Source organism: Stenella coeruleoalba (assembly GCF_951394435.1).
Source record: "Stenella coeruleoalba genome assembly, chromosome: 14".
Classification (NCBI taxonomy): domain Eukaryota; kingdom Metazoa; phylum Chordata; class Mammalia; order Artiodactyla; family Delphinidae; genus Stenella; species Stenella coeruleoalba.
The window spans coordinates 72,919,943-73,064,121 of NC_137160.1; the positions used below are offsets into that span (position 1 = coordinate 72,919,943).

The window sequence follows — 144,179 nt, forward strand, 5'->3', positions numbered from 1 at the left end:
CTCTAACCCTCTGGGGAAACCTTGATCTTATCATCTTGCCCTTTTCCAGGGCTCTCTGGTGGAGCTTCAGGAAACACATTGAACCTGGCTGGTCCTAGCCCCTGGCAGTGGGGGAAGGAGGAAGAAGGAGAGATGGCTTCTGAAGGAAAAGTGTACTTGGTTTTCTCATGAAGGGGTTCCCCCTGGGGAATGGGCAAGTGGCAGATGTATGGGCAATGGCTAACTGATCCATTTGGAGATAGATTCAGGGCGTGGTGTTCCCTGGTGTTCCATGGTGTAAGGCTGGGCAGGTCTTGGGAAACTGGAGCAGCGCTAGATCCTGGCCTGAAATTGGTCCAGCTGCAGAGGATCTTGAGTATGCTGGTTTCAGGTGTGCCAGCTCTGCTCCCTGTGGAGAACGGGGGTCTGGGAAGTCTAGTGTGTCTGCTGCCCAGGCATGCTTCTAAAACCTGGAGCTGCACTGCTCATTTTCATTCGTGAACATAGTAAGTGGCAGGGAGGCTTAGCTAGGCCCTTCAAATTCTGGCCTCAGAGCACTTTTTCAGTCTCTCAACACTCTCCAGCAGGAATCATCCATCCCTCTCCTGGACCCAAGCTCACTCCAAGCCTTCACATCTTTGGGCCTTTCCTCATGTCATTCTTTTTCTATAATGTCATTTCTCCTAGTAAGCCGCTCACTCTTTCAGACTGCCTCATCAGCTCCTGGAAAAGTATTCCGCAGTGCCCCTGGGCTCAATTCATCTCTGCCTCCTCTCTCCTCCTAAGCCCCAGATTCACTCTGTCGGTCTCTGGGTCTAGCTCTATTAAGTTTACTTCTTTGCCTGCCTCCAGTCCTCCAGATGGGCTGTTCCCTGAGATTTGCTCTTGCGTGGTCAGCTCCTCCTCATCCTCAGATGTCACCTCCTCCACCAGGTCTTCCTTCACCATCCTATAGAAACTAGGCCCCACCCCTACACACTCTTTGTCCCATTACCTTGTGTTATAATCTTCATAAAACTTAGCAGCATCTGAAATGATCTTCACTTATTTGTTGGCTTGGGTTATCTATGTCATTTCCTCTAGAACGTAAGCTCTCAGAGGGCAGAGACCCAGCAGAATGAATTGATACATAGTTGGCACCCAGTAAATATCTGCTGACTGATTACATGAAGGCAAGTGTGGTGTATTCGACTTGGCCCCAGAGGACTTGGCACAGAGTCTGGGCGCAATAAAAGCTGGCTGCGTGGAATATTTGCTAAACGAATGAATGAACCAACGAACATACGAACGAAGGCATGCAGCGTTCCGCCTGCTGACTGACAAGTTGACTGACAGCTGGGAACCCACGGCCAGCAGACTCTTGATTGATGGGTGACAGCTGAGTGGCAGCCAACAGACGCGCATCGGGGCCCCTGAATAGCTGGCTGCAGCAGCCCCTCAGAAAGGGTAAGGGGAGGGGGGGGTCCCAGGCGACCGCTCCGCGTTGGGAGGGTGCGGCACCAAGCGGCGGGAGACGGCCGAACAGTCAGAAGCCGAGAGAGCAACTGTCGCCTCGAACTAAGGAACCGACGTCTCCGCGCATGGGCCCGGCGCGAGGGGCGGGGCGCGCGCATCACGTGAGCGTGTTTTGGACACGTGACCCGCGCAGGGCCAAGGCTCGCCCCCGCCCCCTCCTCACCTCCCCTTCGCGGGTGTGAGCGAGCGGCCTCGGCTCACCGCTTAGCGCCCCCCTCAGCCGCTGCCGCCGCCGCCGCCGCCGCCTCCGCCTCCGCCCGCTGGCCATGTCCTCCGGCCGCCGCCGCCGCCGCACGAGCGCGGGGCTCCCGCGGCCCAGCGCGCAGTGAGAGCGGGGCCCTCTTGCCGTTCGCCCGCCCCGGGGCCCCCTTGTTCTCAGCGCCGCCGCCGCCGCCATGTTGGGTTCAGAGCCGCAGCGGAGCCGCCGCCGCCGCCGCCGGTGAGGGAGGCCGAGAGCGGAGCCCGCCCCGCCCCGGGGCCCAGGGAGCGGGGCCGCCTCGGAGCCCGGCCTCTCCCCGCCAGCCGCCTTCCCGGCCCGCCCGCCCGCGGTGTGAGCGAGCGAGCGAGCGCCGGGCCGCGCCTTCCGTTCCCGGCCTGAGCGAGCCCGCCGTCCGTTCGTTCCCCCGCCGCCGGGCCCGGTCATATCCTGCAGCGGAGCCCTCCAGAGTCAGCGCCATGGCGGAGCAGACCTACTCGTGGTGAGTGCGGGGCTCCGGGAGACCGGGGCGCGGCGAGGGTGGAGGTCGGGGCGCCGGCGAGGCCAGCCCGGGGGGAAGAGGAGAAGGAACAGGTGCCTGTTGGGGGGGCCGCGGGATAGGGGTGCACGCCCCCCTCACCCCCACCGGAGGGGGCGGCAGGCGCTCGGGGAAGGCGTTGAGCGGCCGGGGACCCAGCGTCTGAGGAGGGGGTTGGAGGAGGAGAAGGCCTCCGCGGCGGATGTCATCTGGTCATGGGCGGAGCAGGTGATGGAGAAGGGGAGCTTGACTCCGGGGTGGGAAGCCCACGGAAGGGAAGTGGATTTCCGCGGGCACCCCGGAACTGGCCTGAGGGGGTGGCTGATGGGCAGGAGCAATGGAAAAGGTGGAGAGGGGTGGGCTGGGGCAAAGGTGGGCCACGCAGCTGAGAGGCATCTTCTGAGAACAGGTGATAAGAGGCCGAACTTGGAAGTTGTGAGAGAGGAGGAGCCACCTCTACTGGGACTGCCTTGGGATGGGGAGTGAATGGAGAGTTGGTAAGGTGGGCAGAGGCCCAGGTGTGAGCGGAGGAAAGCTACGGAAGGAGAGAGTCTTGGGAACCCTGGAGGGACACCCTGGTGAAGAGGTTGGAAGGGGAGACTGTTTGGATAACTAGATTCTGGACAGGAAGTCATTGGTGACAGTGGGGCCTGGGCAGAATCTTTGTAAGGGTTGGTATCCTGTTTTGTAGAATATGAAGTGGCCCGGTGCCCTGGGTCACATATGGGGATGGAGAATCTACAAGTTATGTCCATTTTAATGGGACTTTTTAAAGTTATAACATATCTTGTTAAGGACTGAGAAGCGTACTATGTAGTTTATGGAATGAGAACATACCTATCTTGAGAAGGGAGTGCTGTGGTTTGGGGAAAGGGGGATGAGACACCTCCCTTTAGCAGGCAGAGGTGGAATATTTGCAGGAGGGAGTTGAAGGAATGGCGATAGTATCGTTGAGGAGTGGAGTGGGGAGGAAGCAAGAAATGGGATGATGGTAGGTGCAGGGATGGAAAATCTGGTTGCAGTCTAGAGCGATTGTTCGAAGATGGTTTACTCTGTGAAGCCAATGTGGTTTGGGATAGACGTAGAGGCTTTCCCTTCTTAGAAAAGAGCATAGTAGAGTGGGAAGAGCATGGCGTTTAGAGTTGGTTTGGATGTCGGGTTCACCACTTAACTCGCTTTACAACTAGACAAGATAGTAAGTTTTCCATTCTTTTCTCCTTACCTATAAAATAGGGGGATTACCTTTTTCATAAGCTGTAAGGATTAAATGAATAACTTTACAAAGCACAGGGTAAACTGTAAGGTGCCATGTTTTAGTATATTATAATTATCTTAGGGAAACAGCAAAGAAATGGGTAATATCTGAAAATAAGGAATGGCCTTGGGTAGAAGGCTTTAACTGAGTGGATGATTTGTGGTGGTTGGGGTTATGAGAAGTCAGGAACTCATTGTGTCTTCACATAGGGGAAGAGGATTGGTGATTGAAGACGATAATTCAAAAGGGAACTTCAGTGATGTATATACAATCTCAAAAAGAAGAAAACTGAGAGATTGAGAGAAAGCAATGCTAAAGCAAGAATTAAAATCTTAGTGAAAAGTTGTGACAACATATGTATTTTTAAAAGACGTTTAAACTACTTTGTTTTGAGCAACAGTGAGCTGCCTCTCTGTAGCAGGGGATTCGGAACACAGGATTAGAATGTTTCTAAAGAATTAGAGCTTTCTTATGGACAGAATAAGAAAGGAAGTGAAGGGGCCCCTGCGTGCCTTGTGCTAACTCACTCATCTTGAGCGTCTTAACACTCTGGCCCAGCTGAGAGTCCTGATGACGATCCTTCTGTTTGTACTGTGCTGTAGAGAGGCTGTGGATGGTTCAAAGAGTAAGCACAGTGGCCAAGAATTGGGGATAATGAGAGTGTTTTACTAGGTAGGTTGGCGACACACTGTGTGATGTTGGATGGCTCTGCTACTTAAAGGAGGGTTGTTTAGTGAAGTTTGACAGTTTATAAGATTTATCCTCCTGAAATACTTCCTTCAATCTCAGGTCCCTTAGTTTGCTTTACAGGTAAAGAAAGAAGCTTCTTGAAATCAGAATGCTTAGCTCCTCACCTTTAGCATGTTTTGAGATGGAGAAAGTTTTTACAGCATCTTGGAAGAGGGTGGTGTATGGAGGGAAAGGATTGGGAAGCCAGGCAGCTTTCTTCCTGAGTGTAGTTCTTCCCAGGTCAACCAGGCAATAATATAAAGAACTATCCATGTGACATTTAATATATACACCTACTTGTTTCTCACAAGTCCCTGGGGTAGGTGATCTTTCCCTATTTTACAGAGGAGGAAACTTAGGCTCAGGCGCCCAAATGATTTGTCCAAGATACTTCAACTGTGGGGCTTTTTCTTCTTGTTGTTGTTTGGCATGAATTCTCCATGATTTTATTCATTCTCATTGAAATATAAGTATGGAAAAGGTATGCCCAAAGTACATGTAAACGGTTTTGGATTGTCTGTCATTTTGCAGTATCTTTGTCACTGTTCCCTTGGTTTGATCAACAATCAAGAGTTGATTTTTTTGAAAATAGGTTTGCACTTTATTTGTATGTGGTCTTTAGGAAAATCAACCTTGTGGAGACTACTGTGGTGGTATGGATATGTCTGACATGGAGTCAGTGAAGAAGGTAGGAACATATGAAAATAGGTTCCTTTAGGATTTTTGTGGAGTAAGACATGTAAATTATAAAACAGGATTGGCCATGAGTTGATTATTGTTGAATCTCAGTGGTGAGTCCATTTATTCTGTATACTTTTACATGTTAAACATTTTCATAATAGATTAAAAAAAAAGCCGCTACACAGAAGTTCATGCTGTTCTCTGGTTTCTTGTGCCTGCTTTTTTCCTAGCAAATTCTATCAAAGTTCTGTTACCCAGCTGTGAAGCATTTTCTGACCACCCCAACTGAAAGTAAGCTCTTTGTTGTTTTTTTTTTAAATTTATTTATTTTTGGCTGCGTTGGGCCTTCATTGCGGTGCATGGGCTTTCTCTAGTTGCGGCGAGACGGGGCTACTCTTTGTTGTGGTGCGCGGGCTTCTCATTGCAGTGGTTTCTCTTGTTGCAGAGCCTGGGACTCTAGGTGCGCAGGCTTCAGTAGTTGTGGCTCGAGGACTCTAGAGCACAGGCTCGGTAGTTGTGGCGCACGGGCTTAGTTGCTCCGCGGCCTGTGGGATCTTCCCGGACCAGAGATTGAACCCGCGTCCCCTTCATTGGCAGGCGGATTCTTAACCACTGCACCACCAGGGAAGTCCCAGCTCTTTGTTTTTGACACTTGTTTTGTCTGCCTCACTTCTTCCTTTTCAAGTGTAAATACCTAGTCTCCTCACTGGATGGTAAGTGTTTTGAGGGTAAGGATGCAGTTATACTAACCTTTGTCCTCCTCTAGTGCCTAGCACATTGTCTTGCCCATAGCTCCTGCTTAGTAAATACTGAACAATTGAATATGATAGGTTTTCAGTGTGGTTCGTCCTTTGTTGAAAGAATATTAAATGTAAGAGGAAGCTACAGATAGATGAGTGTTTGTAATACATATACTTACAAAAGAGAGCTTTTGGTAACTTAGTTTCCTGGTGTCTCAGTGTTGTAAGAGTGAAGGGTACCATCCCTTAATAGTTTTAAATAAAAACGATTGACAGAAGAAATTAAAATAATTGGTAGTAACACCACAGTCTTTATCACGGGTCACGATTAACCACAAGATTCTGCTTGTATCCTTTTTATTCATAAAGACTGAGGAAATAAAAGCATGCATATGAAAACACACATTGAAGGTGCAAACTAGACTTTTATTAATTTGAGAGAAACACCTTGCTCAATGTATGTTTATGAGCAGTTGTTTTAGCGTAAGTTCTGTGAGAAATAGTACCTTCTCTCTTCTTGGAGTCAGTGCAGTACTTGTATATACCTGCACTTGAATCTTGGTAAAAATTACTTATATTAGGGTGAATGTTGCTGTGTAGGGGGAAAAGGAAGTCAGTCCATGTGAACCTCATTCACATGGATTTCATTACCAAAGTAGTATCATCATAATTTATTGTGTGTTTTCTGTGTGCTGGGGCTTTACAATCATTGCTCAGTAAGGAAACTGAGGCTCAGAGAGTGTAAGTGACTTGCCCAAGGATATAAATAGAAAAACGGTTCTAAGTCAAGACCGTTGCACACCAAGATTCCAACACTGAATCTATCTGCTTCCTTGTCCACAGTCACTACTCTAAGCCAGCCCTCTTTTGCTTGAGTTCCTTGTTAGCCTCCTCACTGGTTCCCTCCATTCTCCGCACAGTGGCCATCCATTCTCCTGAGTAGTCTTCTGACAGCCTAACTCAGGTCATGTCAGTCCTCTGTTTAAAACTCTTTAATGGCTTTTGGCCACATTTAGAATAAAATCCAAATTCATTAGTGGGGCTCTTCATGGCCTCATTTTGTATGTGTTTTTGAGGGATGACAGATAGTAAACAACTACAGGTTACACAGAGGTAAAAGTTTTTCTCTTTTAGTGCTCTGTCCAGTGCTTGGCATATAATAGGTGGTTTGGCAAATATTTACTGAACAGTGAATGAACATGCCTCCCCCTGGGCTGCCTGTCTGAAGATCTGTTCTAAGGACTGCATTATATTGAGGTGATATGTTGTGTGACAGTGAACATTGTCAATGTCAGATATTTGCAAATAATGCTAAACTGGAGAATGAAAAGCAAAGCAGATCTCTAGAATGAATGGAAGTTATATCTGGTTTTGGATTTCTGTTATGTATCACTGTATCTGTTATGATCATATCTGATTGTCTTGTGATCATTGCATCTGGTGAAAGTTTTTCAGAGAGAAACTATTTACTTGAAAATGTGTGTCTAGCATTATAGACTTTAGATTTGCTTATTATTTTTAAAACATGTTTTGCCTGTAAAGTGCTATGATAGTAATGTTTTGGGGACTTCCTGGTGGCATGGTTAAGAATCCGCTTTCCAATGCAGGGGACATGGGTTCGATCCCTGGTCGGGGAACTAGATCCCACATGCATGCCACAACTAAGAGTTTGCATGCTGCAACTAAGGAGTCCTTCTGTCACAACTAAGACCTGGCACAACCAAAATAAGTAAATTTGAAAAAAAAGATAATAATGTTTTGGTGATACATGATTCAAGCTAAAATTAGCCAAAGATAAGACCATGAATTTGTTTTGAAATAACCTTCCTCAATGTTTCTTATGTTTCCTCAGTGTTGGGGATCTGGGGACTTGGTAACCATATCAGCCTGTAATTTATCAAGTAGTACTACGAATTAAAATGCCTGATGTTCATGCATTTCTCAAAATAGATTTCTGTGGTCATTTATTTTAGAGATGATAAATGCCACTGAATTGAGGTGTCATGTAGTTCTGTATAATTGTATTTTACTTCAACATTAATAACTTATTTAGTTATCATCATTCTTACCTGTTTCATCAAAGCATCTCATGAAAAATCAAGGATGCCCTAAGAAGAAAACGTCTAATGAAGTGCTGTTTTAGTTGGCTACATTTAGTACCTGAAACTTTATGTGATTGCTGTCCTTGACAATAGAGCCATAAGTATAATTTTATTTTCAAAATTCTATAATATATTTTCTGGAGTTTAATGGTTCCTTCTTAGGAGTTAAAGGAAAAGAGTGGTTTTATTTGTTGTATGTATAAATCAAGAAACGCTTGCAACTTTGAGTTTCTATAGCATATTTTCTAATCCTCACTTAAAGAGTTAGAGGCAGAGTGCTCCTTTTCTGGAATTTTAACCTCTTAGATGTCTAGAGGGGCTCCATGTGACCAAATTCAGTTTTACAGGGAAAATCTACAGTTAGTTCCCATGATGCTCACAGTGAATTACCTCTCAGATTTTGTTAGTAGATCTCATTAGGGCCACAGCTTAAAATAAATCAGACCCACTCATTTGCTGTGATAAGACTAGATTGAGCTCCTATGAAAAAGTTAGGTTTGAAAATACTTTTAAGACATTAGACCGATGAATATGTAGCAGCCAAATAGAGACCTAAGAGAGAATCCCATTTCTTGATTGGTCCGGTTCACCCTAACTTGGTAAGAAAACTTGATAATCTCTGTTTTGGAGTTCCAGGTTTGATAATGAAGAACCACTAAAGGATTTTTAAAAAATGCACTAAAGTAGAGGTGTGTTTTAATTGCTTTTTACATGTTTATAAATTATACTGAATATAAGTGATCACTCAAAGTATTCAGTTCTGTCAGTACCACTCATTAAATTTTATTTGAAATCCTAAGATAGGATCTGATTCTGTTCTGATTTATTTTTTTTCTTTTCCTTTCTATTTTTTAAATTAATTTATTTTTGGCTGTGTTGGGTCTTCGTTGCTGTGCGCGGGCTTCCTCTAGTTGCGGCGAGCGGGGGCTACTCTTCGTTGCAGTGCATGGGCTTCTCCTTGCAGTGGCTTCTCTTGTTGCGGAGCACGGGCTTTAGGTGCGTGGACTTCAGTAGTTGCAGCACGTGAGCTCATTAGTTGTGGCTCACAGGTTCTAGAGCATAGGCTCAGTAGTTGTGGCACACGGGCTTAGTTGCTCCGCGGCCTGTGGGATCTTCACGGACGAGGGATCGAACCCGTGTCCCCTGCATTGGCAGGTGGATTCTTAACCACTGTACCACCAGCGAAGTCCCATGTTCTGGTTTCTTTAAATTGAGAAGTCTTTAGTTTGAAGGTGATTTTCATCTCTGATTAACTGTGACCTAGTCTTGTCTTAGTCCCAGTGTTGAATTTTGTACAATGGTTATTATGCCTGTCATACTCCACAGGGTTGCTCTAAGGATTCAGTGAGGTAATATATGTGAAAATGCTTTGAAAATTGCTACATGCAATATAGAAGCAAGTTATTTGTTCTCTAAATTTTTAGACCCAGACCAGTTCCAGGCAGAGTTCCTCACTGCAGATAAGATTTTTCTTCTTTTTTTTAATATTTTAAAAAATTGAAGTGTAGTTGATTTACAACATTATGTTAGTTTCCGCTCTACAACATAGTGATTCAGTAGTTTTTAGAGATTATATTCCATTTAAAGTTGTTGCAAAATATTGGCTTTATTCCCTGTGCTGTGCAGTATATCCTTGTAGCTTATTTATTTTATGCATAGTAGTTTGTACTTCTTAATCCCCCATCCCTATCTTTCCCCTCCCCCACAAAAAAGATTTTTCTTGTTTCATGATTTAAACAGCATTTAAACTTTGAGATATCCTAGTAAGAATTCTATGGAGATGTTTGAATAATGCCATATAAAAAGAAATAGAAATATTAGTTTGCAAGTTGTCATTGATTTCTATTGTTGCCTTTGAAATGTGTTATAAGGTCATCTCCGTTTAGTCACAAGTTTCATAGTCCAGTGCTGCTTACCACAAAACAAGAAAAATTGTGACTTGAATAAAGGCTAAAATTTTTCGTAATAACTGTATTTTAATCTTTTGAAGGCAGTTTCCCTCATAATCGTGGATAGTCCTAGTCATTGTCTCGTTTTTGTTTTGTTTTTAAATGCACAGGAAAATTTTCTACCTTAAAATGCCTGAGGAGGGGCTGTTAGTGGTGGGTTATCTGTTTTTCTTACTGCACACCAAGTCTGCCAGGCACGCTCACTTCCCTTTATCTGAGGGCTTCAGGCTTGGGCTTCACTCTTGACCTAAATAAGACATGTGTAGCAAAGTTTTGTTAATTGTTTCTTCAACCTGGTTATACACACATTTTGGCCTAAGTACAGTGCTTGACCTTTTGTTATTTCCTTGTCTTAATTTTTGCCCAGAATTGTCTAGCTTGACGTTCCAAACTTGACTAAATCTTCACGCCTTGCCTGACAGCCTTAACTTTTAAACCTTTGACTGTACACTCTGATTTTATAAATGCCCAGAAATTTACATTCATTTCTCGAAAGTGCTTGCAAAAATACTACTGTTAGAAGTAAAAGCTAGTTTTAGAGAGTGAATGCTCTTACTTATGCTACTGATTAGCACAAGCACTGATACATTAAAAATATTAAGGCCTAATATCTTAAAAAGCATTTTCAAACCTAACTTCATAGGGTTCAATCTAGTCTTATTACAGGAATACATCCTGGGACCACAACTAGGTTAGCTAAAGTTAGTTAAAGATTTGAGATGAGGTCAGTTAACCAAGAGGGAGAGTGTAGAGAGGACAGAATGGAGGACTAGAGTTGAGGCCTGGGAAACTCATAGCTGAGAAATGCGAGGAAGAGGAGGAGTCAAGGGAAGCTCCATCAGAGGTAGGATAATTAGGAAAGTGCAATCAATGGTGATTAAAGAAAAGGCACAGAGAATTTTTAGGGGCAGTAGTGTAAAAAGCTTCAGGATTCAAAGAGAATGAAGAAAAAACAGGCTATTGACTTTGCAAAGGAAGTCGTTACTGAAAGTGCTCTAATAAAGATCAGAGGAGTGAGGGTGAAACGGAAATTAGGGATGGGTAGTGAAGAAATAAAGGTGTCCTTTGGGCTTTGGGTACTGGCCATTTGTTTGAGAGATGGGATGTGAAAGACATAAGGAAGGAGGATGGTTGATATAGACAGCAGAGTCATAAGGATCTTTTGTTTTTATTTATTTTATATAAGGGAGAGAACTGTGTATTTGAAGCCAAGGAGGAGAAATTGATCTTGGAAAGAAATTGGTTTTTTACTGTAGTTTAAGTTTTAGAGATTTCTAGTTTTTTTTTTTAAGTCCTGGATTTCAGTTAGGAGTTGTGAAGAGGACTTAATGGGGAATGAATGCTATGTAGTGTACATTCAGTCTTTGTTTCTTTTGATCTTTACATTGTCACTAGTTTGGATTGTATTACATTTGCATTCCTAGGGCTTTTTTAATTGCCTACAGTGTAAAATCCAATCTTCGGTCTGCTTTTCAAAATAATCTGGCCTTGTAACCCTACTTTTCTTTAAAAATTTGTTATTTCAGCCAAACTGGATTACTTGCTGTTTCCCCTTTTCTTTAAGCTGGCTGGTATACCTGGTTAGCCTTTCTCCCAAGCCTCTGAAATATGTGAGTCCTACCTGTCTTTTCAAGGTCCAGCTGAAATGCTGTCCTCTTGTTACAGAGCCTTCTGATTGGCCCAGGAGAAATATTCTTCTGATGCCTGTAGTTCTTTATCTGATCCTGTCAGATGGCAGTGCTTTTACGGTTTTCTGACCTTGTATTGAATGTATTTATGTGGCTCTTTTCCCATGTTGGCAGTGAACTCTGTAAAGGTAGGATCAAAGGCATTAATTTCATGGTTTAACGACCTATATGCATAATAGAGACTCAGATTTTTTTTAAATTTTATTTATTTATTTATTTATTTTTGGCTGCATTGGGTCTTCGTTGCTGAGTGCGAGCTTTCTGTAGTTGCGGCGAGCGGGGGCTACTCTTCGTTGCAGTGCATGGGCTTTTCATTGCAGTGGCTTCTCTTGTGGAGCACGGGCTCTAGGCGCATGGGCTTCAGTAATTGTGGCTTGCAGGCTCCAGAGCACAGGCTCAGTAGTTGTGGCTCGCAGGCTCATTAGTTGTGGTGCACGGGCTTAGTTGCTCCGTGGCATGTGGGATCTTCCCGGACCAGGGCTTAAACCCATGTCCCCTGCATTGGCAGGCGGATTCTTAACCACTGTGCCACCAGGGAAGTCCCTTTTTTTTTTTCTTTTATAGAATGAATACTTTAGAGGTGAAGTTTGTCAGGTGCAGGATTTTAGAATAGAATGTCTCCTTAAAAATAAAATGACAGGGCACATAGAAGAGAGAAAATAATAACTTGCATAACGTCTCATTCCTCTTTGAAGAAAATACAAAAGTAAAATTGTTGCTGTTAAATTGGGTCATGTGTTGTGGCCAGATTCCCCTAACTTCTTAATATCCATACAGCACCTAGAGAATGAAAGTGGCTCAGCCTGGGAACTGAACTCCTAAGGGAGACATTTACAAAGGACCACAGGCCCTTTAGAGTAGTCATCTCCATTTATCTCCAGTCTTCTTCAACTGCCCACAGACTGACTGCTAACTATTTATAATTTATCTCCCAAACAGGTACTGGTTAATATGTGACATATATGACACCTATGTAAGTGGAGAAGCTCTGCTCTTTTGTTTCTGCAATTAGCAAAACAGTTTTAGGGAAATTTTTTTCAAATGAAAATATTTTGCAGGAAACTTCCTTTGAGGTGTGAGGAGAGCTATAAGCTATATGGAAACTAGCTTCTGAAGAATTTAACATTTTCTCTCTTTTGCTTCTATTTAAGAAATTCATATTTTTTTGTATTTAAGCTTCTGTTTAAAAAGTTAACATTTTTAAAAGTAGAAACTTACATTTCATTTTTTTCCTGTTTCTAAAAGACTGTTTTCTCTTTTGACTCATTTTTTTGGTCTCTTGTTTAATAATTAATATTCAGAAAGGGAAATTAAATTTTTTTAAATTTAAATTTAAATTTTTAAAATTTTTATTGGAGCATAGTTGATTGAAAATGTTGTGTTAGTTTCTGCTGTACAGCAAAGTGAATCAGTTATACGTATACATATATTCACTCTTTTTCAGGTTCTTTTCCCATATAAGTCATTACAGAGTTTTGAGAAGAGTTCCCTGTGCTATGCAATAGATCCTTATTAGTTATCTATTTTATATATATATTATTGTGTATATGTCAATCCCAATCTCCCAGTTTATCCCTCCCCCACTTCCCCTCTGGTAACCGTAAGTTTGTTTTCTATATTTGTGACTCTATTTCTATTTTGTAAATAAGTTCATTTGTACCATTTTTTTAGATTCCATGTACAAGCGATATCATATGATATTTGTCAGAAAGGGCAATTTAAAAATATATGGCTTGGTGTGTACATATTATTTTTGTTTGTTTGTTTGTTTTGTTTTTGCGGTACGCGGCCTCTCACTGTTGTGGCCTCTCCCGTTGCGGAGCACAGGCTCCGGACACGCAGGCTCAGCGGCCATGGCTCACGGGCCCAGCCGCTCCGCGGCATGTGGGATCTTCCCGGACCGGGGCACGAACGCGTGTACCCTGCATCGGCAGGCGGACTCTCAACCACTGTGCCACCACGGAAGCCCTGGTGTGTGCATATTTTAAATTTCATAGATACAGTAGTGATTCAATCTTAGGTCAGAATTAAGTAACCTAGTTGGGACTTCCCTGGTGGCGCAGTGGTTAAGAATCTGCCTGCCAATGCAGGGGACACAGGTTCAAGCCCTGGTCCGGGAAGATCCCACTTGCCGCAGAGCAGCTAAGCCCGTGCGCCGCAACTACTGAGCCTGCGCTCTAGAGCCCATGAGCCACAACTACTGAGCCCGAGTGCTGCAACTCCTGAAGCCCGCGTGCCTAGAGCCAGTGCTCCGCAACAAGAGAAGCCACTGCAATGAGAAGCCCGTGCACCGCAACGAAGAGTAGCCCCCACTCGCTGCAACTAGAGAAAGCCCACATGCAGCAACGAAGACCCAACACAGCCAAATAAATAAATAAATTAATTAATTAAATAACCTAGTCATCTGGAATAGGCATAAACCAGAAGTTTGGGGAATTAGGAGTTTGTTTTTGAACCTTTGCATGCTGCACGATGGTGAAAATAACCTGCAGGCCTAAGGATGATGTATTAGGCTGGTATTCATGGATAGCAGAAATTCTAAAAGCCAAACTAAAGGTTATCAACCAACTTAGAAAAAAGGGAATAACAGGTAACCTCTTCATTCTTTCTCATCTTTGCTCCTGGATGACCCTTCTTTGTGTTCTCTTAGTACACTGCACTTGCCTCTTTTCAGTTGTTTGTTTCCTTGTTTATCTCCCTGTAAAGTTTTGAGGACATGAGTTATAGTTTGTTCATGTCTTTATCTTCAGTGGTTTGGTACCTAGTTTATTTAAATTAGTATTATTCTGTCTTTAATTTTTTAAAATAATAATCTTAAAATAGTAAAATTAGTAAGATGGAAGAGTATGTAATATCTTAAATTGCTCTCAACCTTTAGTTTAAGAGCTTAAAGGGACAAGCATTAAATATCTTTTGGGATACATAGATCGCTCTCTTAAGCTGAGTAAATGAAACTTTTTATTCAAGGTGCTAAGCTGGACTTACCTTGATAATCACGTTCATTCTTGGAACCTTTTCAAAATACAGTGGGAGAATTGGCTACTGTATTGGTTAACTATTGCCACCATAATACTGCATAACAAATTGCCCCATAACTCAATGCTTAAAATATCAATTGATCTTCACGTTGGCTGGGACAACTTTGCTTCTTGCTTCAGATCTATAAGTCAGCTGGGTGACTGCTTCATGTGTGTGCATTTTGGAGCCCAGGCTGAATGGGCAGCAGCTACCCAAGGGAAGTTCTTCTCATGACAGTGGTAGAAGCACAAGAGGGCAAGTGGGAACATGCAAGGCTTCTTGAAGCTCAGGCTCAGAACTGGCACACTACCATTTCTGCTTCGTTCTTTCGGCCAAAAGAAGTCATGTGGTGGAACCCAAAGACAAGGAGCCACAAAACTAAACCTTGCCATTTTTGTGGGAGGAGCTGCAGAATCACAGGGCTAAGGAGCAGATTTGGGGAGGGGTGAGGAATTCGGGCCAGTAATGCAGACAACCATAGTTGAAATTCTCTCTTCCTTTTCATATGGCTAGCTTTCACTTGTTCATTCTGTTCTATCTAAAATGAAGGATTTCATATAGGTCCCTTTCTATAACATTATGGTTTTCATTCTAATGGTTTATGTTTTTAAAATAGCTTTTTTGAGATATAATTCACATACTGTACAACTCACTAATTTAAAATATACAATCCAGTGGTTTTTAGTACATTCACAAAGTTGTGCAACTATCACTACAGTCAATTTTAGAACATTTTTTTCATCCCAAAGGAAACCCTGTACCTGTTTCATTTCCCCCTTTTCCCCAGCCCTGGCAGCTGCTAATGTGCTTATGGTTTCTGTGGACTTGTCTATTTCATATAAATGGAGTAATAAAATATGTGGTCTTTTGACTTATTTCACTTCGCATGTTTTCAGGGTCCATCATGTTGTAGCATGTATTAGTGCTTCATTCCTTTTTATTGCCAAATATTCAGTTGTATGTATATACCACATTAGTCTATTTATACACATTTGTCCATGGTTGTTTGGGTTTTCACTTTTGGGCTATTATGTATAATAATGTTGCTATGAACATTTATGTAAAAGTTTTTGTGCAGATATGTTTACATTTCTCTTGGGTAGATACCTAGGAATGGAATTGCTGGCTCTTAGGGTTTCTGTGTTTAACATTTTGAAGAACTGCCAAGCTGTTTTCCAGAATGGCTGCACCATTTTGTATTCCCACAGTAATGTCTGAGGGTTCTGATCTCTCCAAATGCCCACCAATTCTTGTCATTGTCCATCTTTTTAATTATAGACATCCTAGTGGGTGTGAGTAGTTTTTGTGTAATATTTATATCTTAGAGTTTATAAAAGAGGAAAAAAGCAGTGGTTTTAGAAGGTTAGATCTGTTTGTTCTTAACAGTGTAGTACCAAAGTTGAACCTCAGTTTTAGTTACCTAAAAATCCAGCATTGAGGGAAAAAATATAATCTTTTGGCTCACAGATTTTTCTTCAGACTACTCCTTGTATTTTTTACGTGCTAGAATCATTTAAGAAGAAATTAGACTCAGATGACTGTTACTTCCCTTTGGGTAAGTGAATGACCAGATTGCTCTGGCAACCTGCTGCATCATCAGTAGTCCTGGGACTGGTTTAATGACTGAAGTTGTTGTGGTTTTGTTGCGGGGGCGGGGGGGGGCTCCATATCTCTTTTTGCCAGGAAGGTACTCACTAGAGGAATTAGTTGTAAAATATGACCTTCTCTGGGGAAGCACTGTCCAGTAGAAATATAATGTGAGGAACATATATATAATTTAAAGTTTTCTAGTAGCCACATTAAAAGCAGCAAGTGAAATTAATTTTAATAATGTCATTTAACTCAGTATATCAGAAATATTTATCATATCATTTATTGTATATAATCAATACAAAAATTATTAACAAAATATTTTATGTTATATTTTTAGCACAAAGTCTTCTCAGTTCAGACTAGCCACATTTCAAGAGCTCAGTAGCTACATGTGGCTGGCAGCTACCATATTTTACAATACAGTCCTGGAGGTCTAAGAGTTTATGATCTAGATTTCTGCTCACATGTATGATGATTGTGTATCGTTAGGAAAAACAGATGAGTGCTTTATCAGCCTGTATTTCTGGTTCTTTAATTTTATGTTGTTACTGACCCCTCCCCCCCCTTTTTTTTTTTAATGTGGAAGACAGTCTTTAGAAGGGTACAGAGAGGCAAGCTCCTTACAGGTCAAATTTTTATGGTGAGTAGAGATTAGTTAGCAAGAGGAAGAAAAACATTGGTCTCCCTCATCATTAAGGATGTATGAGGTTCCATTGTTCTTAGCAAATGAAAGAAATCTGTTGGATCTGCTGTTGTTTGGTCGTAATTCTAATTGTTCTGTATGTTCAGGGTCTGCTTTGGCCTGTTCTTTAGATAGTTATGCACTACTTGTACTGTTTGACCACATAACTCACTTGGTTAGACAGAAAAAGTTGTAGATTTGATTTCTATAATTAATGAATGAGTTTATGTCTGCTGGGACTCCAGCATAGTAACTAAAGCAGAATAAACAGGATCCTCTCTCTTCCATGAGTTTGCGGTGTTGTTAGAGACTGTTTGGCATTTGCTGGGTTAAATGCCAGCAAATGTAATTAAGACAGTTTTGAGAGAAAGGAGATTTCAGGGTGGGCCATTATATAGACTGTGTGTCCCAATCATTTGATTACTGGAAGGACTGAATTTGGTCAAAAGTGTCTTAATATTTGAGTGCCTTACTCATAGTGTACATTTTCTTTCTTCTTTTTTTTTTTTTTTTTTTGGCTGCACCTTGCAGCCTGTAGGATCTTAGTTCCCTGACCAGGGATCGAACCTGCACCCCCTGTGGTGGAACTGCAGAGTCTTAACCACTGGACCACCGGAGAAGTCCCCCATGGAGTACATTTTCTAATTTGCCTCAGTCCCTACCACATTCTGTTCCTGTACACTGAGTCTCTACATCACTAGTTTATATTATTTACCTGGCCCCTAAAGGCAATCAGGTTGTGGCCCCCTGTGATCAGTTCGTTGCCTCAAGGATGGGCTAGGGATAAGGAGATAGCGATCAGTACCCCAGTGACTCTGGATATGGGCACTTGCATATTGAAGACACAAATACTTTCACCAAATTTGACCACTGCATTAAGTATCACTGACAGTCGGATACCTTAATGTTCTAACAAATGTTCCATCGGCCATTGTTCTGGTTTTCTAAGTGTTAATAATGCAGTTATTCTAAATGGAATTCACATGCCTTTGGATTGGGGTCTATGAATGGTATCCTGACCAAGAAAACAAAGATCAGTACTTAATTTACATGGAATAGCCTAATGCACTCATCTTTGAGCTCTTGGCATTTTTGATAGTGTGGACCCAGGGCCCGTTTGTGAGTTTATGGATTTGAATTTGAAGGCCACGTGAAATCCTTGTGTATTGTACGTCCTCAGTGCACAATTGTGGGATTAAAGAATACTGTGAGTGGTACTATTTTTTTTGGTCAACAGTTTATTTGGTGGCTTTGTTGTGTTTTTGATATACATTATGATTTTGATAATTTCCAAATAAAGTTTGTCTCTTGTTCGTTAACTTCATTTTTTGAAATGGACTTGAAAGCTTTAGCCAAAGAGAGAAATAATAATGTTTTTTAGTTGTTGAGTTTTAAATGCTTTGGTTTGTTGGAGGGATGAAATATTAATTTAAGGGCTATTTTACTTGTTCTCAGCTGAATGCACAGTATGCAAGTGGCTAAGCTTCCAGTTTGTTGGGCCAGTGTGGACAGAATTGGAAGGCTTACTTGTTCTCTGGTCTTGTATACTAAATAATTCCACTCCTCTGGTAGTAAAACCTAATTTAGATCTCTTCTGGTAGTAAAAACACAAGACCTTAACTGATGTGAAGTTAGTTATATGACCTATTTATCACACTTAGTGTAACTCTTCACTTTGCTGCAGGAATGTTTTTGTTTTTGCTTTTTTTCGCCATGCCGCGCGGCTTGCAGGATCTTAGTTCCCCCACCAGGGATTGAACCGGCCCTGGTAGTGAAAGCACTGAGTCCTGACTGCTGGATCGCCAGGGAATTCCCAGGAATGTTTGTGTTTGATTGTGGAGTACTGCCTGAAACCCTTCTCGGGATGTTGGGCAATGCTAATGTATGTACTGTGTTGCCTTTCTTAAAGTGAAAAAATCAGGATTCTGAGACATCTTTAGTTGCAGGAATATCAGATAAGGAATTTTGGAACTGTAATACGTATTTTATTGGTACAGATTTGAAAAATGTAGATAAACAGAAAACGGTAAGAACACTACTCAGAGTCCCACCAACCCACAGAAATCCTTCATTAAATTTGTTGCTTGTCTTTCAGTTCTGTAAAAAAAATGCATATGCTTGTGACCCCCCCCCTTTTTAAAAATTTACACAAAAGTTCACTGACAATCAGAAATCTCAGATAAGGAGTAATTTAAAAATTATAGCTACTTAAAATTTAAATTGCCTAGAAAACTCATGGTAACATTTCATATTATCCTTTGGGGTAGATCTTTTTTTTTTTGCGGTACGCGGGCCTCTCACTGTTGTGGCCTCTCCCATTGCAGAGCACAGGCTCCGGACACACAGGCTCAGCGGCCATGGCTCACGGGCCCAGCCGCTCCGCAGTATGTGGGATCTTCCCGGACCGGGGCACGAACCCATGTCCCCTGCATTGGCAGGCAGACTCTCAGCCACTGTGCCACCAGGGAAGCCCCTGGGGTAGATCATTTTTTACACAAAAATAGGAACAGCTTCATACTGTGTTTTCATTTTTATGTGATGTTTATTATCTACAGAAGAATGTGTTCTGTGTATGTAAGTTATGAAGCATAATCAACACTCAGGAACATCACCAAATAACTAAATAACTATCGGATTACGAATACTCTTGAAGTTCTCTATGTACTCCTTGGTCCCTCCTCCTGCCTCTGTCCCCTACCCCTGCAGGGTAACCTCTGTTGTGATTTTGTGTTTACCATTTCTTTGCTTTTTAAAAAAATGAGTTTTACATTTACTGTGTTTTTATGTTTTACTGTACAACATAATGTTTAGTTTTGCTCTGTTTTTATAAACTTGAGTATTATAAAGATATATATTATCTTTTATAATTTGCTTTTTTCAATAAATATTGTTCCCAAGACTTGTCTGAGTTACAGTACTCATTTCCACTGCTGTATATTGTTCCATCCTGTGCATATCCCATACTTTATTTATCTATTCTTCTGTTGATGGATATTTAGGCCTCTAGTTTGGGGCTATTGCAAAGAGTTCTGCTGTGAGCATTCTTGTATGTATTCCTGGTGTTTGTGTTCATGGGTTTATACCTAGGGCTAGAATTTATCAGTCTCTTTTATGGCAAGTGCTTTTGTGTCATAAGAAATCCTTTTCTGGCCTGGGGTCTTAAAGATATTCTCCTATATTTTTCTTTAAGTAGGAATGGGTTAGGGTTAATACTTTGCCTTTCACAAACTTAGAATTTAGTCTAAATTGAGATGGCTTTAGATAAGACTAAATTAAGACGTCTAGAATAAAGGTTAATTTGTCTGTGGGTGAGTTAGGAATCCGGTTGTCCCAGCACCATTTACTGAATAGTCCCATCTTTCCCTAATGATCTTTAATGTCACTTCTTAGACTCTTTCTGGGCAGGTGTGTGTGTGTGTGTGTGTGTGTATGTAAGTGTAAGGTTAAATGGTAAATAGTATTTTGTTATCTGCTTAATATATCATGAGCATCTTTTCATACCATTAATATTTTATAGATCGGTTTTTAGTGCATACAGAGTAGACCACTGTATTCAACCCCTCTTTATTGTGTTCATTCCTGATCCTACAGCCTCCCTCTACAAGAAAATTTATAACATGTGTTTTCTCTCCATTCTTCTAGAAATATATGCATATGGGCATGTATGTGTATAACCCTGTTTTTTTATTATTGTAAAATATACAAAACATAGTTTTTCATTTTAACCATTTTTTAAAATAAATTTATTTTATTTTTGGCTGCATCGGGCTGCTGCATGCGGGCTTTCTCTAGTTGCAGCGAGTGGGGGCTGCTCTTCGTTGTGGTGCGCGGGCTTCTCATTGTGGTGGCTTCTCCTGTTGCGGAGCACGGGCTCTAGGTGTGTGGGCTTCAGTAGTTGTGGCTCATGGGCTCTAGAGCGCAGGCTCAGTAGTTGTGGCGCACGGGCTTAGTTGCTCCGCGGCATGTGGGATCTTCCTGGACCAGGGCACGAACCCGTGTCCCCTGCATTGGCAGGCAGACTCTCAACCACTGCGCCACCAGGGAAGCCCTCTTAAAGACTTTGCTTTCAAATTTTTTGGATGCATACTCAAGTGGGATTGCTAGGTCGTATGGTAATTCTCTGTTTAATTTTTTGAGAAGTTACACCATTTTTCATAGTAGCTGTACCATTTTATAGTCCCACCAGCAATGCACAAGTGTTCCAGTTTCTCCATATCTTCTCTAACACTTGTTATTTTCTGTTTTTTTGTTTGTTTGGTTGGTTGTTTTTTTAAAAATAATAGCTGTCCAGATGGGTGTGAAGTGGTATCTACTGTGGTTTTGATTTGCATTCTCCTGATGACTCTTGATGTTGAGCATCTTTTTATGTGCTTATTTGGCTATTTGTATATATTTGGAGAAGTGTGTATTCAAGTTCTTTGTCTATTTTTTATTCAGGTTGTTTAGTTTTGTTATTGAGTTGTGGGAGTTCTTTACATATTCTGGATATCAATCCCTTCTCAGTTGTATGATTTGCAAATATTTTTTCCCATTCCATAGGTTGCCTTTTCATTCTGTTAATAGTATCCATTGGTGCACAAAAGTTTTGAATTTTGATGAGGTCTCAATTTATTTTTCCTTTTGTTTCCTGTGCTTTTGTTATCATATCTAAGAAATCTTGCTAAATCCAAAGCCATGAAGCTTTTTTGTATGTTTTCTTCTAAGAGTTTTATTGTTTTGGCTTTTTACACTTTGATCTGTTTTGAGTCCGTTTTTGTAGATGGTAGTAAGCGTTCAACTTCATTCTTTTGTGTAATGCCTTTTTAACAGAATGATAGCATACTATACACTATGATGCTGTATCTTGTTTTTTCCACTTAATAGTGAATCTCAGCCCCACTAACTTGTTTCCTTTTGTTCTATACTCTAGTATTCAGTTGAAAGGTGTGAGTCAATACATAGGAGAGCTTTTGGGTATGACTTTAATAGTTAAATTAAAAGAAAATCAAATAGGAATGTTAAGCCCAGGAATGACCACTGAAAGGAAAAGACAAAAGTGAGGAGAGAGGGAGTGTATGGGAATAAGTATCATCAACTTTTGTTCTCAGGAGGACAAATTGCAGTGTTGTTGAAAATTTATCATGTACATTTGTTAACACTCTCTGTGTGTATAACCTACCCTTAAGTCAAGTCCTCTGAAGTTTAAGTATTGTTTCCCCCATTTTACAGTTGAAAAAAATGATTACTCAAGATTATATAGTTACTGGGTGGCAGAGCTAGAATTTGAACACAAGTATTTTTAACTCCAAAGCCAGGGCTCTTTGCCATTAGTGATTCTCTGAGAATAAAGGGAACCTTTAATCAAGTAAGCTTGAGAAAGGCTGCTTGTTAAATCCCTCTTTTGGAAATTCATAGTTTGAATTAGCATATTATGAGCTCTGGTAAGTTGGATAGTAAAAAAGAAACCTGTTTAATTTTATTTTAAATGTTAAAAGACACTTGCTCAAGGGAGGGGTTTGCTTGGCATCTTAACAGTACCTGGAACAGTTCTCCCTTAACACTATTTTGGGAAGTGCCACTCACAGTTGTGTTCTCTTGTATCAAATCTCAAAGGCTAAGGACAGGAAATTAAATCCTAACTTGGTGAAAAGGAACAGCCTATAGAATTACCAAACACAGACCAGGCTTATAAGCTTTTTGGAGAGTGAGGGTCAGCTTATACCCCAGAGTCTACTGTGAGGTAACTCAGAAGGACAGGTGCTCTTCCAGAGGTGAATTGCATGTGACTACAACTTTTCTTGTCCACATGACAAGTATTAAGTTCTAGCTTTATTTCAGTGTGTATGATATGATAAAACTATAATACAACAAAAGGATCTAAGACATTCATTTAGAGATATTTAAGAAAAAATAACATTTGACCTGCAGTACTTCTTACACATGAGCTTTGTGTTAAAGATTCTGTCTTGGTCATGAATTGTTCATTTTAGCTGTACCACAGGTAGCATAAGCTATGATTTAGGAAATGAAAGATTGTGTCTATTATGAGGGTAACATTTAAACACTGGACAGAAGCTAGTGTTAGAGATGGTCAGCAAATGAATGAATCAGCCATCTATTTGCATTTATTTTGTAAGAGAAAGTCATTTATGAGTTTGAGACCCAACCCCTCGATTAGGCATTGCTTTTAGTATTCCAAAGGGCTAATCCTATTTTTTTTCACTGATTGCTCTTTGATTTTTTTTCCCATTTATTTTTCCAAGTTCTCAAGCTCTGTAAAGTATCTTGTTAATGTTTGTTGTTTTTGCTTTTTGTGTTTTTTGCCTCACCATGCTTGTGAATCTTAGTTCCCCGGCCAGGGATTGAACCTGGGCCTTCGGCAGTGAGAGTGTGGAGTCCTAACCACTAGACTGCCAGGGAATTCCCTTGTTAGTGTTTTTATATTTATTTATTTATTTATTTTTAAAAAGAACATTTATTTATTTTTGCTGCACCGGGTCCTAACTGCAGCATGTGGGCTTCCTGGTTTCAGCAAGCAGACTTCTCAGCTTTGGCACGTGGACCTCTCAGTTGCAGCATGCGGACTCCTAGATGCAGCATGCGAGATCTAGTTCCCTGACCAGGGACTGAACCTGGGTCCTCCGTTTTGGGAGCACGGAGTCTCACCCACTGGACCACCAGGGAAGTCCCTTGTTAGTGTTTTTAATTGGGAGTACATTACATCTGTTTTTCTAAGTTTTGTGTATTTATTTATTGAAGTATAGTTGATTTACAATGTTTCAGGTGTACAGCAAAGTGATTCAGTTATATGTATTTTTTCAGATTCTTTTCCATTATAGGTTATTACAAGATACTGAATTTAGTTCCTTCTGCTGTCGTAGATCCTTGTTGTTTACCTATTTTATATACAGTGGTTTGTATCTATTAATTCCAAATTCCTAATTTATTGCTCCGCCGCACATCTGTTTTTTAACTTGTGCAAAATTGTCTCCTTCATGATGTTATGGTATGTTTCTTCTCTGCAACTAACCAAGTTTTTCTCCCGTGAAAGTTTACTACACTAAATTTACATTCACTACACTAATTACCAAGTATTTTATACTTTTTATTGCTGGGTTTTTTTTGTTTTTTTTTTCCGGTACGCGGGCCTCTCACTGTTGTGGCCTCTCCCGTTGCGGAGCACAGGCTCCGGACGCGCAGGCCCAGCGGCCGTGGCTCACGGGCCTAGCTGCTCTGCGGCACGTGGGATCTTCCCGCACTGGGGCACGAACCCGTGTCCCCTGCATCGGCAGGTGGACTCTCAACCACTGCGCCACCAGGGAAGACCCTTTGTTGCTGTTTTAATGGAGACATTTCCCCATTCTTTTTCTAGGTGGTTATTACTGCTGTATAGAAATAGCATTGATTTTTGCAGATTTGCTTTATATCCAACAACTATAGTAGAGAAATTATTCTAATGGTTCTTTGCTTAAATTTTATATAGAATCAAGTAGTGATATATATTTTTCAGTAATTTTTGTAATTCTCTTGTTTTATCTGTCCCTTCAAAAAAAATTACTCTGGAGTAAAAAATCTGTAATATACTGTTATAACTAATTGAATCAGGTGTCCCTTGGTCTTTTAAGTGGAAGACCCCCAATGTTTAACCATCATATTTGTAATGTGGATTGTTTTAATTATATTTAAAAAGAAAAGTTTTTTATTGCTTTTTATAAAAAGGGAGAGGAGGGGCTTCCCTGGTGACGCAGTGGTTGAGAATCTGCCTGCCAATGCAGCGGACACGGGTTCGAGCCCTGGTCTGGGAAGATCCCACATGCAGCGGAGCAACTAGGCCCGTGAGCCACAACTTCTGAGCCTGTGCGTCTAGAGCTTGTGCTCTGCAACAAGAGAGACCGCGACAGTGAGAGGCCTGCGCACTGCGATGAAGAGTGGCCCCCGCTCGCCGCAACTAGAGAAAGCCCACGCACAGAAACGATCCAACACAGCCATAAATAAATAAATAAATAATTTTTTTTTAAAAAGGGAGAGGAGCCAATAAAAATTATGAATCACATTTTTTTTTCTAAAAAAAGTGTGGGGGCTTCCCTGGTGGCGCAGTGGTTGAGAGTCTGCCTGCCGATGCAGGAGACACGGGTTCGTGCCCCAGTCCGGGAAGATCCCGCATGCCGTGGAGCGGCTGGGCCCGTGAGCCATGGCCGCTGGGCCTGCGCGTCCGGAGCCTGTGCTCCGCAACGGGAGAGGCCACAACAGTGAGAGGCCCATGTACCGCAAAAAAAAAATAAAAATAAATTTAAAAAGTGTGGAATTCATTGAATTTTATAAAAGTTAGTCTTCTTTAAAAATAAATTTATTTTTTTATGGCTGCGTTGGGTTGTTGTTGCTGCACGTGGGCTTTCTCTAGTTGTGGCGAGCGGGGGCTACTCTTCGTTGCGGTGCGCAGGCTTCTCATTGTGGTGGCTTCTCATTGCGGAGCAGGGGCTCTAGGCGCACGGGCTTCGGTAGTTGTGGCTCGCAGGCTCTAGAGCACAGGCTCAGTAGTTATGGGTCACGGCCTTAGTTGCTCTGGGGCATGTGGGATCTTCCCGGACCAGGTATCAAACCCGTGTCCCCTGCATTGGCAGGCAGATTCTTAACCACTGTGCCCCCAGGGAAGTCCCCAAAAGTCTTGCTGTCATGACTTTTTTTTTAATAAATTTATTTATTTATTTTTGGCTGCGACGGGTCTTCGTTGCTGCCACGTGGGCTTTATCTTGTTGCGGTGCGCGGGCTTCTCATTGTGGTGGCTTCTCTTGTTGCAGAGCATGGGCTCTAGGTGCGTGGGCTTCAGTAGTTGTGGCACACGGGCTCAGTAGTTGTGGCTCACAGGCTCTAGAGCGCAGTCTCAGTAGTTGTGACACATGGGCTCAGTTGCTCCGTGGCATGTGGGATCTTCCCAGACCAGGGATTGAACCCGTGTCCCCTGCATTGGCAGGCGGATTCTTATCTACTTCTTCTCTTCTTCCACCAGGGAAGTCCTGTCATGACATTTTGCATGAATCTTTTGCTTGTATGATATCAATAGTTATACTTATTTAAAACCCTTGCATTCTTAGAACAAAACCTGTTTAGTAGTATTTAGTAAATCTCTTGAGGTATTGCTTTAATTGTTTGAGTTTTATCTAAGATTTTCACATCATTATTTGTAAACAAGATTGTCATATAGTTTTCTTTTTTCATTTTATCTTATCAATTTAAGGACCTGTTTCCTCCACAGCACTTGGAGGTGAATATACCTGCCACATTTTTGTTAGAAATCTTTAAATTTTCGTGTAATGTTGTTGGGTTTTAGTGCTCTCGTGGGGGTAAAGAAGGGATGATTGTGTAACTTTTTGTTACATTGGTCAGTGTCTTCTGTTATGGATTTGTTTCATGTTTTCTTGTATCAGTTTTGGTATTTAACATTTTACTAGCATACTACTCATTGAACTTAAGTTTTAAAATTTATTAGCATGTAAATGTGTATGGTATTCTCCAATAATTCTGAGCTCTTTTATTTTGGCTCTTATGATTTCTTTCCCACTTCCAGCTTTGAGATTTTTCTTTTCCCATTTAAGTTTTAAAATTTTAATCAACTTTCTGAGGTATATTTGCCTACAGTAAAATTCACTCATTTTAAAGTAATAATTTGTGAGTTTTGGACAAATACATGCTATTATTGTGAGACTACAATCCCAGTCAAGAATAGGACAATTCTTTCCATCACTCCAAACAATTCCCTTGTGCCCCTTTACAGTTAATTTTCTCCTCTCACTCCTAGGCCCTTAGCAACCACTGATTGCATTTTGTCTCTCTCTCTATATATAATTTTGCTTTCTCTAGTATTTCATATAACTGGAGCCATACAGCAATAGTCTTTTTTTTTTTTTTTTTTTTTTGCGGTACGTGGGCCTCTCACTGTTGTGGCCTCTCCCGTTGCGGAGCACAGGCTCCGGACGTGCAGGCTCAGCGGCCATGGCTCACGGGCCCAGCCGCTCTGCAGCATGTGGGATCCTCCCGGACCGGGGCACGAACCCGTGTCCCCTGCATCGGCAGGCGGACTCTCAACCACTGCGCCACCAGAGAAGCCCAGCAATAGTCTTTTGATTCTGGCTTCTTTCACTTAGGATCATGTTTTTGAAATCATGTATTTTGTTGGGTGTATCAGAAGTTTCTTGTGTTTTTTTTTTCCCCCCTGCCTCAAGGCTGGCAGGATCTTAGTTCCCCTACCAGGGATTGAACCCAGGTCCTCAGTGAAAGCGCTGAGTCCTAACCACTGGACCTGCAGGAAATTCCCCAGAAGTTTGTTCTTAATTGCTGTGTGGATATATCACAATTTGTTTACCATTCACCAGTTAGTTGATGGACGCTGTTTCTCATTTTTTTTTTTTTTGGCTATTATAAATAAATCTGCTATGAATATTCAAATACAGGTCTTTCTCTGGACACATGATTTTATTTCTCTTGTATAAAACCTGACAGTGGGAATATTGGGTCATATTGTAAGCATATGTTGAAGTTTTAAAGAAACTGTCAAACTGTTCTTCAAAGCCTGTAGCATTTTGCATTCCCACCTGCAATGTGTAAGTTCCAGTTGCTCCATTCTCATAGTGGAGAGTTTTAGTTGCTTCATTTTCTAGCCATTCTAGTGGTGTGTAATGGCATCTCATTGTTGGTTTAAATTTGTATTTCCATGGTGACCGATTATATTGAGCATCTTTACATGTGTTGAAATGCTATATAAATATCTATTAGGTCAAGTTGATTGATAATGTTCAGATCGTTGGTGATTTTTAAAAATTCTATCAATTACTGAGAAAGGTGCGTTGAAGTTTCCAGCTTTGCATGTTTCTCCTTTCAGTTCTGTGAGTATTGAACCCCTTATTAGGTATATACATATTTAAGATTATGTCCTTTTGATGAATCGACCCTTCCTTCATTATGTAATATCTCTCCTAATATTCCTTGTTCCAAAGTCCACTTTTGTTGTAGAGATATAGTATAGTCTCCTTTTATCTGTTCCAAGATCCCCAGTGGATGCCTGAAACCATGGTAGTACCGAAACCTGTATATACTTTTTTTAAAATGTTTTTTCCTATACGTACATACCCATGATAAAGTTTATAAATTAGGCACCGTAAGAGATTATTGTAATAAAAGTTATGTGAATGTGGTCCCTCTCTCAAAATACCTTATTGTATAAATTTAATGTTTTTTCCACCTTAGCTAAGCACTTACCATTCCCTGTAGCTGTAACTTTTGCAGTTTGAGGTGTGATGTCAAAATGAGCATGAATTTCTTTTTCTTTCTGTACAATTTCAAAAATTCATTCTTACTGTAGATCTTAGCAACCTCAGCATATGATTGCTTTTCTTATGAAGTTGAAAACTTTCACCTTTTCACTTAAAGGAAGCAGTTTGCAGCTTGTCTTTGACGTGTCCGTATTGCCAACATCACTACTCCTGTGCTTTGGAGCTATTATTAAGTAAAATAAGGGTTACTTAAATACAAGCACTGTGATACCTCGACAGAGCTAGATGGCTGGCTAGTAAGTGACTAACAGGTGGATACTAGAGCACACATGTTTTTAATAGTCTGTGTGATGTAATGGGAAGTTATAAGACGCTTATAACTTCTTATAAGTACCTTAAATTATAAGGCACTTACTACTTCTGCAAGTTGAAGTTCCGTGGTGGTTTTAACATGGATTGTTTGAGTTGCATGCTGACCTAGCAACATTTTTCATGGGATACCATTTTTACTTGAGAGAATAATTGACAGAAAAACTGTTGTTATTCAGATTTGAATATTTGGCAACATTTTCTCAAAAATGAAGGAGCTGGGAGTATTTGTTGCCAATGATAAAATTTGAGTTTGACAAATTACCACTATTTAAAGACTTCTCTGATGAGATCAGTGGTGATGTTAAATATGGATTTTTGGTATTGAATAATGAAGTGTATCAGTGTTTTAGGAGTCACACAACACTAGTGAACTATTTGCTGAGGAAAGATTCATGCAAAGTGCAAAATAGACTGATGGTTTTTAATGTAACAGAGTACAAAAAGTTCATTGGTAGGGTTTCAGATTCCACACTGCCTGTAACCTTTAAGAAACTACCATCTGTTGAGTTTTTTTTTAATTTTTTAATTATTATTTTAATATATATTTATTTTTGGCTGTTTTGGGTCTTCGTTGCTGTGCGAGGGCTTTCTCTGGTTGCAGCAGCGGGGGCTACTCTTCATTGTGGTGCGCGGACTTCTCATTGCGGTGGCTTCTCTTGTTGCGGAGCACGGGCTGTAGGCATGTGGGCTTCAGTAGTTGCAGCATGTGGGCTCAGTAGTTGTGGCTTGCGGGCTCCAGAGCGCAGACTCAGTAGTTGTGGCACACGGGCTTAGTTGCTCCGCGACATGTGGGGTCTTCCCGGACCAGGGCTTGAACCCGTGTCCCCTGCATTGGCAGGTGGCTTCCTAACGACTGCGCCACCAGGGAAGTCCCCATCTGTTGAGTTTTGTTGCAGTATTGAAGAATATCCAGTTATCTGAAAGGCTATTAAAATACTTCCCTTTCAGGGCTTCCTTGGTGGCTCAGTGGTTGAGAGTCCGCCTGCCGATGCAGAGGACACGGGTTTGTGCCCCGGTCAGGGAAGATCCCACATGCCGCGGAGCAGCTCGGCCCGTGAGCCATGGCCGCTGAGCCTGCGCGTCCAGAGCCGGTGCTCCGCAACGGGAGAGGCCACAACAGTGAGAGGCCCGCGTACCACACACACACAAAAAAAATTCCCCTTTCTTTCTTTCTTTTATTTTATTTTTGGCTGTGTCGGGTCTTAGTTGCGGCCCGCAGGATCTTCATTGAGGCATGCGGGATCTTTCTATGTGGCGCATGGGCTTCTTTCTAGTTGCAGCCTGCGGGTTTTCTCTTCTCTAGTTGTGGCACACAGGCTCCAGGGCACGTGGGCTGTAGTTGAGGCGGGCGAGCTCAGTAATTGTGGCGCGCGGCTTACTTGCCCTGCGGCACGTGGGATCTTAGTTCCCTGACCAGGGATCAAACCCACGTTCCCTGCACTGTAAGGCAGACTCTTTACCACTGGATCACCAGGGAAGTCCCAATACTCCCCTTTTAAACTACAGATTTGGGTGAGGCTGGATCTTCTTCATATACTTCAACCAAAACAAATGATCACGTCAGATTAAATGCAGAAGTAGATATGAGAATGGACTTCTGTTAAAGTAGGCATTAAAGATATTTGCGAAAATGTAAAACAGTGCCATTCTTCTATTTTTTGTTTGTCTTGGAAAAGTTATGTTTCATTAAAACATGTGATTTATGTAATATGTAATACTTAGTTTCAAAATAAATATTTTTAACGTTCACGGTTTTAATTCTAACATAAATATCCATAGATATAATGTACATAAACAAAAGTTTGAGAACAGCTAGCTACTTTAGACATTATGGACATTATTTTACAGTAGTACTGATTGCATTATACTTATTGTTGATTAAATCATTGTTGTTTTTGAGTCTTAGTCCCTTCAAGTACGTTGCCCAAAATTCTAGAATTGAAACCATGAGGAAAACATGAAAATGTTGAGAGCTACCACCCAAAGCTGTGGTCTCAATCCTTTGAGAGTTATCTCTTACCCCTAACTCTCTTGTAGCCCTCTTGTTCTTTGGTATCTCGGAACTCTTGGGTATCAGGGATCCAGGTCATATTTTGAAGGGTACTTTCTGCTCTTCCCTCCTTCTCTGCCACATCAATTACCTGTGTTACTCCTGTAGTATAGTTATTGGCCCACAGTTTACAGCTGAGAGATTGTTCTTCAGAGATATTTTAGGTATCTTTTAAGTTTCATAATTTTATTTAAGATGGTTGGAAATCTGCTGCTGGTGGGATTTTGTTCTTTACATATATTAAGGCAATCAGGGTCTGGTGGGAAACTGAATAATAGGGGTTAGGAAATCTGGATTGTGGTCTTGAATCTGCTTTTAACCAGCTATAAAATTTTTGTTCCCTTAGCTTCCTCATCTGTGAAAGGCAGGTAGCAATTACTCACCCTTACTCACACCTTACTCATTCAGCAAATGGTTGGTTGGTTGGTTGGTTGGTTGATTTTATGTGCTTGTTAGAAGAGATGGAAAGAAGACTCGGGCATGAATCCTGCTCTCGAGTAACTTAGGGTCTAGTAGGAAAAGTAGTGTCATTTTTGCATTGCATTTTGGGTATTTATGATGTATCTTACTTTAATCACTAGAATATAACTTTTTTGAAGGCAAAATCTTATTTTTATACCCTTAATAATGCATACCACCAGCAGAGCTTTGCAACTCTTAGGCACAAAAGCTATTTCAAAACACAAATAATGAGGGACAGAACTAATCTGTTAGGAGATTGGATTGTTTTATATGTTATGATTTCAAGGATGTGATTTTTTTTTAATCAACCAGAGATTTGATTATATAAGTGTAATGTCAGACAGTGTTCTTCCCTGCCAATTAAACCAGGATTCAGTCCTTTGCTAAGAAGTATATAAACAAAGACATCTTACCTGTGTAGTATCATCATAGGGCACTGTAGTTTATTATAACAAAGCAAGAATCCACCACAATCTGTTTAACATATGACTAGAAACATGGCTGATCGCATAGCTAAATGAGATCTAGACCACATTGATAGCAGTCTCTTCAGGATTGGTTTCCAAAAATCTTACTCTTTTCCTTTTACTTTATTGCCAAAACCCTTTCCAAGGTTCTGTCCTTTTGGAACATTCTGTGCTTTGTCTCCTTTCTTATTCTTTTTTTCTTGAATGTTACAGTACGGGAATCAGCAAACTGTGACCTGCAAGCCAAATCTGACCCACCGCCTGTTTTTGTAAAGTTTTCTTTTAACACAGCCATACCTATTTTGTTTACATGTCATCTATGGCTTCTTTCATGCTGTAATGGCAGAGTAGAGTAGTTGCAGCAGAGACTGTATGGCTTGTAACACCTAAAATATTTACTATCTGGCCCTTTACAGAAAAAGTTTGCTGGCTTCTGCTTCTCAAACTATTTCTGGTAATGTACCAGTTCCTCCTTCTTCCCTCCTCCCAGTTTGTCACAGACAGATTTTTTTGTTAAAATACACTAAAAATAAATTACCAGATTAAAAAACCTTACAAAACGCATGCCCCAAATTTTCATTATTAGGGTCAACAGGCATAAAATTACCAAATTGCTGTAAAGGTTTTGAAACATTTATTGTTTTTCTTTTTTTTTTTTAACTTAACTTGAAGTGGATTGGTTACCAATGGTTCGTGGACCAACACCAGGGCTGAACCACCCTTTGAATAGTCCTGTTTTAGTAGTCAGTGTATTACTAGAAAACTTTGACATTTATACAATTTATTCACCCCTTTCATGCAAGTATTTTTGTAGACCAGGTATATTATATGTTATATACACTTGTGGTTAAGTATGATGAATATATATCATGAAAGTGATGTGACTCTTCCAGTGGTGAGCCAGATCCTTCCTAGGTCATTTGATGTATACTTTTATCACCTCAGTGATTGAGAGGACTTTTGGACTCTATATGTTTTTCTATTATGTTGAAACTTAACATAGCTTCCTTATTAATAGGGACAATATGACTGTAGGCATTAAGTGTTCAAAAAATTCTTTTAAATCAGTGGTTCTTAAAGAATTTCTGTTTCAGGTACTGTTGGTGGGTTTTTTTTTTTAAAGAATTTAGTAGGTTCTTTTTTTTTAATTTTTTAAAAATTTATTTATTTATTTTTGGCTGAGTTGAATACTTAAAGAATTTCTGTTTCAGGTACTGTTGGTGGGTTTTTTTTTTAAAAGAATTTAGTAGGTTCTTTTTTTTTAATTTTTTAAAAATTTATTTATTTATTTTTGGCTGAGTTGGGTCTTTGTTGCTGCACGTGGGCTTTCTCTAGTTGCGGTGAGTGGGGGCTACTCTTCCTTGTGCGCGGGCTTCTCATTTGCAGTGGCTTCTCTTGTTGTGGAGCATGGGCTCTAGGCGCATGGGCTTCGGTAGTTGTGGCATGTGGGCTCAGTAGTTGTGGCTCACAGGCTCTAGAGCGCAGGTTCAGTAGTTGTGGCGCACGGGCTTAGCGGCTCCACGGCATGTGGGATCTTCCAGGACCAGGGCTTGAACCCGTGTCCCCTGCATTGGCAGGCCAATTCTTAACCACTGTGCCACCAGGGAAGCCCCTGTTTTGGTTTTTTTGTTTTGGTTTTTTTGTTTTTTTTTGGCGGGAGGGCAAAGTAAACTACATACACACACACAATATTATATATAGTATGTATACTATACTATCACAATTTTAACCTCAGTTACTGCTTTATAAAAACATTTAGATTCAGCAGTCTTTATCTTATTTAGGTGACATGTTAGCACTTACCTTTATATTTTGCTTGTAGCACGCTATAAATTTATACATAAAATCTCCCCATTGGAAAGTTGTTTTACTGTGTCTCTGAGAAACATGATGAGACAGGATAAAAAATGAAAATATAACTCTGTACTATAAGGATCCTAAATACAGTTAATAAATAAGGGGAACACTAATAGATTCTAAAAAGAAACTGGCTCTAAGAAGTTAAACAAATTCACCATATGACCCTACAGTTTCACTCCTACTAGTTTGACTGCCTGTAAGTTCTTGGCTCACGTGTGGTTTCCTCTGTTGTCTTCTGCCATGTAGCATTGCTGTCAAAGACTAATGATATTCTGATAGTCTTAACATTACAAGTGACTTGGATTTTTTGCCAGGATGCCGGGACTTCTGCTTTTTAAAAGATCCAGTAATTATACTAGACTGTTTCTCAGAGTTGGTCATTAGGGATTGATTGATTCAATATAGAATATTTTTTCGTGAAATTTTTCTTAAATTGTGATTTTTTAGTATTTCTTACGTCGCATTGCTTTGATTTTTTCCCCCCTTTGGGGCATTATTGGCATTATTATGTCATTTTCTTAAATTTTTAAAGCTGATTTTGAAATATAAAATTATATTCATCTGTTTTAAAGTATTGTTTTTCTAGTATGCTTTCATTGTTTTTAGGAATACTGTCTGTACCCCTCATCCCCCTTTTTTGTTTTTTTGTTTTCTTTATAATGACTTTTAGGTGTAACCACACTGCTTTCCCGTGCTCATTTCAAAGTTAGATTAATTTTTCTAAACTATTAGAAAAAAGAGGTGAGTCGTGAAAGTTTTTCTAGCTTCATGGTTCTAGAGCTCCCTCTTCTGAGTTTTTTTGTGGGAACCTTGTACTTTCATACATTTCCTGGCCCTTTCTCCTCCCAGTTCCGTATCTGGGCTGCCTTCTTGCTTTACCGCTCTTGTCTCTATTCTGCTTAATTTGGATTCTGTTCCCAGTAGTTTTTCCTCAGCACAAGACTGTTCTGAAAGGAGCTTCAGATGGTTAACTTTGAGTTTATAGGGCCCAGATTACTTCATCCCCTTCAGACTGCCAGTCTCCTTGTGCTCACGCATAAGTTGAAATGTGCAAAACTCCTTTCCTTTTCAACTGCTGTTCTCAGTTTGGCCCAGTGCACTTTCCAGTGAGTGTCTGTTGTCTCTTCGGGGTTTTCCTAAGTTCAGGTTCATCAAATACCCTGTTGCTTCCCTCTGCTTTTTCTCACACAGATGGTAGTTCCACATGAGTCTTTAGCAGTCAGTAGTTTGTCCCCACCCAGTTGTATTCTGGGTTTCATGAGAATACCTTATCACTTAGTATTGTTGTAAATGCAGGCTTTCAGTTTTGCTATCCAGATTGCTCCATGTGTTTTTTATGGGAGAATTCAGGAGGATTCAAAAACAACTGTGCCCTGGCTGCTGCCATCATTCTAGAATCCTGTCCCATAATTAAATTTCTTTAATTTTTATTTTTAAGCAGAAAAGTGGCAAAAATTGAGGGCAGTAGTGTTTTGGTCTTGTTTTTTAATTTCAAATGTGTGTGTAGTCTGTTTAACACAATATGGTGGAAAAGCTCTGGTGTGATACACTTACTTGATCCATTAGGGGTACCAAACAGATTTCAATTATTTCACTTTGAAAACATGATTTAGTCTGTGTTTACATGATTAGTAAAATTCATAATGTGTTATTGGACTATTATTTGGTTTGAGAACAGTTAGAAAATTTAAATAATGCGTGTTTTGTAATTGTTTAAAACGGTAGAGAGGGAGTTGAATGGAGGAGAAAGTAAGAAAATTTTTCTGTTTTGTACCTACATCTTTTTTTTTTAATAAATTTTTATTTATTTTTGGCTGCTCTGGGTCTTCGTAGCTGTGCAGTCTTTCTCTAGTTGGGGCGAGTGGGGGCTACTCTTTGTTTTGGTGCACGGGCTTCTCACTGTGGTGGCTTCTTTTGTTGCACAGCATGTGCTCTAGGCATGTGGGCTTCAGTAGTTGTGGCACGCAGGCTCAGTAGTTGTGGCTCACGGGCTCTAGAGCGCAGGCTCAGTAGTTGTGGTGCATGGGCTTAGATGCTCCGCGGCATGTGGGATCTTCCCGGACCAGGGCTCGAACACGTGTCCCCTGCATTGGAAGACGGATTCTTAACCACTGTGCCACCAGGGAAGCCCTGTACCTACATCTTAATAGTGATAACTTTAAATGAGTCCTTGGATGGTAGTGTACAGGTGGTTAGTTTACTGTTAACCATATTTATTTATTTATGTTCCTTAGTAGTCTGGCCTTAATATTTGCTAACAAATGATCTTTAGCAAAGTACTTATGATCCGTTATTTGGGATATATTTGTTCTAGAATTACTCTCTTTGGAATTGACATCAGTATCTGATCTTTAAATACCTAGGTTTATTTCACTACTGCTCCAAGGAGGACAGTTTACTTCATCTACTTTTACTTTGTGTGTCTTGTGAATTAGTATATCTTCAGCTATGGTTAACCAAAAAAATCCTGATTTGGCTGACTTAAACAGTAAGAATTTGTTTAATTCTTATGGACAGGAATTTTTATCTATTAGGCTCATTGCTGTATCTCTAGTCAGTGCTTAGGAAATATCTGAATAAATGGAAATATCTAAAATATCTTAAATAAATAGATTAAAATGTTATTTCTTCAGCAGTGGTCAGGCAGCTAGCTCATTGATAGTTTCAAGGGGTCGTATTCTTTGCCTTCTTCTGTTCTGCTCTCTTCAGTGTGTTTGTCTCATCTGTAGGTTTGCTGTGCTACTATTTGCAAGATGGCTGCAGCATTTCCTAGACATTACATCTCAAGACCACATCCAGAGGCAGAAAAAAGAAACTTCTCTGCCTTGTGGTGTGTCCTTTTTTTTTTTTTCCTGGTACAAGAGAAACCTTTTCCCCTTATCTCATTGGTCAGAATTGCATCAAACGCCTAAGCCAGATCACTGCCAAGGGGACTGGAATCCCCAGGATTTTCTTAGGTCTGTGCTGTCAAGTAAGGTAGCCACTAGCTGCACATGGCTATTTAAATTTAAATTCATTAAAATAAAATTACAGTTTCAAGTCCTCAGTCGCACTCACCACTTTTCAAGTGCTGACTTATTGGACAGTGCAGATATACAATGTTTTCATCATCACAGAAAGTTCTGTTAGACAGTGCTGGATTACATTAATCATGAGTCACCCTTTGGGCCTTTCAGAATTCCACTCACTCTTAAGACTGGAATTCTCTCAGCTGCCTTCCAGGGACATCTATGTGGTGGATAGGCACAGTATCTGACAATGATAACATCCTGGTGTGGCTCTTGGGCTTCAGGTACACCTCCACTCCTTGGAGGAGTGACATATTTTCTCCATGTATGAAAAAGAGTAAGGTTGTTTTACTGCTGGAAAGAAGACAGCACATTTCTGAAGCAAGTATTATTTTACTTGAGACCAATAACTTTTTTTGAAAATAAAGCCTTGGACTTTCCTCGTGGCACAGTGGTTAAGAATCTGCCTGCCAATGCAGGGAACACAGGTTCAAGCCCTGGTTTGGGAAGATCCCACATGTCGCAGAGCAACTATGCCCATGTGCCACAACTGCTGAAACCCGCGTGCCTAGAGCCCATGCTCCGCAACAAGAGAAGCCACCGCAATGAGAAGCCCGCGCACTGCCACGAAGAGTAGCTCCTGCTCGCCACAACTAGAGAAAACCCGGGCACAGCAACAAAGACCCAATGCAGCCAAAAATAAATTTTAAAAAAATTTATAGAAAATAAAGCTTTTAAGTCATAATGCTAAATAGCAGGGACCTATGATGTACTTGATAAAAATTTGTTTATATATGTTTACCAGTTTCTAGTTGGGTGGTTGAAAAATACCATTAATCTGTGTTATTTCTGTTCATTTATTGTGCTATCTGGAAGCTCTTCTACTGGGAAAGTCTACTTCATAAGTTATTAGAATCAGAAGTTGAGAAGCTGTGGAGTACCCAAAAGGTGCGAAGTTAAGTTGTTAGGCCATAAATGCTTATTAAGTTTGGACCTAACAGACTATTAGGCATTCCTTTTGGCCTAGGGCGTGCCATGAGGAAGTGACCTACATTCTAAGAGAGCAGTGACCTGAGAACGTTTAGGAACCTCTGGTGTGGTCTAAATTTTTTTGGTGACTTGAATTTTGGACTTCCAGTGTGTTAAGAAGTTGTTCAAGAAAAAAGCAAGGGAGAAAGGCCAGGGAATTATAAACAGCACTGTGGAGGAGAAGGCAGTATGTGGTTCTGGTTTTGAGTCTTAGTTCTTTGGCTAACTTTATGATGCCTGAGAAATTAACTTTTCTAGACCTACTTGATCATTAATAAAAAAGTAATGATAATACTGCATGAGGTTTAAATGAGATAGATAAATATGCTTTATAGAATTTAAAATCTCTATACAGGTGTGTGGTAGCCTGAATAATGGCCCCTCAAAGATGTCCATATCCTAATTTCTGTTACTTGTGAATATGGTAAAAAGAGATTTTGCAGGTATAATTAAGTTAAGGATCTTGGGATGGGAGAATGAGCCTGGATTATCCAGGTGGGCCCAATATAATCACAAGGGTCCTTAGAAAAGGGAGGCAGGAGATCAGAGTGCATAGTAGATTTGATGATGGAAGCGAGAGGTTGGAGTGATGTGATGAAGAGTAGGTGACCTAAAGAGTACAGGCAGGCCTCTAGAAGCTGAAGAAGGCAAGGAAACTAATTTTCCCCTCAGAGCCTCCAGAAGGAACCAGCCCTGCCAGCACCTTGATTTTTAGCCCCGTAAGGCTTGTTGTAGGTTTATGACCTCTAGAATAAGTTTGTGTTGTTTTAAGTCACTTAGTTTGTGGTAGTTTGTTACAGGAGTAATAGAAAACTAAAATAGGGTATTACTCAAGTTGAAACGGGGAAATTTTCTTTAAGAAACCATTAGTTCATTATCCAACATTCTTTTTCATAGTGTGAAGTCTGGAATAGCAGCAGTTGGCTTTTTAGACTTCCCTGCACTATGGCATAAACTTCCATGGTGTGGGCATGTTGGTGATTTCCTTTGGCCTTAACACTCAGGTGGCTCTAGAGACTGAGTAAGTAAGTAGATTTGAAAGGGGCAATGGGGAGGACTCATTAGCCTCTGGTACATCTGAGATTAAGAGTGTCTCCAGAAGGCTTTAATTTAATGGAAAAGGTTCTAAGAACTGAGTTCCCTTGGTAGCTTCTAGAGCTGATCCTTTACTGATCATCCATCATATTTCCAAATCTAGCTTGGTCCAGCAACTTACTTTAGAACAGTTTCTCCAAGCTTAATATACTTTAAGTTTGCACACCAGAGGGTAGTATTTCAGAACCTCTCTGAGTGCAAACTTGGGGTTTTGCATGGCCTGGTGATTCAGCTGAGGGAAGCCTCTGACCAGCATCTGCCTAAATGTATCTGTTACACTGTTAGGAATGGTTATTTTTACTGAATCCTTGTCCACATTTTTTCAGTCTTAACTTTTCCAATGAAAATATTTTACACTAGAGTTATGGATTTATAAAGCAGAGGCTATCATAAAGAAGTGGTGAGGCTTGAGGACATGAAAACTTTAGGGGGAGGGTATGTGTGAGAAGATTAGGAGCCTATAACCCAGAGTTGTTTTCAGGAATCTCAGCTAAATAGGATTTGCCCAGTCCTAAAAGGTATAGACCACATGTGTTACTCACAGCTAACTAGAATGCCTGGGACAAAGCCAGACATTTTCTTGGAGATACTCTCAGATGGCACATGCAAAAATCACAGAATATGTTGGTCGCTGTTTTTTAGAGCAGCTTTGATTTTCTAAGTAAAACTCATGATTTTTTGAACAGTTACCGTTGTAAACAGACCACCCATTTCATCTGCCTCTGTGGTGACCCATTAATCCATTAGTAGCTACTTAAACAATAGTTTAGGAAATGTTCTGCCAGTTGGCTACAACTTTGTAGAAGTTGGTACAAATTACATGAATTTTTTTACCTTTAGAAAACTGACTTAGATGGTTTGATATACAAGAAAGCTTTTTAGAGTTGATGATCCCATCTCTGGTAACTTTGTTAGAGGGAAGGGAGAGTATTGCGGGGGTGGTATATGTAAGTTTAATTCTACTTTCATTAATGTAAAAATATTTCCATACACTAATCAAGTTTGCATTACATCCTGGGCCCCGAAAGATGGTCATAAATAAATAAATAATTGAATGTCATACAGACCATCTCCAGCATGCTCATTTTTTTGTCATTGGTGTTATATATCACAGAGGTGATAAAGAATAGTTTATATGCAGATTTTTTTGGAATTCTTTTCCTGACTGTTTGCTTACTTTCTTCATTATTTCCTTATTCTTTAGATATAATAAGATATGCTACAAGAGCAGTATCTTAAAATACCTGTGAAAAACCTAGCCTTTCCCTTTGTAGCCTTCTGGGTTAAAGGTTGATGTTTGGAAATGAAACCATTAGAAAGTAGTTATAAAAATTATAAATTTGGCTTCCTTTTATCTTAAATATATAGATTAATTCCACAACTAATCTGTATGTGAGATATGCAGATGATTAAAGTAGTATAGCAATTCTAAAATAATACTTGTTAAGCTAGCTCACTTGGGTGGGGGGAGTGGGGGCAGGTAAATTAGTTAAACTCTTGCCATTCTCTCAATGGTACCACTACTCTCAGTCATTCAGACTGGACAAGAAGTAGCAGTGCTCATGTCCCACCTTCCTTGCGCCCCTCCTGTTGAGAGAATTTAATTTGAGGTTCTGTGCATATGACAATAATTCTAGACCCATATGCATCCCTGTAGTCCTCAGCCCGCTCCAGGGTTTTAGGATCCAGTGGCTGTGGTTTGGCCTGTTTTCTGAGACTCTTTCCTTGAGATTTATGTCCTGATCCTGGTATATTAGAAAGAAGCCATTGGAGAAAATGAGGTTAGACATTGCAAGTACGACTTTGCTTACAGTACCAACTAGAACAGCCTTGAGTTTCTCTGTTCTTTAATTGTTCCTTCTCTCTAATGGATTCTGGCTGTTCTTTTCATCAGGAGGTGGTTTATAGTCTAGGTCAGAATCTACTCTTGTACACATATACCACCTTCTCATCCCACTCCAGTGTTGGTGAACAAGACTAGTTTTGTTTTGTTGCATAATGCCGTACTTCTCCTTTTCTGTCACCAGATGTTCAACTGCTTATAAAAATTTTGACTCTGTCCAAATAGAGATTTTCCCCTTTTTCTGAGCAGTTCAGGTGAACACAGGTTCATATTCACTGTGGCATTTATAAAGTAGGGGTACACACCCAAGCTGATTATGGTATGTAGGTACAGAAGAACAGGAAAACCAGTGCTTTGCTATGGAACATTAATTATGAATATTGGCATTATTTTTTAAATTAGTTTAAAAGCCGGTCAAATGGCTGCTTTAAAAATAAACCTAATCTGTATTTCCAGCCTCCCCAGAGAGACTAACTAGTTCCCCCTGCCTCTTTTTTCTTGTTTTCTTTCTCTCTGGTTAGTGTTGAAATCAGTGTTATATCTTTTTTTTTTTTTTTTTTTTGGTGGAGCATCTCCTTTGTTTATTTGAATCTCCTTTTTCCTGATGTTTGGTTCTGTGCATAGTGAAGCTTGAGGCTGTTGGTGTGGGTATTCAGTGACATAAAACTTCAATTTATTTGTGTTTATAAGTCAGAATCCTATTTCACTTATTCCTGAGCCTGAGGGGAAATCTTAGAAAAGTCCATTGAGATTTAAGTTATAAACACACTGCTTAATTACTGCACAAGCTTAACCACAGAGTTTGCTGTCACAATATAAATACCCAGATGAAAGCCTGAGAAAAGCCTCCACACTTCCACCGCGTGAACTCTGGTGGGTTTTCTAATCCTGCCCTCTGTCTGGCAAACAAAAATATGAAATCCAATCCAAGAGCTTCTGTGAAGCTGGTTTAGAAGCCTTATAAATGGCTCAACTAAATGCTCAAAACTCTACTACTTCCTTTCTGTTTTGCCAGCTTTCTCCAAGCCATTTTGTTTTATTTTTTAAAAAATGGTTATTTTTCTTGAAAACCTACTGTATTTTACCTAATTTGCTGCAAGGATTTTAAAAAAATATTTACTTATTTATTTGGTTGCATTGGGTCTTAGTTGCAGCAGGCAGGCTCCTTAGTTGTGGCTTGTGGGCTCCTTAGTTGTGGCTCACTGGCTCCTTAGTTGTGGCACATGAACTCTTAGTTGCGGCATGCATATGGGATCTAGTTCCCGGACCAGCGATCAAACCCCAGCACACTGCACTGGGATTGCGAAGTCTTAACCACTGCACCACCAGGGAAGTCCCTGCTGCAAGTTTTTGAAACTCCAGTTTTAAAACTTGTTTCTCTTTTTGGTCTTAAGTAGCATACACTAAATAAGCAAAACAGCCCTGGCTCACTATTTTACTCTCCAAAGCCTTTATAGGATAAAACATGTTCAGTCTTTAGGATTCTCACACAACTACTTTAAAGTGAAATAGCAGCTGTGTGAGTAAACCAGAAACTAGGATATTTCATCATCTTAAAACAGTAAATTTTTTTAAAAAATAAATTTATTATTTATTTGTTTTTGGCTGTGTTGGGTCTTCATTGCTGCGTGCAGGCTTTCTCTAGTTGCGGCAAGTGGGGGCTTCTCTTGTTGCGGAGCTCGGGCTCTAGGTGCGTGGGCTTCAGTAGTTGTGGCACGTGGGCTAGTTGCTCTGTGGCATGTAGGATCTTCCCGGACCAGGGATTGAACATGGGTTCAATCCCTGCATTGGCAGGCGGATTCTTAACCACTGAGCCACCAGGGAAGTCCCAAAACAGTAAAATTTTGCTTTTACTATAATTAAAAATCTATTTGAAGAGCTCGACATATACCTTTGATAAAATTAAGTGACACACTAAACAAATGTGCCATACTGTGCATGCGTTTGAAATGAATTCATGAAATTAGAAATTTTTTCACTTCAAATGCTTTAGTTTTTTGTTTTTAAATTTTTATTAGAGTATAGTTGATTTACAATGTTGCATTAGTTTCTGCTGTACAGCAAAGTGTATCAGTTAACACATTTATATATCCACTCTTTTTTAGATTATTTTCCCATATAGGTCATTACAAAGTATTGAGAAGAGTTCCCTGTGCTGTACAGTAGACCGTTATTAGTTATCTATTTTATATATAGTGTGTATATGTCAATCCCACTTTCCCAGTTTATCCCCCACCCCCTCCGCTTTCCCCCCTAGTAACCATAAGTTTGTTTTCTACATCTGTGACTCTATTTCTGTTCTGTAAATAAGTTCATTTGTTCTGTTTTTTTTAGATTCCACATATAAGCAATATATGATATTAGTCTCTGTCTGACTTAACTTCACTCAGTATGATAATCGCTAGGTCCATCCATGTTGCTGCAAATGGCGTTATGAAATTATAAAATTATTTTATCAGTCCCCTTAGTGTGGCCCTACTTTTCAGTTTTTCAGTCATGTAAAATATTTACTGAACTCCAGTTATGTGCCAGGCACTGTTGTAGGTGGTAGGGTTACAGCAGTGACCAAGGTGTCAAAGCCCCTGCTCTAGTGGAGTTTACTGTCTCATGGGGAGCAGTAAACAAGTAAAGAAGGTACCAGGAAGGAATTCTAAGCAGAGCATGAATAGAGAATGATATATAGTGATTGGGATGGCCCTGAAATTGGGTGGGCAGGAAGTGCCTGTCTGAGAAGGTGACATTTAAGCTGATGTCTTATTAGCAAGAGCCAGCCATGCAAAGATCAGAGGCAGCCATATTCTAAGCAGAGGGCCTAGTCCTACAGTGGAAATGAGTTGGGTATTCAAAACAGAAATATGGTCGCTGAGGCTGAAAGTGTTTGTGTATAGCATGGGGTGAGGGAGGGGATGTTTTTAGGGAATAAGGGTAAGTTTGATGTCAGGTAGGCAGACAGGAGCTAGGATTTTATTGGTACAGTGAGATGCCATTGGAGGATTTTAACAGAGGCATAAAGAATGGAAGTAAGACCAGTTTGGAGGCCATTGCAGTAGTTTAGGGTAGAGATGGTGGTGACTTGAATTAGGATGCTTATATTGGAGATTGAACTGGATTTGGGATAGGTTTTGGAGGTACGGTTGATTTACTTGTGTTGTAGATTTTGACCTGAGTACCAGGATGGCTGGTGTCTTTACTGATATGGTAAAACGGGGGGAAGAGCAGCTTTTTGGGAAAAATCAAGAGTTTCTGTTTTGTCCATTTTAAGCTCAAGATACCTATTATTAGATAGGCAACTGGAGATCTCAAATTAGCAATTGAATATTGCTAATTTGAACTCAGGAGTTCCCAGGAGAGGCCAGGTCTATGGGTATAGATTTAGGATTAAGCAGTAGAGAGCAGGTACTATTGAAAACTGTTGGACTTTATAAATCATGAGGGCAATCGTGTAGGTTGAGAAGAGGAGAAGACCTAGTACTGCCGACTAAAAACAAAAAACAAAAAACGCACAACGTGAGAGTTGTGAGTTAAGTTTTATTTGGAGCAAAATGAGGACTGTAGCCCGGGAGACAGAATTTCAGATAGCTCTGAGAAACTGCTCCATGCTCCAAAAAGGTAGGGGAGAAGGTCGGTATATATGTGATTTTGGTGAAGGGTGTAGTATATGTAATCAAGCACATAGTTGTGGAGAAGTTTTCTGGTAGTCACGAGGAGCAGATGCCACCATGAAGGATTTTAGTGCTTTTCTAGATATGAGGAGATGCAAGAATTGGGCTCCTAAAATAGTCTCCTGAAAATACCTGTTTGAAGACCTGTTCTGCCGGTTTTTCGCAGAGCACAGAGGGCCTCATTTCTGATCTCTGCCCTGAACCCCTTTCAGGGGTTGGTTGTTGAAGGTCAGCAGCTGCAGCGGCTCATAATTTAATCCCTGTAGAGGTAAATGGCCAGTGCCAATTTGTAGGTGACCCTGGGGACTTCAGGAGAAAGAGCCAGCAAAGGTGACTGAGGAGGAATGACCATTGAGGTGGGAGGAAGCCAGTGGATTGTGGCATCAGAGAAACCAAAAGTTGAAAGTTTCAAGGAGGCCTAGAAACCAACATGCTACTCTGAGATCAAGTTAAATAAGAACGACAGAGACATTGGTTTTGAGAATCACTCATGATCTTGACAACAGCATTCTCAGTGGAGTCAAGGAGAGAATAGATGTGAGGAAGGAGACAGTGATTATACACAACTCTTGAATCACAAAGGATTATATCAAGAGTAGATATAACAGGTAATTATGTTTTCTAAGAGAGAACAGGGATAGCAAACATATACTGTGTTCCTAATGCGAATCAACAGAAATATCACTATATAATTTATACATGTGTATCCGCCACCTGGGGACCCAGACACAGATTAGAACTCTCATGGTGTGAATGCTATTGAATGGAGCACCGGCACAGTGGGTCTTCATGTAGCTGCACTCCTGGGGATGTGCTAAGGAACTCACTCTACTAGTTTGAGGCTGTAATTCAATATATTTCACACTAGAAATAGTGCAGAATGCATAGTTGGAAGGTGTGTGTGTGTGTGTGTGTGTGTGTGTGTGTGTGTGTGTGTGTGTGTGTGTGTGTGTGTGTGTGTGCGTGCTGCCTCCTGCAGCTTCCAGATCACCGATCAGGTCCTGTTTTGCATTTTAAAAAATGCCTTCTTGGTGTTTTTTCCATTAACTGAATGTTTGTTAGACCTCTGTCTTTAATACTATATTTTTTCTTTTCCAGTATTTTTGAAAAATAATTTGTTCAGGGACCTTTTTACATAGGAACATCTTCTAAGCTATTGGTAAGGTTCCCCCCACTCTCTGTAACTTGGAGAGTAGTGTAATGCTCTGCCACTATCTTAGGTTGAGGAACAAGAGTTTCTGATATTTGTTTGTAGATGTCTTTAACTTTGTGGTGCCCGTTGGCATTATTACTTTTATCAATCAATTAGACCATCAGAGAACTTTTATGACTATTTTCTCTTATTACTCTACCTAAAAAGTATCAACTTCTTGTGTGTGCTTCTGACCCATCATTTCAAAAATTGAGCTATTCTTTTCTGTTTGCCATCACAGCTTATAGCTGCACTTTTATTTTCTATCTGTACTGAGATAGTCCAACAGAAGAGATACAAGACAGTCTGTGTTGGTGATCAAAATAAATTCAGCCTGCAGATCCTTAGATTTGCTATTCCAGATAGTAAGCTAGTATTGTGGTGTGAAAGAAGCTTAGAATGTAATAGTTATTATGTCTTATTTTGCCTTAAATCCCTAACAGTACTGGTGCACATTTAAATGTGCAAGCCAGTAGTTCTGTGATTCAGGCTATTGATTAGTAGTAATAGGAGAAAGATAAGTTATGTTGATGCTTATTTTGCTTTGAAGAAAGAAGTTGTAATTGCGAGGTAGTCAGGTACTGAGACTGTCTAACGGAAGGAAAATTCAGTTATCACTCTTGTGTCTGACCTTTCACTTTCCAAACTCAGAAACTGAATAGATTTGGATAACAAAGCGTAGTTGTTTCTGTAACATTGGGCTAATTGTATAAAGCACAGACTGGGACTTGCCCAGTTAACACATTTTGTTTCATATTCCAGAACTTCTGACTTATACAGTCAAGTAATTTAACCTAATTCACATGAAGGAACAAACTGAGGCAGTTTTCTCTTTTCACTCTTCTAAGGAAAATATGTAACTTAGCCTTTTATTTTCCATCCTCTTACAACATGAAGGTTTCAGAAATCTATAATAATGAAAAACTGAGTTGCAGGAAGGAGACAACCCAGATGTTTTGCATATAAGTATTCTTTTCACTTAAAAGTGCATAGCAGAGGGCTTCCCTGGTGGTGCAGTGGTTGAGAGTCCGCCTGCCAATGCAGGGGACGCGCGTTCGTGCCCTGGTCCGGGAAGATCCCACATGCCGCGGAGTGGCTAGGCCCGTGAGCCATGGCCACTGAGCCTGCGCATCTGGAGCCTGTGCTCCGCAACAGGAGAGGCCACAACAGTGAGAGGCCCGCGTACCGCAAAAAAAAAAAAAAAAGTGCATAGCAGAGAAAACCAGTGGATAATAAATATATGAACAATTCAAAGCTTTTATTGTTTCTTTTTTAAAATAACAGCTTTATCGAGATGTAATTAACATATCATAAAATTCATCCTTTCATAGTACACAGTTCTGTGGTTTTTAGTTGTGTCGCCATCATCATGATCTTACTTTTATTCCCCCCATAAGAAACTCGTATGTACAATCACTCTCCATTCTCCTATCCCCCGTCCCCCACCCCAGCCCTAAGCAACCACTAATCTACTTTCTGTCTCTGTTGATTTGCCTCTTCTGACATGTCATGTAATTGGAATCATACAATATGTGGCCTTATGTGTCTGACTTCTTTCACTTAGCATAGTGTTTTCAGGATTCATCCACGTTGTAGCATGTGTCAGTACTTCATTCCATTTTATGGCCCACATTATCCTTCACCACAATTTGTTTATCCATTCCTCAGTGGTGGACTTTGTTTCCACTTTTGAGTGATAGTGAATATCTATGTACATGTTTTTTCTGTGTGTGAACATGTGTTTTCAATTCTCTTGAGTATATACCTGGGAATAGAATTGCTCCATTTTATAGTCTATCTTATTGTTAAGTAATATAGTTGTCGACTAGTCCATTGAATTAAATTATCAGATGTATCTACATAGTGAAAAAATAATTTAACCCTGGGGCTAGGGGTATTATTATACTATTTTCCATCTTTGGTTATTTAAAGAGAAAGACTTAAACTAAAGGTGAGTTGAAGGTAGCTCATTGGGTTTTTCGAGTCTGCCCGCTTTCTTGGAATGATAGCTTATGTATAGTACTTTGGTACTCTAATTCTCATTTCACATTTGCTCCTTGGTAACTCTAAAAATTTTATCAGTTGAATGTTTGGAAGCAAATAATAAAATAGAAAGCCCAATGGCTTAAGCAGTAATGAGGCTTTTCTAGAACAATAACTGAAAAGTCCAGGTAGCGCTGGCTTCGGGCAAGACTTGTTCCTTCACTCTTAGAGTTCCCTGGTGGCTTAAACAGAAGGCCCAGTTGAATCTTATTCGCCCTGTTGATCTATCTTGGGTTGTGTGCTTATCTTTGGTCAGGATTTGGAGTAAGCTAGAGCCGGGAATGGGTACAATCCATGTCAGTGTTCTGTTAGGAAAGGAAGGAGGAATGTGTGCTGGAAAAATACCAACAAGTGTGCACTGCAGAGTCACACCTCTTTTTCTGTAGAGCTGATAAGGAAAAAATAAGTACGTATTCACTGCACCTGAGTCTGTATCTGATAACCTACTGAGTTCAGAAAGCCCATCTTTGATCAAAAGACCAACCCTTTTCTTTTTCTAGGGTCTCCTGCAGATCCTTTGGATGTCTATGCCGTTTTATTCTTAAGTATTTGGTAAAGTATTTTATAGCTTTGTTAAACAAAACTGGTTCCTTTGTTTTAAGTGGTAAGTGTGGGCTGTATTCATAATCACTGTGTCTGAGATTTAATTCTAAAGAGACAGTGAAGAATGTTTTTATTACTTTTGCTCAGCGATAGTCTTGTTTGATACAAGGGTTGGGCTTTTAGTGACCAGTGCAACTTGAGTTTTATCTGAAGCAGCTTTTCTACATGACCCTTCCAGTTAATTCTAATAAGTAACAGGACAAAGAAGTGGGTGGATTACAAATGATTAAGCAATGCTAATTTACAGTAAAGTGCGGTCTTAAGATAGGATGCACAGTACTAGTTGTACTTTGGTTATCACATGTCAGTGACCGACTAGGTGCTGATTTTTTTGTGTTGTAGTGGTAGTTTTATGTTCACCCCCACTGTAGAAAGAGTACCACAGTGTTATTTGGCTTTTAGGTATTAACTACCACCTTGCTCTTGACCGGAAGTACAGCTGTGGTCTCCACCTGTGCTGAGGACCCCTTCTAGGTTTCCTGACCTGTGTTGCTTTCCTGCCTGGGATCCGGAATCTCAGAGCCTGATCACCTGCAATTCTAATCTACTTCCTGGCCCTGGCCCTAGTTTTTATTGTGCCCAGCCAGGTCTTGTCACTGCCCTACCAGCCCATCTGATTGCCCCCTATCCTAGGATACCTCAAGTCTAAGCCCCGGTTTCCTGATTTTATTAACAGATTTGTCATTACTGGTTGAGTTGGCTGACAGAACAGTGTCTCTCAGCTTTAATTGTTCTAGCTGTAAAATGAGGATAATACCCGCTGTTCCATCAATCTTATAAGAGATTTGTGAGGCTCAAAGGTTTTATGTGTGAAAATACCTTGTAAAGAAGTAAAAAAAAAATAATAATAATACGGAATTAGGTGGCTTTAAACATCCCCCTCTGGGCATCAGTGAGGAGAATGAGATGAGCATTAGGTGAGTTTCGGCATATCATGTGAATTGTATCCAATTTAATAACTTTCCTTGTATAGCTCTGTTGGCCTTTTTTTCCCCCTGCTGGGTAACAACCTCAAAAACCTCACAGTGAATTAGAACCAACAACATTTATTTTTGTTTATGGGTATTCAGGTTGGTGTAGTTCTGCTGATCGAGGCTTTTCTAGTCTAGGCCAGGCTGGGCTTAAACTTCTGGCCAGGTTCAGTTCTCTTTCATGAGTTTGTATTCTGGAGCCTAGGCTGAGAAGCAGTGGCTCCCTGGGCATGTGGCTACATGATCTCATATAGATTTGCAGGAGTTTAAGAAGGGTGAGTAGAAACATGCATTGTCTCTTAAGGCTTCATCTGGGAACTAGCATATTGATAACTTTCTCCCAGTTTTAATAGACAAAGTAAATTATATGGCTAAGCCCAGTATCAATGGAGCCAGGAAAATACTGCTCCCACAGTGGGAGACTGCAAAGTCGCACAACACGGGTGTATAATTCTAATAAGGATGGAGTGAAGAATTGGGAATGATAATCTACTTAGCCATAGGTATTATCCTAGGAATAAAGGTGCATAAAACTATGTGTGACAAAAGCAGATTTCTCTGTAGAGTGAGGAGATTAGGATTATGTAAGAATATACTTGGGTACATTTTAATAATCTGATTAAAATGATTAGTAATGTTCACAATAAATTAATAAATGATGCTTTGTTTACTGCTATGTCTGAGAAAGCAACCATGGTGGTACCGTGTTCAATTCCTCACCTCACTGTCTGAAGACCCTTGCTAAATTGCTTAGCAATTTTTAATACTAGCCTCTTGCGTAAATTTTTTTTTTAATTTATTTTATTTTTGGCTGTGTTGGGTCTTCATTGCTGCACGCGGGCTTTCTCTAGTTGCGGCGAGAGGGGGCTACTTTTCGTTGCGGTGCACGGGCTCTAGGTGTGTGGACTTCAGTAGTTGTGGTTTGCGGGGTCAGTAGTTGTGGCTCATGGGCTCTAGAGCGCAGGCTCAGTAGTTGTGGCGCACGGGCTTAGTTGCTCTGCGGCATGTCGGATCTTTCCCAGACCAGGGTTCGAACCCGTGTCCCCTGCATTGGCAGGCGGATTCTTAACCACTGTGCCACCAGGGAAGTCCCCTCTTGTGTAAATTGTAATAGGGCCTGATATGCCAGCCTGTGGTCAGTCTTAAATTATTAACCAATTCTTATTCCCATTCTTTCTCTAAAACTTAGCAAACTACTAATTGGTCAGTTTTTACATCAGCTGTTACAAGACTTTCATAACAGCTAGAATATAGAAGCAGTGAAAAGGTGAGGCATTTAAAATTATATTTAGAAACATCTAGGTCATCTAAGGAACATTTCAGGAACGTTGTATGTAGTTCCCATAGAAAGAATTATAAATTTGTTTTTGTCTTTTTTGAGAGTTTCCAGTGCTGGCAGAGAAATGGCTTTTGTAGACTTTGAGGAATCTAGGTTTTAATGGCTAGGACAGTATTTTCCTTACTAATTGAACTATGGAACTCTTTTCCACAAGAAAAGGATATTTTGAAAAACTAAGCTTCCATGAGGTACATTTTGGATAATACTGTTGTAGGCCATATTTATTTATTAGGATTAGGTTTAACTATATGTAATAAAAACTCAAGGTAATAGAGGCTTATACAGGAAACAAATATAAAAAAACACAAATGTTTTGTTTTTAAAATGCAGCTAAATAAATATTTGGACTTACTTGAAAAAGCTCATATTTTAATATAATGTATTTCAGCTAACCTAGACTGCTAATTTAAAATGGCTCATTATTTTGTGCCACTAAAAAAGAAAAAAATATACTGTCAATTGTAAAACACACTTCAATTTCAGAGATGTTAAAATGTGGGAAAGTGTGTTATTGACAGTATTAAACATTTTCATGTCTGGCTTTTGTCTCCTCCCATTTCTCTCTAACTAGCCTGTTGGAGGTGTCTTTACTGTGTGTAATTGAGAGCTGTTTGTTCATATGCAAATAAACTAGGTAAAAATAATGCACCATACCACTACTAATAGCACTTGTTAACATTAATTATATACCCAATAAGTCTTCTCTTATGAAGCTGAGCTGTTAGTTACATTAAAGTATTACTACTTTGTGTCACATCTATTACTGTATAACAGCCTACCTCAAAATCTCATAGCTTAAAATAACCATTTTTAATTGACATTAAATTTAATTGAGATAATTGTAGATTCGCATGCAGCGGTTAAAAAAAAAAAGAAAGAAAGAAAAGAAAGTTATATGGAGAGATTGTTGTGTATCCTTTGCCCACTGGTAAGGTTTGCAAAACTCTAGTGTAATATCACAGGATATTGGCATTGATATAATCCACTGATCTTATTCAGATTTCACCAATTTTACTTGCACGGGTGTGTGTTAAGGTGTGTACAGTTTTATCACCTGTGGGTGTTTGCATCCACCACCAAGTCAAGGTAGTGAGCAGGACTAACACTAAAAGTACCCCTCATATTGCCCTTTTATGAGCATACCCCATACCCACCTTCCTCTCCATGCTGAGCTGCCACTCTCAGTCTCATTCCTAACCACAGGCAGCCACTGCCTGCCATTTCTAAATTCTCTCCTTTCAGAAATAGTGTATTTGCTCATGTGTATTTGTCTGTGGATCTGCAGTTGGGGCAAGGCTCAGTTGGGATTGTTTATCTTTGCTCCATGTGGTATCTGCTGGACTCTACTGGGACTGGAGAATCCAGTGTAGTCTCACGTCGCATGCCTGGAGCCTCGGTGCTGGCTTTCCGTTAGGGTGTCGAAGTGCTCCTCCTCCAGGGCCTCTCTCTCCACGTGGCCTCTTGCTTCTAGCAGTAGAGCCTGGACTTCTCTTTTTTTTACATGCCAGCTCAGGGTTCCAAGAAGGCACAAATGGAAGCTGCCGAGTCTCTTTTGACCTAGGCCCAGAACTGGCACAGTCTTACTCCTGTAGTAGTCTGTTGGTTGGAGCAATCACAGGGGTAACCAAGGTTCGAGGGAGAGGGGAAACAGACTCTGCGTCTTGATGGGAGGCGCAGCAGGTGTGTGCAGAGAACAGTTCCTTTGCAAGGCAAGTTGCTGAGTTCAAGTTAGCAACCAGATCTGAGAATTCCCAAGGGGCCTGTGGTATTTGTAGAACAAGTGGTTGCTTGAAGTGTCTGTTAAGATGTTAGGAATGGTTCACCTCTCTTTTATTTTCCCAGGCTAGCTGTTTTCTCGTGATCTTACAATAGCAGGGGCTTTGTATACATAGTTCCAGCTTTCTATATTACTAACTTTAAGAGACCGTACAGATTTTCCTCCTTTCATTAAGCTTTTTTAGGTAGGGTGTAAGGATATTGTTTTTCAAGATATTTTCAACTTCATAGAAAAGATCTCTTAAGAGGGAATAAGATTGTAGAAGGAAGGAGATACTCATTTCAGCTAAGGATTTGAAACCAGAAGAGCATTTTTCTCTTAAGCCTTTTTTGACTATCAAATGTTACATTTCCTTTGTTTTGTTTGAGAGTGGCAGTAGAATGGGTTAAAGGTTAGAGATTCTGAACTTTGCCGGAAAAATTCTTGATCATCTATTATATTGTAAGGAATGAGCTTTCATAGAATTTGTGGAATGAGAGGTAACTCAAGAGCTAGTGCTCAGTGAGGGCTACATGCTTAGAGAGCCTTTAATAAATCATGGGGATGATTAGGTATAGTGTGGTTGCCAATACAGAAATGACCTTTCACTCTGAGCTTTAGAACAATATGTTATTTGGCTGAGAGTTTCCTTTCCTCCTTCCTTTCTGAGTGGTAACTGATTTCATAGACATTTACTATGCACTCTCTATACATGGGACACTCTGTTAGACATCATTAAAAGAAAGTTAGAACAGGGTCCCTATTTTCCAGGAGATTGTGGTCCCACGGGGCTAATAAGATGTTCACAAATAGCTGTTATGTAATACCAAGGTGATAACACAGAAGTTCAAAACAAGGAGAGAATGTTACAGACAGCAAGCTAGGTAAGCTGCCCGAACCTCATTTTTCTATAGCTGTAAAATAAATGTGGATGGGTTCTCTTCCATCTCAAAAGTATTGTGATTCTGAAACATAGGTTTCCCGAACCTCATTTTTCTATAGCTGTAAAATGCATGTGGGTGGGTTCTCTTCCATCTCTAAAGTATTGTGATTCTGAAACATAGGTTTCAGTAATTAGAGGCTTACACTTTTTTAATAAGATGCATCAGATTCCATGTGATGGTGTGGAAGATTTATTACTGCGTATTTTTGGCACATTTTACCCACGGTGCACACAGGTGAACACTTGTTTTATTATTTGTTAATGAAATATAGAATTACAGAAAGGGAAGCACAAAGGTTGTTTTTATCTTTGGTTAAACCAGAGTGGTTCAAGACCTTCATTTAGTGCTTTTCATACCATTCATAACGGTGAGAATAGCTCAGCTGATCCATATTCACTGTGATAGGAAAGGAGAATGAATTTAAAATTGCAGAAAGAAGTATCAAGACATAGATAATGGGGGAAAATGTCTTTCCTTGTTTTAGTAGACATTTCTAACTTCTCCTTCTTAGGCAACATCCATGGTCCTCTTTTGCTTCCCACCTCCTGAATGTTAGGTGTCCAGGAGGAAGCTGTCATGGCCCATCTGTCCGTCTTTCAGGCAGTCTCTCAAAGGGTGCTTCAGAGGGCAGGATCCTCACCCACCACCCCACTCACAACCCCTGTTGGAGATGACTGAGAAGACTTCTGGACCACTGAGCCCCTCTCACTACTCTGTGGCCCCCTTATTAACGTTGGCACAGTTGCCTTGAAATTGGTTAGCACAGGTGATTGTGCTGAAAATGAACAGAAAGATTCTCATGCTAGCTTGGTTGCCTGTTATGAACTGAAGACTTTTAAAACTCAGTCTCGTGAAGTTTCCTTTGTTTCTGCATTCCAGATTGTGATTAACGTAAACTGGTTATGTTAATCACAACTAGTGAACTCATTAGCTAGGAAGAATTTATAGGCCAAATATTAAAATTTCAGGAAATGGTGATAAGTAATCTTGTGAAATAAGTATTATCTCATTAGGATTAAAGGAGAATATAAGTGAAAGTGTCTGATCCTTGACACATTTATTCTGAGTCTTTGAAGGTCAGTGCTGTGCAAATTTACAGTCACCTTTCATATTTGTGTGTATGTTAAAATGAAATCTCAATCCTGAGCTCTGGCCCCACGTTTGCAGCCCACTTTAGTTGTATAAAACAAAAGTGGATCTCACCGCTTATAGATCTCTCTATCACTTGAAGCTCAGTATATAAAGAGCAACTCTCTTCCCTGTCCCTTCTCGCATGCATTCGTTTCTCCTCCTTTGCACCACACTCTTATTATTTTTGTTACTGTACTACCACCTTCTTATTTACCCAGCTTCACTCCTATTTCTCTCTTGCTCTGCTATACCAAGTCAGCTGCCAAATGCTGTCCATTCTACTTCTCTTCTACCTCTTAAAATGATTCGGATATTCTTCCTGTCTAGACTCTCTCCTAGTCTCTCTCCCTTTTTTAAGGCCTGTCTGCGCCCAGCCTAACCAACCTGACCAGGCTTCTTTTCCTCTATTTCCTTTCTGGTCCCCGTGCTCCAAGTAACCTCCAAGTACTTAGCACACCCCATACTTCTTTGTCATTATGCCATCATTCGTCTTGTATCCTTTGCTTGTGAATGTTCTCCCTGTTGGATTCCACATATCCAGATCCTACTCATCTTTCAAGAACAACTCAAATGTCACGTCTTCAGAAGAGGCTAATTTGAACTCTGCAATTGGAAGTAGTCTCTTCCTCCTCTCCTGTAGCTGTCTGTTCCTTTTACTGAATTTTAGTTGTCTTTCTGGTTCATTTAGAGTTGTTTATGTGTGTTTTCTCTTCCCGCTTAGATTGTAATCTTGAGGTCAGGAGCTGTGAGTTATCACCATATCCCCATAGGGCTGATGTAGTGCATAAAGCATTCCTTATACTTCGGAAGGGCTCAGTGAAACATCTGTCCCAAACACTTTTAAAAGAGTCTTCCTTGTAGTTCAGATATCTAATGTTAAACAACAGCGTGGCAACAAGTTGCCTGTATAGTATAGTGAGCTCTGAACTGCTATGAGAGCAACTTGACATTTTCATATGATCCACTTTAAGAGGGGCATGCCTCTATTTTTTTTTCTTTTTTTTTTTTTTTAATGTTAGAGCCAGGAAATAATAGTATAAGGCAGAAACCGATCTCTCATGATCCTTTGGGGATTAATTAAATGCCATACTCCTTAGTATACTGCCTAAATATTGGACATTCAAACCAAATTTTAGGTACTTGGTGCTTGCTTATTTTATTTCTAAGGTTGACATAATACCTCCCGTTTTTATGAATGTTACCTTAAATTGAATGCTATCTTTGCATGTGTAAAATAGGAATAACAGTAATGATAACTTTGTCACAGGATTATTTTGAGTATTAAATGGGCTGATTTATTTAAAGCACATAGCACAGGGGAGACCTTCAAGATGACGGAGTAGTAAGACATGGAGATCACCTTCCTCCCCACAAATGCATCAGAAATACATCTACATGTGGAACAACTCCTACAGAACACCTACTGAACGCTGGCAGAAGACCTCAGACTTCCCAAAAGGCAAGAAACTCCCCACGTACCTGGGTAGGGCAAAAGAAAAAAGAAAAAACAGAGACAAAAGAATAGGGACGGGACCTGCACCAGTGGGAGGGAGCTGTGAAGGAGGAAAGGTCTCCACACACTAGGAAGCCCCTTCACTGGCGGAGACAGGGGCGGGGGTGTGGGTGCGGAGGAGGGGAAGCTTCGGAGTCACAGAGGAGAGCGCAGCCACCGGGGTGCAGAGGGCAAAGCGGAGAGATTCCTGCACAGAGGATCGCTGCCAACCAGCTCTCACCAGCCTGAGAGGCTTGTCTACTCACCTGCCGGGATGGGTGGGGGCTGGGAGCTGAGGCTCAGGCTTCGGAGGTCAGACCTCAGGGAGAGGACTGGGGTTGGCTGTGTGAACACAGCCTGAAGGGGCCTAGTGCACCACAGCTAGCCGGGAGGGAGTCCGGGAAAAAGTCTGGACCTACCCAAGAGGCAAGAGAATGTTGTTTCTGGGTGTGTGAGGAGAGAGAATTCAGAGACGGGCGCGAGCCGTGGCTATCAGCGCGGACCCCAGAGACGGGCATGAGACGCTAAGGCTGCTACTGCAGCCACCAAGAAGCCTGTGTGCATGCACAGGTCACTATCCACACCTCCCCTCCTGGGAGCCTGTGCAGCCCGCCACTGCCAGGGTCCCGTGATCCAGGGACAGCTTCCCCAGGAGAACACATGGTATGCCTCAGGCTGTTGCAACGTCAAGCTGGCCTCTGCTGCTGCAAGCTCCCCCCGCATTCCGTACCTCTCCCTCCCCCCGCCTGAGTGAGCCAGAGCCGCTTAATCAGCTGCTCCTTTAACCCCATCCTGTGTGAGCGAAGAACAGATGGCAAAAGGCGACCACCTACACGCAGAGGTGGGGCCAAATCCAAAGCTGAACCCCAGGAGCTGTGCGAACAAAGAAGAGAAAGGGAAATCTCTCCCAGCAGCCTCAGGAGCAGCAGATTAAATCTCAGCAATCAACTTGATGTACGCTGCATCTCTGGAATACCTGAGTAGACAACGAATCATCCCAAAATAGAGGCAGTGGACTTTGGGAGCAACTGTGGACTTGGGGTTTGCTTTCTGCATCTAATTTGGTTCTGGTTTTATGTTTATCTTAGTTTAGTATTTGGAGTTTATTATTATTGGTAGATTTGTTTATTGATTTGGTTGCTCACTTTTTTTTTATATAGATATTTTTTCCTTTTTCTCTTTTTGTGAGTGTGTATGTGTATGCTTCTTTGTGTGATTTTGTCTGTATAGCTTTGCTTTTACCATTTGTCCTAGGGTTCTGGCTGTCTTTTTTTTTTTTTGTATAGTTTTTAGTGCTTGATATCATTGGTAGATTTGTTTTTTGGTTTGGTTGCTCTCTTTCTTTATTTTTTTTAATGATTTTTAAATTTTTTGATTTTAATAACTTCCTTTTCTTTTCTTTTTTTTTTTCTTTCTTTCTTTTTTTTCTCCCTTTTCTTCTGAGCCGTGTGGCTGACAGGGTCTTGGTGCTCTGGCCAGGTGTCAGACCTGTGCCTCTGAGGTGGGAGAGCCAAGTTCAGGACAGTGGTCCACCAGAGACCTCCTGTTACCACATAATATCAAATGGCGAAAGCTCTCCCAGAGAACTCCATCTCAACGCTAAGACCCACCTCCACTCAATGACCAGCAAGCTCCACTGCTGGACACCCTATGCCAAACAACTAGCAAGACAGGAACACAACCCCACCCATTAGCACAGAGGCTACCTAAAATCATAATAAGGTCACAGACACCCCAAAACATACCACCAGATGTGGTCCTGGCCTTCAGAAAGACAAGATCCAGCCTCATGCACCAGAACACAGGCACTGGTCCCCTCCACCAGGAAGCCTACACAACCCCCTGAACCAAGCTTAGCCACTGGAGGCAGACACCAAAAACAATGGGAACGATGAAACTGCAGCCTGCAAAAAGGAGACCCCAAACACAGTAAGATAAGCAAAATGAGAAGACAGAGAAACACACAGCAGATAAAGGAGCAAGGTAAAAACCCACCAGACCTAACAAATGAAGAGGAAATAGGCAGTCTACCTGAAAAAGAATTCAGAGTAATGATAGTAAAGATGATCCAGAATCTTGGAAATAGAATGGAGGAAATACAAGAAACATTTAACAAGGACCTAGAAGAACTAAAGAGCAAGCAGGCAATGATGAGCAACACAATAAATGAAATTAAAAATTCTGTAGAAGGAATCAAGAGCAGAATAACTGAGGCAGAAGAACGTATAAGTGACCTGGAAGATTAAATAGTGGAAATAACTACTCTAGAGCAAAACAAAGAAAAAAGAATGAAAAGAATTGAGGACAGTCTCAGAGACTCTGGGACAACATTAAACGCACCAACATTCGAATTATAGGGGTCCCAGAAGAAGAGAAAAAGAAAGGGAATGAGGAAATACTTGAAGAGATTATAGTTGAAAACTTCCCTAATATGGGAAAGGAAATAGTTCATCAAGTCCAGGAAGCACAGAGAGTCCCATAGAGGATAAATCCAAGGAAAAACATGCCAAGAAACATATTAATCAAACTATCAAAAATTAAAGAAAAAATATTAAAAGCAGCAAGGGAAAAACAACAAATAATATACAAGGGAATCCCCGTAAGGTTAACAGCTGATCTTTCAGCAGAAACTCTGCAAGCCAGAAGGGACTGGCAGGACATATTTAAACTGTGTTAAAAGGGAAAAACCTACAACCAAGATTACTCTACCCAGCCAGGATCTCATTCAGATATGACGGAGAAATTAAAACCTTTACAGACAAGCAAAAGCTGAGAGAGTTCAGCACCACCAAACCAGCTTTACAGCAAATGCTAAAGGAACTTCTCTAGGCAAGAAACACAAGAGAAGGAAAAGACCTATAATAACAAACCCAAAACAATTAAGAAAATGGTAATAGGAACATACATATCGATAACTACCTTTAACGTAAATGGATTAAATGCTCCAACCAAAAGACATAGACTGGCTGAATGGATACAAAAACAAGACCCATATATACAGTGTCTAAAGAGACCCACTTCAGACCTAGGGACACATACAGACTGAAAGTGAGGGGATGGAAAAAGATATTCCATGCAAATGGAAATCAAAAGAAAGCTGGAGTAGCAATTCTCATATCAGACAAAATAGACTTTAAAATAAAGACTATTATAAGAGACAAAGAAGGACACTACATGATGATCAAGGGATCAATCCAAGAAGAAGATATAACAATTGTATATATTTATGCATCCAACATAGGAGTACCTCAATACATAAGGCAAATGCTAACAGCCATAAAAGGGGAAATTGACAGTAACACAATCATAGTAGGAGACTTTAACACCCCACTTTCACCAATAGACAGATCATCCAAAATGAAAATTAATAAGGAAACACAAGCTTTAAATGATACATTAAACAAGGTGGACTTAATTGATATTTATAGGACATTCCATCCAGAAACAACAGAATACACTTTCTTCTCAGTGCTCATGCAACCTTCTCCAGGATAGATCATACCTTGGGTCACAAATCAAGCCTTGGTAAATTTAAGAAAATTGAGATCTTATCAAGTATCTTTTCTGACCACAACACTATGAGACTAGATATCAGTTACAGGAAAAAACTGTAAAAAGTACAAACACATGGAGGCTAAACTACGCTACTATGTAACCAAGAGATCACTGAAGAAATCAAAGAGGAAATAAAAAAAATACCTAGAAACAAATGACAATGAAAATACGACGACCCAAAACCTATGGGACGCAGCAAAAGCAGTTCTAAGAGGGAAGTTAATAGCAATACAATCCTACCTCAAGAAAAGAAAAATCTCAAACAACCTAACCTTACACCTAAAGCAATAGAGAAAGAAGAACAAAACCCCCCCAAAGTTAGCACAGGGAAAGAAATCATAAAGATCAGATCAGAAATAAGTGAAAAAGAAATGAAAGAAATGATAGCAAAGATCCAATAAAACTAAAAGCTGGTTCTTTGAGAAGATAAACAAAATTGATTAACCATTAGCCAGACGCATGAAGAAAAAAAGGAAGAAGACTCAAATCAACAGAATTAGAAATGAAAAAGGAGAAGTAACAACTGACACTGCAGAAATACAAAAGATCATGAGAGATTACTACAAGCACCTCTATGCCAATAAAATGGACAACTTGGAAGAAATGGACAAATTCTTAGAAAAACACAACCTGCCAAGACTGAATCAGGAAGAAATAGAAAATATGAATAGACCAATCACAAGCACTGAAATTGAAACTGTGAATAAAAATCTTCCAACAAACAAAAGCCCAGGACCAGATGGCTTCACAGGCGAATTCTATCAAACATTTAGCGAAGAGCTAACATCTATCCTTCTCAAACTCTTCCAAAATATAGCAGAGGGAGGAACACTCCCAAGCTCATTCTACGAGGCCACCATCACCCTGATACCAGAACCAGACAAGGATGTCACAAAGAAAGAAAACTACAGGCCAATATCACTGATGAACATAGATGTAAAAATCCTCAACAAAATACTAGCAAACAGAATCCAACAGCACATTAAAAGGATCATATACCATGATCAAGTGGGGTTTATCCTAGGAATGCAAGGATTCTTCAATATATGCAAATCAATCAGTGTGATAAACCATGTTAGCAGATTGAAGGAGAAAAACCATATGATCATCTCAATAAATGCAGAAGGAGCTTTTGACAAAATTCAGCATCCATTTATGATAGAAACCCTCCAGAAAGTAGGCATAGAGGGAACTTACCTCAACATAGTGAAGGCCATATATGACAAACCCACAGCCAACATTGTTCTCAATGGTGAAAAACTGAAACCGTTTCCTCTAAGATCAGAAAAAAGACAAGGTTGTCCACTCTCACCACTGTTATTCAACATAGTTTTGGAAGTTTTAGCCACATCAATCAGAGAAGAAAAAGAAATAAAAGGAATCCAAATCGGAAAAGAAGAAGTAAAGCTGTCACTGTTTGCAGATGACATGATACTATACATGGAGAATCCTAAAGATGCTACCAGAAAACTGCTAGAGCTAATCAATGAATTTGGTAAAGTGGCAGGATACAAAATTAATGCACAGAAGTCTCTTGCATTCCTATACACTAATGATGAAAAATCTGAAGGAGAAATTAAGGAAACACTCCCATTTACCATTGCAACAAAAAGAATAAAATACCTAGGAGTAAACCTATCTAAGGAGACAAAAGTATGTATGCAGAAAACTGTAAGACACTGATAAAAGAAATTAAAGATGATATAAGCAGGTGGAGAGATATACCATGTTCTTGGATTGGAAGAATCAACATTGTGAAAATGACTCTACTACCCAAAGCAGTCTAGAGATTCAGTGCAATCCCTGTCAAACTACCAGTGGCATTTTTCACAGAACTAGAACAAAAAATTTCACAATTTGTATGGAAACACAAAAGACCCTGAATAGCCAAAGCAATCTTGAGAAAGAAAAACGGAGCTGGAGAAATCAGGCTCCTGGACTTCAGACTATACTACAGAACTACAGTAATCAAGACAGTATGTTACTGGTACAAAAACAGAAGTACAGATCAATGGAACAAGATAGAAAGCCCAGAGATAAACCCACACACATACAGACACCCTATTTTTGATAAAGGAGGCAGGAATGTACAGTGGAGAAAAGACAGCCTCTTCAATAAGTGGTGCTGGGAAAACTGGACAGCTACATGTAAAAGAATGAAATTAGAACACTCCCTAACACCATACACAAAAATAAACTCAAAATGGATTAAAGACCTAAATGTAAGGCCAGACACTATCAGACTCTTAGAGGAAAACATAGGCAGAACACTCTATGACATAAATCACAGCAAGATCCTTTTGACCCACCTCCTAGAGAAGTGGAAATAAAAACAAAAATAAACAAATGGGACTTAATGAAACTTAAAAGGTTTTGCACAGCAAAGGAAAACAAGATGAAAAAACAACCCTCAGAATGGGAGAAAATATTTGCAAATGAAGCAACTGACAGAGGATTAATCTTCAAAATATACAAGCAGCTCATGCAGCTCAATATCAAAAAAAACCAAACAACCCAATCCAAAAATGGGCAGAAGACCTAAATAGACATTTCTCCAAAGAACATATACAGATTGCCAACAAACACATGAAAGGATGCTCAACATCACTAAAAACTAAAAATAAAACTAACCATATGACCCAGCAATCCCACTACTGGGCATATACCCTGAGAAAACCATAATTCAAAAAGTCATGTACCACAATGTTCATTGCAGCTCTATTTACAATAGCCAGGACATGGAAGCAACCTAAGTGTCCATCAACAGATGAATGGATAAAGAAGATGTGGCACATATATACAGTGGAATATTACTCAGCTATAAAAAGAAACGAAACTGAGTTATTTGTAGTGAGGTGGATGGACCTAGAGTCTGTCATAACAGCAAGTAAGTCAAAAAAACAGATACCGTATGCTAACACGTATATGTGGAATCTAAAAAAAAAGGTTCTGAAGAACCTAGGGGCAGGACAGGAATAAAGATGCAGATGTAGAGAATGGACTTGAGGACACGGGGAGGGGGAAGGGTAAGCTGGGACGAAGTGAGAGAGTGGCATGGACATATATACACCACCAAATGTAAAATCGATATCTAGTGGGAAGCAGCCACATAGCACAGGGCGATTAGCGCTGTGCTTTTTGAGCACCTGGAGGGGTGGGATAGGGAGGGTGGGAGGGAGACGCAAGAGGGAGGAGATATGGGGATATATGTATATGTATAGCTGATTCACTCTGTTATAAAGCAGAAACTAACACATCATTGTAAAGCAATTGTACTCCAATGAAGTTGTTAAATAAATAAAGCACATAGCACAGCACCCCACACATATTAAATGGTCAATAAAGCCAAGGAGTTATAATTACTATTAGGAATTTACAATTTGAGAGTTAAGATTGTTGGTGGTATAAAGGCAAGTGTACTGCTGGTTTTTGTGTATTGCACTGTGCCAAGTAGTTTCCTAGGAATTAGATTAGCCCTGAAATGTTATGTCAGCTGAGAATTTTGGTTTCTAGGTGACAGTGCTACCGTAGGAAACAGCACTGGCATTCTCTTAAGAGAAGAAAACCTTTCAGTGGGAATGTATAGTACCTTTTTCTTTCTTCTCAACTCTCAGATTAAAATGATAGTCAATGTAAAGGAGAGAATAGAGAGACTCCGCAAAAAGGATCAGGAGCTACAGAACTTAGGAGGAACTGCTAACAGATGGGAGAAATGAGAACAAAATGGTTTTGTTTTTTTTTCTATTAAGCACGCACTTTACTAGTAGAAATGAAAAACTCCATAATAGGAAGGAAAACCTGTATCAGAAATATAAGTGATTCAGACATGAATTCCCAAAGTATACAACCTCTCCTTCGGGATAAACATTGAACATAAGGAGTGAAATATAGAAATAGTAACATGGAGGAATTTCTTCAAGAGGGGTGTAAGTGGAACCTGATTAAAGGAGCCAAAGATAGTGAACACATTTTTCCCTTTTGTAAAAGAGGAACATGTTTAACTTGGGGGTGAGAGCTGGTAGACCCATCAAGCTGCAGTGAGCAGAACTATATGATGCCTGGGCTTCCTTCTAGGGTCACAGCAAAGTCTGCATAGTAGGACTTCCAACTGAAATGGAGAATGCAGTGATGTTTACTGAAACGAAACAAACTATGAGTTGTAATGGCATAATCTCTATTTTACAGCAGACTAGAACTTAGAACTGAGTTCCTGATCCCCACTCCCCAACCCCCTTCCTCCCCGCCCCCCACTTGTTCCATCTGTAGCCTTCCCGTCTCTGTTGGTGGTGGCTCCATCTTTCCACTTGATTGGGCTAAAACCATGGTAGCCATCCTTTGCTCCTCTTTCTCTCGTGCTCCATGGTCAATCTATCAGGAAATTCTGCAGAGCTTTATCTTCAAAATATAACTAGAATCAGATCACTTCTCAACGTTACCATGACTTTTACCCCAGTGCCAGCCATCATCTGTCATCTGTCATCTGTCATCTTGTGCCTGAATTATCACAGTAGCCTGTTCTCTCTGCTTCTGTGTTACCGCACTATAATCTGTTCTTTCCCCCCACCCCAAGGTTGATATTTATTTATTTATTTACTTATTTAGTATAGTTGATGTATAATATTACATAAGTTTTAGGTGTACAACATAGTGATTCACAGTTTTAAAGGTTATATTCCACTTATAATTAGTATAAATTTTTGACTGTATTCCTATATTCCGTGTTGTACTATATATCCTTGTAGCTTAGTTATATTACACATAGTAGTTTGTACCTCTTAATCCTCTGCCTTCTTCCCCTTCCCTCTCCCCACTGTTAACCACTAGTTTGTTCTCTATATCTGTGTTTCTTTTTTGTTATATTCACTAGTTGTATTTTTTAGATTCCACATATAAGTGGTATCATACAATATTTGTCTTTCTCTGTCTGACTTATTTTACTTAGCATAATACCCTTCAAGTCCATCCATGTTGTTGCAAATGGCAAAATTTCATTCTTTTTTTATGGCTGAGTAGTCCATTTTATTTTTATATATTTTTATATGAAATATATTTTATATATATGTTCCACATTTTCTTTATCCATTCATCTGTCATTGAACACTTACGTTGCTTCTATAATCTGTTCTCTTTTTTTAAGATTTTTTTTTGATGTGGACCATTTTTAATGTCTTTATTGAATTTGTTACAACATTGCTTCTGTTCTATGTTCTTTGGCCACGAGGCACATGGGATCTTAGCTCCCCAACCAGGGATCGAACCCTCACCCCCTGCATTGGAAGGTGAAGTCTTAACCGCTGGACTGCCAGGGAAGTCAGAATATGTTCTTAATACATCAGCCAGTCATCCCTTTTCCCCCTACTTTTCTAAAAGTCAGATTTCTTAAGGTATAATTTACAAACAGTAAAATTCACTCTTTTTAGGAGTAGAGTTCTGTGAATTTTGACAACACACATAGTCTTGGACCGACCATCTTAGTCAAGAAATAGAACATTTCCATTGCCCCCCAAAGTTCCCTTATGCCCTTTTGTAATCATCCCTCCTCCCACCCCCAACCCCTGGCAATTAGTCTCTTTTTTCTCCCTTTAGTTTTGTCTTTCCTAGAATGTCATATAAATGGGATATATTTGTAGTGTTTTGAGTCTGCCTTCTTTCTCTGAGCATAATGCATTTGAGATTCATCCATACATAGTACATACATAGTGCATCATATTGCAGGTATACTGTTGCAGGTAAATATTGCTATTCTGATTACTGATACAGCTTTTCACATAGGAAACAGCAGCAAACTTCCATACCTTAATTCATCAAAAGGCAGCTAAAAAAATTTTAAGCAGCTACTATAACACAGGTCATATTTAAATTCCAGGTTCCCCGAACCCCATCCCACCCTCATTTGGAAAGCAACCCAACGTCTGCTCCTGAGCTTGCACCGCGTAATCTCTTGTAGGAAGAAATGCAGTGTTTGCTTCATAGCTGCCTTGATTGTACTGGGGACTTAGTCCATAGGTTAGCTTTTCGTTTTATTTATGGTTTCCTTTTCTGTGCAAAAGCTTATAAGTTTGTTTAGGTCCCATAGCACTTTGTTTCTCTATTAAACATTACATTCTGCCGCCTTGTACAGTGTGTCTTTACTAGATTGTAACCTTCTTAAATGTCTGTCTTTTTGTATCTTAAACATGGATTTAATTTATTAAAATTTTATTTGATGAGACACCTGTTCCATTACTATGCTTAGAATACATACTTGTTTTTTTCCCTTAAAATAAGAAAAAATGTGGAAGAGAATTATTGTGGACCTTATGATAGACAATATTTTTGATAAAAATACAAATTAAATTCTGTTTCAATATATTCCACCATGAAGAGAAAGATTGTAACATTTCTTAGGCCTGGAATATGTCATTTTCTGCATATTGTATTTGAAGCCAAGTATTTTGCAAAGCACAAAAAAATTGTAGCTACACTTGGTGGTTTGTGATGTGTTAGAATTGCATGTGAGAAAATACTAGCAGTTTATATAGCCAGGGCTTGTGGGGAAATGTATAAGGCAGCAGTTCTCAAATTGTGGCCTGTGGATCACTGGGGTTTACTCAGACCCTTTCAGGGAGTCTACAAGGTCATACTGTTTTCATAATGCTAATAAAGTTGTTTGCCTTTTTCATTTTGACATTTTTTTTCTTGCAGTGAAAAGCAGTGGCGCATTTAAAAAAACCATTGCTGTGCTGCTGTAACATGAATCAACGCAGTGGCACCACACTTGAACTAATAATCATTGTATTCTTCACCACCATGCACACACTGCTTAAAAAAAAAGAAAGGCAGTTTCACTTAGAGCAAAGCAGTGAAAATTGCTTTTATTAAATCTCAATCCTTGAGCGCACTTGTTTTTTTCTAATAAAATGAAAGTCCTCTGCCCCCGATTAAAAAATGGGCAGAGGAGGGCTTCCCTGGTGGCGCAGTGGTTGGGAGTCTGCCTGCCGATGCAGGGGACACGGGTTCGTGCCCCGGTCCGGGAAGATCCCACATGCCGCAGAGCGGCTGGGCCCGTGAGCCATGGCCGCTGAACCTGCACGTCTGGAGCCTGTGCTCCGCAACGGGAGAGGCCACAACAGTGAGAGGCCCGCGTACCACCAATATAAAAAATAAAAATAAAAATGGGCAGAGGACCTTCTTTTCCAAAGAAGATACACAGATGGCCAACAGGCACATGAAAAGATGCTCAGTGTCATTAATCATCAGAAAAATACAAATCAAAACCACAGTGAGGTATCACTCACCCCTGTCAGAGTGGCTATCATCAAAAAGACAAGAAATAACAAGAGTTGGTGAGGATGTGGCGAAAAAGGAACCCTTGTGCACTGTCAGTGGGAATGTAAATTGATGCAGCCACTGTGGAAAACAGTATGGAAGTTCCTCAAAAAATTAAAAATAGAACTATCATATGATCCAGCAGTTCCACTTCTGGGTATTTATCTGAAGAAAACAAAAACACTAATTCGACAAGGTAATGCACCCTAATGTCATAGCAGCATTATTTACAATAGCCAAGACGTGAAGTAACCGAAGTGCCCACTGACAGATGAATGGATAAAGAAGATGTGGGGGCATGTGTATGTATGCATAGACACACACACTGTGGAATATTACTCAGCCATAAAAAAGAATGAAACCTTGCCATTTGTGACAACAAGGATGGACCTGCTGGGGGTGTTTTGCTTAGTAAAATAAGTGAGACAGAGGAAGACAAATACTGTATGTGGCATCTAAAAAACCAAACAAACAAATGAATATAACAAAACAAACAGATACAGAGAACAAACTAGTGGTTACCACAGGGGAGAAAAGGGCGAAATAGGTGAAGGGAATTAAGATGTACAAACCGGCAGTTATAAATAAGTCACAGAGATGTAATGTATAGCAAAGGGAGTGTAGTCAGTATTTTATAACTTTGTATGGTGTGTAATCTATAAAAATACTGAATCACTATGTTGTACACCTGAAACCAATATATTGTAAGTCAACTATACTTCAATTAACTTTTAAAAAGTTCTTATTAAGCACTTCTGCTATATAATAAAATACCATTGGTTTTCTTAAGAAAAACACTTGTGCAGTCATTTAAAATGCTAGCTGAACTAGCTACTTCTTTCTTGGAACCTTCCATTTTTACTTGAAGGATGACTAGTGGACAAACTATGGAGTTATTCACACTTGGGTGTGTGGCAGACAGTTTCTCAAAAATGAATGAAGTGAGCCTGTTACTTCAAGGGGGAAAAAAGTTATATTTGCCAGTGATAAAATTTGCATGAAAATAGGAATTTTGTGCCCATTATCATTAGCCTCAAGAGTAAAATTAACAGGGCTTCCCTGGCGGCTCAGTGGTTAAGAATCTGCCTGCCAATGCAGGGGGCATGGGTTCGAGCCCCGGTCCAGGAAGATCCCACATGCTGCAGAGCAACTAAGCCCATGTGCCACAACTACTGAGCCTGCGCTCTGGAGCCCATGAGCTGCAACTATTGAGCCCACGTGCCACAGCTACTGAAGCCTGCATGCCTAGAGCCTGTGCTCCGCAACAAGAGAAGCCACCACAATGAGAAGACCGCACACTGCAACGAAGAGTAGCCCCCGCTCGCCACAACTAGAGAGAGCCCATGCACAGCAACGAAGACCCAATGCAGCCAAAAATAAATAAATAAAATTTTTAAAAAAAGTTTAACAAATGTGGTTTTTCAGATATTGTGTAATGAAATGTAACAACATCTGGAAGAGCTGCATAACTCAGTGACCAGTGTCTTCCAGGTGACCAATGCATGATGTTACAAAATCATCCATGGGTAAAAGATCCATTCAACTATAATATAGTCCATGGGATTTTAATGTAATATAGTTTTTTTTAAATTCACTGATAAGGTTTCAGATTCCACACTGCAAGTAACCTTTAAGAAATTGCCACTTGTTGAATTTTAGTGTAGTATCAAAGAAGAATATCCTCAGTTATCTGAAAAGGTTATTGAAATATTCCTCCCTTTTCCAGCTACACATCTGTGTAAGGCCAGATATTTTTCCCCCCACAAAGTTCAACTGAAGTAACATACAGCAACAGATTGAATGCAGGAGAATTCTGCATTGAATTATGAGAATCTGGCTATCTTCTGTTTAAGCCAGAAATTAAAGAGGTTTGCAAAAATGTAGAAGGATGCCCCTCATCTAAATTTTGTGTTTTGGAAAACAGTTACCTTTCCTTTAAAAATGTAATTTATGTGCTAGTGTAATGGTTTTATTATATTTAAATGAATTAGTAAATAAGCATTTAAATTTTTTCTCACTTTTAATTTCTAGTATTGTAAATATCAATAGCTGTAACCCACAGGAAGAAAGCCCTCAGGGTCCTTGAGAGTATAGATGGTCTCAAGACCAGAAAGTTTGCCAAGTGCTATTCTAGGTCAGTGTGCAGGGTTGGAATAGTAGCTGCTTGGTTTGTTGGGTGGACAAGAATGCTTTCATTGTATAGCTGGCAGGCTGACACATAGAACACGTTATAGAACAGAACTCTCTGTGTCTCAGTTTGGCATGATTTTTAGCAGGATGTGTCTAAGCACTTGCTGGTAAAGCAGCTAGAAATAGATGCTTGACTGTAGAGCAGCTCTTAAAATCCAGCATGGTTCTAAAAATCTTAGGGTGTGAAATATAACCTTATATATGAGAGAACTTTCTGGTAGCTCTTTGTCTATTAAGACATGGGGGAATGTAGTTAAAGAATTAATGGTTTTCATAATGACCATATAAAATGTTTCAACTCAACAGCTGACCTATACTAATACATTATTTGGCAGTCTTCAAGTCTGTTTTTAGTGCGTTTGGCTAACCTGCTTTCAGCATGTCTCAAATGCATGTATGTAGTTTCTTTTTGCATTTCTGTAAGAATTCTTTACTTCAGAGTGTAGAGTAATTCCTCCTTTCTTTATCGTGAATCCAGCGTCTCTGGAAACAGTCACCTCAATGGGAGGGCCTGAGAGATGATACATTTCTGTTGATGCTTTGGTAGAGTCTGAAGTATAGGATACAGAGGGGCTGTAAAATAAGATTGCTGGCCTTTAATTTTTTTTTTTTTTTTTTTGTGGTACGCAGGCCTCTCACTGTTGTGGCCTCTCCTGTTGGGGAGCACAGGCTCCAGACGCGCAGGCTCGGCGGCCATGGCTCACGGGCCCAGCCGCTCCGCGGCATGTGGGATCTTCCCGGACCGGGGCATGAACCCGTGTCCCTTGCATCGGCAGGCGGATTCTCAACCACTGCGCCACCAGGGAAGCCCCTGGCCTTTGATTTTAATCCATGTTCTGTAGTTTATAATAAATTCTTTTTGTTAAAAGGCTTTTTGTAAAACTTCCATAATGGTAGTTTGAGTTGAAATATATGAAATTTCAAATAACACTGAAATAAATTAGAACTTCTAATTATGGGATATTTGGTAGTTTTCAAAGTTGTTCAAACTTTTTTAAAAGTTTTACTGTAAATTATAAAATACCATGAACTATATTAGGAGTCAGTTTTAACCAGATTTTCTTGATACAGATTTATTTGAAAAATAAACTGGTCCAGTATAGAAGAAACCATTAAATGAAACATCAGAACATTTTTTCTGAAACCATGCATTTTGCTCTGCAGTGGGTGGGTAGTATGCTTATCGCCAGAAAATGGAGATGAGAACAGGTAGTGCTAATCAGCCTCTTCGTAAGGTATTTAACACATGGCCAAGACTGCACCTTGAAAAACAGATTGTGAGGAAAGTCAGTGACTAAGTATGGTTAGTCACACAGAGTAGAGCACAGCATAGAGAAACTGTGGAGGAGGAAGAGCTGGTTTAACCAAAATTCAACCCAGACTTCTAGAAGTCTTAAGTGATGTCTCTGGAGGGTCTCCATTGATTTGAGAGTTATAGCAAAAGAAAAAAACAATAGTACCAAACCTTAAGACACTGAGTTTGGGAAGTTTAAATGTTTAATCTACTTTTTAGGGAATGGCAATATGCTTCAGAACATGAAAGGTATAGAAAAGCTAAGTCATCTAAATAAAACACCATCAAAAGAAAAGTGCCCCCCCCCCACAAAAACAGGCTCCCTTCATATTTTATAGATCAGGAGTCTGAAAAACTTTTAAATTGCTTTTTAAAAAAAATGCCTATTGGCCCTTAATTATATGAAAAGCTGCTGAATCTCACTGTAATTCACTTTAAAATTAATTACATCAGAAAAGTAATTAACGCAAATGAAAACTAACTGCTGGTAAGGGGTAGAGCAGTTTAAGTTCAGGCAGCATCTCATGTGATCCTGCTGCTCTCTTTGAAGACACTTCATCAGTTACCTGCTATCCTGGGTTTTCTTCCTCTTTGTCTGTTTCATTTTGTTTTCTTTGCAGCTCCTCCTTCTTTCTGATCTTTAAATTTCTGAATTTTCAGGCTTTCATCCTGGGTCCTCTTCTCACCCACACCCGTGGCTTCAATTACCATGTGGAAGGTTATGAGCTCCCAATATGTATCCTTAGCTTAGAGCTGCTTCTGAACTCTAGACCCAGATAGCCAGCTGTTTCCTCAGCACATCCAAAACTTCAAATCTCCTCCTCCTGTTTTTTTGCCAAATGGTATAGCCATCCACCAGCTGCTTAGCAGAAACCTGGGGATCCTCTCTTAGCCTCATAAACAATCACCAAATCCTATTTTGTTGAGTCTTGTATCTCTCTCATTCATCTGCCCCCCTAAGGAAGCCCCCCCACCCCTAGTTCTTAGGTAGAATCCTAAGATTTGAGAATTATACATTCTCAAGGTACCCTGTACTTGTTGAAAATTTATAACATTTTTAACAATTATATTCACTTGCTTATGTTAACTTTTTGTTTTCGTTGCTTTAGAACAAAATTTAATTTTTAAATTCCTTTAGAAAAGACATTCAGGGAGAAGACAAAGACAGTCTTGGTTTTTATTACGTCCCTGGGGGCTAGCAGAGTGCCAGGCACAGAAGCATCATTAAATATTTATTGAGGGAAAAAATGAAGAGAAATTTGTTTTAGGAAAATCCATAACATGAATGGATAGTGTGAACGGTGAATTCCTGAAGACAGACTTGCAAACATTGGGAGTTCCTTGGTGCTGGGAATTCCCTGGGACTCTGTGCTTCTACTGCAGGGGGCCTGGGTTCGATCCTTGGTCCGGAAACTAAGATCCCACAAGCCGAGTGATGTGCCCCCCCCCCCCACCAAAAAAGATCTCTGATAGTCAAGCCATAGAAGGGAGCTAAGGAATTGGCAGTAGGATTGAGAGAAGTAGGGTATTTGCAGAAGTGGAAGTTGTGAGACTTACTGACTGTCGTCACATTTGGGAAGTAAGAGAACAGGGTGTCGAGAATGCTGAGGGAATCATGATATCATTCCTTAAGACATTTGGGTATGAAGGGAAGACTAATGACTTTAGTTTTGGACGTGTTGACTTGAAAGAACCTTCTGTGGGACACCTAGATGGAGAGAACCAATAGGCAGTTATAAAGATAAAACTAGAATCCAGGAGAGAGACACAGGCTTTACTCCATCACTGAGCAAAACCAGTAAAATACTATTGATAATTCAAGTGTACAGAGTTGGTAGATGTTTTGGTACTTTTTAACTTGGGAGTGGAAGCACATATTGCCTATCATATGGGGATGGCATTTTTTACATTAATGTCATTTAACATCCTGTGAATGTTAACTAATAATAGCTGTGAAGCTATGTGTTTACTCTTTATGTTAAGCTAGCAGATCTGTGTTTTAATTATGTATTTTGTTAATGCTAATTTATACCTGTTTTCCTTCCTAAAGACAAAAATAAAACTTAGTGGGGTTTATAAAAATCCATCAGACTGTAAACTCCATGAGGACTTGCTGCCATGTGATTAAAATTTTTTTCCTCTTATTTCTCTAGGGCCTATTCCCTGGTGGATTCCAGTCAAGTGTCTACATTTCTGATTTCCATTCTACTTATAGTCTATGGTAGTTTCAGGTAAGCTGCTCTCAAAATGGGATTGATTTCTGTTGGAAGTGGAAGAAGCGTTGCTCTGAAAATGTTGGCACCAAAACTTATTGCTTCTGTGAGGAAAAACATGACTTTGACAGGAATTGAGTTGAATAGGATAATTCTGATATTTATTCTTTGGTTGGCTTCTGTTAAAACACTTCTTGGTTTTGCTTATGGCTTTGGCATTTTAATGCAAACAAGCAAAAACTAATTGCTTAAATTCTGGTTCTGAAAAAAAGGATTCACGTAAATACACTCATTGAGAGGGTTAAGGAGAGTCCTTGACAGTGATTCTACAGAGTCTCAAAGGGGACATAAAGTTTTTCTTAATTAAAAAAAAGGCACTGACCTACGTTGAGCCATATGAGACTGCTGATAGTCAAATTTTTGATCTACACAAATAATTTCATATGGTTCCACCTACTTTTATGAGGATTGTGCACGGTAGCATTTACCAAGTATTCTCTCTGCTGACCTTCTCGAAGTTCCCATCCTAGCAAACAGCTATAGAAATACAAAGGAAAATCAGGAAGCTAGATACTCCCTTCTTTTCACTATTCTTACTTTAGAGGAAATTTGGTGGTTGTATAACTCAAATAGTTTTGTGGCTGATACATTTAAAAATGAAGGCTGCCTGAGAAATTTTAAATTGAGAACTTGAAAGGGAGCAACAGTGATAAACGAAATAATCAGGCATAAGGATTTTGAACTCTCCAGTATTATATCTGGATTTTAATGGGTATTTGGTAAAATCATAAGACTTCCAGGCTTTATCTCAACACTGAGTAGGACAAGTAAAATACTGTTGATAATTCCAGTATCAGTTGATAAAAGTTTTAATCATTGAGACTTCAGCTGGGACCCCTAGGTTCATAACCACTCTTAGGAAGCATTAGTCAAGCCAGGGCAATTTAGAACCTCATCAACATAATCCTGATATTTTGTATCTCTATCCTTTGGACAAGTTTTTGTTTTTTTCTTTTTGAGTATATAATGTTTCAACATTTCAAAAGTCTTTAGGGCTTCCCTGGTGACGCAGTGGTTGAGAGTCCGCCTGCCGATGCAGGGGACATGGGTTCATGCCCCAGTCTGGGAAGATCCCACATGCTGCGGAGTGGCTGGGCCTGTGAGCCATGGCCGCTGAGCCTGCGCGTCCAGAGCCTGTGCTCCACGATGGGAGAGGCCACAACAGTGAGAGGCCCGCGTAACGCAAAAAGAAAAAAAAAAAAAAAAAACTTTATGATTAAAAAAAAACCTTTGGACTCACAACTCTAATACTCCTTTCATTAGCTCATATGACATTTTCTTTGGCACATACTTATATACTGTGTACATTTTTATATTTTAAATCATTTATATTCTGATTATTATCTAACAAAAATATTTTTCATTATCTTCATACTAATTTTTAGTAATTTGATATTTCTTTGTATTACTATCTTATTCCACTCTTTTTGGACATGTGAGTTGTTAAAGTGACCATCTTTTTATGTATTCTTTTGCTTTGGCTGAAAAATATCCCTAAGATAAATATCCAGAAATTGAAAAACTTCTCCAAAGTGTATGAACTGGCTCTTACTACATATTGCCATGTTGTTTTCCAGAAGGGTTATACCAACTTAGAATTGGGCAAGTTTTAAACAAAATTTTATGTAATAAATATACCATAGAATTATGTTATGTGGATGGAAAGGATTTCTCTGGTACTTCTCCTTATTTTACAAATGAGGAAACCGAGGCCCAACAAGATGAGGTAACTTGCTAAAGATTATACAACTAGTTGGTAACAAAATCTGGATTGGAACCCAGTTCTTAAGACTTGTGGTCCAATACTTTGTCTTTTATACTTTAGTAATGTACTTTCTGCAAAAAGTAAATCATGATGCCTTTAATTATACATTTAAATTTACCTCATTTTAAGTAAATTTGCAAGTATTTCCTCCTCTTCTGTTTTCTGGAAAAGATTACGTGAAATTGTGTTACTTCTTTTTTAAATATTTGATAGAAATCACCAGAGAAGCCATCTAAAGATGGAAGATTTGGGGGGGTTTGGCTTTGGTTTTTCCTGCTTTATTCATCTTTTTTTTTTTTAAAGAATTGGTAAAGGCTTTGTGTGTGTGTGCGGTAAAATATACATAACATAAAATTTAATATTTTAACCCATTTCTAAGCATACAGTTCAGTAGCTGGTAAGGGCTTTTTAAAACACATGTTACTATGTATTTTTATTTTTAAATTTTATTTTATTTATTATTTTTGGCTGCATTGGGTCTTCATTGCTGCACACGGGCTTTCTCTAGTTGCTGTAAGCAGGGGCTACTCTTCATTGTGGTGCGTGGGCTTTTCACTGCAGTGGCTTCTCTTGTGGAGCACGGGCTCTAGGCACATGGGCCTCAGTAGTTGCGGCATGCGGGCTCAGTAGTTGTGGCTCGTGGGCTCTGGAGCGCATCCTCAGTAGTTGTGGCTCATGGGCTTAGTTGCTCTGCAGCATGTGGGATCTTCCCGGACCAGGGCTCGAACCCGTGTCCCCTGCATTGGCAGGAGGATTCTTAACCACTGTGCCACCAGGGAAGCCCACTATCTTTTTATTATAGCCATTCTAGTGCTAGGGTATGAAATATCTCATTGTGCTTTGATTGCATTTGCCTGATAACTGAGATCAGGTTGAAAAGATGTTGAGCATCATTTAATGTACTTGTTAGGCATGTGTTTTTCTTCTTTGGTGAAATGTCTATTCAAATCTTTGCCCATTATAAAATTGGGTTGTCTTATACCAAATTGTAACAGTTCTTTAAATATTCTAGATCCAGGTTCTCTCTCAGTCACATGATTTGCAAATATTTTCTTCCAGTATCTAGCTTGCCTTTTCATTTTCTTAACAGTGTCTTTCAAAGTGTAAACATATTTTATTTTGATAAAGTCCAGCTTACCAACTCTTTGTCTTGTGGAGTATGCTTTTGGTGGTGTACCAGAGAACTCTTTGCCTTATCCATGAGCACAGTTTTTCTCCTATATTTTTATGTTTTACATTTAAGTCTATAATTCATTTTGAGTTGATTTTTGTGAAATACAAATGAAGTACAAATCTAAATTCGTCTTTATGAATATGACTATCCAGTTGTCCCAGCACCATTTGGTGAAAAGACAGTCCTTCACCCATTGTGAAAAATCAGTTCTCCATAAGTGTAAAGATTTGTCATGGGACTCCCCATTTCTTTTTTTATTTTTTTAATAAATTTATTTATTTTAGTTATTTATTTTTGGCTGTGTTGGGTCTCATTGCTGCACGCGGGCTTTCTCTAGTTGCGGTGAGTGGGGGCTACTCTTTGTTGTGGTGCACAGGCTTCTCATTGCGGTGGCTTCTCTTGTTGAGGAGCATGGGCTCTAGGTGCATGGGCTTCAGTAGTTGTGGCTCGCAGGCTCTAGATCACAGGCTCAGTAGTTGTGGCATACAGACTTAGTTGATCCGTGGCATGTGGGATCTTCCTGGACCAGGGGTCGAGCCCATGTCCACTGCATTGGCAGGTGGATTCTTAACCAGTGCGCCACCATGGAAGTCCAATTGCTACTGCTTTTATAGTAAATGTTGAAATATAGTAGTGTAAGTCCTACAGCTCTTTTCTTTTTCAGAAGTGTTATTATGGATAACACTTATATGGCTCTACATTTACATGGTTATAATGGCTATTATGGATCCTTTGTATTTCCATATTAAGTTTAGGTTCAGCTGGTCTGTTCCTACAAAAATTCTTCTGAGATTTTGATAGGTATTGTGTATCTATAGATCACAGTTTGGGGAGAATTGCTATCGTAATAATATTGAGTCTTTCAATCCAGGGACCTGGAATGTCTCTCCATTTATTTAGATAATCTTTAATTTTTCTTAGTAATGTTTTGTAATTTTCAGTGTACAAGGTTTGCACCACTTCTGTTAAACTTATTCCTAAGTATTTTATTATTTTTGATGTTATTGTTGATGGAATTTTTCCTTGATTTATTTTTAGATTTTTCATTGCTAAGTATATAGAACTATGAATGATTTTAAAATATTAACCTGGTATCCTATAGCTTTGCTGAACTCATTTATTAGTGCTAGTAGTTTTTTGTGTATGGATTTCTTGGAGTTCCCTACATGCAGGATAATGCAGCCTGCAAGTAAAGACAGCTTTGCTTCTTCCTTTCAAATCTGAATGCCTTTTATTTTATCTGTTAATTTCTAGGATAGTTAAAAGTATTCAACAGTGATTGGAATTTGTCTGTTTCCCTTACATTTTTGTTGATTCATTTTTAAAGTTATTTTGTTAAGTACAAAAAGGTTTATGATATTATATCTTGGTAGACTGTATTTTCAAATTATTATCCAGTAGCCCTTTTTCTTCTGTTTTATGCTTTTTGCTTTGAGTTTTATTTTGTCTGACATTAATATTGCTATACCTGCTTTCTTTTGATCGTATTTAATTTTTAATTTCTTTAAAACATTTATTTTGAAACAATTTCAGACATAAAAGTTCTAAAATTAGTACAAAAAATTCTCATATACTCTTTACCCAGATTCCTCAAATGTTAGCATTTTACCGTTGCTTTCTGTCATTCTTTGTGTGTGATAAAGTACATTTTTTTTTCTGGGAAAAAAAAATTGACTGCCTTTAATCTTTCCTCCTCCTCCTCCTCCTCTTTTTTTTTTTTTTTTTACATCTTTATTGGAGTATAATTGCTTTACGGTGGTGTGCTAGTTTCTGCTTTATAACAAAGTGAATCAGTTCTACATATACATATGTTCCCATGTCTCTTCCCTCTTGCATCTCCCTCCCTCCCACCCTCCCTATCCCACCCCTTTAGGTGGTCACAAAGCACCGAGCTGATCTCCCTGTGCTATGCAGCTGCTTCCCACTAGCTATCTATTTTACATTTGGTAGTGTATATATGTCCATGCCACTCTCGCTCTGTCACAGCTTACCCTTCCCCCTCCCCATATCCTCAAGTCCATTCTCTAGTAGGTCTGTGTCTTTATTCCTGTCTTACCCCTGAGTTCTTCATGACATTTTTTTTTCTTAAATTCCATATATATGTGTTAGCATATGGTATTTGTCTTTCTCTTTCTGACTTACTTCACTCTGTATGACAGAGTCTGGGTCCATCCACCTCATTACAAATAGCTCAATTTCGTTTCTTTTTATGGCTGAGTAATATTCCATTGTATATATGTGCCACATCTTCTTTATCCATTCATCCGATGATGGGCACTTAGAGTGTTTCCATCTCCTAGCTATTGTAAATAGAGCTGCAGTGAACATTTTGGTACATGACTCTTTCTGAATTTTGGTTTTCTCAGGGTATATGCCCAGTAGTGGGATTGCTGGGTCATATGGTAGTTCTATTTGTAGATTTTTAAGGAACCTCCATACTGTTCTCCATAGTGGCTGTACCAATTCACATTCCCACCAGCAGTGCAAGAGTGTTCCCTTTTCTCCACACCCTCTCCAGCATTTATTGTTTCTAGATTTTTTGATGATGGCTATTCTGACTGGTGTGAGATGATATCTCATTGTAGTTTTGATTTGCATTTCTCTAATGATTAATGATGTTGAGCATTCTTTCATGTGTTTGTTGGCAGTCTGTATATCTTCTTTGGAGAAATGTCTATTTAGGTCTTCTGCCCATTTTTGGATTGGGTTGTTTGTGTTTTTGTTATTGAGCTGCATGAGCTGCTTGTAAATTTTGGAGATTAATCCTTTGTCAGTTGCTTCATTTGCAAATATTTTCTCCCATTCTGTGGGTTATCTTTTGGTCTTGTTTATGGTTTCCTTTGCTGTGCAAAAGGTTTGAAGTTTCATTAGGTCCCATTTGTTTATTTTTGTTTTTATTTCCATTTCTCTAGGAGGTGGGTCAAAAAGGATCTTGCTGTGATTTATGTCATAGAGTGTTCTGCCTATGTTTTCCTCTAAGAGTCTGATAGTGTCTGGCCTTACATTTAGGTCTTTAATCCATTTTGAGTTTATTTTTGTGTATGGTGTTAGGGAGTGTTCTAATTTCATTCCTTTACATGTAGCTGTCCAGTTTTCCCAGCACCACTTATTGAAGAGGCTGTCTTTTCTCCACTGTACATTCCTGCCTCCTTTATCAAAAATAAGGTGTCTGTATGTGTGTGGGTTTATCTCTGGGCTTTCTATCTTGCTCCATTGATCTATATTTCTGTTTTTGTACCAGTAACATACTGTCTTGATTACTGTAGTTCTGTAGTATAGTCTGAAGTCAGGGAGCCTGATTCCTCCAGCTCCGTTTCTCTTTCTCAAGATTGCTTTGGCCATTCGGGGTCTTTTGTGTTTCCATACAAATTGTGAAATTTTTTGTTCTAGTTCTGTGAAAAATGCCACTGGTAGTTTGATAGGGATTGCATTGAATCTGTAGGTTGCTTTGGGTAGTAGAGTCATTTTCACAATGTTGATTCTTCCAATCCAAGAACATGGTATATCTTTCCATCTATTTGTATCATCTTTAATTTCTTTCATCAGTGTCTTATAATTTTCTGCATACAGGTCTTTTGTCTCCTTAGGTAGGTTTATTCCTAGGTATTTTATTCTTTTTGTTGCAATGGTAAATGGGAGTGTTTTCTTGATTTCACTTTCAGATTTTTCATCATTAGTGTATAGGAATGCCAGAGATTTCTGTGCATTAATTTTGTATCCTGCTACTTTACCAGATTCATTGATTAGCTCTAGTAGTTTTCTGGTAGCATCTTTAGGATTCTTTATGTATAGTATCATGTCATCTGCAAACAGTGACAGCTTTACTTCTTCTTTTCCGATTTGGATTTCTTTTATTTCCTTTTCTTCTCGGATTGATGTGGCTAAAACTTCCAAAACTATGTTGAATAAGAGTGGTGAGAGTCTTGTTCCTGATCTTAGTGGAAATGCTTTCAGTTTTTCACCATTGAGGACGATGTTGGCTGTGGGTTTGTCATATATGGCCTTCACTATGTTGAGGTAAGTTCCCTCTATGCCTACTTTCTGGAGGGTTTCTATCATAAATGGATGCTGAATTTTGTCAAAAGCTCCTTCTGCATTTATTGAGATGATCATATGGTTTTTCTCCTTCAATTTGTTAACAAGGTTTATCACATTGATTGATTTGCATATATTGAAGAATCCTTGCATTCCTAGGATAAACCCCACTTGATCATGGTATATGATCCTTTTAATGTGCTGTTGGATTCTGTTTGCTAGTATTTTGTTGAGGATTTTTGCATCTATGTTCATCAGTGATATTGGCCTGTAGTTTTCTTTCTTTGTGACATCCTTGTCTGGTTTTGGTATCAGGGTGATGGTGGCCTCGTAGAATGAGCTTGGGAGTGTTCCTCCCTCTGCTATATTTTGGAAGAGTTTGAGAAGGATAGGGGTTAGCTCTTCTCTAAATGTTTGATAGAATTCGCCTGTGAAGCCATCTGGTCCTGGGCTTTTGTTTGTTGGAAGATTTTTAATCACAGTTTCAATTTCAGTGCTTGTGATTGGTCTGTTCATATTTTCTATGTCTTCCTGATTCAGTCTCGGCAGGTTGTGCATTTCTAAGAATTTGTCCATTTCTTCCAGGTTGTCCATTTTATTGGCATAGAGTTGCTTGTAGTAATCTCTCATGATCTTTTGTATTTCTGCAGTGTCAGTTGTTACTTCTCCTTTTTCATTTCTAATTCTGTTGATTTGAGTCTTCTCCCTTTTTTTCTTGATGAGTCTGGCTAATGGTTTATCAATTTTGTTTATCTTCTCAAAGAACCAGCTTTTAGTTTTATTGATCTTTGCTCTCATTTCCTTCATTTCTTTTTCATTTATTTCTGATCTGATCTTTATGATTTCTTTCCTTCTGCTAACTTTGGTGTTTTTCTGTTCTTCTTTCTCTAATTGCTTTAGGTGCAAGGTTAGGTTGTTTATTCAAGATGATTCCTGTTTCTTGAGGTAGGATTGTATTGCTATTAACTTCCCTCTTAGAACTGCTTTTGCTGCATCCCATAGGTTTTGGGTCGTCTTGTCTCCATTGTCATTTGTTTCTAGGTATTTTTTGATTTTCTCTTTGATTTCTTCAGTGATCACTTCGTTATTAAGTAGTGTATTGTTTAGCCTCCATGTGTTTGTATTTTTTTACAGATCTTTTCTTGTAATTGATATCTAGTCTCATAGCGTCGTGGTTGGAAAAGATACTTGATACAATTTCAATTTTCTTAAATTTACCAAGGCTTGATTTATGACCCAAGATATGATCTATCCTGGAGAATGTTCCATGAGCACTTGAGAAGAATGTGTTTTCTGTTGTTTTTGGATGGAATGTCCTATAAATATCAGTTAACTCCATCTTGTTTAATGTATCATTTAAAGCTTGTGTTTCCTTATTTATTTTCATTTTGGATGATCTGTCCATTGGTGAGAGTGGGTTGTTAAAGTCCCCTACTATGAATGTGTTACTGTCAATTTCCCCTTCTATGGCTGTTAGTATTTGCCTTATGTATTGAGGTGCTCCTATGTTGGGTGCATAAATATTTACAATTGTTATATCTTCTTCTTGGATCGATCCCTTGATCATTATGTAGTGTCCTTCTTTGTCTCTTCTAATAGTCTTTATTTTAAAGTCTATTTTGTCTGATATGAGAATTGCTACTCCAGCTTTCTTTTGGTTTCCATTTGCATGGGATATCTTTTTCCATCCCCTCACTTTCAGTCTGTGTGTGTCGCTAGGTCTGAAGTGGGTCTCTTGTAGACAGAATATATATGGGTTTTGTTTTTGTATCCCTTCAGCCAGTCTGTGTCTTTTGGTGGGAGCATTTAATTCATTTACATTTAAGGTAATTATCGATATGTATGTTCTATTCCCATTTTGTTTTGGGTTTGTTATTGTAGGTCTTTTCCTTCTCTTGTGTTTCTTGCCTAGAGAAGGTCCTTTAGCATTTGTTGTAAAGCTGGTTTGGTGGTGCTGCACTCTCTCAGCTTTTGCTTGTCTGTAAAGGTTTTAATTTCTCCATCAAATCTGAATGAGATCCTTGCTGGGTAGAGTAATCTTGGTTGTAGGTTTTTCCCTTTTAACACAGTTTAAATATGTCCTGCCAGTCCCTTCTGGCTTGCAGAGTTTCTGCTGAAAGATCAGCTGTTAACCTTATGGGGATTCCCTTGTGTGTTTTTTTTCCCTTGCTGCTTTTAATATGTTTTCTTTGTATTTAATTTTTGACAGTTTGATTAATATGTGTCTTGGCGCGTTTCTCCTTGGATTTATCCTGTATGGGACTCTCTGTGCTTCCTGGACTTGATGAACTATTTCCTTTCCCATATTAGGGAAGTTTTCAACTATAATCTCTTCAAATATCTTCTCAGTCCCTTTCTTTTTCTCTTCTTCTTCTGGAACCCCTGTAATTCGAATGTTGGTGCGTTTAATGTTGTCCCAGAGGTCTCTGAGACTGTCCTCAGTTCTTTTCATTCTTTTTTCTTTATTCTGCTCTGCAGAAGTTATTTCCACTATTTAATCTTCCAGGTCACTTATCCGTTCTTCTGCCTCAGTTATTCTGCTATTGATCCCATCTAGAGAATTTTTAATTTCATTTATTGTGTTGTTCATCATTGCTTGTTTCATCTTTAGTTCTTCTAGGTCCTTGTTAAATGTTTCTTGCATTTTCTCTATTCTATTTCCAAGATTTTGGATCATCTTTACTATCATTATTCTGAATTCTTTTTCACGTAGACTGCCTATTTCCTCTTCATTTGTTAGGTCTGGTGGGTTTTTATCTTGCTCCTTCATCTGCTGTGTGTTTTTCTGTCTCCTCATTTTGCTTATCTTACTGTGTTTGGGGTCTTCTTTTTGCAGGCTGCAGGTTCGTAGTTCCCGTTGTTTTTGGTGTCTGTCCCCAGTGGCTAAAGTTGTTTCAATGGGTTGTGTAGGCTTCCTGGTGGAGGGGACTAGTGCCTGTGTTCTGGTGGATGAGGCTGGATCTTGTCTTTCTGGTGGGCAGGTCCACGTCTGGTGGTGTGTTTTGGGGTGTCTGTGGACTTATTATGATTTTAGGCTACCTCTCTGCTAATGGGTGGGGTTGTGTTCCTGTCTTGCTAGTTGTTTGGCATAGGGTGTCCAGCACTGTAGCTTGCTGGTGTTGAGTGAAGCTGGGTGCTGGTGTTCAGATGGAGATCTCTGGGAGATTTTTGCCGTTTGATATTATGTGGAGCTGGGAGGTCTCTTGTGGACCAGTGTCCTGAAGTTGGCTCTCCCACCTCAGAGGCACAGCACTGACTGCTGGCTGCAGCACCAAGAGCCTTTCATCCACATGGCTCAGAATAAAAGGGCAAAAAAGTAGAAGGAAAGAAAGGGAGGGAGGGAGGGAGGAAGGAGGAAATGAAAGAAAGAGGAAACAGGATAAAATAAAAAGTAAGATAAAATTAAAAAGTTATTAAAGTAAAAAAGAATTATTAAGAAAAAAAATTTTTTAAGAAAAAAAACAAAAACAGATCTAGAACCCTAGGACAAATGGTGACAGCAAAGCTATACAGACAAAATCTCACACAGAAGCATACACATACACACAAAAAGAGGAAAAGGGGAAAAAATAATAAATCTTGCTCTCAAAGTCCACCTCCTCAATTTGGGATGATTCGTTGTCTCTTCATGTATTCCACAGATGCAGGGTACATCAGGTTGATTGTGGAACTTTAATCCTCTGCTTCTGAGGTTGCTGGGAGAGATTTCCCTTTCTCTTCTTTGTTCGCACAGCTCCCTTGGCTCAGCTTTGGATTTGGCCCTGCCTCTGCGTGTAGGTCACCGGAGGGCGTCTGTTCTTCGCTCAGACAGGACGGGGTTAAAGGAGCTGCTGCTTAGGGGACTCTGGCTCACTCAGACCTGGGGGAGGGAGGGGTGCGGATGCGGGGTGAGCCTGCGGCAGCAGAGGCCGGCGGGACATTGCACCAGCCTGAGGTGCGCCGTGTGTTTTCCCGGGGAAGTTGTCCCTGGATCCCGGGAACCTGGCAGTGGCGGCTGCACAGGCTCCCCGGAAGGGAGGTGTGGATAGTGACCTGTGCTCACACACAGGCTTCTTGGTGGCAGCAGCAGCAGCCTTAGTGTCTCATGCCCGTCTCTGGGGTCCGCACTGTTAGCCGCGGCTCGCGCCCGTCTCTGGAGCTCCTTTAAGCAGCGCTCTTAATCCCCTGTCCTAGCGCACCAGGAAACAAAGAGGGAAGAAAAAGTCTCTTGCCTCTTCGGCAGCTCCAGACTTTTCCCAGGACTCCCTCCTGGCTAGCCGTGGTGCACTAACCCCCTGCAGGCTGTGTTCACGCTGCCAACCCCAGTCCTCTCCCTGCACTCCGACGGAAGCCCTAGCTCCCAGCCCCGACCGCCCTGGCGGGTGAGCAGACAAGCCTCTCGGGCTGGTGAGTGCCAGTCAGCACCGATCCTCTGTGCGGGAATCTCTCCGCTTTGCCCTCTGCACCCCGGTGGCTGCGCTCTCCTCCGTGGCTCCGAAGCTTCCCCGCTCCGCCACCCGCAGTCTCCGCCCACGAAGGGGCTTCCCAGTGTGTGGAAACTTTTCCTCCTTCACAGCTCCCTCCCACTGGTGCAGGTCCCGTCCCTATTCTTTTGTCTCTGTTTTTTCTTTTGTCCTACCCAGGTACGTGAGGAGTTTCTTGCCTTTTGGGAAGTCTGAGGTCTTCTGCCAGCGTTCAGTAGGTTTTCTGTAGGAGTTGTTCCACATGTAGATATATTTCTGTTGTATCTGTGGGGAGGAAGGTGATCTCCGCGTCTTACTCTTACGCCATCTCCCCCCTTCCTTCTCCTCCTAATTTCTGTTCGTCAGTAGTGATGTTCCCTCTTCCATTTTCTATTTTAGTCATTTGTTTTCTGTCTTTTTTTTCTTTGTTAGTCTAGCTAAAGGTTTGTCAATTTTGTTCATCTTTTCAAAGAACCAACTTTTGATTTCATTGATTTTTCTTTTTCTTTTTTCTATTTTCGCTTTTCATTGATTTCCACTCCAGTCTGTCATTTCCTTCTTTCGGCTTGCTTTGAGTTTATTTTTGCTTCTTTTTCTAAATCCTTAAGGTAGAAGCTCAAGTTTCTGATTTGAAACCTTTCTTCTTTTTTAAATTTATTTATTTTTGCGGTACGCGGGCCTCTCACTGCTGTGGCCTCTCTCGTTGCAGAGTACAGGCTCTGGACGCGCAGGCTCAGCAGCCATGGCTCACAGGCCCAGCCACTCTGCAGCATGTGGGATCTTCCCAGACCGGGGCACAAACCCATGTCCCCCTGTATCGGCAGGCGGACTCTCAACCACTGTGCCACCAGGGAAGCCTCCTTTCTTCTTTTTTAACATAGGCATTTTAAAGCTACAAATTTCCCTCTAAACACTGCTTTAACTGCAACCCATAAATTTTGTTATGTTGTATTTTCATTTCATTCAATTCAAGATATTTTTCCTGGTGATTTTTTTCCTTGACCTATGGGTTCTTTTTAAGTGTGTGGCTTACTTTCCTAATAATTGGAATTTGTCAAAATTCTCTCTGTTATTTAAAAGAATTTCATCAGCCTCGGTTCTGCTGTGCTCAGAGACATACTTTTTATGGCTTCAATCCTTTTAAATATTTGCGACTTGTTTTATGGCCTAGCATATGATGTGTCCTGGAGAATGTTCCATATGCAGTTGGAAAAATCAACCTACAACAGAGTGTTGAGAGCAGGGAGTGATATTATCTGGTTTGTGTTTTAGAAAGGTTGGTCTAGGTTCTGTATGGGAAATAGATTGTTGAGTAAGAGGGAAGAGTGAAATAAGGGAAACATGGGAGACTGCTGCCCTAGTATAGGCAAAAAATGATGGTGCTTTAACTAAGCTAATAATGGTGGAGTGAGATATCAGCGGATTTAGGACAGGATTGCTGATGGAATGGATATAGCGTGTGAGAGAGAAGAGTCAAGGGTGACTCCAAGGTTTATGGCCTGAAACAGCTGGACCCCCAGTGATGGTGCCATTTTTGAGATGGGAAGCTCTAAGAAAAGCAGATTTTTCATGGAAACTTGATACACAAAGCAGACACAATTTGTTAAGAGACTGATATTGGTTCTAGTTTGGCTCTTGCCACTGTTTAATTTGGGGCAAGTAACTTAACCTCTGTGAACCCATACCTTGAAAGTTGGTATTTCATTAATTATGAGTACTTTAACTATAATTTATAACAGTAGTGGCATAGTGTTAACTACATTCTGATTTGTAATACACTCTCTCTTTGACTTTTCCAGAGTGATTTGTAAGTGTATTGTTTTAGTAGTACTTAACCGAATAGTTTTACAACAGATTTTCACATCTAAGTATTTAATAAACAAACCATACTGAAATTACTGTTTTGATAGGTCAAAACTTGTCAAATATTGTAGTTCAGCTGATAGTTTCTTTTTACTCATTGACCTGTGATCACGTGGGGGCTTTTAGGAATGCCTCTTATCAAAAATATCTCTTTGTGGTAACAAAACGAAAATTGCAGTAGTCAGTGAGGTAAAACTGGTATCAGGTTAATTTCCTTGATTCTTGCTTTAATGTAAACAAGGGATAGCTAGATGAAGAACTGACCTGTTACTTATTTGGTTGTGGATTCCTTGATGAAAATACTTAAGGGAGTTCTTCATTAAGACACAGCCAGTTGGGTACCCTAGGGTGCTGAACGATGCTTCCCAGTCTATCTTGCTCTCTGACTTCTACCACTTCTACCAGCTTAGATGCCTCTCAATTGTTGTGAGTGACTTCTGTTTCTTACTCTGAGGGGATTGGGTAGAGATGTATGATTTTTATTGGCTATTTTAATTTTTTTTTACTCAGACCTTGACTATATTAAAGAAACCTGATGAAGAAAATAGCTGACATTTTACTGAACATTTATGTACCAAGTACAGTGCTAAGTGTTTTACATAAAGTCTCACTAATCCTCACATCAATTCAACAGGATAGGTATTGTTATTCCCATTTTATAAATGAGGAAACTAGGGCCCAGAAATGTTAAGTAGCTTACCCAAGTAATAAGTGATGGAGCTGGGATTCAAACTCAAGCAGTACTTTTCTGCTGCTGGCTATTGAGAACAATAATAAAATTTTAAATATGAAGCAAATAAATTGATCTGGTAGTAAAGTCAGAAGGAATGAGAAGCTTTCTTTAAAACCCCTTTTTGATGATTTTTTTTCTTCATCAGTGGTTCTCAGACCTTATTGTGCATAAAAATCACCTGGGGAAGATTGTTCAGTAGGCTTAGGATGGGGGCCCAGCACCTCATTCAGGTGACCTACACAACACACTTTGATAAACTCTTACCTAACACTCAGTTGTTGGTTCTTCATTGCTGGTAGCATTTTACGGACCCATTCACTGATATGTTATTTAACTTTTACAACTCTGTTGAAGTTCTCAGAGTTTCCCTTTTTGCTAAATCAAAAAAGTTTCCCCTCAATCCTCATCCTTGATAAACCTTGATGGTTTACCACCACTTACTATTGCAAATTTCTCCTCCCTTGGCTTCCATGATTCACTTTCATGCTCCATTCCATATAGGACATGCATAAAAAAATGCTTCTTGAATTTGCTTAGCCCTATCCCTATTGCCCCTCCAAATGCCTAGCCAAATATTAATATGTTCTTATCTCCTCTGATTTGGGACCATAAAAATATATTATTTGCTCATTTAAATTATTCCATGTGTTTAGAGCTGGGATGACATGGAGAAAATCATAAAATACAGGATAAAAGATTTGTGAATTGTACTGATTATTTACCCCCAGGCTTTCACATTTCAAAGTACAGAGGGGAAAACTGTGCCAAACAAAATGAGATTCTAAAGCCCAGAACAAATCCTTGATTTAGGAACCCTTAACGTTCGCCATCCCTTGGCTGAGCTTTGCTAGCTGGACTTCCTATATTACTTAAAGATGACACCTGTCTCTCCTTAATCTTTGCAGCTGCTCAGGAAAAAAATAGCATAATTACTCATCTAATATGTATGTCCCCAAAGCCTTTGACAAATCAACAGGAGAACATTAATGGAGGGGAGAGAGGAGGAGAAAGGGACTGTCCTGATGGGCATATGGACCCAAGAATCACAATGTGAGGATGGTTTAGAATTTCTTAGGCAGCTTATTACTGTCAGGACACTTAAGTTCTGTCCCATCAGGAATCATAGACAAAAAAATAACAGTTTGGAAGTAGATGTAGGGACTTCCCTGGTGGCGCAGTGGTTTAGAATCCGCCTGCCAATGCAGGGGACACGGGTTCGAGCCCTGGTCTGGGAAGATCCCACATGCTGCAGAGCAACTAAGCCCGTGCACCACAACTACTGAGCCTGCGCTCTAGAGCCTGCGAACCACAACTACTGGGCCGGGGTGCCACAGCTACTGAAGCCCGCGTGCCTAGAGCCCATGCTCCGCAACTAGAGAAGCCACCACAATGAGAAGCCCGTGCACCGCAATGAACAGTAGCCCCCCCCTTGCCACAAGTAGAGAAAGCCCACACGTAGCAACGAAGACCCAATGCAGCCAAAAATAAATAAATTAAAATTTTTAAAAATGACGTAGATGTAAAAGGAAATCAAAAGGAAGATATACTTTATGATCTATAGACAAATAGATAATATATAATTATAATACATATATCTTTGTATATGTGAAGTTGCTATATAAAGGAATAATGGAACTTTTATAGAGTAACTGCTACCTTTTTTTTAAGGCAAGCACCTACCTGTGCTTTCTTTAATGGTGAGGATAGTTTATTTGCTTATACGCAAACCTACTCTAGGAAGACAAAGTCATCAGGTTAATAAGACCGCAGAGATGATAAGAAATGCACTTTATATGATTGTGTTGCCCTTCATACTAAATGCATGTAATTAAGTTAGATCAGGTTAACCAAAATAAGTCTGACTATAGTTCACGAATGTCATGATGTGTTTATCACACACTGATGTGATCTGCTTATCTTTTGAATTGTTCTTTTTGCCCTCTCATAACCTGTCCTACTTTAAGAAAACATACAGATCTGAATTTATTAGATAATGTAGGGAATGGTTATGTACATTGTAAATATGTATATGGATAAGTTCCTTGATATATTTAACAGTTTTATCAGTTCCTTTTTCAATGTTCCATTTATAAAAATCACTGTAACTTTTCTAGGAACACACATTTAGTGTAAAGCCAAGTTCAGCCATATAGTGTTTATCTTGACCAAGTGAATTCTCCCCCTTCAGTGTGCTTGCTTCCAAAACTGAAATGATCAAAAAACATGGTACTCTTAAATTAAAATATTAAAATAAAAAATTTAAATTTTCCTTTCTCCTCCAATATTCACAGTTGTACTCCGTTATCAGAATTCAAACAGATGAACAAGTATAACTTTCAGTAAATGTGTTCTCAGCTCCATTTTGCTTCCTGCAGTTGTTTATTTTTGCTCTGCCCTGTCCAAAAGGATTTCAGACCATTTATTAAGTTTTACAAGTTGTGATGAGATAAGGTAAATTAAAATGGGGCCAAAGAAAAGTATGGGTGGAGACAAAGTAGAGCCAAAAATAAGTCTAAAAATGTATACCATATTGGCCAGCACCCTTACTACTGGTGGTCTACGGACACCACAGTAAGCTTTCTAGCAGCCAACCTTCAGTAGAAAGAAAGAAAAACTTTACAATATCCTTGAATAAAAAGAACCCAGTTGTTCAGGTGAATTGCAATTATTCTTGGTCTTAAGATCAGACAGACCTTTATCCCAAAGACCCTCAGAAAGAGGATGCAACATTGAATTTCATAGCATCCATAATAGGCATTCATTGTTTGTTGAATGAATTATAGTACCCTTCAATATAAGCTGGTAGCATTTTGTGAAAATAGATTTCAGCAAAAGCAATTTTGCCAAAACTGGGGAGACACAGCCAGCAACAGAAAGCTGTGGTCTAGATTGCTAGCTTACTCTAATGTTACATTGTACAATACCTGGAGAAATTAATGGGTTATTAATTCTTCAACTGATTATTCCTGAATATTGATTTCTTGATAAATGTGGGCAGCGGTCCAGATGTGTACTCCGTGGCTGGCTGAATACAGACCTCTTTGTCTTAACAGTTCTTACAGCACATTTGCATTTTTATCACAACCAAGGAACGTAAAATGGCCTAACTATAAGCCCATATTTCCCCTTGTCCTCAGCAAGCAGTGGAAGTTCTCATGGGCCTAGGACTTTCTCAGAAAACCCTGTATAATCCAGTCTAGTACCTAAAGATACTAATAGTTGATTTCCTAAAGTTCTGTTCCTTACAATACAACTGAATTAGTTTTAGCCTGAAAAAAATTTGGAGCAAATATAACCAGATCTCAGCCACAATAAAACCTTATTAAAGCACTCAGAGAATGTTAAACTACTTCCTGATGTACTGTCTGTGATAAACTACTTGTTAAATGTACATCAAAGTGACCAAAAAATGCACCCTGGGGTTTATACTTATACATCAACTTAAATTTGAAAAATGTTGATCAGTTGTCATTCTTTCTGACACTACTTATCTAGCAGGCTCAGTTGTCGGGTTATACCCCACCCATCAAGATCAAACCATATCATCTGCTTGTAAAAGGTTGCTTTTCTTACTGTTTCTTTCTAATAAGGCAGGATATATGCAGTTCATCCAAAAATAATGTCAGATCAAGTTAACCCAAGGAGAAATAGTCTTAGCTTTTTTTGTTGTTTTTAAATGAAAAGGAGTTGTATGTATTGATGTGGAAAGGTAGTCTTGGCATACTACTGAATGAAAATTAACTTGTGAGATGACATATTAAACCTCATTTTTTTAAAAGGCAAAATATATACCAAACATATATATCTCTGGAGATAGGGATTATAGGGATTATAGGAGTCCTTTTTTTTTTTTTTTTTTTTGGCGGTACGTGGGCCTCTCACTGTTGTGGCCTCTCCCGTTGCGGAGCACAGGCTCCGGACACGCAGGCCCAGCGGCCATGGCTCACGGGCCCAGCCGCTCCGCGGCATGTGGGATCCTCCCGGACAGGGGCACGAACCCGTGTCCCCTGCATCGGCAGGCGGACTCTCAACCACTGCGCCACCAGGGAAGTCCCGATTATAGGAGTCTTTTGTACCATTCTGTATTGTTTGAGTTTTTAATAATCATATATATTACTTTTTCATAAAAAATATAGAACTTTGGTTGTTTTGTAAGGGGAGATGATACAGCCAAGGCAGAGTGGTATAATAAGAACCTTGGTTTCCTTACTATAGGGATAATAATAGAGCATCTCTGTATAGTTTGTGAGGGCTACCATAACAAAGTGCCACAGACTGGGTGACTTAAACAGCAGAAATTTACTTCCTCACAGTTCTGGAGGCTAGAAGTCCAAGATTGAGGTATTGGCAGAGTTGGTTTCATTCTGAAATGGCTTATAGATGACCATCTTCACATGTAGATGGTGCCCTTCCTGTGGTCTTTTCTCTGTGTGTGCATGTGTCTAGTGTATCTGTCTCTCTCTCTGTCTTAATCTCCTCTTCTTATAAGGACAGCAGTCATATTGGATTAGGGTCCACCTTAACAACCCCATTTTAATTTAATTCTCTCTCTGAAGACTCTGTCTCCAAATGCAGTCACATTTTTAATTATAGTTATTCTATGAATCAAAAGAAATATTGATTGCAGAGCTCCTAGCATAGTGCCTGAAAGTATAAGCTCAATAAAGGTTAACTATTAAAAATATTTTAATCCACGGCTGCATAGTCAGAAGACCATCTCTTCTACTTGGATTCTTAGTAGTAGGTTCTTAATGTAGGTCTGTATGAGCATCGATAATTGGAAATTTGTCTGCCTCCTACAACTGACACCCGTAACTTTTTCCTGTTTAGTTATAGTTGGTGAAAAGACAAACTGAAAATAGCAAATAATATGCTATAATTTAGATGGCTTTTTCCGTAAGGTAAATGGTTGTCTGTGATGGAACAGCCATAGCTCAATCTTTTTGTTACCATATAAACATTGATTTCAGTAACCTAGACTTGCTGTTTGTTAAGCAGATAGCTAAGATACAATCTGGATGGAATATCTAGTAATAACATTATGATGTATAAATATCATATTGTATGTTATTGCATAGTAATAACAGTAGGGTTGTGATGGCAGGGGTTGGGGCATTGAAGGGTAGTCTTCTATGAAGATGGAACAGACTGTTCTAGGTCCAGCCAAGCAATTTCATATCTGGAGAGTTAATAAAGATTGCCAAGTAAGTTGGGATAAAGGCCCATAACTCACAATGGTCCCTGGATAGCTCAGGAGGCAGGGTCTTCTACAGAGGCTCTGTTTAACAGCTTAAGTTTGCTGTCAGCTATGCAGTGTGGGTAACCATTACTAGACCACAGTCATAGAAGCCTGGGATCTGCTAAACTTAGGTCCAGGATGTCATTTTATAAAGCTGGAATGCATGTATCTTCCATGTTTGAGCAAATATATGGGGCCTCACAACCTCATTTAGCCAGATTTCTGTTTTGTGTAATAGTGACCCATGGTAATATATTCCATATGTACAAGAAGTTAGGTAGGTACATAGAAGATATTTTTAAATACCCAAATCAAACATCTGGACATGAAGACAACAATGTCTGAGATCAAAAATACATAGGGTTAGATTAAGAGCAGTTAGACATTACAGAAGAAAAGATTAATGAACTTGAAGGCACAGCAATAAAAACTATCCAAAGAGAATTAGAGAAGAAAAAATAATTTTTTTAATGAAAAGTGTCATTGAGCTATCATTGGAAATCAAAGAGCAATCTCCAGTGGCCTAATATGGTAATTGGGATCCTTGAAAGGAAGAGAAGAAAGAGGGGGACTGAAAAATGCTTGAAGAATGAATGGCCAAAATTTTTCCAAACTTGAAGAAAACTATAACCCACAGATTCAGTAAACCCATAGCACAGGAACCGTGAAGAAAACTACACCAAGGCACATCATAATCAAATTGCTCAAAACCAGTGATTAAAAAAATCCAAAAAGCAGCTGAGGGGGTGAGGGGATGGGAGGTGGGAGGGAATCCGATTTCTCACTGAAAACAATATAAGTGAGAAGACAGTGGAACAACAGCTTTAAAGTACAGAAAGAAAAACTGTCAACATAGAATTCTATGGCAAATGTATCTTCCAAAAGAAAAGAAAAAATAAAGATGTTTTAAGACACACAAAACCTGAAAGAATTCTTCACCAACCAACTTGCACCACAAGAAGTGTTAAAGGAAGTACTTCAAGCAGATTAAAAGTGGTACCAGTTGGAAGTCTGGGTCTACACAAAGGAATGAAGATCACCAGAAATGACGCCTACATGGGAGCTCCCTGGCAGTCCAGAGGTTAGGGCTTGCTCAGTGCTTTCACTGCTCTGGCCTGGGTTCAGTCCCTGGCCAGGGAACTAAGATCCTGCAAGCCGTGCAGGACATAGCCAAAAAAAAAAAGAAAAGAAAGAAATGTTGACTACAGTGATAAATATAAAAGGGTTTTTTCCCCCTTATTATTTAAAACTCCTTAAAAGATAATTGTATGAACAAAAATAATAATATAGTATGGCATTCATAGCATAACATGTAAAAATAAAATGCATGGTAATAATAGTACAAAGGTTGAGGGGGAATAAATGTACACTGTTATCAGGTTTTAATATTATATATGCAGTACTGCCATATAACTTGAAGGTAGGCTGTGCTGATTAAAGATGTATACTATAAACTGTACAACAGCCACTAAAACAAAAGAGCAGAGACAGCTAATAAGACAACAGAGGAAATAATACAGAATCATAAAAAATACTGTGTTAATCCAAAAGAGGGCAGGTAAAGGGGAGCAACAACAGAAGAGATAGGACAAACATGATAGTCTCAGACCTGATCGTAACAATAGTCACATTAAATGAAACTGGTCTAAAAACTCCAGTTAGAAGACAGCAGTCGTCAGATTGAATTAAAAAGCAAGATCCAATTACATGATGCTTACAAAAAACACACTATAGATATAAAGCCAGAAAAAATTTAAAGTAAAAGGTTGGGAGAAGATACACCTTATACTCATCAAAAGAAAGCTGGAGTGGCTATATTGATTCAGACAAAGCAACTTTCAGAGCAAGGAATATTACCACAGACAAAAAAACCATATTTCATAATGATAAAGGGGTCAGTTAAGCAGTAAGACATAATAATCCTTAATGTTTGTGCATCTAATAGGAGATTTTCAAAATACATGAAGCAAAAACTGATGTAAGTTCAAGGAAAAAGTAAAACAAATCCACAAATGTAGCTGAAGATTTTAGTACCTCTCAGTAATCGATAGAACAAAGTATGCAGAAAATCAGTAAGGATATAGTGGCTTAAACAATATTCTCAACCAGCTTGACCTGATTGACATTTATAGAACACTCCATTCAACAGTGGAAGACACATTCTTCTCAAGTGCATGTGGAACATTTACCAAGATAGAATGTATTTTGGGACATAAAAAAAAATTCTCAGTAAATGGATTCAAGGCATACAAAGTATGATCTCTGATCTCTTTTAGTCAGCTGGGGCTGCCATAACAAAATACCACAGATTGGGTGGCTTAAACAACAGAAATTTGTTTTCTCAAGTTCTGGAGGCTGGAAACCCAAGGTCAGGGTGCCAGCATGGGTGGGTTCTGTTGAGCACTCTCTTCCTGGCTTGCAGATGACCTGCTTCTTACTGTGTGCTCACATACATGGTCTTTCTTCAGTGTGTGCATGCTCCAGGAGAGAGAAGGAGAGAGTGCGAGAGTGCACACGCAAACTCTCTGCTTTCTCTTCTTAGGATACTAATCCCATCGTGAGGGCCCCTCCCTCAGGACCTCAGCCAAATTACCTCCCAAAGGCCCCATCACCAGATAACATCCATCACATTGAGGGTTAGGGCTTCAACAAATGAACTTTGTGGGGGACACAAACATTTAATTCCTAACAAATCACGATTGAATTGAGCAGAAAGAGCTTTGGAAAATTCCCGGATGTTTGGAAACAAAAGTAACACACTTCCATGTATCAAATAAGAAATCAAGAAGGAAATTAGAAAATACTTTGAATTAAAACAAAGTGAAAACACAACACACCAAATTTATGGAATGCTGCAAAAGCAATACTTAGGGAACTGTAGCTCCAAATGCCTGGATTAGAATAGAGCAAAAAGTATCAATGATCTAAGCTTTTACCTTTCTTAATAAACTAGAAAAAAGGAGCAGATGAAACCCAATTCAATAGACAAAAGGAAAGAATAAAGATCAAAACCAAAGTAAATCAAATAGATTTCCTCTACTGGAGAAAAATCAGTGAAACTAAAAGCTGATTTTTTTAAAGAATCAATAAAATTGGTAACCCACTAGCCAGACTAATCTGGGGAAAAAAAGAGAAAACACAAACCTAATATCAGGGGTAAGAGAGGTGATATTACTAGAGCCTACAGATATTAAAAGGATAATAAGGGACTACTATAAACAACTTTATGCCAATAAATTTGACAACTTAGGTGAAATGGACAGATTTTTATGAATGGTACAATCTACCAAAGCTCACTCAAGAAGAAATAGGTAGGGCTACCCTTGTGGCACAGTGGTTGAGAATCCGCCTGCCAATTCAGGGGACACGGGTTCGAGCCCTGGTCGGGAAAGATCCCACATGCCACGGAGCAACTAAGCCCGTGCGCCACAACTACTGAAGCCCATGCTCCTAGAGCCCGTGCTCCACAACAAGAGAAGCCACTGCAATGAGAAGCCCACACACTGCAACGAAGAGTAGCCCCCGCTGGCTGCAACTAGAGAAAAGCCCGCGCACAGCAATGAAGACCTAACACAGCCAAAAATTAATTAATTAATTTTTAAAAAAAGAAGAAATAGGTAACCCAAATAGCCCTATACTTATTAAAGAAATTGAAAATTGCCAGACTGTTTTCTGAAGTGGCTGCACCAGTTTACATTTCCCACCAGCAACGTGTAATGGTCTCAGTTTTACAGCCTTCCTAACACTTGGTTATTATCTGACTTTTTGGTTACAGCCATCCTAGTGGGTACGAAGTGATACGTCACTGTGGTTTTGATTTGTATTTCCCCGATGACTAGTGTTGTTAAGAACTTTTCACTGAGCTCTGCCCACCAAAGCAACAGCCAGCTCTACCCATCACCAGTCCCTCCCATCAGGAAACTTGCACAAGCCTCTTAGATAGCCTCATCCACCAGAGGGCAGACAGCACAAGCAAGAAGAACTACAATCCTGCAGCCTATGGAACAAAAACCACATTCACAGAAAGACAAGATGAAAAGGCAGAGGGCTATGTACCAGATGAAGGAACAAGATAAAACCCCAGAAAAACAACTGAATGAAGTGGAGATAGGCAACCTTCCAGAAAAAAAATATTCAGAATAATGATGGTGAAGATGATCCAGGACCTTGGAAAAAGAATGGAGGCAAAGATCAAGAAGATGCAAGAAATGTTTAACAAAGATCTAGAAGAATTAAAGAACATACAGAGGTGAAGAGTACAATAACTGAAATGAAAAATACACTAGAAGAAATCAATAACAGAATCACTGAGGCAGAAGAACAGGTAAGTGACCTGGAAGACAGAATGGTGGAATTCACTGCTGTGGAACAGAATAAAGAAAAAAGAATGAAAAGAAATGAAGGCAGCCTAAGAGACCTCTGGGACAACATTAAACACAACAACATTCGCATTACAGGGGTCCCAGAAAGAGAAGAGAGAAAGGACCCGAGAAAATATTTCAAGAGATTATAGTCGAAAACTTCCCTAACATGGGAAAGGAAATAGCCACCCAAGTCCAGGAAGTGCAGAGAGTCCTATACAGGATAAACCCAAGGAGAAACACGCTGAGACACATAGTAATCAATTTGGCAAAAATTAAAGACAAATTATTGAAAGCAGCAAGGGAAAAATGACAAATAACATACAAGGGAACTCACATAAGGTTAACAGAGTTTCTCAGCAGAAACTCTACAAGCCAGAAGGGAGTGGCATGATAAAGTGATGAAAGGGAAGAACCTACAACGAAGATTACTCTACCCGGCAAGGATCTCATTCAGATTCGATGGAGAAATCAAAAGCTTTGCAGACAAGCAAATGCTTAGAGAATTCAGCACCACCAAACCAGCTCTACAACAAATGCTAAAGGAACTTCTCTAAGTGGGAAACAAAAGAGAAGAAAAGGACCTACAAAAACAAACCCAAAACAATTCAGAAAATGGTCATAGGAACATACATATCGATAATTACCTTAAACGTGAATGGATTAAATGCTCCAACCAAAAGACACAGGCTTGCTGAATGAATACAAAAACATGACCCATATATATGCTGTCTACAAGAGACCCACTTCAGACCTAGGGACACATTTAGACAGAAAGTGAGGGGATGGAAAAAGATATTCCATGCAAATGCAAATCAAAAGAAAGCTGGAGTAGCAATACTCATATCAGATAAAAGAGACTTTAAAATAAAGAATGTTACAAGAGACAAAGAAGGAACACTACATAATGATCAAGGGATCAATCCAAGAAGATATAACAATTATATATGCACCCAACATAGGAGCACCTCAATACATAAGGCAACTGCTAACAGCTATAAAATAGGAAATTGATAGTAACACAATAGTGGGGGACCTTAACACCTCACTTACACCAATGGACAGATCATGCAAAACGAAAATTAACAAGGAAACACAAGCTTTAAATGACACAAAGTAGACCAGATAGATTTAATTGATATTTATAGGACGTTCCATCCAAAAACAGCAGATTACACTTTCTTCTCAAGTGTGCATGGAACATTCTCCAGGATAGATCACATCTTGGGTCACAAATCAAGCCTCAGTAAATTTAAGAAAATTGAAATCATATCAAGCATCTTTTCTGACCACAGTGCTATGAGATTAGAAATCAATTACAAGGGGAAAAAAAACACAAACACATGGAGGCTAAACAATACGTTACTAAATAACCAAGAGATCTCAAAGAGGAAATAAAAAAATACCTAGAGACAAATGACAATGAAAACACGACGATCCAAAACCTGTGGGATGCAGCAAAAGCAGTTCTAAGAGGGAAGTTTATAGCTACACAAGCCTACCTCAAGAAGCAAGAAAAATCTCGAATAAACAATCTAACCTTACACATAAAGGAACTAGAGAAAGAAGAACAAACAAAACCCAAAGTTAGCAGAAGGAAAGAGATCACAGCAGAAATAAATGAAATAGAAACAAAGAAAACAATAGCAAAGATCAATAAAACTAAAAGCTGGTTCTTTGAGAAGATAAACAAAATTGATAAACCATTAGCCAGACTCATTAAGAAAAAGAGGAAGGGCTTCCCTGGTGGCTCAGTGGTTGAGAGTCCGCCTGCCGATGCAGGGGACACGGGTTCGTGCCCTGGTCCGGGAAGATCCCACATGCCACGGAACGGCTAGGCTCATGAGCCATGGCCGCTGAGCCTGCGCGTCCGGAGCCTGTGCTCCGCAAAGGGAGAGGCCACAACAGTAAGAGCCCTGTGTACCGCAAAAAAAAAAAAAAAAAAGAGGGAGAGGACTCAAATCAATAAAATTAGAAATGAAAAAGGAAAAGTTACAACAGACACCGCAGAAATACAAAGCATCCTAAGAGACTACTACAAGCAACTCTGTGCCAATAAAATGGACAACCTGGAAGAAGTGGACAAATTCTTAGAAAGGTATAACCCTCCAAGACTGAACCAGGAAGAAATAGAAAATATGAACAGACCAGTCACAAGTAATGAAATTGAAACTGTGATTAAAAATCTTCCAACAAACAAAAGTCCAGGACCGGATGACTTCACAGGTGAATTAACATTTAGAGAAGAGCTAACACCCATCCTTCTCAAGCTCTTCCAAAAAATTGCAGAGGAAGGAACACTCCCAAACTCATTCTGTGAGGCCACCATCACCCTGACACCAAAACCAGACAAAGATACTACAAAAAAAGAAAATTACAGACCAATATCACTGATGAATATTGATGCAAAAATCCTCAACAAAATACTAGCAAACAGAATCCAACAACACCTTAAAAGGATCATACACCATGATCAAGTGGGATTTATCCCAGGGATGCAAGGATTCTTCAGTATATGCAAATCAATCAGTGTGATACACCATATTAACAAATTGAAGAATGAAAACCATATGATCATCTCAATAGATGCAGAAAAACCTTTTGACAAAATTCAACACACATTTATGATAAAAACTCTCCAGAAAGTGGGCATAGAGGGAACCTACCTCAACATAATAAAGTCCATATATGACAAACCCACAGCAAACATCATTCTCAGTGGTAAAAAACTGAAAGCAGTTCCTCTAAGATCAGGAACAAGACAAGGATGTCCACTCTCGCCACTGTTGTTCAACATAGTTTTGAAAGTCCTAGCCATGGCAATCGGAGAAGAAAAAGAGAAGGAATACAATTTGGAGAAGAAGAAGTAAAACTGTCACTGTTTGCAGATGACATGATACTATATATAGAGAATCCTAAAGATGCCATCAGAAAACTACTAGAGCTAATCAATGAATTTGGTGAAGTTGCAGATACAAAATTAATGCACAGAAATCTCTTGCATTCCTATACACTAATGATGAAATATCTGAAAGAAATTAAGGAAACACTCCCATTTACCACTGCAACAAAAAGAAAAAAATACCTAGGAATAAACCTACCTAGGGAGACAAAAGACCTGTATGCAGAAAATTATAAGACACTGATGAAAGAAATTAAAGATGATACCAGCAGATGTAGAGATATACCATGTTCTTGGATTGGAAGAATCAATGTTGTGAAAATGACTAGACTACCCCAAGCAATCTACAGATTCAGTGCAATCCCTATCAAATTGCCAATGGCATTTTTTACAGAACTAGAACAAAAAATCTTAAAATTTGTATGGAGACACAAAAGACCCCGAATAGCCAAAGCAGTCTTGAGGGAAAAAAACAGAGCTGGAGGAATCAGACTCCCTGACTTCCGACTATACTACAAAGGTACAGTAATCAAGACAATATGGTACTGGCACAAAAACAGAAATGTAGATCAATGGAACAGGATAGAAAGCCCAGAGATAAACCCACGCACCTATGATCAACTAATCTATGACGAAGGAGGAAAGGATATACAATGGAGAAAAGACAGTCTCTTCAGTAAGTGGTGCTGGGAAGAATGGACAGCTACATGTAAAAGAATGAAATTAGAACACTCCCTAACACCATACACAAAAATAAACTCAAAATGGATTAGAAACCTAAATGTAAGACCGGACACTATAAAACTCTTGAGGAAAACATAGGAAGAACACTCTTGAACATAAATCACAGCAAGATGTTTTCTGATCCACCTCGTAGAGTAATGGAAATAAAAACAAAAATAAACAAATAGGACCTAATGAAACTTAAAAGCTTTTGCAAAGCAAAGGAAACTACAAACAAGACAAAAAGATAACCCTCAGGGGCTTCCCTGGTGGCGCAGTGGTTGAGAGTCCGCCTGCCGATACAGGGGACGTGCTTTCATGCCCTGGTCTGGGAAGATCCCACATGCCGCGGAGCGGCTGGGCCCATGAGCCATGGCCGCTGAGCCTGCACGTCCGGAGCCTGTGCTCCGCAACAGGAGAGGCCACAACAGTGAGAGGCCCGTGTACCGCAAAAAAAAAAAAAAAAAAGACAACCCTCAGAATGGGAAAAAATACTTGCAAATGAATCGACGGATAAAGGATTAATCTCCAAAATATATAAACAGCTCATGCAGCTCAATATTAAAAAAACAAACAACCCAATCCAAAAATGGGCAGAAGACCTAAATAGACATTTCTCCAAAGAGAGGACATACAGCTGGCCAAGAAGCACATGAAAAACTGCTCAACATCACTAATTATTAGAGAAATGTAAATCAAAACTAAAATGAGGTATCACCTCACACCAGTTAGAATGGGCATCATCAGAAAATTTACAAACAACAAATGCTGGAGAGGGTGTGGAGGAGAAAAGGGAACCCTCTTGCACTGTTGGTGGGAATGTAAATTGATACAGCCACTATGGAGAACAGTACGGAGGTTGCTTAAAAAACTAAAAATAGAATTACCATATGACCCAGCAATCCCGCTAGTGGGCACATACCCAGAGAAAACCATAATTCAAAGAGACACATGCACCCCTATGTTCATTGCTGCGCTATTTACAATAGCCAGGTCATGGAAGCAACCTAAATGCCCATCGACAGACGAATGGATAAAGAAGTTGTGGTACAATATACAGTCGAATATTACTCAGCCATAAAAAGGAACGAAATTGGGTCATTTGTAGAGACGTGGATGAATCTAGAGACTGTCATACAGAGTGAAGTAAGTCAGAAAGAGGAAAACAAATATCGTATATTAACATATATATGTGGAACCTAGAAAAATGGTACAGATGAATTGGTTTGCAGGGCAGAAATAGAGACGCAGATGTAGAGGACAAACGTATGGACACCAAGGGGGGAAAGCAGCAGGGGGTGGGTGTGGTGGTATGCTGAATTGGGAGATTGGGATTGACATGTATACACTGATGTGTATAAAATGGATGACTAATGAGAACCTGCTGTATAAAAAAGTAAGTAAAATAAAATACAAAAAAAGCAAGATGCAGAAAATGTGAATAGTATGACCCTGTTTTTGTAAAACAACAATAAAAATATTTCATGTACATGTATATATGTGTAAAAAACAAAAAAAAGAACTTTTCATGTGCTCATTGGCTATTTGTTTATCTTCTTTGGAGAAATATTTATTCAGAGTCTGCCCACTTTTTAATTGGGTTGTCTTTTTTTTATTGAATTGGAGGAGTTCTTTCTGTATTCTAAATGTAAGGCCCTTATCAGATACATAATAGCACGTATTTTCTCCCATCCTTTGGGGTTGTGTTTTCATTTTTTTGAAAGTGTTCTTTGCAGCACACAAGGTTTTAATTTTGATGAAGTCCAGTTTATCAAATTTTCACTTGTGTGTTTGGTGTCATATGTAAGAATCCACTGCCAAATCCAAGGTCACAAATATTTTGTCTAAAGTTTTATAGTTTTAGCTCTCCAATTATTTAAATTTAAATTAATTAAAATGAAATAAAATGTAGAATTCAGTTCCTCAGTTGTGCTCCCACATTTCAAGTGTTCACGTGGCTAATATCTACCAAATAAGTCAGTGCAGGTACAGAACATTTCCACCATCACAGGAAGTTCTTTTGGACACACAAACACTTTAAAGGAACGCAGTAGTAGAAAGTGAGCTAAGGACTTGAACAGTTAGTTCACAGAAAGAGAAATGGGCAAGCTCAGGTACATAAAATTGTTTAATAGTTAAAGAATTCTAAATTAGGACAGAGACAGCATTTTTAGTCCCCCAGATTGTCTGTGTCTACTTCCTTCAGGTCTTGACTCAGAAATCACACCAGTGCGGCCTTCCCTTGCCTACCCTGTTTAAAATTTCAGATCTACCCTCTCCATTTCCTGCCTTTTCTCCTTAGCTCTTACCATTAGCTTACCCTATATTTAACTTATTTTTCTTGTTTATTGTCAGTTTCCCCCCTCTTCGAATGTAAAATACATGAGAGCCTATTTTACTCACTATTGTCTCTCCATTACCTTGGATATTCCCAGATATGGCAAAAACTCAAATCCGTGTTGTTGAATGAGAGCTGGCAATGTGTAGAGAAACAAGTGCTCTTATACACTGTTCTCAGAGAGTGAATTGGTCCACCCTTTTTGGAAGCAATTGTGTGGTATGTAAAAGTCTCAAAATTGTGCTTGCCTTTTGACCCAATATTTCTCCTTCTAGGTATTTAGCATAAGGAAGTAATTAAAGCTGTACACAGAGATACGGCTGGAATATTCAGCCACAATGGAATGCTTTTACCTGCAGTCAAGAAAACTCTTGAACTGACACTGTAAGGAATGTAGATTGTTTTTTTAAATGTGGCATCAAGAAGTGTTTTGCAGAGCTGTTCAAAACAGATCTTCCTTTCTTTCCTAATGCTTTAGCATTTAAAAGTATGTCTCATTACTGACTTTTCTGGTCTGCTGCTTAAGTAAAACTAAAACTTACTTATACAATTTTTTCCCACAGGTCCCTTAATATGGACTTTGAAAATCAAGATAAGGAGAAAGACAGTAACAGTTCTTCTGGGTCTTTCAATGGCAACAGCACCAATAATAGTAAGGCATTTTATGACAATTAGCTTTTCACATGTAGTTGTCTTAATTTGATTCTTTCTATAACCCCAGTAGATAATTTACTGGGTTCAAGGATTATGTTTGGTATAATAATAAAATTAAATCTGTATGGTATAATTTGTTAAAGTCTTATGTTCTGAACCTGAATTACAGATTTCTTGTGTACTGCTTTTAATTCATGCCTAAAAGCTTGCTGCCAAGATTCTTTTTTTTTTTTTTTGCGGTACGCGGGCCTCTCACTGTTGTGGCCTCTCCCACTGCGGAGCGCAGGCTCAGCGGCCATGGCTCACAGGTCCAAGCCGCTCCGCGGCATGTGGGATCCTCCCGGAACGGGGCACGAACCCGTGTCCCCTGCATCGGCAGGCAGACTCTCAACCACTGTGTCACCAGGGAAGCCCTATTTTCTTTTTTTAAATAAATTGATTTATTTTACTTTATTTATTGTTTTTGGCTGCGTTGGGTCTTCGTTGCTGTGTGCGGGCTTTCTCTCGTTGTGGCGAGCAGGGGCTACTCTTTGTTGTGGTGCGCGGGCTTCTCATTGCAGTGGCTTCTCTTGTTGCAGAGCGTGGGCTCTAGGCACACAGGCTTCAGTAGTTGTGGCTCACGGGCTCTAGAGCACAGGCTCAGTAGTTGTGGCACACGGGCTTAGGTGCTCCGTGGCATGTGGGATCTTCCCGGGCCAGGGCTTGAACCCGTGTCCCCTGCATTGGCAGGCAGATTCCCAACCACTGCGCCACCAGGGAAGCCCTCTTTATTTTCTTAAAGACGAACAGGATAGATGGGTATCTGCCTGCTTATAACTTCATTTAAATCCTTTGGTGAGGTTGATAATTTTGTAGGTGTTGATCATAAATTCATTTAGTGATTCTTAAAGATAGCTACTTGAAGTACTTGTAAAACTATTGTATCTTTTCTGATACTTAAGATTTTAAAGAATGTTTGCTTTGAAAAAACAGAAGTGTGCTATATGGCAAGTATTCAGCAGCATTATTCATCATAGCCAAAAAGTAGAAGCAACTGAAAGATCAATAAACTAGTTAATGGATAAACAAAAGATGGTATGTCCATACAATGGAATACTATTCAGCATTAAAAAAAGTTAATTACTGAAATATGCTCCAACATAGATGAACCTCAGAACACTGTTAAGGGCTTCCCTGGTGGCGCAGTGGTTAAGAATCCGCCTGCCAACGCAGGGGACACAGGTTCGAGCCCTGGTCCGGGAAGATCCCATGTGCCGCGGAGCAACTAAGTCTGCAAGCAACAAGTACTGAAGCCTGTGTGCCTAGAGCCCGTGCTCTGAGATGAGAAGCCACCACGATGAGAAGACCGCGCACCGCAACTAGAGAAAGCCCACACGCAGCAGCAAACACCCAGTGCAACCAAAAATAAAATAAATTAATTTTTTAAAAAATTGTTAAGTAGGGCTTCGCTGGTGGCGCAGTGGTTAAGAATCCGCCTGCCAATGCACGGGCCATGGGTTCGAGCCCTGGTCCGGGAAGACCCCACATGCTGCAGAGCAACTAAGCCCGTGTGCCACAACTACTGAGCCTGCGGTCTAAAGTCTGTGAGCCACAACTACTGAGCCCACGTGCCACAACTAATGAAGCCCGCGCGCCTAGAGCCCGTGCTCCACAACAAGAGAAGCCACCGCAATGAGAGACCTGTGCAGTGCAAGGAAGAGTAGCCCCTGCTCGCCGCAACTAGAAAAAAGAAAGCCCGCGTGCAGCAACAAAGACCCAACGCAGCCAAAAATAACTAACTAAATAAATTAAGTAAAAAAAAATTAAGTAAAAATAGTCAGATAGAAAAACTACATATTGTATGAGTCCATTTATATGAAATTTCCAAAAAGGCAACTATATAGAGACAGAAAACAGATTCATGGTTGCTTGGGGCAAGGGATGGGAAGGAGAATTAACAGTAAACTGGCATGAGGAATCTTCTTGAGGTGATGAAGATGTTCTAAAACTAGATTATAGTGATGGTTTCACACTTGGTAAACTTACAAAAAAAAAAGTATTGAATTACACACTTAAACTGGGTAAATTTTATGGTATGTAAATTGTACTAGAAAATTGGTAATGCTTATTATAGAAAGAGAACTGAATTTAGAAGTAAGGAGACTTGATTTGATAATACTAAGAGATTGATATTGGGTACCTACCATGCGCTTGGCATTTATTAGGTACTTTGAAAGATGCGAAAGTACAAGAGCTGGTACTCAAGCTGTCACGCAGGCAGTGTGGCCAAAATACTTCCCAAGGTGTTAATAAAGTGCTAAGACAGAGCAAATACCACTTTCCACACTATACCTAGAGCAGGTACTTTTTCTTATGGACCCTTACCATAGCCTCAGAATCTACTATCAATAGATCAGAGTAAGCACCAGAGGGAAGTCATTTTGACATCCATGTACAAAGAGAAAAAAGAGAAAGGCAAGCCAAAGTGAGCAACAGTGGGTCAACTTAGTAAGGGACTCTCCTGGAGAAAGTGAATTTGACATGAAACAGTGAACTTGGATTGCTGGAGAAGTTCCTCCAGGTGGGAAGAGCATATAATACAGGCACAGAGGAGGAGAATAAGCGTGACTTGTAGGACAAATCAAGGTCACTGCCTAATAGGGAGGAAAGACTGGAGATCTAACATAAAGTTAATAGAATATTGATGGAGGATCTTAGAAACTAAATTGAAAAGAGATCACTTAATATCTGTTTCATTTTCTACCCCATCAACTAAATTATACTTGCCCAATTTTCACTGAGTTAAATGTGTTTCATTGTCCCCAGCAATGTAAAGTGGGCATGACAAATACAGTAAGTAGAATCATTTAAATATAATGAGCCTTTTCTTAAACTTATGACACACACACACAAAAACTGATGACACAGATCCTTATATTAAGTAAAATACCATACCAGTAACTTCACAGGAACCAGGTAAAACCCAGTGTCAGTATCCAATTTTAGGGTTAAATTATTACATAGCAGCTTACCTTCTATCAATAGTTTAAACCAAATCACTACATACACTTGAAACTCCTTTAAATTCCTGTTATATAGCATATATACAAATGATGTACTTAAACCAGATTACAAATCTGTTGTGCATTGCATCACATAAACCTAAAAGAAATCAGTAGTATGTATCTAAGTACCATTTTATCCTCAAATAAATGGTTAAGTCAGTCCGTGCAGTGGAAGGAATTTACCTGGTAACATCAGTTTTGTATTTCTCATTGTTAATCAGCATCTAAAGAGTAGTTGGTGGTTGTTTAATGGTAATTTCCTTGAATCTACCTCTTGTGTTGTGCTAAAATTATCCTCAACAAAAGTTATTTCTTCAGTGCCTAATCTGGGCCATGGATACCAAAAAGGATAAGCACAGACCAGGACAGAATGCAGTCCACTTCCACATAATCAGGAAAAACATAATGAAAGAAACGGCCATTGCAGAGAAGGCCAGTACTTGATTATGGAACATGGTATCATTCCAGTTTGAAGGGGTGGCATGGAAAACGGGATGCAGTCATCAAAAATCAAAGAAATAATAATAGCCAGAAAAATGAACAGAAACATGAGATGGCGTAGGTGCTGAGGAGATTGAAATGCTTAACAATGAAGATTAACAAGAAGAATTGGGGGGAGTTCTAAGAAAAGGAGGGTATGACTTTAGTGTTAAGATTTTGCCAAGTGTTACAAACTAATTAATGAAGAAGAAAGTAGATAGATGTTTTTTAAAAGTTGCAGTTGCCTACTCCCAAAATACGAATCAAGGAATTTGTGAAAAAGACATGAAACTTAATGAACTACAGCTATGTATAACAGCGTGGATGTTTCTAACAATGTTGAGTGAAAGAAGCCAGACACAAAAAAATACATACTACATAATTCAGTGTATATAGTAAGTTCAGGAAACAGGCAAAATAAATATTAGTATTTTAGGATGCATGCTTGGTAGAAAACAAAGCAAATAAAAAGTACCGTAAAAGCCAGGATATAATAGTAGTTCCCTTTGGGGGAAAGAGAAAGAGCAGTGATTGGGAGGGACACAAGAAAGACTTTTGGCCTTGGCAAGTTCTCTTTCTTGGGTGGTATTAGCCATGTGATGATTCAGTGAACTCTACATCTTTGTTTCATGTACTTTTCTGTATGTGTGTATGTTTTACAGTAAAGACGGTTAGAAAGTGGAGGGGAGGGAGTTCCTTCCAGGTCCTCTCTGATTTTCCCTAACCTTGTTCTAACTCCCATCTTATCCCTGAATCTGCCCCAGGAAACCTATATAGAAATTTTCCCCTTCTGGCACACCACTCCTTCATCTAATTAGCATTAAGAGGGTTTAAACAACAACAACAAAAACAACCCCCCCCCACCTCCAATTATCTGATACCTTGAAGTTCTTTACTAGGCTTCCCCTATAATTTATTTGAACTGTGAAGACTGATGGAGATGTACAGTTGAATTCTCTTCATTAATAGAGAAACACATCTTAATAGAGAAACACATCTTAATCTCCCCACCTAGACTGCAAACCCCATAAGCTCTGGAAATGAGTTTTAAAAAAAACATCCTTGCTTCTCTCATGGAGGTGCAAAATCAGTAACTTTCATAAACAGTTATCAGTACTACATTGGTGTATTGCTCTGCAACCTGTTCACTAAATACAAAAAATAATGTCTCTGTACATAATTTTTAATTCCCTCATCATGCCTATTTCTTACGTTGATTTTCCCTTTAAAGGTAAAGCCACTGCAGTTGAGTAAGTCTGCCCAATTATGGCTGCTCTCTTTTGCTTTTGCTCTGTTCTGTTTTGTCACTGGAGTTTGGCTAAAATTTCTAATTAATTAGCTCTTTCCCCTTCAGGACCATTATTTCCAGACCTTTAGGAAGTGCAGTATTAAAGTTGTGTACATTATTTTTGGTAACATATTGTAAGCAACTAAAGGAGCTTCACTTGCCCTGTGACATTGCTGTTTGATAGACTCTCTTGGGCAGTCCTTCTGTAAAACTAATGGAAATAATGTCTAATACTTACTGGTTTAAAATCTGTGCTTTCAAAAAACAAAAATCTGTGCAGTCTATCTAATATTCTAGAAAGGTTCTTTGTATTCTGTTTCGCATTTTAATTGCAGACTGAACTCGTAAAATTTAGATTGATTATAAACAAATACTTCTCATATGCCTGCCTTAGTAAACAGTCTTTGTTCTAGCCATTTGATTTTTTTCTTCTCATATTTTAAACCAGTATAATTAATCTGTAGACTATATGATGCTTTGTTTTACAGAAGGAGGGGGGTGTGGGTGTGTATTTTCAGATTTATAGATCTTTTTAAAAAGATTTGTTTCTTATATAACAAATAATCATTTATTTGAGAAAACATTATTTTCTGTTGTGAAAGGCATCTGAAATCTAGCTCCCTCAAGTAGTTCTTTGAACTATTGTAGAGCACTCAAAAAAAAACCTAGGTGAAATTTAGTTAGAGATTTCATAGAGTTTTGCCTTACAAATGCCCATAAGATACTTTAAGATATGCGCCCCCCCCCCCCCCCAAAAAAAAAAAAAACCTATCCATGGGCCAAGATGAATGGGTTTGACTGCAGTTCAGGTCAGACTCTTCACCAGATCATTTCTGTTTGTCTTGACACATGGCTCACTCTTCTGAAGTTGAATTGCCCTATTCCTTAGTGAATTATTTGACTCATCTACCTAGCCAATAAGAAGCAATTTTGTTTTGTAGAAATATTTAATATTCATTTCACAAAAATCCCTAAATAGCTTTCTTGAGGACAGGTAAATTTGAATACTGATGAGCAGTTTTTGTTTTTAATTTATTTATTAATTTTTGGCTGCATTGGGTCTTCGTTGATGTGCGCAGGCTTTCTCTAGCTGGCGAGCAGGGACTATTCTTCGTTTCAGTGCGCGGGCCTCTCATTGTGGTGGCTTCTCTTGTTGGGAAGCATGGGCCCTAAGCGTGCAGGCTTCAGCAGTTGTGGCACGTGGGCTCAGTAGCTGTGGCTCACAGGCTCTAGGGTGCAGGCTCAGTAGTTGTGGTGCACGATCTTAGTTGCTCCGCGGCATGTGGGATCTTCCCGGACCAGAGCTCGAACCTGTGTCCCCTGCACTGGCAGGTGGATTCTTAACCACTGTGCCACCAGGGAAGCCCCCAAAATAAAATCTTGTGGGGAGTTTTTCCTGGACCTACTAACCCTTGAGATTTCAGTTTAGTTGGCTCTGGGGTTGGGCCCGGGCACTGTGATTTTTTTAAAGCCGTCCAGGTGATTCTAATGAGCAGCCAAGACTTGAGAACCACTGTGCTAAATCCTGCTCTATCCCAAGAGCTTCTGGTTCCCCCATTTATCTCCTATTTACTCTTTAAAATGTTCCCACAAAGAAATGTTTTTGATTTACTGTTTCCAGATATATCTTGTTCTCCCCCCCTCCCCCACCAAAGTCAGTCCTCAACTATTAGCAACAATGGGAAAGAATGAACATGAGTACATTAAATCCACAGATGATGAGAAATTATTTTAGTCAGGGGGTTTAAACCACCTCTCTTACCAAACCTATATATACAGGACCACAGATGTACTCAAATTGACTAAAATGAATTTTTACTGCCTCTTAATGTTCTTGTTTGCTGTTTGTTTGTTTTGGCACCCTGTCATCCAGATGGTAGCACCAGGAGGTAGTAAGTCAATTCAACAAGTATTTCTTGGGCACCTACTATAATAAAGGCACTATGAGGACAGCAAGGAGCTCACAGTCTTCACTGGGAAGGAGAGAATCCAAGGGCCTAGATAATCTATATTTTATATACTAATCCCTAGAACTGTCTGCATTTTATGAGTTAATGTATCTGAAGTACATGGGTACAGTGTCTATTAGGTAAGTCGTTGATATGTCCCTTTTTCTCTTTCAGGTATCCAAACTATTGACTCTACCCAGGCCCTGTTCCTTCCAATTGGAGCATCTGTCTCTCTCCTAGTAATGTTCTTCTTCTTTGACTCAGTTCAAGTAGTTTTTACAATATGTACAGCAGGTAAATGAGTTCCTCTATCTGATCTTAACATTAAGCTGAAAGGAAATTTTTAAAACTTTTTTAAAATCATCATTCAAAAATTAAGATTTATACACTGCACTGTGCAAGTTTTTCTTCATAAGTCTGGCTTTTTCTCCCCCAACTCCTCCTTGAACCACTTGATACCTGTATCATCAGTTCAGTCCTGCAAGATACTTGATACCTGTATCATCCATTCAGACCTGCCAACCCAATCTGAATGAAAGGCCAGGGGTTGAAAACTCATGAGCTTTGTGGCACCAGAGCAGAATTGCTTTGGCTGTGGCTCCTTGTCTGCTAGGTTACCAGAAAGTCCAGTTGGCAGAGTAGTCGTTGGCAACCCCTACCCATGTTTCTGCCGATAGAAACACTCATAGCTGATCACAGCAATTCGACTGTCAGCTATCTGACCGTTTTCAAGCTGAGCGACGATGGACATGTGTGAAACATCAAAATGCTAGACTTGTTAGATCATACCCTGGCCCGCTGTTTATCATTTCTTGTTGAGATAGGTGAGAAAGAGAAAACCTACCAATGCTACCCCTACTTCAAATCAGGTAATCTTTTTTTAAGAGGTTGTCTGTGTGGTGCTAAAGAAAGATACTTTTCTTCTCTAGTTAATTAATACTATTGTATGCACTTGTCGAGAAAAGTATTCTGGGCAATGATTGTTTCCATAAGTCATGCCATTTTTCTTATGCTTAGTAAAATAATAAACAACAAAAAAATAACCATACGTTTTCTTTCTCTAGTTCTTGCAACGATAGCTTTTGCTTTTCTTCTTCTCCCGATGTGCCAGTATTTAACAAGACCCTGTTCACCTCAGAACAAGTAAGGACTTGGGATTTTCCTCTAAATTGTAAACTTGTATATGTATGTTTTTGTCTCATACTTGATAGCAGTATTAGGGGTCTAAATTTTTGGTATTGACTGAAGCACACAAATGCCAGAAGACTGGAAAGTGAAATGTTTGATTTTTTTAAAACTGTAAGATAGTACTTCTTTTTGCACCTTTTCGTAGCAGAGGAAATATAAACAAATCTTAGGAAGTCAGAGTCACTGTAATATGCTTCCTTGCTTTGATTATATTGAAAGATGAGTTTTCTTTTGAAGCAACGTTTTCATTCCTTTACTAGTTAATGGAATATGAAAATAGTGCTTGACTCAAACATTCTTTGCCTTTCGTCTTTGATGACCTAGAATATATACCAGCCACTGGGGTTTAATCCCAGTGTTCACACTTTAACTCCTAAAGCCGTTGCTCCATGGAAACAAAATGCTGTGCTAATGGAGAATGCTGTATGCACTTAGGAAATCAGTCACTTGGGGCAGCTGATTTTCCCAGGAATTAGTGATAACCATAGATGTACCATCTTAATTTTATTCATCTTTGCTTAATGAATTGAATTGTTGACTTTCTTCATTTTGTTTTCCTCATAAGAATTAGAATTTCCCCTACATTTAGATTTTCTAAAGATATTATCACTTTAAACTTCTCAATACCCATCCCATGTTGATAACTTGGGATAAAAAGTACATTATCTAATGGATGCAGAAGTATAATTCCTTTGAACTTTCTGTAGTTTTTTCCAGAGAGATTTGGGTATTTTGGATTTCTGGGTATCTAGGTATTGCCTACTATTTTAATCTGGCCATCACAAATTCTGATAATGAAGAACCAAAGGAGAGTTTGATTATTGAATATAATTTATTGTCCATTAGTCCAATACATGTTGTGTATTTTCCAGGATTTCCTTTGGTTGTTGTGGGCGTTTCACTGCTGCTGAATTACTATCATTCTCTCTGTCTGTCATGCTCGTCCTCATCTGGGTTCTCACTGGCCATTGGCTTCTCATGGATGGTAAGTAACTACTATGTGACAAGTTGAAATTTTAATATCATTTATGGTTAAATTTGTCCTCTCTTCCTCTACTTTCTGTGTTTTAGTAGTGGTACTTCTGATTACCATGAAAATTAGGTGTCCACAGATGGCGTTATGTATCAGATTTTTCATTATTTTTACCTACATTCTTAAGATCTTTTTTAATAACAGCTTTTTGGGGATGTAATTCACATACCATACAATTTACCTATTTAAAGTGTACAATTCGGGGGACTTCCCTGGTGGTGCAGTGGTTAAGAATCCGCCTGCCAATGCAGGGGACTCCTGTTCGAGCCCTGGTCCAGGAAGATCCCACATGTCATGGAGCAGCGAAGCCCGCGAGCCACAGCTACTGAAGCCCGTGTGCCTAGAGGCCGTGCTCTGCAACAAAGAGAAGCCACCGTAGTGAGAAGCCTGCACACCGCAACGAAGAGTAGCTCCCACTCACTGCAACTTGAGAAAGCCTGCATGCAGCAATGAAGACCCAGTGCAGCCAAAATTAATTAATTAATTAATTAACTTATTTTAAAAAATGAAGTGTACGATTCGGTGGTTTTTAGCATATTTGCAGAGTTGTGCAACCTACACTACAATCAGTTTGGGGTTTTTTTTGTTTTTTTAATTTTTTTTTTATTTTTGGCTGCATTGGGTCTTCGTTGCTGAGCAGGGGCTGGTCTTCGTTGCTGAGTGGGGGCTTCTCTTCATTGCAGTGCGCAGGCTTCTCATTGCGGTGGCTTCCCTTGTTGCAGAACACAGGCTCTAGGCACGTGGGCTTCAGTAGTTGTGGCACGTGGGCTCAGTAGTTGTGGCTCATGGGCTCTAGAGCACAGGCTAAGTAGTTGTGGCACACGGGCTTAGTTGCTCCGCGGCATGTGGGATCTTCCTGGACCAGGGCTCAAACCCGTGTCCCGTGCATTGGCAGGTGGCTTCTTAACCACTGTGCCCCCAGGGAAGTCCCCGGTTTGTTTTGTTGTTTGTTTTTTAAATGTATTTCGGTTGCGCTCGGTCTTAGTTGCGGCTCACTGGCGCCTCAGTTGTGGCATGTGAACTCTTAGTTGCGGCATGCATGTGGGATATAGTTGAACCTGGGCCCCCTACATTGGGAACACGGAGTCTTATCCTCTGCGCCACCAGAGAGGTCCCCTACAATCAGTTTTAGAGCATCCTCACATCCACCCTCCAAAACCCACAGCCAGTAGCAGTCACTTCCCCATTCCCTCCACCCCAGCCCCGGGCATCCACTAATCTACTTTCTATCTCTGTGAATTTGCCTCTTGTGGACATTTTGCATAAATAAAATTACATATGACCTTTTGTGTCTGCCTTCTTTCACTCAGCATAATGTTTTCAAGGTTCATCCATGTTGTAACTTGTATCAGTACTCCATTCCTTTTTATGGCCAAATACTGTTTAATTGTATAGATGCATTAATTTTATTTATCCATTCATCAGTTGTTTCCACTTTTTTGGCTATTGTGAATAATGCTACTGTGAAAACTGGAATACAAATTTTTGTGTAGACTATACTTTCTTAATATAAATGGAATTATACTGTAATATAATATCCATATTATATATAAATATATGTGGAATATATAATGTATGTCATGTAATATGTTGTATATGATAGAGATTTCTTTTGTGTAATAATATAAATACATGTCTATATCATTTTATAAAGGTACTAATAGCTAACATTTATTGAGTGCTTTTTATGCACTGGGCACTCTGCTGGGTGTTTTACATGGACTTTCTCATGTAATCCTGAATACAGCTCTTTGAAGTAGGTACTAGTATTGTTCTTATTTTACAGAAGAGGAAACAGGTTCTGAGAAGTGACTAACCACAGTCACAGAACTCCTGTGTATATTTCATACGTACTATCAAAACATCTTGATAGTTGTTTTGATAGAAGGACATTTCTCAGAGTCCGCCATTATTCTTCTGTTCTCTCCCTTAAGACATTGTTAGACTTTTATTTAAGACCCTGTAACCATCTCCACCTCTTTTTTCATTTAGTCCTTATTACTTCTCTTATTTTCATAGTTTGCTTTACTAATCTCATGAAATTTTATCTAACTGCTCTGCTCCACAAAGTCTGTTCACCTTTTCCTTTCTTGGTGTTTCAGAAGGGAAGGAAGCTGAAACACAAAAGTCAATTTTATACTGTTTGTAACACTATCTAAAGAATTTTTTTAAGGGAGGAATTTGGAAAGCAGAGATTATGGGTATGGATCACACTTTTTCCTGTTACCCATTCCAAGCAACCATGAGGCTAATCCAGACCTTGGAACGGAGCTCTTTGGAGGCAGTGCCACGTCTGAGGGGCTCCTCTCCTCTCCAGGCACTGTGTCCCTGGCAGCTCTGAGGACGGCTCAGCTACAGTGGTGCTGTCATTGAGTGTTCAGGGAGGCTCCCCAAACCCTTACTGGTCTTAACTTTTATATCGTTTTCTGTCATTGTTGCTACTTCCCAATATCTACTTGTCCAAGGATCTCTTACCAGTTTACACTAGTTACATTGCCCTTGTGACCAAGCTTAGTTTTCCCTCAAAAAAAAAAAAAAAATGGAGAGAGTCTTTGAGCTTTTTAGTTGTTTGTTTCTCAGATTGGTATTTGATGTGTGTTTGACTTGTTTTCTGCTATTAACAGAAAAGATAGCTTTCTAGCATGTGACTGTAACATTCTGAAATATGTTCTTCTGAAAACAGAATGATAAATGTGGTTATTTTAAAGGGCGAGGCATGAAGTATGTTTTCAGAGTTATACCAAGAAGCATTAATATTAAGAAAGTACTTCAGAGTTTTTTGAACTAAATCTATAATTTTTTATCTACTCAGTTTCATCTTACAAATTAATCTTTTAAATTTGGGAAGACTTGAAAGAATTTGACCAGTAAGTGGTGTGGTATGTTTGCAAAAGCTGATGAATGAAGAAAAAGAGGCAAACTGTATGAATAGTTGAGCGTGTGTTTCAGGGATGTGACATGGCTGGTGGCACTGTTCAGTTGGGGGTGGGAGTGATTCTCATTCAACATGCTTGTATTAAGAACCTTCTCTGAAGTAGTCAGATGGGATGCATGCTGCCTCTTCAAACATGGAGTACGGTGGGGAGACTTGGTGGGCATGATTGGAAAGAGGTTATCGCTCAACTAAGAGAAGGAGTAGGTGGAGGCATAGGAGCAAAAGAAGAGGCTTGAGGCCAAGCACGTGTGGTGCAGCACCATTCTGTGTGAGTTATGCCTTTACAGTCGGACTTGATTCTTCAGAGAGTAGGGGACCTTGTGATTTAAGGCAGGGAATGATGTGAACTGATTTTTGACAATGGCAGTGAAGAGTAAGTGGGGGAGAGAGACAGAAAATGGGAAAGGATACACACATCACACTAGGAAGTATGGGAATCATGACCGAGGTGTGCCGTGACAGTCAAGAGGAGCACCCCAGGTGGTTGCAGCCTGAGTGTGCGTGATGAAGGTTACGATAAGATGAAAAGGAACCCAGAGTTTCTTGTTTGGAAGATTAGGGATAGAATGACATTGTGTGGAGTCATGGAGAATCCTGTCATTGAGCAGTTCTGAGTTGTTGTGTTTAGTTTAGACCCAGGTGGGGAGGATGAGCCTAAAATGAGTGGCTGGAACAGTGTCCTTAAGTAAGTGAAAAAGATGTGATCCAGGGTGTGCATTGGCTTTAAAGGAGCAAGGGCGATGCATCTGAAGTAATGGGGGGAGGCAGGAGATGAGAGCTGGGAGGCCGAACTGAGCTTGGCTTAGAGCTTTAGCATTCAGAACAGTCCCCTGGGTCTTAGTTGAGCACCATCTATAGCATGAGAAAAGGGATTTCGCCAAATACGAGCAGGTCACAGTTGGCTAATGGTGGGCACTTTGCACTAGTAAGGTGTAAACATCTTAGACTGGGGTTTAGGGCTGCCTGATTTTTTGAGGGACTTACAAACTCTGTTAGGTTTATGAGCTGAATAGCTTGTGGAGAGAAGCTGAGCCTGTGCTCCACACTGACTGCTGTCTCCTCCCCAGCCCTGGCCATGGGTCTCTGTGTCGCTATGATCGCCTTCGTCCGCCTGCCCAGCCTCAAGGTCTCCTGCCTGCTTCTCTCAGGGCTTTTAATCTACGATGTCTTTTGGGTGAGTGTCTGTTTCCCCAAAGCTGCTGCTCTCCTTTGTGTTTAATTGGAACATTCACTCCGGAAAATTTTTAACTCTAAATATCCAAAGTCTGCTTGCCAGAGTACCTCCTGTCTGAGACCACTCCGGCCTGCACTGTACCTGTTAAAAGGTGAGCAGGCAGCTTTCCGTGCCTGTGTTTGTCGAGACTCGTTACCATAGAGGGTACACGTGTGACTCTCGGGGTGGAAAAGGGAGCAGGCAGGCTAGGTTCTCTGCCCTGGAGCACTGGCAGCTCTGCTGTAAGGGCTTCCTCTGTGGGTGTGGAGAGAAAAAATCTGCACGTACACACAGGAGCAAAGATTTTCTTTCTCCTCAAAGCGTGCCGTCTAAAAAGCTTGATGATGCAGTACTGAGACTCTGCTCTTAAGAACAAAGAGGGCTGGTGCTGAGATCGGGGTACTTCCAGCTCCCTCTGGTAAAGGTGACTCTCCCCTCGGCAGGTGTTTTTCTCTGCCTACATCTTTAATAGCAACGTCATGGTGAAGGTGGCCACACAGCCGGCTGACAATCCCCTTGACGTTCTATCCCGGAAGCTCCACCTGGGGCCCAATGTTGGGCGCGATGTTCCTCGCCTGTCTCTGCCTGGAAAACTGGTCTTCCCCAGGTAAGACTGGCGTGTCGGCCTCATCTCATGATGGTGAGGACACTGCCTTCCTCTGCCCCTCTGTTCCCCAGTTTGTCTGTCTTTGTCATCAGCATTCTGATGCTGGACTGGAAAAGGGTTGTGAGTCATCTCCATTTTACAGATGGGGTCAAGAATACTGACTTAACTTGCAAAGACTGATCATTAAGTGATACAGGTGCAGCTTTTTAATATTGAATAATGTTATCAAACAACTCTATGTTACCCCTGTTACCATAGTTTAAAGTTGGCTAGAGGGAATTAACGGGAGAATCTGGATCTTTTTTACTTCTAAGACATTTGTAAAAATGTCTTAATGCTAAAATTATACAGTTCCTGGAACTATAATCTTGGAAAAATTAATGTGCTGCTTTAATCTCCCATGTCTGGTAGTAGTAGGTGCTTATTTGAAGTCTTAGCAGTGAATGTGTGACACATAGTGAGCTGCTTGACATTTCTAGAGGTGGCAGCGCTCAAGCAGATGGCTCCAGCAGTCACTTAGGCGGTGCTCTCCCGAAGCACTTAGGGTGGGGCTGAAGACCTCAATCGCCAGTACTCTTGTGGCTCTTAATCTCTGAACTCTTAAAAACTAGTGTTGTTAAACCCATAGAGGTTGCCATCTACCGTTCAGATAAGTTCTTTGACTTCTTAGAAAGTGAACAGACTTTGCGCAGGAGGAGAAATGGGGTTGTAGAAGGCGGCACCCCTGACATGTGACACTACGTTCCAGCTCCACTGGCAGTCACTTCTCTATGTTGGGCATTGGAGACATCGTGATGCCTGGACTCCTGTTGTGCTTTGTCCTTCGTTACGACAACTACAAAAAGCAAGCCAACGGTGACTCCTGCAGTGCCTCTGGACCCGCCAACATCTCCGGACGCATGCAGAAGGTTTCCTACTTTCACTGCACCCTCATTGGATACTTCGTAGGTAAGAGAACCAGAGAGACTGCATGCAGTCCCCTCTCTGGCTGTCCTCCAACCCCTGGAATTAAATCAGGTCTTCTAGCTGCAGATGCCAGATGAAAGGAAAGCAGTGACTCTGGTTGCTGTTATAAACAACCACAAAGGAAAAAAACTGACCCATGAGATGAAAGATGCTCTATGTGTTGGCCAGCAGCCTAGTTCCTTATCCAATAATATGTTTGAAGAACATTGCAGGAAAAGTGTGGTCAGGCCTCAAAGTTGAGAAGACCTACCACCCGATGAAATCTTCGGCTTGAGTTTAACGAATGTCATGTTTATTCCCTACTTTATTAGACAGATACTTCCTTTCATCTGCTCTAACATTTCCATCACCTCTGATCTCGGACTCTCCCTCGGCCAGCTTTTCTCTAGCCAGCTCTGATTCAGGCAGACAGGAAGAGACGGTTGTAATTGGGCTAGTAACCTGTTTGTACTCCAACAGCTACGACAGTGAATGGAAAGGAGCACCCTTCTTGCCTCTGTGCCTCCTACTGAAGGAGCACCTCATAGTCCACGGTGCTCTCATAGGTGTGGGTTCATTGCCACTCCACTCCACTGGCTCTGAGGGGGGCAGGGCAACTGTGGTATCCCCATTAGACGGATGAGCAGGCTGAGGCTCAAGACGTGAAAGGCCTTAGCCAAGGTTATATGGCTGTCATAAGCAGCAGAGTTGAAACTTGAACCCAGGTCTCTGCCTCCAAGTCTGTCATCATATACCACAGGAGACAGAGGGAGACCAGGCACACTCAGGGCTGAAATGAGGCCTGGAACCAGGGACCTGGGCATGGAGTGGGACTTGGGCTACTCACAGGTCCTTAGAATTCTACGCTTTTGAAAGCTGTGCTGCTCCCTGTTTCTTTACCTGCTCAAGCTGGGCATTTCACTCCCCACCATTGGATGGAATGTGTCACATTACAGCTGTACAATCTCAGGACTGTGCGAAGCAGCAGCCAGGTAACAGCGGCTCTCCTCTCTCGGGGCTGTCCCCTTGGAGTTATTCACGAATGTTTCTGTCTCCCGGCAGGTCTACTCACTGCTACTGTGGCGTCTCGAATTCACCGAGCAGCCCAGCCCGCCCTTCTCTATTTGGTGCCATTTACCTTATTGCCACTCCTCACGATGGCCTATTTAAAGGTGAGAGAGGCAGTTATAAACCAGTGAAAGCAATAACATGGCATTGACCCTGGACTTGGGTATGTATTCTCCTCGCTGGAGGTGGTTCTGCTTAAGACCCTAAGCTCTTGATCTTGAGAGCGGGATCTTTTTGTTTTTGTTGTTTGGGGAGGATTTTGTTTGTTTGCCTGCTTTTTTTTGCTAACCTGATATTAGCAACCTCTTCCAGGTTCTTACAGCCATTGGCTGACAATACTCATGAGTAGACCCCTTACCACCTGGTCATGGATTAATTAACTGAAATCCCTAAAGCCCCGCTACAGAGACTTCCTGCTTCTCTTAAAAAACAGCACCCTGGGGCCTCCCTGGTGGCGCAGTGGTTGAGAGTCCGCCTGCCGATGCAGGGGACATGGGTTCGTGCCCCGGTCCGGGAAGATCCCACGTGCCGCAGAGCGTCTGGGCCCGTGAGCCATGGCCACTGGGCCTGCGCGTCTGGAGCCTGTGCTTCGCAACGGGAGAGGCCACAACAGTGAGAGGCCCGCGTACCGCAAAAAAAAAAAAAAAGCACCCTGTTGCCACCTAATAGCCCTTTAATACTCTGCATTTAAGTTTGGAAATAATTAAGAAATGCATTGTAAAAACTAAGGGCATTATCTGATTTACAAGATTTATATTATCATCCACATTTTACAGATGACGAAACAGGCACAGAGGTTCATTATCTTGCCTAGATCATCTGAATCATAAGTGATAAACTGCCACCAGGGCGGAGTTGGTAAAAGCCCTTACCCACTCAAGGGGCCTAAGAGCCCTTCTAGGAGTTCTTCAAAGAATGAGGGGTTACTTTTCAGTGAGTAAAATTTGAATGTTCTTTGATTCTCCACAGAAGCAATCTGATCTGAGATCAGGAGTCAGAAAGGACTTGTAGGTATGTATGCCTCGAGTTGAAATCTGTGACTTAGTGAAGTTCCTTCTTTCCCAGGGTGACCTACGGCGGATGTGGTCTGAGCCATTCCACTCCAAGTCCAGCAGCTCCCGATTCCTGGAAGTATGATGGATCACAGAGAGCGACCAGAATGGCCTCTCAGTCCTTTTCTGTCCACGTGTGGTTTTGTTTCCTCTTAGAGCTGGCCTGGTACTTGGAGATCTACCTGTCTAAGGACTGCCATGTGACCGGATTATGCATTTGCAGGAGCGAGGTGCTGGAGCCTGCATGGTTCCTTCTCTTCCTGCCGTTGGAGAGGTGGAGCCCCTCCTGAAGTGACAGGCCTTCCCCAGCACTCCTCCCTCCCCCGTTTTTATGGATCTGCACCAGACTGTTAACCTTTGGGGGACGGAGATGTGACTGTTTAAACTGACAAGGGCAAGGAGTTGTTCTATACCTTTGAACACTAAAAGGATGAAAAACATTAGCGAACTGGTTTCCTCAGTGAACCCTCAAGAACTTTTGGGACCAGTTTCCTATGGGGGACTCAGTTTCAGAGAACTGAGACAGAAACTCTTCTGTCATTATATTCTTCTTTCCGTTTTTTGGATTTATTAAATATTTTCTGTGGTGTGAAGTGACTTATTAAATCCACAGACACTGAGTGACTTCTTACAACATACACATAAGAATTTGTTGTAATGAGTTCACGTCCACCCAGATGTTGTGTTGGCAGTGAACGAGGGCACGGTTTTTATACATACATACACACACATGCACATGGATATATATGAATAAACAAAAATTAAAACCTGCTAAGATCATGCTGTATAGCAGACAGGGGCTTGCTGTAATTTTTAGCATGTAGAGCAGTTCACTCTGGCTTCCTTGTATATGGATAAGCGGCTGTCTTTCCCTCCACAACTGAACGTGCAGTTAAAAAACAGTATAGTATTTGTACTGATATACTCATGGACTTTAGGGGATGCTCATTTGGTTTTTGATCAGTGTAGCAAATTAGGGATGAAAAGTTAAAACTTTTTGGCCCTTTTTTCATTTTTACAGGCTTCTCCCTTGCAGGGTTTTTGATAGTTTCTTCTTGAACCAGTGCATGTATTATAGCAGCAGGTGTCTTTGTGCTTTCTGATCATAGTAATGTACTACTTGTAAATACATTTTTCTATTTTCTATTTTTTTGTATTTTTTTTTTTGGCATTTTGTTTCATTGGTGTGCTGTATTTTCCATGCCCTCACTCCTTTAAGAAAAAAAAAGGAAAAAAGCAACACGATCCTGTCCTTACTGTTGTGATTATAGTCTTGGTTTACCTGTTGTGACAACTGGGTTTTGGGGACAAATGTCAAACACCCCTGGAGATGGGCCCTACGTTCCAGGAATTGTGGCAAGAATGAGCTGCTGTGACCCTTAAATCTGCCCGTGTGCTGTGGCCTTGGCTGGAGACCCAGTGTCCCAGCAGTGACTAGTGGGAGTGGTGTCCACAGCCTGAGGGGAAATTGCCCGTTGTTTGGAGGCAGAGAGAAGCCGGGGATTGGCCTGCCCACCTGAGAGCAGGGGTTGGAGAAGGGCCCATGTTTCCTGGGCTCTCCCTTAAGCAGGTGACCTGTGTATAAACTGGGGCGCTGTGGGCCCCATGGCTGGAGGTCACGGTGGGTGGCACTCACAGGTGGTGCACGTGGCAGTAAGGGTGGTGTGCTCCTCCGTCATGTCTTCAGATCCTGCTGAAGGCTGTATGTTTTTTGTTGTTTTGTTGGTTTTTTTTTTTTTTTTAAATAAATGACTCCTTTCTAGCCTTTGTTACCTCATCTTCACTTTTGGTTGTTGGTACCAAATGGAGCTCCCGTCCCCTCCCACCTGCTCTGCCTGTTCAGGAGACTGACTTCAGGAAGCCCCTGTCTGTCTCCAGATGGGGTCTCCTGCAGCTCTGGTTCAGCCTACAAACATCAGAGAACGGAGGCTTCTGCTGTCCACAGAACTCAAAACAGCCTCTGGGTTTAGTGAAGACCAGAAGTACACCCATATACTCTCTGCTGAGCAGCTGTACTTCTTTCTTAGCCCTCAAGGATGCTAATGGCTGCTTAAACAGGGAGCAGAGCAGGAGGTGGGGGGAATCTTCCAGAATGACTGATTAACAGCAAGTGCCAATAATAGTTAAAAATAATATCCTGGCAGTTTGTCATTGTAATTTTTCTAACTTTTCATTACAAAACTAAATTCCAGACAGAAAGAATGTAAAGTTTTGTCATTGCTTTTGTGCAGATTTCGGGGGAAAATACCCATACAGGACTCCTGAATGTAATTTGGATTCCAGTTGTAGTCTTCAGAGCCCTTGAAACTTCGGCAGAGTAACTGCAAATGTTCCTTTTGTTTTAAATTAAACACAGGAGACATGCTAGAATTAGCCCGGTTCTGGAAGTGTTAGGCTCTTCTAACGGGGAGAGGTTGAGGGTGGGGTGTGCAGTTAAAGCACATGCTCTCAGTTTCTCCTACAGCCTCCCTCTCTCCCCTGCTTCATATACTTATGTCCTGGTCTCAGTTTCTCCTACAGCCTCCCTCTCTCCCCTGCTTCATATACTTATGTCCTGGTCTTATTTTTCCTGGTTTCTCAGATACTGAGTTTTGGGGTTTTGTATCTAAGAAGTTTTTTGCATTAGACAAGGCATGTTGACAAAGTTCCAGCATGGACCCCCTTCCTCCCTCCCTCCCTGGTCTGGGGATCTTCTTCCCCCAAAGAGTCTGCATGTTGGAACTCTCACTTTTTCACAGTAACTTTCTTCTTTCTAATTTGAGCTAATGGAGATATGGCAGCAAAGTTTATCCAAAGCCTAGCATGTTCCATGACTATTATTACCACTTATGCCTTTTCTGAATAAGACAGCTGCACAGCTCCCTGTGTAGGAACAGTTCAAACTGAAACTGGGGCGGGGGGGCTTTGCAGGGGGCTGGGGGGCGGTAGGCTACTATCTGAATTGCCTTTGTAACATGCCAACACAGGCCTTGGTTAAGCAGGTAAGTTATGTTACCCACAAGAAAAACAAAAGGACTAGTTCTCTGTAAGAATGGAGGGAAGGGAGTTTTGCCAATGAAGTGTTAAAAATAGAATCTGCCGAGTCTGCATAGCAGCTCTCACACTACTGCTGACCAGATCCAGTGTTGTATGTAGACATTTGTGTTTTGTAAAGCCTAACATTTATGTCAGAGCCTTGGAATGTAGCAGTTTTGTACATATGTGAATGTCAACTGTGTAATTCTTCTCCACAGAGACAGGTCAGACAGCACAGGATCAGAAGGAAACCAGCCCATTCTGCTTCTGGTCTTCCAGTGCATACTGGTCTGGACAACCTCCTTCCTTCACTCAATCCCATTTTTTTGGCAATTTCCGTCACTGAAATCAAGAACAAGGGCTCCTAACACAGGTGTCAACCTTGCTACAGGAGTTTGTACTGAAAAGCTGCAAATCTAGTAGTAAAACTCGGGCCCTCCCCTCTTCTCAGAGGGATAAGCCAGGTAAGAGGGGTTTTTTTGGGTTTTTTTAATCCAGAAATTATTTCTATTCCTATGCAATTTACAGACTGCTTTCTACCTGCAAGCCTCTTAACTTCTTCAGGTTCGGAATCCAGCTTCTCATGTACGGAGCCTCTCCCAGGACAGTATTTTTCCCAGTCCTTCTTTTGACTATGGCAAGCCATAATTTGTTTCCTCCCCAAGCTTTTCCTTGGAATTCAAAGCGCTTTGCCATCCATTTGAGGTAATTCAGTCATGTTTCACTTAAACTGTGTTAGTCACTGGGTGCTCCTTCAACAGAACCAGACATCCTGATCCCTACCCTCGTGGTCTAACGCAGGCCTTGCTTCAACTTGCTTGATGTGTGGAGAAAGTGGGGTGGCAAGCATCCCCCGCTACGAGGTTACTCAGCGGCACAGCACAGAGCTGCAGTCATAGCTTTCTGTGCTCAAATCTGGGCTTAGCTGTAAATGGCAAAGGCGTGGCTGGGAATGCTGATTCACAGGGCTGGGCGCGCCTGGCCAAGAGAAGGTTGGAAGCAGGGTTGTAAGTGCTCTTTTTTCCTGTACCATTGGTGCAGGTGAAGCCCAGTGCTCCTGAGGGACACAGGCCAGTGCTGAGCCAAACGCATCCCTGACAGCTGAAGGCAGCAGCAAGTGCAGTCCGGAAGTCTCACTACTTAGAGCCAGCAGTTGGCTAGCAGGCGCTTTATCTCAGTGTCCTGCGGTCCTTTGTGGAAATTCCAACTTCATGCGGTGCTCTTTAGCAGTGATCCCTTTGCTGTGATGTAGAGCTCTTATATATTTGAGTTATTGAAGATTCACGTGGAAGGCTCAGGCCTAGTTATGGTTTCTTTCATTTGGATTCTGCCTAGTCAAAATTCTTAAGTTCCAAAAAGTTGGTCCCCTGTTGGGTGGAACCTGTAAATCCTGCCACTGGTTTGCAGGTGAACAGAAGCTCTGAAGGGTCCTGAAATAGGGGAGCCCCTGGGCTTCCTCCAGTGCCCACTGCGTCCTAGGGTTCTCACTAGACCCCAGGAAGACAGAGGAGTGGGAAGCCTGTTAGGGAGAGGAGACACGGGTTGGAACTGAGAGTCGGGAGGTCTGCCAGGCAGTGGGCCGCAGACTTCTGCCTTGTGAGAAATGAAAGACAGGAAGTGGGTGTCCAGAGGACAAAGGCGGAGGGCAGCAAGGTGGCCGCCTGCCAGCATTCCAGCCTCAGGATTCTGGGGGCCAGTCCTCTGCCTTGCCACAGACTTGCTCCTGCAGGCAGGTTGCACGTCAGCTTTCTAACGAGAGTTCACTCAGCCCGCTGGATCTTCCTGGGTGCAGCAAGCTCGTGCACCTAACTTCTAGTAGTTGAACCTTTTCCATTGGAGACAGTGGATTTCTTCCCACTTTCGGTCAGTGTTGTAGCTTGATTATTTTAGGTTTTTTCCCCGGGTATACAGTAGCCATGCCCAGCTATGCAGGCTTACAAGGGGAGGGCAGAATCCTGGCTTCAAAGAGGAGATTGAGGACTTGGTAGTTCAGGGAGGAGCAGCCCAGCCTTGGCCTCTGAGATGACGAAGCGCTCTGCAGATGAGTCATGGTCTTGCCAGCTGGACAGTGGTGGAAACAGTGCTGCGCTCCCCAACGCTGTCAGCAGGTCGGGCCCCGGCCCCAGCCAGAGCTCTGTGAATGGAGAAACACCCTAACACACCCTGCTACCACCTCCCATTGCCCTGGCCCGTTCAGCAGCCACTGGTGTTTTCGGGGCCTGCGCCCTTGGATGTCACCTACTACTGGGTCTCCCTGCCTCCATCTGGCCTTCACCTTGGTCTTCACTGAGCTGTTTTGCCAATAGGCCTTCCCGTGAGAGCTGCCCCGGGCTAGGGTGGGGTGGGAAGAACAGACAGAACTTGGTGCCACATTGGATGCAGAATGTGGCGATTAGAAGATGACTCTGGCTTCTGACCTGAACAATTAACTGCCAAAACTGAGATAAGGAAAAGAGAGTGAGTCCTGTTCTAGCCAGTAGAGTAAAGCTAAAAAGTTGGGATGAAAGCATAGAAATGGTATTTAAAGCCTTAGGGAATATACAAGCTGTTCTCAAAAGTGAGAGGTAGGAGAATGGCTCCTACAAGGTGCTGTGCGTCGAGGCACCCGCCAGCACACATCCCTCACAGCCACATGGGGCCTTGCTTCGGTGACAGAGTCCCTCTGAGCCTTAGTTTCCCGATCTGGAATGGGAATAAAGGTGCGCCTTACTTAAAGTATTAAGTGAATATTAGGCACTGTTCAGGTTACTGAGTTTTCGTGTACTCCACAATTTACCAGTCTTCATGGAGTTAAAATACAATTAAAAACATCAGACTTAAACAGATACACACACTTTCTTTATTCAGATGACCACAGCTTCTGTAATACTTTCAGTTCATCACTGAGGAAACTAGTTATCCTTCCACTGTTGAGGGGTGAAGGCTCTTCAGTCCTAGTCTAGGCTTTCAAAATTGAGTGGCTGCTGGATAGATAATAGGGTCTCTACCATCATCCTAGGCCAGTCCAGGATCTTGACATTTTCCTGGACACGCTGAAGGACTTGGCACAAGGAGTGCGGGGGATGAGTGAGCCTGAGTAGAGGTGGTCCAGGTCTGTGTGTCCTAGGATGTCTGGGCAGTCCCTCTGCTGCCACGGCTCCTCTGGGGAAGGGCCCAGCCGGTCACCCTGGTCAGGTTTCAGGAGTGACCCTTAGGAGCCATTCCTTAGGAGGTCAGCTTAGGCCTTAATCATTTTGCAGCCCAGTCCGAGCAGAAGGCTCGCAACAGAAGCATGAAATGTCCTGGCTACAGAACACAGAGGGGGCCTGCAGAGGGTCCTGGACTTGTTCTTGCAGTAACTCAGCTGGGACAGGGTCTGCCTAATGGATCCTTAATATTTTGGCTGCTTAAAGCCAAGAGTATCAACCTCTAACCAGATTCTGCAAACAAACCAACGTTGACCTTTCATTGGTCCAATGTTGACAATTTTATTTTTCTATACTTTTGATTTTCTTTTTCATAATAAACGCTTCCTATGCCCTCTTTTACTTTATTGTACTTTACAGCTCTGCTGCTTGTTTTGAGGGAAAAGGTAACTGCTACACTGTAAAGCTACCCGGTCAGTCACTGTGGGCCTGTATTCTCAAATCTCAAGGCTTGTCTTGAACACACTTGGAACAAAAGACTCAATGGGCCAAACTCCCAGCCTGCTTTCACATAAAGAGCAGCATCTTTCTAAGCCTCTTGGCTCTAGTCAGCCCACAAGACAGGAGAGGAACAGGAGCCAGACTAGGTAGAGGGTGAAGGCTACTCTTTGTTTTCCTTTTCTTAATTTTTATTGGCGTATAGTTGCTTTACAGTGTTGTATTAGTTTCTACTGTACAGCAAAGTGAATCAGTTAAATATATATCCACTCTTTTTTAGATTTCCTTCCCATCTTTAGGTCACCATGGAGCATTAAGTAGAGTTCCCTGTGCTATACAGTAGGTCCTTATTAGTTATCTGTTTTATGTATAGTAGTGTGTATATGTCAATTCCAATCTCCCAATTCATCCCACCCACCCCCTTCCCCCCTTGGTAAGTTTGTTTTCTACATCTGTGACTGTTTCTGCTCTGCAAATAAGTTCATCTGTACCATTTTTCTAGATTCCACATATAAGCGATATTATATGATATTTGTCTTTCTGACTTACTTCACTCTGTATGACAATCTCTAGGTCCATCCATGTCGCTGCAAATGGCATTATTTCGTTCCTTTTTATGGCTGAGTTATATTCCATTTATATACGCATCACATCTTCATCCATTCCTCCGTCGATGGACATTCAGGTTGCTTCCATGACTTGGCTATTGTAAGTAGTGCAGCAGTGAACAGCAGGGTGCGTGCATCTTTTTGAATTATGGTTTTCTCCAATACATGCCCAGGAGTGGGATTGCTGGGTCATACGGTAGCTCTATTTTTAGTTTTTTAAGGAACCTCCATACTGTTCTCCATAGTGGCTGTACCAATTTACATTCCCACCAACAGTGCAAGAGGGTTCCCTTTTCTCCACACCCTCTCCAGCATTATTGTTTGTAGATTTTTTGATGATGGCCATTCTGACTGGTGTGAGATGATACCTCATTGTAGTTTTGATTTGCATTTGTCTAATAATTAGTGATGTTGAGCATCTTTTCATGTGCCTCTTGGCCATCTGTATGTCTTCTTTGGAGAAATGTATATTTAGGTCTACCACCCATTTTTTATTGTGGTGGGGTTTTTTTTTTGATAGTGAGCTGCATGAGCTGTTTGTATATTTTGGAGATTAATCCCATGTCAGTTGCTTCATTTACAAATATTTTCTCCAAGTCTGAGGGTTGTCTTTTCATTTTGTTTATGGTTTCCTTTGCTGTGCAAAAGATTTTAAGTTTAATTAGGCCCCATTTTGTTTATTTTTGTTTTTATTTTTATTACTCTAGGCAGTGGATCGAAAAAGATCTTGCTGTGATTTATGTCAAAGAGTGTTCTGCCTGTGTTTTCCTCTTAAGAGTTTTATAGTATCTGGCCTTACATTTAGGTCTTCAATCCATTTGGAGTTTATTTATATTGAGGTATAGTTGTTTTACAATGTTGTGTCATTCTGAGTTTATTTTTATGTATGGTGTTAGGGAGTGTTCTCATTTCATTCTTTTACTTATAGCTGTTTTCCCAGCACCACTTATTGAACAGACTATCTTTTCTCCTGAAGTCTACTCTTAAAAGACTTCAACAAAGCATTTGGGAGATTCTCTGGGTCAAGGTGGGGAAATTGGGGCATCAAAATATCATTGATGAAGTAGATTAATAACTAGTTGACTGACCCTGTTATCCCAAAGGTCCTTGCCTTTGTCCTCAGCCCTGCCCTGCCCAACATTTCTCTTGATAATTTGTCTGAGGACACAACTTCCAGGCTTAGCAAATTTGAGGAGGATGTGAAGCAAGGAGAGGGAACCTAACCATGATCCAAAGAGAGCCCTGAGGACTAGGACAGGGGGTCAAACCAAACACGGGGAAGTCTGATGGAGAGAGCTACTGCAAATGATAGCCACGCACCGGACATCAGTGACAGCCCACAAGAATCCCCTGAGGTAGGTGCTACTATCACCAGTTTTACAGAGGAACACACCCAGCCCCCGAGATCACCACCTGGTAAGTGGCAGAATAAGCCCTAAACACTGGCCTGTGACCTTAACCACTGTATTTCTCCCCATCACAGAATTGCTGATAGCCCTTACCCTCAGAATATACAGCTGGGTCATTAAATACTGCTGGCTCAGTGGCCTACGCCTCACTCCGAAATGCCTTCAATCTAGCCACTACCCAGAGGAGACGAGGACTGTTACAGCCACCTCTGCCCTGTTCTTCCCAAGGCCAGTGTATGTTCCACATTGTGGGCCAGAATGGTGGGCAGTCATCTCAGACTTGTAAAATCTCATGATACAATATAGGCAGGGCAGATTTTATTACCAGTGTTACAGACCGGGAGTTTCAAGCTCAGCTAATTTTGCCCCAGGTCTTCCTGCCTCCAGAGCCTGAGTTCATTCTCAAAAGGTAATTCCAGAAGGTTTTTCTTTTTTTTGGCTTAAACAAAAGCAGGGAAGCTTCCTTAAACAGAGGAGGAGTGTGAAAACAGCTTCCTATTGGAAGTGGGGGACCACTGACCCTATTAGGAAGCAGGGAAGAGCTGGAGTTTGCTTGCCTGAGCCCTACGTGACCCGGCTGCTGCCCAGAGGGGTGTGCAGACCTCCCTCCCAGTAATGCTGTAGCAACATGGACTACTACTCACTAAAATAGGGTTACTGCCTCACCCAGGGACGAGGACGCATGCCTCCTAGCAAGCGACAACCAAACAGACTTCAGTGTTAAAAGGATGCGTCTCCCATCGCTGTCATTAAAACAAAACAACAAACCATGAAAACAACTGTCAACTGCTGTTCTGATCTCCAATAATGGTGGACTGTAATTCAAACCAATCCTCCTACTAAAAATAACTTTAAAATATAGATGAAATACAGACAATATCTTTTGAAAAGCAATGGAGAAGGTTCTGCTTCTGCTAATGATGGAAGAACTCCTATTCCACCCAACCCTCCCACAAATGACAGCTATAAATTCTCAACAAAATGTAGAAAGCAACCTTAAGGCAGTGTAGAGCAACCAAACTGAGGAGAAACCGGAGGGGAGCTGACAGTTGGAAATGAACTGCACTGGGTAAGTTCCCACTTTTATGGCTTTTTGCCTGATAACAGGCCCCAAGTGGCACTCTGTGGGGTAGTTAAAACTTATATAGAAACCTGGCTTCAATAACCAGCCAAAGGAAAGGGTTCGAAATGATCCCAGCACTGTGAGGGAGTAAATCCCAGAAACAAGAGAGTGAGTCCCACATGCCCAACTCTATGATCCCTAAATATATATAGACTCCAAGCAGCCAGCTAAAAGAACTAAAGAGACATATCAGCTGCTGCTCACCAAAGAGGAACCCAAGTTTTAAGTCTGGGTTCAGCCAAGTTAACTGCCTACTTGAAAAATAGTCATCAGCAGAATTTCTACAGTGTGCTATTAACAATATCCAGGATGTAATTCAAAATTACTGTACATACGAAAAAGCAAGAGAATGATCGATACACGAGAGAAAAAGCAATTAATGAGAACTGACTTTGAGATGATCCAGATGTTAACATTAACAAATTTTTTTTTAGTTGGCCGCGTTGGGTCTTTGTCGCTGTGTGCGGGCTTTCTCTAGTTGTGGCGAGCGGGGGCTACTCTTTGTTGCGGTGTGCGGGCTTCTCGTTGCAGTGGCTTGTTGCGGAGCACGGGCTCTAGATGTGTGGGCTTCAGTAGTTGTGGCACGCGGGCTCTAGAGTGCAGGCTCAGTAGTTGTGGCGCACGGGCTTAGTTGCTCTGTGGCATGTGGGATCTTCCTGGACCAGGGCTTGAACCCATGTCCCCTGTGTTGGCAGGCAGATTCTTAACCACTGTGCAACCAGGAAAGCCCAACACTCAAGATTTTTAAATCAACTGTTATCCATTTGCAGCAACATGGATGGACCTAGAGATTGTCATACTGAGTGAAGTAAGACAGAGAAAGACATATGATACCAGTTATATGTGGAACCTGAAAAATGGTACAAATGAACCTATTTACACAACAGAAATAGAGTCATAGATGTAGAGAACAAACTTATGGTTACCAAGTAGGGGAGGGATAAACTGGGAGATTGGGATTGACATACACACACGACAATATATAAAATAGATAACTAATAAGAACCTACTATATAGTACAGGGAACTCAATACTCTAATGGGAAAAGAACCTAAAAAAGAGTGGATATATGTATAACTGATTCACTTTGCTGTACAGCAGAAACCAACACAACATTGTAAATCAACTATACCCCCATAAAAATTAAAATTTTTTAAAATAATAAATCAACTATTATAAACATGCCTGAGAATTATAAATGCACAAATAGGAATTGTGAACAGGGAAACAGTAACAAAACCAAATAAAAAGTGTAGAACTGAAAAATACAATACCTGAAGTAAATTTAATAGATGGGATTAACAGCACATTGAAGATGACAGGTTAAAGAATCATTAAGCTTGAAAAAGAGCAAGGGGGCTTCCCTGGTGGCACAGTGGTTGGGAGTCTGCCTGCCAATGCAGGGGACGTGGGTTCGTGCCCTGGTCTGGGAAGATCCCACACACTGCAGAGCAACTGGGCCCGTGAGCCACAATTACTGAGCCTGCGCGTCTGGAGCCTGTGCTCTGCAACAAGAGAGGCCGCGATAGTGAGAGGCCTGCGCACCGCGATGAAGAGTGGCCCCCGCTTGCCACAACTAGAGAAAGCCCTCGCACAGAAACAAAGACCCAACACAGCCATAAATTAATTAATTAATTAAAAAGAAAAAGAGCAAGGATTAGTAAACCTTTTCTGTGAAGGATCAATAGTAAATACTTCGGGCTTTAAAGGTCAAAGATCCATTACAAATACCCGTCTCTGCCATTCTAGTGTGAAAACAGTTATAGTAAATGAATGAGGATAAACAGATTCAACCTGGGGTGGTCCATAGTTACAGACAGCAAACAGGCATCCAAAATGAGGAAGACAGAATAAACAAATGGGACCTAATGAAACTTAAAAGCTTTTGTACAGCAAAGGAAGTGATAAACAAAAGGAAAAGACAACCCACAGAATGGGAGAAAATATTTGCAAACAAAGCAACGACAAGGGATTAATCTCCAAAATATACAAACAGCTCATGCAGCTCAGTATCAAAAAAAAAAAAAAAACCCAATCAAAAAATGGGTGGAAGATCTAAATAGACATTTCTCCAAAGACAACATACAGATGGCCAAGAGGCACATGAAAAGGTGCTCAACATCACTAATTATTAGAGAAATGCAAATCAAAACTACAGCAAGGTATCACACCTCACACCAGTCAGAATGGCCATCATTAAAGAATCTACAAACAATAAATGCTGGAGAGGGTGTGGAAAAGGGAACCCTCCCACACTGTTGGTGGGAATATAAATTGGTGCAGCCACTATGGAGTTTCCTTAAAAAAAACTAAAAATAGAGCTACCATATGAGCCAGCAATCCCACTCCTGGGCATATATCTGGAGAAAACCATAATTCAAAAAGATACATGTACCTCAGTGTTCATTGCAACACTATTTACAATAGCCAGGACATGGAAGCAACCTAAATGTCTATCGATGGAGGAATGGATAAAGAAGATATGATACATATATACAATGGAATATTACTCAGCCATAAAAAAGAATGAAATAAGCTATTTGCAGTGACCTGGATAGACCTAGAGGTTGTCATACTGAGTGAAGACAGGAAGACAAATGTGATACCACTTACATGTAGAATCTAAATGGTACAAATGAACCTATTAATTTCTGTTTTGTAGAGTCACAGATGTAGAGAACAAACTTACGGTCACCAAGGGGGAAAGGGGGGAGAGGGATAAATTGGGAGATTAGGATTGACATATACACACTACTATATATAAAATAGATAACTAGTAAGAACCGACTGTATAGCACAGGGAACTCTACTCAATACTCTGTGATGGCCTGTATGGGAAAAGAATCTAAAAAAGAGTGGATATATGTATAACTGATTCATTTTGCTGTAGAGCAAAAACTAATACAACATTGTAAATCAACTATATTCCAATAAAAATTAATTTTAAAAAAGTTTGAATGTGGCAAAAAAAGATAAAAGATAGAAATATAATCAGTCTTGTTGATCTGTGGGACAGCATCAGTCTAACATACACATAACTGCAGTCCCAGAATGAGAGGAGAGGGAGAATTAGGGCAGAAAAAATTTTTTTGAAAAAACAAATGGCTGAATATTTCCAAATTAGGGGAAAGTTCAAGAATCACAGCAAACCACGAGTAGAATAAGTGTAAAGAAACCCCTACCCAGGGACTTCATAATCAAACTGCTAGGAACTAAAAATTGAAAATACTGAAAGCAACAAGATAGAAATGGAGCATTATATAGGGAAACATTTCAATCATATGAAATATCCCACAACTTTGTGAGTATACCTAAAAAAACTACTGAACTGTATACTTTTAAAAGGGTGAATTTTATGGTATGAGAATTACATCTGAACTTACCCAAAAAAAGGCCACTTCCATCTTACTCTCCTGGATCACTCACAATGGGGGAAGTCAGGTGCCATGTCATGAGGACACTCAAGCAGCTGCATGAAGAGGTCCACATGTAAGAAACTGAGGTAGGTCTCTTGCCAACGGCCAATATCAATGTGCTGTGATGTGAAATTCTGGAAGCAGATCCTCCAACCTGAGTCAAGCCTTCAAATGACTGCAGCCCTGGCCAATATTCTGACTGTAATCTCACAAGAAACCACAAGCCAGGATCACCCAACTAAGCCGATTCTGAATCCCTGACTCACAGAAACTGGAAGATAAATGTTTACTGTGTTCAGTCACTAAGGTACGGGGTTATTTGTTATACAGCAATAGATAACTAATAAAACTGACAATGGTAAATACGTGGATTAAATATAAAAGGCTTTTAATTTCTTTAATACATATAGCTGAGCAAAAATTTTAACATTGTATGGTATACATTGTATGTATTATATAGTGTATAAAGATGAAATACCTGTAACAACTATTGCATAAAATGCGTACCCTTCCCCCATACCTCGCCCTATGCATCTCTTCCATCTGGCTGTTCCTGAGTTAATCTGCCTGTAACAACCTGTGTCCATCGATGGGTGAATGAATTTAAAAATGCGACACACACACACAATGGAATACTACTCGGCTATAAGAAAAGAATGGCATTCTGCCATCTGTGACAAGATGGATGGACCTTGAAGGGAATACACAATACAATCACCTATGAACACTAAACCAGATCTCTCTGGACTGCTGAGATTCATGAGAAGGACAGCTCCCTGTGGTGCTAGCTAATCTTGAACCTCAGGCAAATGGGTAACATGCAGGCTGAGGAATATCATCATGAGTTTGAACATTCACAGGAGCTTCTGTCCGATTATAATGTAAGTCTTTGGGGATGAGCATTTCTTCCCAATGCCAGTAGGTCACACTGACCTTATAAAGTATAATATTAAACGAGAGTGCTAGAGAAATTAGCCTTTAAAGATCTTGAAATGCTCCCCTTATCATCTTCCACAATTAACTTGTTTTATTTCCCTTTGTCCTAACTACTGAAGTAGAAATACAGTTATTTTTATGGAAGATAGATAATTGACGCTTCAAGCAAAAGTAGTAAGATGTGAGGTTCATAATATATAGAAGTAAAGTGTATGACAGTATCACACAAAGGTTGGAAGAGAGGAAACGCAAATATACTGTTGTAACATTCTTGTATTACGTATGAAGTGGTACAATATTATTTGAAAATAAACTGGTTAAGTTAAAGAGGTATACTGTAAATCCTAGAGTAACCAATAAAATAAGAAAATAAGCCAATGAAGAGATAAAATGGAATCATAAAAATAATCCAAAAGAAGGAAGGAAAGAAAAAAAGGAAACAGAAGAGATGAGGCGAATAGAAAACAAATTGCAAGATGCTAGATATAAAACCAAACATATAAATATTCGCATTATATGTAAATGGTATAAACACCCCAATTAAAAGGCAGAAATTCTCATGGGATTTTGAAAGCAAGGTCCAATTATACACTACCTTTGAGAAACCAACTTTAAGTATAAAGACACATAGATTAAAAGGATGGAAAGGGGCTTCCCTGGTGGTGGTTGAGAGTCCACCTGCCGATGCAGGGGAGACCGGTTCGTGCCCCGGTCTGGGAAGATACCACATGCCGCGGAGCGGCTGGGCCCGTGAGCCATGGCTGCTGAGCCTGCGCGCCCGGAGCCTGTGCTCCGCAACGGGAGAAACCACAACAGTGAGAGGCCTGCGTACCGCAAAAAAAAAAAAAAAAAAGCATGGAAAAAATATATAATGCTAACACCAACCATTAGAAAGACGGAGTGGCTACATTAATATCAAAATAGATTTCAGAACAAGGAACATTATTAAAGCAGATCATTCCATAATAATAAAGTGGTTAATTTATCTGAAGTACATAATAATCCTAAATGTGTATGCAGCTAATCGTAGAACTTCAAAACACATGAAGCAAAAACTGACAGAAATAAGAGGAAAAATAGTCTAATCCACAAGTATAGTTGAGGTTTCTATATCCCTCCCTCAGTAATTTATAGACCAAGTAAATAGAAAATAAGGAAGGACATAGAAAATTTAACACAAACTCCTTAACCTAATTAACATTTATAGAAGACTCCACCCAACGATAACAGAATACATATTCCTTCCAAGTGCACAAAGAACATTTACCAAGAGAGACCATATTCTGAGCTGTAAGATAATAAAGAGAAAGGACTGAAACAATACAAAATATGTCCTCCACCACAACAAAAGTAATAATAAAAATCTAGAAAATCCTCAAATATTTGAAAGCTGAATAATGCACTTCTAAATAACCCATGGATCAAAGCGGGGGGGGTGCAGATCACAGGAAAAGTTAGAAAAAACACTTTGGAAAGAAATGGAAACATGACATGTCAAACTTGTGGGATACTGCAAAAGCAATGCTTAGAATTTGTGTGTGTGTAGATGTATATATATCTATATATATAGATTTTTTTTTTTTCGCCACGCCACGCAGCTTGGGCGAGTCTTACTTCCCTGACCAGGAATTGAACCCGGGCCGCAGCAGTGAATGTTCCAAGTCCTAACCATTGGACTGCCAGGGAATTCCCAAGAATTTATACTTTAAATGCTCATATTTAAATGAAGAAAAATCTCAAATTACCTAAGCTTCCATCTTAAGAAAATAGAATATGAAGACCAAAGTAAGCACAGAGGAAATAATAAAGGCACAAAAATCAAATCATATACAGAAAAATAACAGAGAAATCAGTTAAACCAAAAGCTGATTCTTCGAGAAGTTCAATAAAATTCATAAAAAATTTAACCAAATGGATGGGGCAGTGGGGAGACACAAATTACCAACATCAAGAATGAGAATGGGAACATCCCTCCCCAGAGATCCTGTAGACACTAAAAGGATATTAATAGAATGTTATGGATAACCTTATGGCAATAAATTCAAGCATTTAATTGAAATGGACAAATTTCTTTTTTTTTTTTTTTCCCTCCTCATCCTCCTCCTCTGGCCCCATCCTGAAATGGCTGAATTTCTTGAAAGATAAAAACTACCAAAGCTCGGGCTTCCCCAGTGGCACAGTGGTTGAGAGTCCGCCTGCCGATGCAGGGGACACGGGTTCGTGCCCCGGTCCAGGAAGATCCCACATGCCGCGGAGCCTGCGCGTCTGGAGCCTGTGCTCTGCAACGGGAGAGGCCACAGCAGTGAGAGGCCTGCGTACCGCAAAAAAAAAAAAAAAAACTACCAAAGCTCAATGAAGAGGTAATAGATAACCTTAATAGCCCTACATCTATTAAATTGAATTTATAGTTAAAAACCTTCCCACAAAGGAAACTCCAGGCCCAGATATCTTCAATGGTGAATTCTAACAAATATTTAAGAAAGAAATATTACCAATTCTACACAAATTCTTCCAGAAAATTGAAGAGAAGGAAATGCTTCCTCTATTGGGGAAGCATTTCCCCTGATACCAAAACCAGAAAAACACTGCAAAATAAGAAAACTACAGACTAGGGACTTGCCTGGTGGTCCAGTGGGTAAGACTCCATGCTCCTAAATGCAAGGGGCCCGGGTTCGATCCCTGGTCGGGGAACTAGAGCCCACAGGCAGCAACTAAGACCCGGCGCAGCCTAAATAAATAAATAAATAAATATTTTAAAAAGAGCTTCCCTGGTGGCGCAGTGGTTGAGAGTCTGCCTGCCGATGCAGGGGACACGGGTTCATGTCCTGGTCCAGGAAGATCCCACATGCTGCGGAGCGGCTAGGCCCGTAAGCCATGGCCACTGAGCCTGTGCGTCCGGAGCCTGTGCTCCGCAACGGGAGAGGCCACAACAGTGGGAGGCCCACGTACCGCAAAAAAATAAATAAATAAAAATAAAGACAGCAACGAGAAAAACTAAAAATGCCTTAATTTTCCAAATTACCCAGGGGAAGACATTATGGCAAAAGATGAAGAGCAAAGAAAGCAATATGGAAGCCTTAATAAAGGGGAAATATGAAAAAAGGGAAAGTTAAGATCAAGAATCTGGTACTAATGTAGGTGGGATAAAGTCATTTATTAGAAGCAAAAGTTCATATTTGACTAAAAAGATAAATCCAACCATTTGTGACTCAGTTCCAAAGTAAAAGTTTGAGCAAAATACACCAAGCAAATAAATACACAAGAAAAGAAAACAAGGACGTGATAGTCATATCCAGCAATGCTGAATTTTGTTAAGAAGTATGAAGCACAACAAACGTTTCCTTAAGGTGAGGACCATAATCCACACAATATTTCATTATTCAGCTCAAGCTGTGAACCAGCATTACTTTCAGAGGGGAATGGGGCTGGGGGTCATAAATATGGACCGTCCATAATTTCAAATCTTTAATGATAACGTTTTCAGTTATTACTACAATAATTAAAAATAGAAATCTTAAAATCTGACATTGTTATGAAACTTTACTGTCAAACATATCAAACTGTAAGAGAAATGCAAGACAAGAAATTGATAGACATTAAAATGTGGTTGAAGGGACTTCCCTGGTGGCACAGTGGTTCCACCTGCCAATGCAGGGGACACGGGTTTGAGCCCTGGTCTGGGAAGATCCCACATGCCGCGGAGCAACTAAGCCCGTGCACCACAACTACTGAGCCCACGAGCCACAACCACTGAAGCCCGCGCGCCTAGAGCCCGGGCTCCACAAGAGAAGCCACCGCAATGAGAAGCCCACTCAATGTAACAAAGAGTAGCCCCCGCTCGCCGCAACTAGAGAAAGCCCGCGCGCAGCAATGAAGACCCAACGCAGCCAAAAATAAATAAATTTAAATAAATAATTTTTTTTTAATGTGGTTGAAGAATTGCAATAATGTCTCAGTCCTGGACAACACAAGTCGGCAGGGGAAGGGGGGAGGAGAATGGGTGTAGAAAGAAAAAAGGTCATGATGCCTAAGCCAGGTCTTGTGCTCTCCCCAGCACCACCTCCAACAATGGTGTCCCTCTTCTGCACAAATGACACCACCATCCATGCAGCTGGACAAGACCCTGTACCCTCATGACCAGTCAATCGATCGCTGACTCCTGTCCATTTAACCTCCTGAATGCCCTTGGACTCTGTCCATTTCTCTCCATCACCTCTGTCTCCACCCTGATCCAAGATACTAGCATCCTGCCCCTAGACTATGACAGGAGCCTCCTAACTCACCCTGACAAACCTTCCCTTCCACCTCCCATCACCTGCTCTGCACATCACAGCCAGAGTGATCTTTTCAAAATGGAAACATTCTCGTACCACTCCTCTGGGTCCATGAGCCAAGGGCTTCCTGTTGCTCTCAGGATACGGCAGAAATCCGTTACGTGACCCTCAGGGCCATGCCAACCACGGCACTCCCTGCCTCTCCAGCTCCTCTCACACCAAGCTCCGTCACTCTGTCCTCCAGACGTCCTTCCATTCATTAAAGACCATGTTTCTCTCCCACCACAGGGCATTTATCTGCCCAAGCCATCTCCTAGACCTGGACTGCTCACCTCTGGGGCTCTTTGTCTCACTAAGGCCAACTCATCCTTCAGATCTCAGCTCAACTGTCACCTTGTCAGGGCAGCCTTCCGTGGCCCACCAGCCTAGCTCAGATGCCGCTATTTCTTATGCTCTCAGAGAACTCTCTTCCTTTCCTGCATAGTACTTATCCCATTTAGGCTATTACTTGATTAATGTTTGCCCCACCACCACCACCACCACTAGCCTATAAAGGACTCTCAGAAAAGGAATCCTGTTTTTGCTCACCCACTATCTCCCGCAATGGCTTGCACGGTATCTCAAATATAGTAGGTGCTGCAATAAACATGAGAATCCATGAATGAATCTGAATCAAAGTATCAATATTAGTAGATCAATCTTATTAATCTCTATTTACTGTCATAGAAAACATAACCTTTTTAGTTTCTCATGGAATATCGGTGGAAACTGACCATAAATTTCACCCTCACAAAGTCTCATATTCTGAAAAGTGGAAACAACTGATTGTTTTCTCTGACCAAAGCACAATATGACTAGAAATACACATGAAAACTAGAAACTAAAAACAGCAAGGGCAGTATCTTATTCACTGCTGTATCTCCAGCACTTTAAATAGGTGTTTGATACGTATTTGTCAAATGAACAAATAAAAATAGGAAGATGAAATTGACGACCCCCGAAGAGTAGGACAGAGAGACAAAGAAAATAGGAGAGAAAAAAATCAAGAAGGAATAATAATAGGAATTTTAGAAAGAAAACAAAAGAGACTAAAATGATCAAAGAAATAATGTAATTTTCCAAGAAATTGAGAACATGGATCCCCAGATTGAAAGAGCCCACCAAATACCCAGCTAAATGGATGAAAAAAAAGATGGTGTGTGTGTTACACACACACACACACACACACACACACACACACAGGAATACTACTCAGCCATAAAGAATGAAATAATGCTATTCGCAGCAACATCAATGGACCTACAGATTATCATATTGTACTAAGTCAGAGAAAAATATCGTATGATATCACTTATATGTGGAATCTAAAATATGACAAATGAACTTATTTACAAAACAGAAGCAGACTCACAGACACAGAAAACGAACTTACGGTTACCAAAGAAGAGGGGCAGATAAATTAAGAGTTTGGAATTAACAGATACACACTATATAAAACAAATAAACAACAAGGACCTATTGTACAGCACAGGGAACTACATTCAATATTTCATAATTACCTAGAATGGAAAAGAATCTGAAAAAGAATATATACACACATACATATACGTATAACTGAATCAATGTGTTGTACACCAGAAACTAACACAATCAAATATACATCAATTTAAAAAAAAAAAAAGTCACCCACACCCAAAATGACCACACATCACCTTAACGTTTCAGAACACCGGAAGCAAAGAAAAGATGCTACAAGCTTTCATAGAGAAAATACAGGTTGCCTATAAAGATTCAAGAATCAGGATGGCTCTCGACTTCTAAACGGTAGCACTGGAGGCTAAAAAACAATTGATGCCTTCAAAATTCTGAAGAAATATAATTCCAAACTAGAGTTCTACACCCAGCCAAACTATTAAGGGTTTAATAAAGGATAGAATAAAAATATTTAAGATACACAAGGTTGTTTTTTTTTTTTTTTTTTTGGCCAGGCCACATGGCTTATGGTATTTTAGTTCCCCGACCAGGGATTGAACCCGGGCTCCTGGCAGTGAGAGGGCTGAATCCTAACCACTGGACCACCAAGGAATTTCTGCAAGGTCTTTTTAAAAATGCCTGTCATTCCCCTTTTCTCAGGAAATTATAGGAGGAAATACTCTGCCAAAACTAGGTAATAAAACAAAAAAAGCCAGAATCTAAGAAACAAGGAATCTAACCCAGGAAAGATGTTAAGTTCCAGAATGACACTGTGGGAAGTAAGTACAGATAGACATGAACATGGTGTGGAGCCGTGAAAATGCACCTCTCAGACCTCCACACCCAGGAACACGACTGACCAAGGCCTCAACAGCTCTCCCTGAAAATCCATGGTAGGGTTTGCACCAAGACCTCACCTCCCACACATTATTCCTAGTCAATGACCAAGTGCGACAGGGACACTAAAGCAGGCCTATTCCTGGGAAACATGGGACTCCCCTGATGGCTGGAGACCCTGGAGGCTTTGCTGAAGTTTCCTTAGACTGCACAGAGGTCTAGGATGCTTCCACCCAACCTCCTCTCCTTCACTTGTGGTCCAATGACTCTCACAGCCTTTGCCGGCTCCCTCCCTATTTCCCATCACTGACGTGTTGCTCTTAACGAATTCTCGCATGTTTAATCCCATCTTGTTTTCTGCTTCTCAGAGGACCCAGAGGAACACGAGTGGAACCAGGAGCGATCTGAGAAAACAGGGCGTTGGAACTGTCTTGCCCACCACCAGCATGGGAAGAGGATACAGTCCTGGCTGGCAGGTGGCATGGATAGATCCTGGCACACTCAGGGCTCCATTACTAAAGATCTCACCAGTTGTGACCTGGGGAATATCACGGTGGAGGGAAATGCTGTGGTGGGTGTTAACGGTGCAGGCATTTGAAAAAATCAGGGGTGGAACCTGAGGGGACAATGCCTACAAAAAATAGGGCTATTAATATTATTAAGAATTGTATAATTGTACCGATGCCCTGCAGAAAGATAGTGAGGAACTGAGCTGTTAACATGCAGTCAATGGCTAAGTGGGGGCACCTGAGGGCCTTGATGTAGAGTAGAAATAAAAGGATCTTTTTTAAAAAATTGAGATATAACTGACATACAACACTGTGTAAGTTTAAGGTGGACAACGTGTTGATTTGATCCATTTACGTATTGCAATTTGAGTCACTGACAAAGAGGCCCTTAACACCTGCAGCAAAAGGGCAGACACAGTTAAATGACAAGCTAAAGCCCTAATTGAAGGAATCAGAGCTCCAGAGACTGAATGCTCATCCAAGGCACACCTGTTATGCAAACGAGGGGTGTGGGGAGGAGAAGGTCCTCAAAACTGAGGCATCTGGATGGATGCCCTCAGGAATGTGGATTCCACACCCTCCACCCCCAGACTCTGGGCACGCAGAGGGGGCTCAGCCCCGTAGGGGAGCTGGCACTGCTGCTGTGTTGGAAGATGCTTCAGAAGCCCCTTCCCCACAAGGCAACAGGTTCCCCCTCAGAAGCTGCCCTCGCCTCTCCAGGCTGCCCGGCCACTAATTACGACTAAATCCCAGCATAACGGGGCCTGCTAAGGGAAGAGACTATATCCTGTATTAGTCTTCTACTGCCATGTAACAAATTACCACGGACTCAATGGCTTCAGAAAAGAACCCACTGATCATGTCATGTTCCCACAGTTCAGGAGTCTGGGTACAGCTTAGCTGGACCCTCTGCTCAGGGTCTCACAAAGCTGCAGAGAAGATGTAGCTGTGGCCACGGTCTCATCGGAGACTCCGAGTTCTCTCCCAAGCTCCTGGGGTTGTGGCAGAATTCAGTTTCTTGCGCTTATACGATTGAGGTCCCTGCTTCCTTGCTGGCTGACAGCTGGGGTCCCTCTCAGATCCTAGGGGCCCCTGCAGTTCCCTGACATATCGCCCTTTCACAAGCTCTCCTCCCTCAGCATGGCAGCAGAGGCGCACCCGTGAACTCTAGAGCAGCTTTTATAGGGCTCGCCTGATTAGGTGAGGCCCACCCAGGAGGAACTCCCTTTTGATCAATCCAAAATAAACTGATTTGGGACCATAATTACATCTGCAGAAACCCTTCACCTTCGTCCACTGACTGGAGTGCCATCCCACAGCTATTCACAGGTCCTGCTCACACTCAAGGGGGCTATTCAGAGCCCATGCACTGGGGGCAGGAACCTTGGGGACCATTTCAGAATTATGCCCACCCCCATAGCCAGAGAACTAGTGGGCATGCACCAGCGGGAGCTGGGAGAGGGGTCCTAGGGTAGACTTGGAAGGCACTCGGTCAAGGAGGCTGGAAGGTGAGGTTGGATGTAGGGGCCCTTTCCTGGGACACGGGGTTTAACATCCAAGGAGGAGATGGAAAATGGAGCAAACAGGTTGCTTGGTAGCTCTTAACATCCTGGAAAAGATTAGAGGTGACTAAGTGGAAGACTACAAAGGCTAAGTGAAGCAGGTGTGCTGGAAGGGATATTTCATATTGGCCAGAAGACCCACCGGAGGATCACGTTCTTCCGGGGACCCAGAGGACACGCCACTCTCCAGGGCCATCGGGAATCACTGGAGAGAGAGGCAAGGACTGCTGAGCGGCTCACTGGTGGCTCTCTTCTGTGGGCTGGTGTTGACAGGGGCAGAAGTGGCCACAGAGCTGGACTGGTCACCTGTCCTGTAGTCCAGGGCTGGCCCCTGACTGCACAAAGTTGGAAAAACACAATTGCTGTAACACCAGTAAGGTCGGAGAGCTGGTCAGGGGAGCGCGGAGATGTGAGATGGTTAAGAGAATATGATGCCTCTATATTTTTTATTTATTGGCTGCGTTGGGTCTTTGTTGCTGCGCACGGGCTTTCTCTAGTTGCAGCGAGTGGGGGCTACTCTTCACTGCGGTGCACAGGCTCTAGGCGCACGGGCTCAGTAGTTGTGGCTCACGGGCTCTAGAGCGCAGGCTCAGTAGTTGTGGCGCACGGGCTTAGTTGCTCCATGGCATGTAGGATCTTCCCGGACCAGGGCTCGAACCTGTGTCCCCATATTGGCAGGCGGATTCTTAACCACTGCGCCAGCAGGGAAGTCCCCATGCCTCTATTATTTTTCTATTTCTGCTCCAACAATCTTAGTGGCTTAAGACACTACAAATATATTGGGTTGGCCAAAAAGTTCACTCAGGTTTTTCCGTAACAGCTTATGAAAAAACCTGAACGAACTCTGTGGCCAACCCAATATCATCCTACAGTTCTGGAGGTCAGAGTGCGACACTAGTCTCACTGGGCTAAAATCATGGCATCAGTAGAGCTGTGTTCCTTTCTGGAGGCTCTAGGGGACAATCCATTTCCTTGCCTTTTCTAACTTCTAGAGGCTGCCCACGTTCCTTGGCTACTGGCCCCCTTCCCCCATCTTCAAAGCCGGTGATGCTGCAACTCTCTGACCATTCTTCCATAGTCACATCTCCCTCCTCCGCCTGCAGCCTGGAAAGGTACTCTGCCTTTAAGGATTTATGTGGTTAGATTTGGCCCACCTGGACAAGGGGAGGTATGGACTCTCCCCTTCTCAAGGTCCATACCCTTAATCACACCTGCAAAATCCCTTTTTTCAGGTAAGGTATCATATTCCAGGAATTAGGGTGTGGGCATCTTTGGGAGGCCATTATTCTGCCTGCCACAGTCATCCCTCCGGCCCCAAAAGATTCACTTCCATCCACATGCAAAATCCATCCATCCCATCCAAAAGTCCCCAAAAGTTTCAACCCATTATAGCACGAAAAGAACAGGCTCAAGCAGTTAATGATTAGGACAACAGAGTCACAGAATCTTTAGTTCCTCCCTGAAATACATAAACAACAGTGTCTGATGAACATTCCTGAGTGGTCTTGCAGATACTAAAACCGCCACGAGAGGGAAAAAGCTAACTGCATGATGACCAGACTGTAGCCAAGACATAAGTTGCTCCATCTTGCACAATTCCAGGAACTGGTCTCAAGGAAATGGGAACAAACAAACCCTGGAGTTGAAGATGAAGTGAGCTTAAAACAATCAAGATGGGGCTTCCCTGGTGGCACAGTGGTTAAGAATCCACCTGCCAATGCAGGGGACACGGGTTCAAGCCCTGGTCTGGGAATATCCCACATGCCGCGGAGCAACAACGCCAGTGTGCCACAACTACTGAGCCTGCGCTCTAGAGCCCGCGAGACACAACTACTGAAGCCCATGCACCTAGAGCCTGTGCTCCGCAACAAGAGAAGCCACCGCAATGAGAAGCCTGTGCACCGCAACGAAGAGTAGTCCCCGCTCGCTGCAACTAGAGAAAGCCCACGCACAGCAACAAAGACCCAATGCAGCCAAAAATAAATTTTAAAATAAATAATTCTATTAAAACAAAGAAACAATCAAGATGGCCCTGACCAGACCTCCGCATGACCAATTTCAAGATGATCGTCAGAGCTGACAGTGCTGTTCTGAACGCAGTCCCCAACCGCACACCCTGGAAGCTTTCCTTTAAAAGCTCTCGCTCCAGGCTTCCCTGGTGGCCTAGCGGTTGAGAGTCCGCCTGCCGATGCAGGGGACACGGGTTTGTGCCCCGGTCCGGGAAGATCCCACATGCCGTGGAGCGGCTGGGCCCATGAGCCATGGCCACTGAGCCTGCACGTACGGAGCCTGTGCTCCGCAACGGGAGAGGCCATAGCAGTGAGAGTCCCGCGTACCGAGAGAGAAAAAAAAAAAAAAAAGCTCTTGCTCCCGATTTGCAGTGGCGAGAAGGTTCTGGGGGACACTAGTTCCCCATCTCCCCAGGTTGCCGGCTTCCTGAATAAAGCATCTTTTCCCACCAACCCTGTCTCTCGAACATTGACTTTTGAGCAACAAGCAGCCGAACCTGAGTT

General features: G+C 40.7%; 1 protein-coding gene across 1 annotated transcript; it reads left to right on the plus strand.

Moving 5' to 3' along the window:
- Positions 1-1,709: 1,709 nt before the first annotated feature.
- SPPL3 (signal peptide peptidase like 3) lies at positions 1,710-121,442 on the plus strand. Its single transcript, XM_079943391.1, has 11 exons — positions 1,710-2,192; positions 71,731-71,808; positions 101,989-102,077; positions 109,015-109,134; positions 109,905-109,983; positions 110,901-111,013; positions 115,064-115,170; positions 115,653-115,816; positions 116,565-116,764; positions 117,824-117,933; positions 118,895-121,442. The coding sequence occupies exons 1-11, from the start codon at positions 2,170-2,172 to the stop codon at positions 118,964-118,966; spliced, it is 1,155 nt and encodes a 384-aa protein (XP_079799517.1). The 5' UTR covers positions 1,710-2,169; the 3' UTR covers positions 118,967-121,442.
- Positions 121,443-144,179: the final 22,737 nt, after the last annotated feature.

Coding starts and splice junctions, on each gene's coding strand:
- SPPL3 (XM_079943391.1), top strand. CDS start 2,170: ATGGCGGAGCAGACCTACTCGTG. Junction 109,984..110,900: donor CCCTGTTCACCTCAGAACAA/GTAAGGACTTGG, acceptor TGTATTTTCCAG/GATTTCCTTTGGTTGTTGTG. Junction 115,171..115,652: donor TAATCTACGATGTCTTTTGG/GTGAGTGTCTGT, acceptor TCCCCTCGGCAG/GTGTTTTTCTCTGCCTACAT.